Here is a 141,816-nt window from a genome sequence, read left to right on the forward strand (position 1 = left end):
TCCAGGGGCAGCTGCTCTGGGAATTCCACTCCAAGGAAGCCGTTCCCTGTGTCCTGTCACTCTGTCCCTTGTCCCCAGTCCCTCTGCAGCTCTCCTGGAGCCTCTTTAGGCCCTGGAAGATGCTCTGAGGTCTCTCTGGAGCCTTCTCTTCTCCAGGTTTTTAACATTCCCAGCTCTCCCAGCCCTTGGAGCATCTCTTGTGGTCCCTGCCTTATGTGTTTTCTTAGCTGAAATCAACACATTATTATTATTTTTATTATTATTGTTTTCTTCCATCCAACTGAGTTGCAGGCAGCACAGTGGAGAGCTGAGGAGCAGCTGAGGTGAAGCCCAGGGTTCCAGAGGGGTTTGATGTTTGCACAACATCCCAGTTCCCATCCCATCAGCACATCCTGACTCCCATGATCACATCCCAGGTTCTGAACCGCACATCCCAGACCCCCATGAGCTCATCCAAGGTGCCCATAAGCAAGTCCCAGTTCCCATGAGCAGGTCCCATCTCCCACCAGCCCATCTCCGGTCCCCACCAGCCCATCCCGGTCCCCTGAGCCCATTCCCCGGTCCCCACCAGCCCATCCCGTTCCCCACCAGTCCTTCTCTGTTCCCCATCAGACCATCCCTTTCCCCAGCAGCCCATGCCGGCTCCCACGATCCCATTCCGTTCCCCAGCAGCCCGCCCCGCTCTCTCCCGGTTCCCGCCGTTCCGTTCCGCGCCGTGCCGGAAGCGGCGGTGCCGGCCGGGGGAAGGGGCGGCGCTGCGGGCGGCGCTGCCCGGCCCGGCCCGCTCCGTGCCGGGTCTGTGTTCCCGGGGTCCCGGCCATGGCCGGCGCCCCTGCCCGGTACCTGGTGTTCTTTCAGTACTTTGGCACCAGGTACAGGTACGTGCCCCGCCCGGCGCCGGGGAGCCTTGGAGACAGCGGGGCTGGGGACAGAGACTGGGGACAGCTTGGGAGTAGAGCTTGGGGACAGAGTTTGGAGAGAGCGGGGTTTGGGAGAGCAGGGCTTGGGGACGGAGCTTGGGGAGAGAGTTTAGGGACAGAGTTTGGAGAGGGCAGAGTTTGGGCATAGAGCTTGGGGACAGAGTTTGGAGAGAGCGGGGTTTGGGGATAAAACTTGGGGATCGAGTTTGGGGATAGAGCTTGGAGAGGGCAGAGTTTGATGAGGATTGGATGAGAACAGTGTCCGGGTGAGAGATTAACCCCTTCCTGAGCAGGTGAGAGCTGGACCTTGCTGTGCACAGAAAAAGGGATGGTTCAGGCAGGAAATGCATCAAACCAGCAAGGCAAAAAGAGGAGAAGGGAAGTTTGTCTCAGGCTGGGGCAGGAGGATAGAGCAGGAAGTTCATCACAAACTGTCCTTGTGGCCCTTTAGTCAATTTATGACATTCACAAGTCCTGGCCTCCAACTGGCAACCAACTCCTGGCCCTAAAATAGTATAATCTCAAACTAACTTATCTGCCTTATTCTCCTGTTAGCCTCTGTCTCAAGGGCCAGTCCAGAGAGGAACATTTGAAGGATTATTTTATTTCCAACATCCCTTCTGGAAAATAACCACTTTTAATTTTAATAATTTAGATTTTAATAAGTTTAATAACCAATAAGGCACTTTCCCTGCCCATTCCTCAGTGTTTGGTCCCTGCAAGTTCTGTGGGAAGATCCAAGAAGTCCCCCAAGAAGACCTGAATTTTTTGGTGGGCTCTGTCAAGTCCCTAAATGTTGACATCAATAAATCATATTTGTTTTGCTCTGCAGTGGGGTTATGGAGACCAAGACTGATCAGGCCCTGGTTGGAGTCCAGAATTATTTGGAGGTAGGTCCTGTTGTCATAAAAATGAAGCTTTTAGGGTCACACAGGTGTAAATATCATTTTGAGATGGACACTCAATGAAACTGGCAGAGTGCTAAACACTCCAAAGTTCAAAACCAAATCCCTAAAATGATGTCATGATGCAGATTCTGACCTTAAAAAGATGTGAACCCTTCAAAGAGACTTAAAATTGAGCCCAGAACTGCTCAATTGAGAGCCTTATCAGGTGCTGGCCCACCTGAGCTTTGTTAGGACTTGTGGCTTGTCCTTAAAACTGCCTCAGTTGTGTTTCATGTCCAGTTCCTTCATGGATTTAGCAGCTGGATGCTGTCTCCTCCCAGGGGAGGATGTTCCTGACAGAGGTTTGTTAACAAAGCACAGCAGGATGTCCATTGTTCTGTGCTGCTTCCATTTTTTTTTTTTTTTTGGAGTTCTGTTATGCCAGGGAAAAAAAACCATGATCCTGTTATCCCTGCACTGCTCCCAGGGATTCCCTTGGATCTGGGAATGGTTTGAGGACCCCAGGTTGCTGTTTGGGTTGGCAGAGAGTGTGAACAGGAATGAAAAAAACACATTTTTATACCCAGGAGTAGAAAATGGGTCACCTGAGTGTGGTGGTGCAGTTGGGAATTTAAATTGTAAATTAATTACAAGCTGCTGTTGAACTGCTGAGTCAGGAATCAAAGGGAAGGTGAATTATTTCTCTTGTCTTGGAAGCATCATGGGGTTCAAAAGGAAAGTTGTACCAACTTGGAAGATAAGAGGTTGTTGATTCATGTTGATTCAGAGCACATTTTGTCACTCAGTTCCCATTTGTGGTCAGTCTGTCTGACCCAAATCCCAAATTGCAGCACTTTGGGATGCTCTGCTGGTGTGGAGGACAGAGCTGTCCAGGAGCAGCCTTGGTGACACCCCAAGGGACAAGGGCAGGACATCCCCATGCTCTGTGGGGCTCAGAATTCCTGCTGCTCTCACTGGGGTGCCTTGGGAAGGCTGGCCTGGAACAGGAACTAGAAAGAGTTACAGAATAAAGCAGGGATTTCAGAAAAGTTTCTCCTCAATGGATGCACCTTGGGCAGCACAAGAGCCCAGCCAGGGCTGCACCCGAGATGAACCAAAATGGTCCCAAAATGATCCCAAAATTAACCAAAATGGTCCCAAGATGAACCCAAGATGAACCAAAATGGTCCCAAAAAATGGATGATCAGTCACAAAATTATAAGTTCTGCTCCATTTGCATCTTGGAGTGAATTGTCCCATTCCAGCTTTAGCCCCTGCAGTCCCATCCTTGTTTTTCTCTCTCCAGCCCATGCTGTTTGTGCTCCTGGGCTGAGATTTGGATCATTTGTCCTTGGTGCCCAGCTGGAGCAGGAATTGTTTTGTCTCCCTGCTCTGTGCACAGAGCTCACCATCCCCTGATATAAAGCCCAGACCCACACACTAGAGCAGCACAGAATGTGAAAAACAGAAAATCCAAAACCTGAGGCATCAGCACAGAATCTGGAGAATAGAAAAGCCAAACCTGAGGCATCAACTCGAAAGGAAAGTGTGAGGAATTATGGCTGGAATCAGAGTTCTCAGGGTGCATTCATGTGGCTTCCTGCCCCGAGACTGTGGCAGAGAAAGTGGCTAAATTTTGTGCAGAGCCCAAAAAGGATTTTCTATCCCATTTATCTCATCCTCTGAGCCGTGCAGGGCCCCAGGCTCTGGGCGTGGGGTGAGCCCAGCAGTTGTTGTGCATTATCCCAGTGGTGTCTGAGCAGGCAGATGGGTAGGGAGGGTGATTAGGGGAGAAAAGAAGAGGAGAAAAAGACAAACATGAGCTTATTTGGTGTTGCCTTTTCCCCAGTATCAGCACTTTGCAGGCCAGCTCGGTGCTTTCATGTGGTGCTATTGATGCTGGGCACTGCTGTGTCTATTGGAACCACATGGGAAGCCTTAAAGCAGCTTTAATAGAAAACTTCTGGGGCCTGCAGGAATTTCTCTTCCTTCCTCCTTTTCTCTGCAGCCTTGAACTTCACTGCTTTCCCCAAAGCCAGGAAGGCAAGCGAAGAGAAGGGCAAAATTAAAGCTCTAATGAGATCGTTATTGTGTTCTGAGGATGTTCAGCCATTTGTTTGCGAGCAAATAACCTGGGAGGTGCAGACTTGGTGTTCCAGCAGCTGTTTTGTGGAAATTGGGATGGGTTAGTTGGTTTTGTGTCAGTTTGGGCTGAGGCTGAACAGACCTGTGTCATTGCAAAGCTTTTTTAGTTCTTGGTGCTGCTCTGTGACAGAGCCCTGCAACTGCCCAGAGATAATGGAGCCTTGGTTTAGTCCAGAGATACTTGTGGGAGCTTTTCATCTCTCTTTGAGGGTGTGAGCTTTGCTGACAACATTTTATTTTTTGGACACAACTCTTGGAGCACTTGGAACCCCAATTTGGACCCAAAACAAATTCCAGGCCTTGTTTTCCCTCAGGAGGAGGTTGGAACTCTCATTTGGCTCCCTCAAGTTATTCATGGAACTTTTCACATTCAAGACTTCATGCTCTGTCTCTTATAAGAGCTTTTCATCTCTTTTTGAGGGGTGTGAGCTTTGTTGACAACATTTTATTTTTTGGACACAACTCTTGAAGCACTAATTTGGACCCAAAGCAAATTCCAGGCCTCGTTTCCTCTGAGAGAGAGGTTGGAGCTCTGTGATTTGACTCCCTCCAGTAATTCACAGAAATTTTCACTTCCAGGACTTCATGCTCTGTCTCTTGTAGGAGCTTTTCATCTATCTTTGAGGGGGTGAGCTTTTCTGACAACATTTTATTTCTTGGAGACAAGTTTTGAAGCACCAGTTTAGACCCAAAGCAAATTTCAGGCCTCGTTTCCCCTCATGAGGAGCTTGGAGTTCTGTCATTTGGCTCCCTCCAGTAATTCACAGAAATTTTCACATCCAGGACTTCATGCTCTGCCTCTTGTAGGAGATTTTGATCCTTCTTTGAAGGGGTGAACTTTTATTTCTTAGAGACAAATGAACTTTTGTTTCTTGGAGCACTTGGAAGCCCAACTTGGGCTTGTTGGGCCCAATGCAAACTCCAGGTCTTGTTTCCCCTCTTGGGGAGGTTGGAGCTCTGTGACTTCGATCCCTCCAGTTCTTTGTGGGAACTTTTCACATCCAGGACTTCATCCTCTGTCTCTTGTAGGAGCTTTTCATCCTTTGAAGGGGATAAACTTTTATTTCTTGGAGACAAGTCTTGGAGCAGTCGGAAGCCCAACTTGGGCCCAAAGCAAATTCCAGGCATTGTTTTCCCTCATTGGAAGGTTGGAGCTCTGTGATTTGACTCCCTCCAGTTATTCACAGAAATTTCCACTTCCAGGACTTCATGCTCTGTCTCTTGTAGGAGCTTTTCATCTCTTTTTGAGGGGGATGAACTTTGCTGACAGCATTTTATTTCTTGGAGACAAGTCTTGAAAGCCCAACATGGGCCCAAAGCAAATTCCAGGCCTCGTTTCCTCTGATGTTGGAGCTCTGTGATTTGGCTCCCTCCAGTAATTCATGGAAATTTTCACATCCAGGACTTCAGGCTCTGTCTCAATTCTTAGAAATGTCTCTGCTGTAAAGGAAGATCTCACTTTTTGCTGTTGTTTGGGATCTGCAGAGTTCCCTTCCCTCTCAGACCTGCCTGAACCATCTCCCATTTCTCATTTTGTTGGGAATTTCTGCCCAAACTCATCCTCCCCCCCAAAAAGCCTGTTCTGGCCAGCAGCCTTGTGCTGAGGGCAGAAATTGTTCCCGTGAAAGGAAAAGGGAGGAGGAGAGAGAGAAAGGAGAAACACCAGCTCCTTACTATGCAAGGCAGCTCTGGTACAACCTCCTTCCCCACATCCTTTAAAAAAAGAGCAAGAATTTCAAGCAGACAAAGAGAACTGTCATCTTCAGCCTCTGTTTTGATAATGATCCCAGTGACGTGGCAGATTGCTTTGGAAACCTTCTCTTCTAACAAAATCCACATTCTCGGCGTGTCCTTCCTGGCATTCACTTCCATTTCATCCATCCAACTGCAAACGAGCTGGGTTTTTAATTAGTTTCAGCTGACATAGCACCCAGTGAGTCAGGGAGGCTGGCATGACTTACAATCAGCAGCTTGCATGTTATTAGTTATTAGAACACTGTAATTAATAAATTGTGCAGCTCCCTGGCAGGGCTCTGCAGCCTCTGTGTCCAGAGGATAAAACCATGACCCATCTAGGGGAAGAGAAATTTATTTTTCCAAAACATTCCCAATATTGGCCTGTAAAGGTCGATGGAAAATCTGGAGGATTTTTTTTTTTTTTTAAATTCAGATTTCAGGAAGGGAAGTGGATGAACTTTTGCTCCCCTGCCAAGGCTGATGTTCATCAGCATGAGAGGAAAAATGAGCTGGGAGCAATAAAAGCAAGCTGGAATGTGGATCCATATCATTCTGGCAGCCAGCAGTGGAAATTCCAGCGTAATTCCAACTGTGGAAGGCTCAGTGAATGAAGCAGGACACAGCAGCTAAATGCAATTAATGCTTCCCCTGCATCCCTGGCGTGTCTGAGGGATAAACTTCCACCCTGGCTGCTCCAGGAATGTGGCTGGGTGGAAAAATTCGGGATAAATTCAGAAGGGTGAGATGTGAGAGGCTTCCAGCAGGTGCCAAATACAAGATTTCAGTGTTTATAGCACCTGCTAAATAAAAGAAAATTTAAAAAAATTAAAAATATGGCTTAAAGGAGAGAGCAGAGAGCTGTGAACTGAGCACACACAGGACTCATTTATTCCTTTATCTTCTTAATTTTTCTTTTTACCTGGGTGAAATCTTAATTCCTGCTTCAGTCCCACCCTGGGAATGCACAGAGGATCCCAGACAGGACTGGGATCTGGATGAGCAGCACCCAAACCTCAGATGAAAGAGAGCAAGGGCAGGAAAAACTGGTCCCTATCCAGCAATTCCTGCATGTAAATAATGCACTTTTTTTTTGAAATTCAGGGTGGGACATAATAAGAGATTAAAAGAGGAGGAAACCTTTAGTGCTCCAAGGACTTTGGATATTCAGGCAGGAGATATTTGCAAAGGTGAAGGGGTCATTTTTCAGCTGCCTGCAAAGAGAAGTTGAGAAGTTCTCTCTTCCAGGAGATTCTATCTCATCCAAAAGAAATGAAATAATAAATACTAATATTAATGAATGAAGTATTAAATTAAATATTAAAATTGAAACTGGAGGCAATAGTTGGTAGGATATTATCGGTGTGTTTTGTTGTGCTGGAGGAAAAATCCACAAAGGTTTGAGCTTCACAGACTGGGATTTATTTGGTGGTGCTGATGGTAAAATTCCTCCTTGGGATGCTCAGGAAGGTGGGAAAAATCTGATGGCGAAGAAAAATCTCATTTGTGGAAGGAAAACTCCCAGTCTTGCACCTTTTTGGATTTGCTGGCTGAGCTGAGCAGGGGAAATAATCAGATTTACTTGAGACTTTGCTCCTCTTTTCCTCTCCAGTCTGGTTTTTAGTGGAGAAATTCAGAGTTATGCTGATCCAGATGGAGCTGGGAAGCACTGAGGGATCCTAAGCAGTGCTGCACCCAAAAAAAAAAAAGGATTTTTTCCATGTTCTCTCCTCTTGTCTCTCCCAGCTCTTGTTTCCACTGGCTGGTTTTTGTCTGCTGAGGAAGGAGGGGGAGAAAAGGGTGGAGAGAGGGACCTGGGAGGAGCCTGCAAAACCCAAACATCTCTGGAGAAACTTCGCTCTTAAAAATCAGCCCCTGCTCTCAGACAAATTGCTGAGGCACAGGCCAAGGTCTGCTGCAGGAAATTATTTCATTTCTGTCTGCTCCTCTCTGCTTGGGGGTGATAAATACAGATTTTTTTTTTTCATTCTTAATTGTAACCACACGTGAACTGCAAATGGAAGGGAAAAATCAGTTTGGTTTTTTTTCCCAGGCCTCCCCCTGCAGCTTGGTTATGGTTTTTTTTTCTGCCTCCCTGTGCATTTTCATGGAACATTTCTGAGAGCTCACAGCTCTGACTGCTCCTCCAGGAGTCTGGAAGGTATTTGTGAGTCAGCAATTCGAATTTTATTGACTCTTGTAGCAAATTAAAATCCAATAAAAACCGCTGGGTTCAGTGCTCAGGAGTGGGGAAGGGAAGGAGAAGGAAATTTTGAGTCATGCCTTTGGTTTCCTGCTTTCTTTTGTGGTTTTTCACTCTTTGAGATGTTTCACTTCTTCCCTGCAGTAATTTTCACTGGATTTTCTGTCTGGGGTTTGGGTTGAAATGAGCTGAAATGGGCGATCCTCTGTTTTTTCCCCCTCACCCAACAACACAAAGCAGATAAAGAAATGAATATTTGTCACTTTATTTTGTGCTCTTAAGGAAGCTCACATGACACAAAGCAGAGAATAGATAGTAGTTAAATTTTACTAGTTTATTTTGACTTTATTTTATCCCCCTAAGGAAGCTCTCATGGCATTTTGGATCCTCTGTGTGAGGTGATTTCAGGGCAGAAGCTGAGAAATCACTGATTTTAGGAGAAATTCCCCCAAACCCTCAATTCTTTGTAACCCACAGTAACTCCAAACTCCTCTGGAAGCAGCACAAGGTGTGGTTAGCCAGGAGTGATGCCTCAGGTTTTGGATTTTCTGTTTTTCACATTCTGTGCTGCTTTAGTGGGTGGGTCTGGGCTTTATATCAGGGGATGGTGAGCTCTGTGCACAGAGCAGGGAGACAAAACAATTCCTGCTCCAGCTGGGCACCAAGGACAAATGATCCAAATCTCAGCCCAGGAGCACAAACAGCGTGGGCTGGAGAGAGAAAAACAAGGGTGGGACTGCAGGGGCTAAAGCTGGAATGGGACAATTCACTCCAAGATGCAAACAGAGCAGAACTTATAATTTTGTGACTGATCATCCATTTTTTGGGACCATTTTGGTTCATCTTGGGTGCAGCCCTGGCTGGGCTCTTGTGCTGCCCAAGGTGGATGCATTGAGGAGATCTTTTTCCTAAATCCCTGCTTTACTCTTTAACTCTGTCCAGTCTCTGTCCTAGGTCAGCCTTCACAAGGCATCAGGAGGAGGACAATTTTGCTATATTATTGCTGAATTATTGGTGAATTTTTGCTAAATTATGGCTGAATTATGGCTGGATATTTGCTGAGTTATTGATTAATTTTTGCTGAATTTTTATCGAATTATTGCTGAATAATTGCTGGATCATGGCTGGATCATTGTTGCATCAATGAATTATGGCTGAATTTTTTGCTGAATGATTACTGAATTATGGCTGGATTTTTGCTGAATTATTGCCGAATTTTTTCTGAATTACTACAAAATTTTTTGCTGAATTATTGCTGAATTTTTGCCAATTTTTTTCTGAATTATTGCCAATTTTTTTCTGAATTTTTTCTAAACTATTGCTGAATACTTGCTGGATCATTGCTGAATGATTACTAAATTATGGCTGAATTATTGCTGAATTATTGCTAAATTATTGCTGAATTTTTGCTGAATTATTGTTGAATTTTTTCTGAATTATTGCTGAATTTTTTCTGATTTTTTTCTGGATTATTGCTGAATTTTTGCTAAATTATTGTTGAATTATGGCTGAATTATTACCAAATTATTGCTGAATTTTTTCTGACGTTTTGCTGAATTTTGTGCCGAATCATTACTGAATTTTTGTGAATTTTTGCCGAATTCTTGCTGCGTTTTTGCTGTTTGCTTGCAGAAGGCAGCAGAGCAGCTGAAGCCCAGCGCTCCCATCAAGTTCCACATCTCCAGCCGCACGGACAGCGGCGTCCACGCCCTGGCCAACGCCGCCCACCTGGACATCCAGAGGGCCCCGGGCAGGGCCCCCTTCACCGGCCCCCAGCTGCTGCAGGGCCTCAACCACCACCTCAGACCCGAGCCCATCCGGTGAGCCAGTCAAAACCCTTTCTTTTCCCTTATTTCACTGCAACAGTCTCGGGCTTCCTGCTGCTCACAGCGACCCCACGGTGTTAAAAGTCTCTTTTCCCTGCCCGGTGCTCAAAGAAGGAGTCAGAACTCTTCATTTCTCGCTCTCAAGGTTGTTTATTGTTTCTTATCTATAATATTTTTCTTATCTATAACATTTTTCCTTACCCATAAAATTTTTTTCTTATCTATAAAATTGTTTCTTATCTATAACGTTTTTTCTCCTGTCCAGCCGAGGTGCACTCAGCAGGACAGACAGAAGCACTCTGCCTGCCCCTGGGTGGTGTGTCACAGACAGGTTTTATGAAAAATCCTTTCCTTAGGACTTTTTCTCCTGAAACAAAATGTAAATAATAATTATCTGCTGCTGTGGAATGCAACAGGTGCATCTTGGATTGGTCTCGTGTGGTTGTTTTTAATTAATGGCCAATCACAATCCAGCTGTCTCGGACTCTGGTCAGTCACAAGATTTTATTCTCATTCCTTTCTATTCCTTGCAAGCCTTCTGATGAAATCCTTTCTTCTATTCTTTTAGTATAGTTTTAATATACTATATATCATAAAATAATAAATCAGCTTTCTGAAACATGGAGTCAGATCCTCCTCTCTTCCCTCATCCTGGGTCCCCTGCAAACACCACCACAATTGGTGACCCCAAGTGATGAAAAATTCACACACTGGTGTTATCTATTTATCCTAAAAACTACCTGTACAATATTTACAATTACTTCCCAATACCCATCACCCATGTTAGACATGAGCTCCTACTCTAAACCAATCCAGCAGTGCCACCATCACAGCAGAAGATGGAGGCCAAGAAGAAGAAGGAGAAAGGCTGGACACGCCCAGATCCCTCCATCTTGCCCCTTGAACCCCATTCTAAAAACCCCAACAATCAATTTTTCACCCTGTGATAAATTCACTATCATTCTACTTAAACTTTCTTGACCTGCAATTCTTCATACAAGGTTGGGAATTGTTTTTTCCAAGGGCTAAAGCAAAGGCACAGGGGTCTGGGGCTCTGTGCCAGGGTCTCTGAGACCCCTGGCCAGGGGCTCGAGTCCTCCAGGGCAGCCAGAGGAATTTCCTGGGTTCCAACAAGTGCAGAGCAAAAAATTCCTTTATTTTGGCTTGGTTTTACTGCAAGAACAGGAAAAACTGGTCCCTATTCAGCAATTCCTGCATGTAAATAATGCACTTTTTTTGAAGTTCAGGGTGGGGGATATGAAGAGATTAAAGGAGAGGAGAGAACCTTCAGTGCTCAAAGGACTTAGGATATTCAGATAAAATTTTAAATTTTTCTCTACTTACCGTAACCTGTCTCTGCTTTAAACTATAAATCCACATTTTCACTTCTAACACCTAAGTTTGGGAGCTTTTTCCAAGGTCTGAAATCAAATCCTGGGTTTAGTTCTGAGCTTTGGCTTCCAGGCCCAAAGTTCTGAGAGTTCTTTACATTTCAAATTCCAACACCATCCCCCAAAAATCAGAATATTTCAATCAGAGAATATATTCAGAATATTTGGAGCTGTTTTAGGAGGGTTCTGCTGCCCTCAGAGTGGGACTGGCAGTGTAGGAGTCTCACACCTCCTGTTCCTGGTTTTGTAACCACACAATAAAAATTCTCTGAGTGACAGGGCAGAGCTGGGATTCCTCCCACCTCCTGCAAATTGGCTTTGAGGTGGAGAGAACAGGAGGATTTTTTCTCTCATACATTTCCATTTCTAATTAAATGTCTTTGGGCTTTTTTTCCCTTTGATCTCAAAATTCAGGCCCTGTTGGAAATGCTAAAAAATGTAAAAAAGGTAAAAAAAAAAAGCCACAGTTCTTTATTTACCATCATTTTTAAAAATGGGATCTCAGCAAATGAGATTTAAAAATGGGATCTCTGAAATGCAGAGAAAGAAAATCTTTGGAATCTGAAATCTGAGAAAATCTTTGGAATCTGAAATCTGAAATGCAACTACTGGAGAAAATTCTGGACAAAACCATTCCTGGCTAAAAGGAACAATTGCAACAGGAAAAGCTGCTTGCACTGAGGAATTCTGTGAGCAGAAATAAACTCCTGTGAGAGAGAGAACCTCCCTAAAAGGATGGTTATTTAATCAGAAGCACACAAGTGCTAGCTCAAGGCAGGCTGGGTGCTTGTGGAGGCATGCAGACAGAGGGAAATAAATGTCATCATTTTATTCTGGTGTTTGGAGGAGGCTGGAGCTCCTCCTTCAAACCCTGGAGGATGGAATTTGCATTTCTCCTGATGGTTTATGGCACTGGAGCAATTCCTGGGATTGTTTGTGCAAATCTTTGTGGCAACATTTTATTTTTTGGAGACAAATCTTGTTTTTGCAAATCTTTGTGGCAGTGTTTTATTTTTTGGAGACAAATCTTGAAGCACTCAGAGCCCCAATTTGGGCCCAAAGCAAATTCCAGGAACTCTCATTTCTCCCTCTGTGCTCTGAGCCAGGGCAGGGAGGGCTGAGAGCCAGAGGCCAAAAATCCCCAGAGCACCAACTTTCCTTAAAGTAAATAAAGACATTTGTGGTCCCAAATCTATCCTGGTTTTTTGGCTGCCCTGGCTCCTTTCTCCTCACTAAATTCCAAAGGCAGAGAGGCAAAACAGCAGGAGAAAAATTCCCTTGTAAGGAGAGCTCTCCTCTCAAGCACCACCTGCAGGGGTGGTGGCTCTGAGTAGGGTTTTTCCTGCAGGATTTTGGATTGTGGATTTTGGATTGTGGATTTTGCTTTTTGGATTTTGGATTGTAGATTGTGGATTTTGCATTTTGGATTTTGCAGAGTCACATCCAGTCCAGAGAACACTTTTGGGAGAGCTGCAGGAGCTCGGGGAAGCTCCATTTCCTTGCCTGGCAGGGAGAATTTGCTCTCTGTGCCCTCCTCTCTGCCTCCCAGGCTCTGTGGGGTGGTGATTTTGGGTTTGGAGAAACAGGGAATTTTCTCCCTGCTGCCTCTAGAGGAAAACAGGGGAGCTCAGGTGCCTGGGAGCTCCTTTTTGGCTGTTTTGGGGTTGGTGGGAGATGGGTGGACACTCATGGGAATGGCTTTTGGGGCTGAGAGGGTTCTGCTGGGTTCACTCCCACGCCACCCCTCTGGTGCTGGGATTTTCCTGGATTTTCCTGGCTGCACAAAGTCCTGCAGGTCCTGAGGGAAGGGACCTCCTTGAAAGCATCTCCATCTGCTCTAGGAGCTGTTTGGGGGGAACAGAGGGGAGTTCTTTCCTCTCACTTGGGGATTTTGGTGTCCCTGTCCCCTGTGTCCCACAGCATCCTCAGTGCCCAGTGAGTGCCCTGCACTTCCAGGGGAAAGCTTTGGGATGTTGGTGTCCCTGTCAATGGAAAACCTTTGGAATTTGTGTCCCTGTGACCTGTCCCTTGTGTCCCACAGCATCCTCAGTGCCCAGCGGGTTTCCAGCACCTTCCATGCCCGTTTCTGTGCCCTCTCCAGGACCTACATCTACCGCCTGCTGCTGGGCTGTGCCCACCGCTCCCAAATCCCCGTCTTCGAGCAGGATCTGTGCTGGGCTCCCCCAGGAGGGTGAGTGCAGCTCCCTGGGGAGGCTCCTCTGCAAGGAAATTAGGGAATCAGGGCTGGGAGGGGAAAAAAAAATTGATTTTTTGGCTCCGAACAAGTCCCTGACAGGAGGGGACAGCCCCAGGTTGGGCTCTGGGACAGGAGGAGAGGGAATGGCCTCAGGCTGGGGTTTAAGTTGGACATCAGGAGGGTTTAAGGGTCCCAGGAGAGGAGGTTTAGGAGGAATTTCCCCTTTTAAAGAGTTGTTAAATGTGGGAATTGCTGCCCAGGGAGGTTTGGAGTGCCCATCCCAAGAAAAAAAAAAAAAAGTTGAAATAGAATTTGGGTTGCTCATTTTGCTCAGACTGGAAACCAGTCAGGGCCTGGAAGCCCAAACCCTTTTCTGGATGTTGGAGCAGTCACAGAGGACAGGGAGGTAGGTCAGAGCTCTGATTTCTTGCCTTAAAAGGAGTTTGGGGTTTAAACCTGGTGTAATTCCCTGGGGTTTGAGCCTGGCATAATTTATTAGGATTTGAGCCTGGCATAACTCTATGGGGTTTGAGCCTGGTGTAACTAATTTATTAGGGTTTGAGTCTGGTGTAATTCCTTGGTGTTTGAGCCTGGCGTAACTCTATGGGCTCTGAGCCTGCTGTAACTGCCTGGTGTTTGAGCCTGGCTCAATGCCCTGGCTCTGAGTTCTAAGCCTGGCTCAATCCCAGGGCTCTGAGCAGTCTCTGTGCATCGCAGCCCCCTGGACATCCCAGCCATGAGGGCAGCGGCCCAGCTCCTGCTGGGCACCCACGATTTCAGCACCTTCCGCTCCCCACACCCCGAGGCTGCGGCCCAGAGCCCCGTCAGGACCCTGCAGCTGCTGCAGCTCCAGCCTGGCCACGGCCTCCTGGGCCAGCACCACCTGCACAGGTGAGAGCCCCGACACTCAGGGCTGCAGGGAAATCCAGGTGGGACTGGGGGATTGGCAGGGAGCAGCTGAGGGAGGGGTTCTTGTGTCATTTACACTCATTTTGGTGTCATTTACACTCATTTTGGTGTTATTTACACTCATTTTAGTGTCATTTGCACTCATTTTGGTGTCATTTGCACTCATTTTTGTGTTATTTACACTCATTTTGGTGTTATTTACACTCATTCTGGTGTCATTTGCACTCATTCTGGTGTTATTTACACTCATTCTGGTGTTATTTACACTCATTTTGGTGTCATTTACACTCATTTTGGTGTTATTTACACTCATTTTGGTGTCATTTACACTCATTTTTGTGTTATTTACACTCATGGCTAAAATCCACCTCTGTCAAGGAGCTGGGTTTTATTTTCCTACCTGCACAGGTGAGAGCCCAGTGTTAAAAACCACCTGAAATTTGATTTAAGTGCTTTTTTTGGGTTTTTTTTTTTAGGGAACTGGAGTTCTGGGAGGTTAAAAAACACCTGAAATTTGATTTAAATGCTCTTTTTTTGGTTTTTTTTTAGGGGACTGGAGTTCTGGGAGGTGAAGGTGAAGAGCAAATCCTTCCTGTACCGACAGGTACTGCCTCCAGCTGCTGCCAACCCAAATTTAAATTTATTAATTAACTTAAAAATTAATTAATTCATCTAAAAATCGATTGTTTTAGCAATGTTCCAGCTGTGTGGCACTCACAAGGACTTGGGCTCTTTATTTGATCCCAAAATCTCCTAAATTTGTGCCCAAAACCTTCACAAAATCAGGTGGCAGGATGGAAAAAAAGTGTTTTTCACAATCTCTGCCCTTTTAAAAAATTCTTTTTAATTTTTTTACCATGCTCATTGGATTTGAGCCTAGGAAAAGCTGTCTGGAATTTCACTTCCTGGCTTTTTTTGGGAAAAAAAATTTAAAAACTTTTTTTTTGCTTTACAAACTGCAGAAATTCTCCCTCTGCCCTGAAACTCCCCTGGATTTTTTGGAAATAATTACAAAATAATAATAATTATTATTACATAATTATATATTATAATTATCCTAATTTTTTAATATTTTGTATGTTAATATTTTAACCATTTAGGAAGCTGAATGTGGATATTTTTATATGTGGAGGCACCAAACCTACAGATATGGGTGCCAATAATCTGATTTTTAACCTGATGGGTGCCAATAATTTGATTTTTAATCTGATGGGTGCCAATAATCTGATTTTTAATCTGATTTTTCCTGAATTGTGGAGGCAGCAAAGTCATGGCATGCAATGACCTCTAGCGAGGGAGGATGAAATAACAGAGGGGAGGATTTGAGCTGCTTGGAGAGAAATTCTGGGCACTCCAAGGTCCCAAAATTTCCCTCTGGATAAAACCACCTTGGCCTGTTGGATATTTTTGAAGTGCTGATCATGAGCAGGTTGCTCAGGGGGCTTTGGTTTATTTATTTTTTAATTAATGGGTCACAAACTCAGCCCAGGGATTTGTTCCAGCACTGCAGGCAGGGTTTGGGAGAGTTTGGAAAGGTCAAAAATGGAATTTTTGTTAAATCCAAATCAGGGACTGAGGTGGGGGTGGAAAACTGGGGAGGGGGAATTGGGGATGAAAAATTGGGGGTGGAGAATTTGGGGCAGAGAATTTGGGGTGAGGATTGGGGAGGGGGAATTGAAATGGAGAATTGGAGGTGAATAATTAGGGACAGAGAATTGGGGATGGGGAATTTAGAATGGGAAATTGGGGATGGAGAATTTGGGATGACAATTGGGGCTGGAGAACTGGGGGTGGATGAGATGCTGGGACTGGCACTAAGCCAGGCTGGTTCTTGTCAGGTTAAACCCAGAATTGTCCTCCCTGTGTGCCCCCAGGTGCGGAGGATGGTGGGGGCCCTGGTGGTCACCTGGAGATGCTCCTGCACGTGGCAGGTTGAGAATGTCACCAAGAGGGGAAAAGCAGCTTCTCTTGCAGACTTTGGGGTGGCTGTGGCTGCTGGGGTGGGACTAAGGGACAAAAATGCTCCCGGGATGAGCCCAGAGGCAGAGCAGGAGCAGCCAGGCCGGGTTGGTGACTCAGGGTGGGACTGGCACTAAGCCAGGCCTCGGTTGGTGACTCAGGGTGGGAGTGGCACCAGGCCAGGCCGGGTTGGTGACTCCAGGTGGGAGTGGCACTAAGCCAGGCCTCGGTTGGTGACTCAGGGTGGGAGTGGCACTAAGCCAGGCTGGGTTGGTGACTCAGGGTGGGACTGGCACTAAGCCAGGCTGCGTTGGTGACTCCAGGTGGGACTGGCACTAAGCCAGGCCTCGGTTGGTGACTCAGGGTGGGAGTGGCACTAAGCCAGGCTGGGTTGGTGACTCCAGGGTGGGAGTGGCACCAGGCCAGGCTGGGTTGGTGACTCCAGGTGGGAGTGGCACCAGGCCAGGCCGGGTTGGTGACTCAGGGTGGGAGTGGCACTAAGCCAGGCCTGGGTTGGTGACTCCAGGGTGGGAGTGGCACTAAGCCAGGCCTGGGTTGGTGACTCCAGGTGGGACTGGCACTAAGCCAGGCTGCGTTGGTGACTCCAGGTGGGACTGGCACTAAGCCAGGCTGGGTTGGTGACTCCAGGTGGGACTGGCACTAAGCCAGGCTGGGTTGGTGACTCAGGGTGGGACTGGCACTAAGCCAGGCTGGGTTGGTGACTCTGGGGTGGGAGTGGCACCAGGCCAGGCTGGGTTGGTGACTCCAGGTGGGAGTGGCACTAAGCCAGGCTGGGTTGGTGACTCAGGGTGGGACTGGCACTAAGCCAGGCTGGGTTGGTGACTCCAGGGTGGGAGTGGCACTAAGCCAGGCTGGGTTGGTGACTCCAGGTGGGAGTGGCACCAGGCCAGGCCTGGGTTGGTGACTCAGGGTGGGAGTGGCACCAGGCCAGGCCTGGGTTGGTGACTCAGGGTGGGAGTGGCACTAAGCCAGGCCTGGGTTGGTGACTCCAGGGTGGGAGTGGCACCAGGCCAGGCTGGGTTGGTGACTCCAGGTGGGACTGGCACTAAGCCAGGCTGGGTTGGTGACTCCAGGTGGGACTGGCACTAAGCCAGGCTGGGTTGGTGACTCAGGGTGGGAGTGGCACCAGGCCAGGCCTGGGTTGGTGACTCAGGGTGGGAGTGGCACCAGGCCAGGCTGGGTTGGTGACTCAGGGTGGGACTGGCACTAAGCCAGGCCTGGGTTGGTGACTCCAGGTGGGACTGGCACTAAGCCAGGCCGGGTTGGTGACTCAGGGTGGGACTGGCACTAAGCCAGGCTGGGTTGGTGACTCAGGGTGGGACTGGCACTAAGCCAGGCTGGGTTGGTGACTCAGGCTGGGTTGGCAGCACTGTCCCTCTCTGTGGCAGGTGCGGAGGATGGTGGGCGCCCTGGTGGCCGTGGGCCAGGGCAGGCTGGCCCCGGGGCAGCTGCAGGCGCTGCTGGAGCTCAGGGACCCCCGGGCGCTGCCCCCGCACGCCACGGCCCCGCCCCAGGGGCTCTTCCTGCACAGCGTGGAGTTCGGCCAAGCAGGTGGGCAGGCTGCAGGCAGCACCCACAGCTCATCAGGAACGGGCTCATGGTCTCGAAATATCGATAAATATCGATAAATAATGTACAGTGATTATGATAGAATAATCTTGTAATGTGTAATGCTATACCATATTATTATGTATAATTATATAATTATTTATAATAGTATAGAATTAATATGTATAATCAATATATTCTATATATTTATATTGTACAGATTAATACATATAGTTAATTATTTATAACAATAATATAAAATTAATGTATATTAATAAATATATAGTATTATATTTTATATCTTATAAATTAATGAATATATATAATTCTATAATTATAGTAATATGAAATTAATATATATTAATCAATATAGAATGTATTATATTTTATAACTTTACTATAGATTGATTGATATAATAATGATATAATTATTTATAATATAATATAGAATTAGTGTATCTTAATTAATATATAATAGTGTCCTGGTTTGAAAAACAAATAGATATTATAACTTATATAGTATAATATAGATTAATAATATACATTATTCTATAATTATTTATGATTATATATTATTATAATTATTGAATATACATGGGATGGTGGAAGGTGGCCCTGGCAGGGCTAGAATGGGATGAGTTTTTCTCTATCCAAACCTTCCCATGATGAACACTTTGAGCCAAAATGTAACAATTTAGCTTATACAGAAGTGGGATAGATTTGCAAATACCTGCTTTCAACCAGCCAAGATCCCGGTGCTTCTTTACCCCTAAATCAATATTTCCTTTTCCCCTAAATCAGTGTTTTCTTTTCCCCATAATCAATACTTTTCCCCTAAATCCATGTTTTTTTCTGCTCTCTCCTCTCAGATTTGGCCCCTCCAAGTGCCCCAGGAGAAGAGGAGCTCTGTGGGCTGAGCCGAAAGGAATTTATAACATAAATTATAAATTCAATTAAACAATTCTAAAAATTGTAACATCTGTATTGTCTCACCCTTCACATAAAAGTTTTTAAAACACCTCTCAGTTACCCCATTCCTAAATTATAAAAAAATCATATTCCAACACCTCTGCTTCCAGTGGGGAGGGGGGGGAATGAAACAGATCTCAGGTGCTTCCTGGAGGGTTTTTTTTTCTGATTATTTTTCGTTTTTTTGGTTTTTTTTTTTCTAATTTTTTTCTGATTTTTTTCTGCTTTTCTTCTGCTTTTTCTAATTTTTTTCCGATATTTTTCTGATTTCTTTCTGATTTTTTTTCTGTTTTTTTTTTTTTTTTCCTGAAATTCACCCGGGCATTTGTCCTTAATTGGCCACCTCATTAATTATTATTAAAAAGCCCAGGTTGGCTTCTGGCCTCTCCCTCTCTGTTTTGCTCAGATTTTTAAATCTTGGTGAGAAAATTCAGCTGCAACTTTTGTAAACTCTGGAAAATTCCAATTCCTGGCACTGTGGGAGCCTCAGCCCCTAAGAATCCTTTACCTTGAGCAGAAATTCTTTTTTTTTGTCCCATTTTTTCCTGTGGGAAATCCTCCCAGCACTGGAGGGGAACTCCTTTTTTCACCATTTTATTGAAAAATGTAAAAAAAATTGGATTGGAGGCTCCTTGCAGCTGGGCCTGAGGGAAGGATGAGGAATTAAAGATGTTTTGCTGCTTGGTTTTCAGCACATTTAGGGTTTTTTACTTTCTGTGATGCTTTTATACTTGGAATTTTAATTTTAAGCAGGGGATTTTCAGCTGTGGGAGGGGAGAACACTGAGTAACTTTTACTTTAATGTGTAAATTGCTCCTCAGGTCTATTTAAAAACAAATTCTTGACTTCCCTTTTTTTCCAAGGGGGAAAATCCCAGTGCTGGTGTCACTGCAGGAATTGGACAAACACTGAAACTCTTTTATTAAAATCAAGCAGAAAAAACCATTGAAAATGTAAACAAAATAAAATCTGGGCTCAGCTCTCAGGGGGTGCCCTGGGGCAGCCCCTTCTTCAGCAGGGATGTCAGGTAACTGCCCAGCTCCTCGTCCTGGAATGGAAAACACCACCAGCGTGAGGGCAAAATCCTCCTGGCACTGTCCCGCCGGGGCAGTCAGTTCAATTCTGGTGCCCAGGAATGGACTGAGAGAATTCCTGCACCTTGCAGGACCTAAGGTGAGCTGTGTTTAAAAAGTGAAATAATCCACAAATTCATTTCTGGCTGTTTTCACAAACTATTGCTGTGAAATTCCCATTTCTCCAAGGACCTGGGGGGTTTCCTTTGAGGAAAAGCCCCATTTTTGCTGGAAATCAAGGAATAAATTGCTTTATTGCTTTGCCTTCCAAGGGCATTTCCTGCTGTCAAGAAAGAGTTTAATAATCCAGAAAATTTAATAATCCAGAAAGTTCAATTTAATAATTTGATAATCCAGAACGTTTAATAATCCAGATTAATGTATATTAATAATCCAGAAAATCCAATATACCAGAAAATTCCATAATCCAGAAAATTCAATGATCCAGAAAGTTCAATTTAATAATTTGATAATCCAGAAAATTTAATAATCCAGCCACAGAAAGGGAAGATGATGGGATGACTCAAATAAAAGAATGTTTAGATCAGAAATAGTTCTCTTATTTGTTTGAAATTTTCTAAGTTAGAAATACAAAATGAAATACTTAATTCAGAACTGAATTAAGTGGAATTAAGTGGAATTGCCCCAGAAGTTCTCTGCTTTACAGAGCTGTAAAATCATTTCTGCTCAGAAAACACCAGGGACTGCCCCTCATCTTCCAAATTCCTTCAAAGCCAGAGGAGGCAGGGTTGGGAGGGAGGGATTTGGCTGAGAAATGAGGAATTCCCACCTGGTAGGTCCAGGAGACCAGCAGGACTTTGGTTCCCTGGTCCTCAGAGTGAGCCGTGGCCTGGATCAGGATGGACTCCACGGTGATGGAGCCATCAGGGAGGTGCTGCACTGAGTAATCCTTCAGAACCCTGCAGAGAAAGGAGACATTTGGGGTTTATTTGGGGAATAAATGCTGCGTTTTCATCCCAAATCCCAGTTCTGAGCCCAAGAAGGGAAAAGGAGCTGATCCACTGCTCATTTTGGTGATTTTTCTTTTTGTACTATTGCATTTGTATTTTTTTTAATTTCCCTAATAAAGAACTGTTATTCCTGCTCCCATATTTTTGCCTGAGAGCCCCTTAATTTCAAAATTATAACAATTCAAAGGGAGGGGGTTTACATTTTCCATTTCGGGGGAGGCTCCTGCCTTCCTTAAGCAGAACCTCTTTCCAAACCAAGACATTCTCGTGAGCAGTGGCTGGAGAGATCTTCCTACGAGTTTTGCTTTGGTTTCTTCTGCTTCCTTTAACTTTTCCAACCCCATGCTTGAAAACGTGGGCTTAAAAACCATGGGGATAAAAACCCATGGGATAAAAAAACGATGGGAATAAAAGAATCAATTGAATCCCTGAGAGCCAGAAATGCCCTGCCAGGGCTCAGGGCTCATTGCTGGCTGGGGCTGTGTACAAATCATGAAGGGGACAGGACTGCTGGGAATGTGCCTGGAGCTGTTTGATTTTCCAGCATCAGTCTCATTCCATGGTTATGACAATGGGAAGATCCCAGCAGCTCACAGCCCAGGCAGCAGACAAAGAACGTTGTAGTTGTAAAAAGTTTTGTGACCAATCCCACAAAGCAAAAGCACATTGACAGTAGTTCTGTCCAACCGCTATAAGCACAAATCCTGCTGGTTAAAACAATGCTTGCTTATTTTAAATACAATCCCTGCTTGTAAGCCTCAAAACACAATGCACAGAGCTCCATTATTAAGCTTAGAACTCCCTAACATCTCTCTAGATAGACTTTTCTGTAGCTTAGGAGTTACTCTAGAGAAGCATTAATATACAAACCATTGTTCTATTTGTCTTTACTTTTCTACTTCTTATATAATTTTTCTGCTGACCAATCTCATGGCTCCTGCTTAGCTCTAATCACAGTTCTGCTGTCCCTGAGGCCTTTTGCAGCTTTCCCACCCCCTCAGATGTTAAGGACTGGCCCAAGGGCTCACCCCTTGAGGTGGTTGTAGACCCTGAGCACGGTCTCGTGCTCCTTGCGCGGGTCCTGGATGTGCACGCGGCAGGTGAAGCGCAGCTGATGCTCAGCCAGCCCCAGCTCCTTCAGGGCCTGCTCAGGGGAAACCAGCCTGAAACTCTGGAGGAAAAAGAGATTAAAGGGAGAAAATTAATCCTCAGAGCTTGGGGGAGTTGTGCTGCTGCCAAGCAGGGAAGGGCGTTCCCTTTCTGGGCTGGGATATCGCGGAGTGTTTGTCGCTGCTGAGGGTGGGCAGCAAAGGGAGAGCTGGGACTGGGACAAAACATCCACCTCAATAATTATAAATAAATAAATAAATAAATATTTAACAGCATCAAGCTGGTCTCTGGTGAAATTAATCCGCAGAGCTTGGGGGAGTTGTGGTGGTGTCAAGCAGGGAAGGGCGTTCCCTTTCTGGGCTGGAATATCACAGAGTGTTTGTCACTGCTGAGGGTGGGAAGAACTGGGAGTGGGACAAAACATCCACCTCAATAATTGTAAATAAATATTTAACGCCATCAGGCTGGTCTCTGAAATTAATCCTCAGAGCTTGGGGGAGTTGTGCTGCTGCCAAGCAGGGAAGGGCGTTCCCTTTTTGGGCTGGGATATCGCGGAGTGTTTGTTGCTCAAAGGGAGAGCTGAGAGTGGGACAAAACATCCACCTCAATAATTATAAATAAATAAATATTGAACAGCATCAAGCTGGTCTCTGGAAGGTGGTTGAAGCTCTAGCAGGGGAGTGATGTTTGAAAAGAAAGATGAGGTTGCAGATGAACTTCCTTTGTTGGGAGGAAGTGAAAGCGCTGGCGGTAATTTGGGTTCTTTGTGTGTCTGAAACTGGACAGCACCTCCAGAGGGCACAGAAACACCTCAGAGGGCATAAAAAACACCCTGAGAAGGCACAAAACAGCCTCAGAGGGCAAAAAACAGTCTCAGAGGACATAAAAAACCCTCAGAGGACAGAAAACACAGAGGATATGAAAAACACCGTGAGAAGGCACAAAAACCACCTTGATAGGGGAAAAACACAGAGGACACAAAACACATCCTCAGAGGACATGAAAAACACCCTCAGAAGGCACCAAAAATCACCCTCAGAGAAGAGAAAAAACACCCTCAAGCACAAAAAACACCCTGAGAGGACACAAAAAAACACTCTCAGAGAACAGAAAAAACAGCCTCAGAAGACAAAAACCACAGAGAACATGAAAAAAGCCCTGGGAGGACACAAAAAACATCCTCAGAGGGCACAAACCACCCTGAGAGGACACAAAACAGAAAACAAGAAAAACACCCTGAGGGGGCACAAAAAAACATACTCAGAAGGCTTGACAAACACCTCAGAGGACACGAAAAACAGCCTGAGAGGACTCAAAAAGCACAGGACACAAGACCCACCCTGAGAGGACACAAAACACAGAGGACATGAAAAAAACACCCTCAGAGGGCACAAAAAGCACAGGACACAAAACCCACCCTGGGAGGGCTCTGTACTCACGTTGTCCTTCATGAGCAGCGTGCCGTGCATCAGCCTGGGCCTCTTGGCATCAGGGGCAGCACCTGAACAGGGCAATAGTGACACCTAAAATCAATATTTAGTGATACAGAGCAACTCCCTCTCTTCCCAGAGCACTTCCTGATGTAAAAATGAGATTATTTGTTTCTAAAATTCTGTTTTTAAATATATATTTATTTATATTATATATATAGGATATATAATTTTTATATTTATATAAATATAAATTTATTAATATATAAATAGTAATAATATAGTTATGCTATATATATTTATTAATAATATAAATATATTATCAATAATATAATAATATAATTATATTAATAATATAAATATAAAATATTTCTATATTTTATATAATATGTATTTATATATTATATATATTTTTATATATATACTAAATAAATAAATATATATTTATATATTCAGTTTATCTCCCAAATCAAGCACACACAGGCAGCAAACCAGGCAGGGTGTGCACATTGATTTAAAACACATAAATTATATTTTAAATATAAACCTACATCTAAATTTTAAATAAAATTTTACATCTAAATTCTATTTTAAATATAAATTTTCAGCTTTCTAAGCCAGCACAGGGAGGAATTGGGGGCGGGCAGCGTCACCTATGGCTGTTTCCCTCTTGAGCAGGCCCAGGGAGATGTCCACAGGGATGCAGGGGTTGGTCAGGATGGTGGTGGTCTCTCCATTGGCTGGCATGAAGCAGCTGACATCTGCAAAGGGAACAGCAACAAAAGAAACTTCAGCTCCAAGGGAGCCACTGCAATTAATTAATGCTAATTAAGGTGTAACAGGTGTCACTTCCTTGAGGGGAGGTGTAAATGCCACCCCAAGGGCCAAAATGGATCCAAAATGTGTAAAATTTTAATTCCATTCCTTCCTCTCCACTGGAAAACAATCCTAATTTATGTCCAAGAGTATCACTGTAATTAACTGGGCTTCATTAGTGTTAATTAAGGTGTTACAGGCATCACTTCCTTGAAGGGAGGTGTAAGTGTTACCCCACTTAACTGTACTGAGGGCCAAGATGGATCAAAAATGTGATTCAAAGTTTTAATGCCAGTCCTTCCTCTCACATGGAAAACAATCCTAATTCATATCCAAGGGGTCACTGCAATTAATTAATATTAATTAAGGTGTCAGAGCCCTCACTTTCTTGAGGGGAACTGTAAGTGCCACCCCATCTACCTGAGCTGAGGGATCCAAAATGTGTAAAGTTTTAATTCAATACCCTTTTCTAACATGGAAAACAATGCTAATTCATGTCCAAGGGGGTCACTGCAATTAACTTAATTAATGTTAATTAAGGTATTACAGGCATCATTTCCTTGAGGGGAGCTGTAAGTGCCACCCTCCATAACTTTGCTGAAGGATCCAAAATTGATCCAAAATGTGTAAAATTTTAATTCCATTCCCTCCTCTCACATGGAAAACAGTTCTAATTGATGTCCAAGGGGGTCATTGCAATTAACGGGGTTTAATTAATGTCAATTACGGTGTTAGAAGCATCAGTTCCTCGAGGGGAGGATAAATGGCACCTCCTCTAACTGTGCTGAGGCCCCAGATGTGATTGGCAGCCGTTCGGGGTTCCCTCCCCTGCCCAGGGATACCTACGGAACTCCTGCTCGATTTTCTGCTTCAGGAATTCCATTTTCTTGGCCTCCCCGTGCACCAGCAGCACGTTCCTGGGCTCAGCCTGCCGGATCAGCTGCATGATGCCCTTGGCATCTGCGTGGGCACTGAAGGACATGTACTCCACCTGCATCTTCACCTCCAGCTGGGGACAAGAGAAACTGAGAGCGCCCAGCTCTGGGAGCTGGGAATTCCTTGGGAACACAGCCAGGTCCCTCTGAATTTACTTCCAAGGAGGAAGGAGAAAACCTAAGTTTTTTTACAAAAAGCTGTTGTAATTTAAAAGCTCCAGCTGCCACATTTCAGGCACTACTTGTCACAAAAATTTGTCAAGAAACAAAAATCAAATATTGAAGGACATGTACTCCACCTGCAGCTTCACTTCCAGCAGAGCACAGCTCTGGGAGCTGGGAATTCCTCTGGGACACACCCAGGTCCCTCTGGATTTATTTAAAATTAAGAGGGAGAAAACCTAAATTGCCTTGACAAAAAGCTGTCATAATTTAAAGCTCCAGTTCTCTCATTTCAGACAATAATTGTCACAAAAATCAAATATTGAAGGACATGGGCTCCACCTGCAGCTTCACTTCCAGCTGGGAGGAGCAGAGCAGAGCTCTGGGAACTGGGAATTCCTGGGGACACACCCAGATCCCTGTGGATTTACTTAAAAGGAAAGAGGAGAAAACCTAAATTGCCTTAACACAAAGCTGCTGTAATTTAAAAGCTCAAATTGCCTCATTTCAGACAATATTTGTCACAAAAATCAAGTATTGCAGGTCAGCTGGTGTTTTATTATCCAAATGTGCTTTATATGGGTGAAAAGATAGCAACTGAAAAATGAAAAATGGAAAAATATATCTGTTGAAATGCAAATATATCAATTGAAAAATTGATAATATATCAATTGAAATGTGAAAATATATCAATTTCACTTATTTGCCTCGTTCTAAAAGGTATAAAATGCCCCTAAGTATTTAAAGAAATTTTAAGAATTTACTTAATTATTAATTTACTAAATAATTAAGAAGTAAAACTTTGTAAGTTTTAGTAAAACTTATTCACCCAAATTTTACAGCAGAATCAAAGGGCCCTTCAATGGTTTTTTTTTGGCAGGAATGAATGCAAAAGGGGGGAAAAATAAAACAAATCAAACTTTGCTTAAGCAAAAAAGGAAAAAAAAACCCAAATAAGTGCAACTCCAAAAGTAAAGATTATTTTGAGGTATTTTCAGTGCTGGAAATTGAAAATCCAACTCACAATTTGTCTTCCTTCCATCTCCAGCTTCCTCTGCCCACTGAGGATTTTGTGGCCCACAGTTCCCTGGACACAGTAGCCAGGCATGATCACCTGGAAAAAAAACCCCAAAAAATCAAAAATTCCATGGATTTACCTGGGAAATCCATTTAAAACATCAAAAACGTCACAAAATAGAGTTAGTTCAAAGAGGATTTTTGTCCTTTAATTCCAGCTCCTCAAGAAAAGCTTTGCCATAATCTCAGTAGTTGTGACTCACATTAATATGAGACATAAAAACCCAATAAAAACCCCACAAAAACCCAATAAAAACCCAATTTCTTACCATGTTCTTCTCATTCCCAGCCCATTTCCTGAAGATCTGCAGGGATTGTCCTGCATGGAGCATCCCAGGGGTTGCAAACACCACCTGCAAATCAAAGATGGGCCATAAATCACTACAAAAAACCCATTTTTTCCATGGTTTATAGAAATATCCTAAATCTGTGCAGAGCATCCAATAAAAGATTGTGTGGAAAAGAAAACCCTCGTTTGAATCAGGATGTGTAGATGAAATAAAGATGCAAAATTTTCATTTTTTCTGGGTGTTTCACTTTTAATGAAGTAAAAAATAAATTAAAGAAATTTAAATTTGGTATTTACAGATGTGACCTGGCCATGAGAGGTTTTGTGGTGGGATTGCTGGGGTGGAGGATGCTCAGGCTGATTTCCCCCCAGGATTTGGGATAAATCTGGAATAAAAAAGCTCCCAAGCCTCTCCTACCATGGGCCCAGGGTTGTCTGCAAAGGCTCTGTCGAAGGCTTTGATGTGCTTGAACTCGAACATGTTCCTCTGCACAAAGGTTTTCCTGATTTTCTGGTTGGTCCAGGTGATGAACAGTTTGTAATAATGGTTGGCCTTCTCTGTCAGGCCCGTGGAGAAATAAATTGGAGCTTTCAGGTTCATCCTTTCCCTGCAAGAGAAGAAAGAGGCAAATATATAATATATAACATAGAATATATAATATCATGTTATATATTATGAATTATATATTATCTATATAACATAACATATTTTACATATATAAAACATATTTTATAAATAATATGTTATCTATATTATATATATAACATATTTTATACGCATAATATGACATTATACATATATAACATGATATATATAACTATATATAATATATTGCATATATAAAATATAACTCTATATAAATTAATACACAAAAATATATTAAAAATATATACATATTATATGTATAAAGCATTATATATAAATATATATAACATATATAATATATCCTATCTGGCCATAAAGCTGGGGAGCCTCCCAAGGTTTTTTTTGGGGTGTATTTCCCTGTTTTCATGAGCTAGAAATCAGTATTTTATATTAAATATTTTCAATATTTAATAATTTTAACTTTAGCTCTCCCTGCACCCAGGGCAATTCCACTCCAGGAGGAATATGAAATAATACATATAATATATATATTAAATATATTTCTATGTTATTATATACATGATTTATTGATGGATTTATCTATTATTCTATATTGTCAGCGGCATTCAAGCCCAGGCAGGTTTCAGTGCCTGTCTCCCCACAGATCAACTTCTACATTTCCAGCACTCATCACGCACAAAGGATCCCAAAGGCAGGGGGCGCTCACCAGAAGGTTTCCAGTAAAATGCAAAGTTCCTGAGCACGGCCAAGGGCAAAAACTGGGATGAGAACCTGGAACACAGGGGGAGTTCAGGGTCTGACAGAGCCAAGCAGCATTCACTTACTAGGATTATAATTACATTAGTAGTAGTAGCAGTATATTTCTATTTTATTATATAATATAAATATATTATAATATATATTTATATATTAATATACTACTATATATTATATATTACCTATTATATTCTATATTGTATAATTATGTTTTATTATATTTAAGTATTTTATATACTATATACAATAGATATATAATAATATATAATAATATAAAATAGATTTAAAATATATATAATAATAATTTTCCATTATTACATTTTCAATCACCAACTGGTAAGTGATATCTCCAGTACTGATTGATATTTTTGAGGATTTGTTAATGTGTGGGAAAGACAATTAGATATTTATCATTATTTATTACTTAATATTAATTCTTACATTTTCATTATTTGATTCTATTTTTAATTTATTTTATTTATTTATATTTTATTATAATTATATTTATTTACAGTTTTATATTTATTTCTAATTTTTATTTTATAATTATTTATACTTTATTACATTTAGTTTATTTTTTATTTTTATTTCTCTTCATGCATTTATTAGGATTTGTTTTTCTTTATTATTTAATATTTTTACTCCTTTTCGTTCCTCTGTACCTTCCCTCCTCTCTCCACAGTCTCGTGCACCTTCTTGAGGAAATCCCTCTCGCGGCAGCGCTTGGAGTCGCGGATGGTGGTGGCGTAGGTGGACTCAGTGATCAGCAGGTCGGGGCGGCACTTGTCCAGCCAGGCTGCCCTGAAAACAGGAATTCCACCCAAATCACAGCAGCAAAGGGCTCTGCTGGGTTCCAGCTGAAAATCTCCACGGTGGGTTGGGGAATGGCACAGGAAATGGGAGCAAAGTGGGCTCTGGGGGCTCTATGGTAGCCTAATTGGAATTAATCCAGCTCAGTATTGAAGTTACAGAGCTCAAAAATTAAAATTTCAAAATTGAGATTGCTCAAAAAGCAGTATTTATCCAGTCTATTATTAGTATATTATTTATAATATTTATCCATTCTATTACCAGTTTTAAATGCATTCATTTAAATGCATGAAGATTCAAAAATCACAGCAGGAAATGGTTTCTGGTGTTTCTAATCTGAAAATCTCCAAGCTGTATTGGGGAATGTCACTGTGTCCACAGGAAATGGGAATAAAGTGGAAATGGGAATAAATACATAAAGGAAAATAAAAAATAAAGGAAATGGGAATAAATCCCATAATACCTTTGGAATTCTGTGGTAGCTTAATTTGAATTAATCCAGCTCAGAACTGAAATCACAGAGCTCCAAAAGCAGTATTTGTCCAGTTTATGACCAGTTCTAAATGCAATAATATTCAACCCAAAATCACAGCAGGAAATGGTGTTTGGTGGGTTAAATCTGAAAATCTCCAAGCTGGATTGAGGAGTGGCACAGGAGATGGGAGTAAAGGGTGCCTTTGGAGCTCTATGGTAGCTTTGTTTAAATTAATTCAGATAAAAATTGAAATTCAGCCTTTTACTCACCCCAAGTGTCTGTCTGGTGTCATGTTATAGTCACCCTGAGGGGAGAAGAGAAACCCAGAGAGATTTCTGAACCAATGGAGGCTCAAATATCTAATAGAATGTAATATAAATAATATAAATATATGCTAATATATAAATATAATAGATAGTATACACAAATAGCTGGTATGGAAATAATATAACTATGTAATAATATATAAATATAAAGACAATATGTATAATATAAACTATATTAATATCTTGTACATAAATAATATAAATATATAAACATAAAGATAATATATATGTGTATAATATATTGTATATAAATAATATAAATATATAATTTTATATATCATTATATATCGATATAAAATATAAAAATCTGGGAATATTTAGAGCTAAAAAAAAGGGGAATAATTCTAACTTTGGGCATACTCACAGTGTACACCACGGACTCACAGCCAACCTTGATTTGGAACATGGCAGCTCCCAGCACGTGGCCTGCATAGTAAGCCTTGATCTCCAGCTCCTCATCCACCTGCCAACAGCAAACCCTCAGCACTGCCAGCATCTCAACTTTATATAGATATAAAATATAAACAGCAAACCCTCAGCACTGCCAGCATTTCAACTTACAGATATAGATATATGTATATAAATTATAAACAGCAAACCCCTCAGCAATGCCAGCATTTCAACTTACAGATATAGATATATGTATATAAATTATAAACAGCAAACCCCTCAGCAATGCCAGCATTTCAACTTATAGATATAGATATATGTATATAAATTATAAACAGCAAACCCCTCAGCAATGCCAGTATTTCAACTTATAGATATAGATATATGTATATAAATTATAAACAGCAAACCCCTCAGCACTGCCAGCATTTGAACTTATAGATATAGATATATGTATATAAATTATAAACAGCAAACCCCTCAGCAATGCCAGTATTTCAACTTATAGATATAGATATATGTATATAAATTATAAACAGCAAACCCCTCAGCAATGCCAGTATTTCAACTTATAGATATAGATATATGTATATAAATTATAAACAGCAAACCCCTCAGCACTGCCAGCATTTCAACTTACAGATATAGATATATGTATATAAATTATAAACAGCAAACCCCTCAGCACTGCCAGCATTTCAACTTTATATAGATATATGTATATAAATTATAAACAGCAAACCCCTCAGCACTGCCAGCATTTCAACTCCAATTGGAAATATCTGGAAATCCAAATCCCTCTGGATTTACTCAAAAGGAGGAGGAGAATTTGCCTAATAGCTATATTCCTAATTTTAACCCCTTGATAAATTAGCTACATTTCCAACATAAGCCCTTGATTAATTAACTACATTCCCAACAACTCATTGATCAATTAGCTACGTTTCCAATGTAACCCCATGACTCATTAGCTACATTTCCAAAGAAATTTATTGATTAATTAGCTACATTTCCAATTTACCCCCTTGACTCCAAGCCCCCTGACCTGCACTGTCTGGTGGAGGTGCACGGCCACCACCTTCTTCATGCAGTCCTTGATCATCTGTGATGTGAAGAAGTTGGTTTCCCCTTTCTTGTCCACGGTGATCTTCCTGTAGTCCTCCAGCAGGATGGGGCAGATGGCCTTGGTGGGGTGGGTCATGTAGATGGGGCCATCATAGCCAACCATCTCACTGAAATAGGGCAGGGCCCCGCAGTGGTCCAGGTGGAAGTGGCTGCAAAAAAAAAAATAAAACGCAAAAAACCCCAAAATGGTTGCACAGAATTCAGTTTGCGTGGCTCCCAGATCTTCTCAGGAGGGAAAAAGCAGGTAAAATATGAGGTGGGCTTGGAACGGCACAAAAAGAGGTGGGAGAAGGAAGGAGCCTCACCTGATGATGACACAGTCCAGGAAATCAGTCAGCCTGCCATTCTGGGTGATGTAGGAGAAGTCAGGGAAGCGCCTCTGCAGCCGGGGGAAAACAGGAGATCCACCAGTGATCCAAAAAACCATGGAGGGAATGAGACACTGGGACATTGGGAATGTGCTGGGGCCTCTCCAACAACACCAGCACCACTGATCCAACAAAAAATGGGAGGAATGGGACTCGGGGAATGTCCTGATCCTTTTCCAATAACACCAGCACCAGTGATCCAACAAAAATGGAGGGAATGGGCTAATGGGACATTGGGAATGTGCTGATCCTTTTCCAAAAACACCAGCATCAGTGATCCAACAAAAATGGAGGGAATGGGATATTGGGAATGTGCTGAGCACACTTCAGGCAGCACCAGCACCACTAATAAAAAAAACGTGGATGGAAGGATCTGGGAATGTGCTCATCCTTCTCCAGGCAACAGCAGATCCAATAAAACCATGGAGGGAAGGGCCCGGAACTTTGGGAATGTGCTGATCCTTCTCCAGGCAACACCAGCATCACTGATCCAACAAATCCACGGAGCGAAGGACCTGGGAATGTGGTGACTCTTTTCCAGGCAGCACCAGCACCACTGATCCAACAAAAAATGGAGGGAATGGAACACTGGGAATGTGCTGAGCCCTCTCCAGGCAGTTTTTGTGTGCAGGGAGAGGCAGAAAAGAGGGCACAAACAGAAACTGACCCTTTCATAAATAAATCATTTTATCTCCCAAATAAAACAGGAGCTGATCACACCCTGGCTCTGAAGCACAAAGCCCCAAAAGGTTTCCTGTCCAGCACATTTACTGCTTGAACGAAATCCTACAGAATATCTGTGCCATTATTCCTTTCCTGCTGGGTCAGGGAAGCCAAAATCAGGAGTTTCCTTCTCTCCCCCTGGAGCAGCAGAAATGTGGTGAGGATCCCACCTGGAATGAGCTGCCCCAAAGCTTAGGACAGGATTCCTGCTCACAGGAAACCCAGAGAGTCCAACCCCAGCTGGAATGGAGCATTTGCAGCTGCATTAATAAACATTATTAATAAACATTTCCCCAAGTCCACGAGCCAGGGAAAGGAGGGCTGATATTTCATGGAGCACTTGAGGGGAAGGGAGATTTTGGAAGGGGAAAGAGCAGCTCTGCCCCAGCCCAGCCCCAGCAGGGGCTGATGGAGGAGCCCAGGGGTGCAGGAGGGACAAAAGGGACGACAGGAGCTGGCCCAGGGGACACTCACATCATCGTTGTAGCCCATGTGCATCCCACAGTCCAGCATCACATTCTTGCCAGCGATGGACACCAGGATGCAGCTCCTGCCCACATCCTGGCCAGCACCTGGACACCAGAAAAACATCAATAAACACCAGGAGAACATCACAAAATATCAGCAACATAGCAGTAAAACATCAGCAAAACACCACCAGCAAAATAACAGCAAACATCAGGAAAACATCAGCAAAACACCAGTGAAAAAGCAGTAAAACATCATCAAAACACCAATAAAACCCAATAAAACACCAGGAAAACATCACAAAATACCAGTGAAATACCACCAGCAAAATACCAGTAAAATATCAGCAAAACACCAGGAAAACACCAGGAAATCATCACAAAACACCAGTGAAACACCATCAGCAAAATACCAGCAAAACACCAGGAAAACACCATTAAAACATCAGCAAAACACCAATAAAACAGCACCAGGAAAATACCAATAATACCCCAACAAAACACCAGGAAAGCATCACAAAACACCAGCAAAATACCAGTAAAACATTGGAAGAACACCAATAAAGCATCACCAGCAAAATACCAATAAAACACCAGGAAAGCACCAGGAAAACAGCAGAAAAACACCACCAGCGAAATACCAGCAAAACATCAGCAAAATACCAGTAAAATATTGACAAAACACCAGCAAAACATCAATAAAACATCAGCAAAGTATCAGTAAAATACCAGTAAAACACCAATAAAACACCAGTAAGACACTGGTAAAACACCTCTGGGAAAAGCTGCAATTCCTTCAAAATAAAAGCAGGTGAAGGTCTGCACAGACTTCCTGCAATTGCAGTTTCAAGGAAGAGAAAAGAATCCTTCATCTGGCAAGGATCAGAACTCCTTCTCCAGCTGCTCTGCCCTCGTTAAGCCTAATTAAGTTAAACCCACACCAAGGCTGAAAACTACCCAGGAGGATAAAGCAGATCTGCTGCTCAGTACATCCTCTGCCCTCTCACTACAAAACACATTAAAAAAATATTAAACAGGGAAAAACGAGACATATTTTCTTCCTGTGGCTCTTTAGCACTGTAGTGAATTAATGCTCCACAACACCACAGTACCTTTACAAGAATAACTTAATTAATCCTGATTAATTAATCCAAACAGTTATAACGGTCACTGGAAAAACCAAGGGAGGGAAGAGAGGAATCACATCAGGGATTCCAAATATGAGCCTGAATTCCCCCCAGGGTTCAGTGTTTGCATTTCAAGGCGATTTTAGGCAGGACTTACCCAAGGGGGTGACTTTGATCTCGGGCATTTTTACCCCACTCCAGGTCCCAAACCCGCACAGAAAATTAGTCCAGGAGCAGATGCGAGGGGGGCACAACGAAAGAGGATTTCGTTGGTTTTACCGGCACCATTTCAATTTTTTCAGGATCCAGCCGAAGACTCGAGCAGAGCCCAAACTTCTTCCTGAGGCGAGACAGAAAACATGGGTGAGGTGATAAACAACAACTTGTGGGAAAGCGGTCCCGTTTGGCTGCGATACCCACCACAACTGCTGAGAGCCGGGAAAACACGTGTAGAAACACAGAAAAACGGGCAAAAAAGGCACAAAACCACAAAAAATAACACAAAAAAACCCGCACAAAACCCCGCAAATTCACCCAGGCCCGGCCGCAGCCCCGGCGCCTCCTCCGCGCCTGCGCCGCCCCGCGCGGATTGGCCGAGCCGCAATGACGCACGCGAAGCGGACTGGCCCGCGGGGAGCGGCGGGTGACGGACGCGGCGCTGATTGGCCGAGCGGGCGGTGCGGGATGCGGAAGGAGGAGGAGGAAGAGGAGGAAGGGGAAGGGGAGGCGGCGGCGGCGCCGCGGCGCGATGGCGGCGGCGGCCGCGGGCCCGTTCAGCCTCAGGGAGGTCCTGGACGCCTTCCGCAGGTGCGTGACGGAGCAGCGGGAGGTGCTGCTGGAGCCCTACCTGAGCGGCTGGCGGGGGCTCATCCGGTGAGTGCCCAGCAGCGAGTGGGGGGGCTGTGGGCAGAAGGATGCAGGGAGCGACGGCTTCACACTGAAGTGGATTTGGGTTTCTCTTTTCACCACTCAGATGCTTTTTGGCTTCTCTTTTCACCCTTCAGATGCTTTTTATCTTCTCTTTTCACTCCTCAAATACTTTCTGTCTTCTCTTTTCACCCCGATGGAGCTTTTGCTTTCTCTTTTCACCCTTCAGATGCTTTTTGCCATCTCTTTTCACCCCTCAGGCGATTCTTTGGGCTCTCTTTTTCCCCCCTCCGGTAATTTCTGGCTTCTCTTCCCACCTCTCTAATGCTTTTTATCTTCTCTTCCCCCCCCCCCCCCCCCCCGATGCTTATTGGCTTTGCTTTTCCCCCTTCAGATGCTTTTTGCCTTCTCTTTTCACCGCTGAGGTGTTTTGGGGTCGTCTTTTCACCCCTCAGGTGTTTTTTTTGGCGGGGGTTCGGCAGGGCTCTCTTTCTCCCCCCTCAGGCGATTCTTTGGGCTCTCTTTTCCCCCCTCAGGTACCTTTTACAATCTCCTTTCCCCCCTGAAGTGTTTTGGGGTTCTCTTTTCATCCTGGAGGTGGTTTTGGGGTTGTTTTTTTCACCCCTCTGGTATTTTTTCCGCTTCTCTCCCCACCCCGCGCCCACCTAACCCACCACTCCCCTCTCCCCCCCAGCTTCCTGCAGAGCCTGGGCGCCGTCTTCTCGTTCATCTCCAAGGACGCCGTGGCCAAGGTGGCTCTGCTGGAAGGTCACCAGCAGCAGCACGGCTTCGTGTCGCTGCAGTCGCTGGTGCAGCACGAGCTGGCGGCGGGGCCGGCGGCGCTGCGGGCCCGCTCCGATTCCGGCTGCCGCACGGTGCTGCGGCTGCACCGCGCCCTGCGCTGGCTGCAGCTGTTCCTGGAGGGGCTGCGCTCGGGGGAGCCGCGCACCTCCGTGCTCTGCACCGACGCCTACAACGCCTCGCTGGCCCAGCACCACCCCTGGGTTGTCCGCAAGGCGGCCACCGTGGCTTTCTGCGCGCTGCCCTCCCGGGATGCCTTCCTGGAGATCATGAACGTGGGCTCGCAAGAGGAGGCCGTGGCCATGCTGGGCGAGGCCATCCCCTACATCGGAGATGTCTACAGCATCACCCAGGAGCTCTTCACTCAGCACAAGCTGCTCGACCTGCCCTGATGGCTGAAAATGACATTTTTGCACAAGCAACACACTCTGTCCGTGGTTATTTCCACTTTTTCTTTCCAGCCCGGAGGTGGAAAGTTAGCCAAACTATCCCCCTTTATAAACGCGGACCATTAATTTTTTCACATTTCTCAGTTCTTACATCTCTAAAGTTAGAAAACAATTCCACATTAGGATGAGCTGCTAAGGGATTGATTTTTTTAATTCCCACCTTACAGCATCACCCAGGAGCTCTTCACTCAGCACAAGCTGCTCGACCTGCCCCGATGGCTGAAAATGACATTTTTGCATAAGCAACACACTCTGTCCGTGGTTATTTCCATTTTTTCATTCCAGCCTGGAGCTGAGGATTTGACAAAATTATTCCATATAAACATGGACCGGTTATTTTTTTACATCTCTCAGTTCTGTTCTTATATCTCTAAAGTTAGAAAACAATTCCACATTAGGTTGAGCTGCTAAGGGATTGATTTTTTTTATATTCCCACCTTACAGCATCACCCAGGAGCTATTTGTGTATCTGCCCTGACGGCGGTGCTGGGGTGAAAATGACATTTTTGCACAAGCAACACACTCTGTCCGTGGTTATTTCCACTTTTTCTTTCCAGCCTGGAGCTGAGGAGTTGGCAAAATGATTCTGTATTATAAACATGGACTGGTTATTTTTTTACATCTGTCAGTTCTATTCTTACATCTCTAAAGTTAGAAAACAATTCCACATTAGGTTGAGCTGCTAAGGGATTGATTTTTTTTTATATTCCCACCTTACAGCATCACCCAGGAGCTCTTTGCTCAGCACAAGCTGCTCGACCTGCCCCTGATGGCTGAAAATGACATTTTTGCACATTTATTGTTTGGTTATTTCCACTTTTTCTTTCCAGCCTGGAGCTGAGGAGTTGGCCAAGTTATTCCACTTTATAAACATGGAATAGGTTTTTTTTACACCTTTTTTTTACATCTCTACAATTAGAAAAAAAAAAATCCACATTAGGAGGAGCTGTGCAGAGTTAGAAAAATAATTCCACATTAGGATGAGCTGCTAAGGGATTGAAGGGATTGAAGTTTTTTATTCCTAGCAAAGCTGGAAACGGTTTTTCTTTTCAAGCCCAAGTGCAGCAGCTTGTGTGCATTTACAGCAATACTTGTGGCCTTGTGTGGCAGCACAAATTGGAGCTGTGGTGTCTGAGCTCATTCCCACACTCTGGTTTGCACAAAAATCCCACCTGGAGGATTTCATGCTGAGCAGTGCCCTGGGGAAATGCCCTTTCCCTGCCACGGTGGGAGCTCAAGGAAATGGGGGTGGAAGGGGGAGAAAATTGTTCCACCCAGCAGCACCTTCCCCTGTGCCCCTTCCCTGTTCAATCCATGATTTTTGCACTTGGGATGTGCAGCAAATTTTAATTTCTGCTGCACAATCCCCTCTGTCCAGCCCAGCCTGGAGCTGTTTGCTTCTGAGTTGTGTTCTTGTGTGTTTACTTTTAATTTGTATCAATGTGTTCAATGCCTACAAAAAGGATTTTTCTGCCTCTCTGGGGTGGGAAATCCACACTTGTACTGTAAATCACTGCTTTGGGAGCTTCTGCCAAACCCCTGGAGGAGGCAGAGGTGTCAGGTGGGATTTTCTGAGCTTTGGGAGCTGGAGAAATCCTGCAGGGTTATTGCAGGGATCAATCCTGCAGCTGATTGTCTCTTTCTGCCCTAATGTACCACTGAAAAATTCAGGAAATCACAATTACCTCATGGAGACTGCACTCACTGCACATTAAATGATGTGAATAATGTGATTTTTGAGGAGTGTCCTTTGTGGGATCACACTCTGGGGGTCCAACACCATTTACAGAAAACCTACTCAGATTTTATTTCCCTGGAAAAATCTGTTTCATTTCCCTGGAGATCAGGCCAGCTGATATTTCACCAGTGCAGTGAATTAAATACCTTCAACTAAATCAAATAATGTGTGTCAAGGGAAAAAAAATGGGTTTAAATCTCTAGAAATGATGGTATGACCACAAGAAAATTTTTTTTCCCTTGTCACACTAATTGTAATTATTCCTCTTAAGAGATAAATATTAATATTTATAATTACCATTGCTAATATTGAAGATGAACTTGCCCAAAATTCAGAATTGTGTTTAGAACTTATTTTTTAAAGTTTTATAGTTAAACTGACACTTAAATAGTCCAGGAAAGGGAAAGGATGCTTAAAAAATGTTAGTATGAACATACCTGGAAAACACAGCTGCAGCTGGTGCATTCTTGTATTTAGGTGTCTAAATCTGCTTTTCTTCCTGCAAGGAAAATATTCCAGCCTTGGAGCAGCACTGGCAGGAAAAGGAATTTTCTGATATAGAAAATGCAGGAAATTGAACTTTTCATTCAGAGCTGTCCTAAAATCCAACAATAAAATACAGTAATAAAACCTAAATTACCATGCTATCAACTCAGATTTAAGTTTTTAAACTGAAATTAATATTGTAGTTCAGTGTGAGGGAAAGAAAAATAGATCAGCCAGTAACAACTTCCTAAAAAAATATCAGGACAGCTGAGGGACAGCAAGGCTGTAACCCAGGAATGGCCTCTCCAGGTTATTGGTTATTTCCATGATGAGGTGTATTTAAAATTTAAATAATTAAAATATAATTTAAATTTTAAAAATGGAATGTAATAAATAAATAAATAAATAAAAATTACGGCTGTGTAAATCATTTACCAGATTCAGAGCGGGGCACCTGAGTTCTGTCACGTCTGCCAGAGGAACCCAAATTCCCACAGCTGTGCCAATGAATTTGTAAATAAAATAAAATACAGAGTGATTTGTAAATCACTCTGAGTAAAAGCTACTCAGTAAAGGAAATCAGCACGAGGGCAGTGGTTTTTACTTAGAGACTATTTGATTATTAGCCACTAAAGTGAATTCATTGCATTTTGCCAAACAAATTCCTCCCCATCACTTCAACCCCTCTGAGCTCGATTTAAAGAGACGTCCCAGGAGCATCTGAGCCTGGATTTCCCAGATGTCCCTGAAAATGCAGCTGGGGCTGGGGCTGGGGCTGGGGCTGTGCCTGGGCTGTGCCCGGGCTGCCCCTCTGAGCCCCTGGTGTCTCTCAGCCCAGCTCAGCAGGCCTGGAGATTTCGTCCTGGGGGGTTTGTTCCCCTTTGGGAAGGACACCCTGAACCTGGCCGCTCGCTCTGAGCCCACCCCGCTGCTCTGTGACAGGTGAGGGCTGGGGCTGGGGGAAAAGGGAAAACATGCCACGGGATAGAGGAGAGCTGGAGCACTGGGACATCACCAGGTCCCAGAATGGAAACGGGTTTGTGGTTTTTTGGTGCTGACAAGCTTTGGTCTCACCTTGATAAAAGGTTTTAGTGGCACTGGCTTCCTAGGGGTTTGAAGCAAACACTTAAGTTGTAAAAAAATCAGTTAAACTGAATAAAACAGTTACATTGTAAATGAATCCGTTAAATTGAATCAAACACATTGTAAATAAATCAGTTAAATTGAATCAAACACATTGTAAATGAATCAGTTAAATTGAATCACACAGTTAAATTGTAAAATAATCAAACACCTAAATATATAAATAAATGTAGAAATATAGGTATAAAAATAAGTTATGTTAATAAAAGAAGTATAGAAAAATATAAACATGAAAAATGGATAAAAATAAGTTATTCTAATAAAATAATTCTATAAAAATATATAAAATCTGTTATGCTAATAATATAATTCTATAAAAATATCTATAAAAATCAGTTATGCTAATAAAATATCTAATAAAAAATTAGCTTTTCCTGCATGAAGAAGCTCAGTCCCAGGTGCAGCACAGGTCCTGTCCCTGCTGTCCCCAGGTTATTCACGGATGGGCTGATCTGGGCTCTGGCCATGAGGTTTGCCATCGAGCAGATCAACAACAGCAGCTGGCTGCTGCCAGGGCTCACCCTGGGCTATGACCTGCGTGACACCTGCTTTGAGCCCCTGGTGGCCCTTCAGCCCAGCCTCCTCTTCCTCACCCGCAATGGCACCAGGGCCATCGGGGTCCTGTGTGACTACAGCGAGTACCAGCCCCGCGTCACCGCCGTCATCGGGCCCCACAAATCCGACCTGTGCCTGCTCACGGCCAAGCTCTTCAGCTCCTTCCTCATCCCACAGGTAAAAAACCTCTCTGCAGGAGCAGGATTCTCCCTTGTAGGTAATGAAACAAACTCCAGAACTGATGGTTTGTGTGAATGCCTAACCCTCTAAACACTACTCATAATTTCCTTTTCTTATCAAATTTCTTCTAGTAATTTAATAAGTTTTAATATAAATTTCTTGTAGTAATTTCTTAAGTTTTAATATAATTTTTATAGTAATTTCTTAACTATTAATATAAACTTCTTATATGAATTTAAGTAAATTTCTTAGTGAACAGCTCCAGCTCCTCTCTGGAGAAGCACGATTCTCCCCTTTAGGTAATGAAACAAACTCCAGAATTGATGTTTTATATGACTGTCTAACCCTCTAAACACTCCTTGTAGTTTCCTTTTCTTATAAAATTTCTTACAGTAATTTCTCAAGTATTAGTATAAATTTCTTATAGGAATTTCTGAAGTTTTAATATAAATTTCTTATAGTAATTTCTTAAGTATTAATATACATTTCCTATAGAAATTTCTTAAGTATTAATATAAATTTCTTACAGAAATTTATTAAATATTAATACAAATTTCTTATAGGAGTTTCTCAAGTTTTAATAGAAATTTCTTATAGAAATTTATGTTTTAATATTAATTTCTCAAGTATTAATATAAATTTCTTATGGAAATTTCTTAAATAATAATGTAAATTTCTTACAGAAATTTCTCAAGTAAATTTCTTACTCAACAGCTCCGAGATGCATCCAAGAATCCTTTCCCAAGCTTTTTAAGAATTTTTCCATTCAATGTTGTATTTTTGATAAGGTGTTAATAAACTTTTGGAATTCTTTGTGAGATCTTTCCCCTCCAGGTGAGCTACGGTGCCAGCAGCGAGGCCCTGAGCAACACGGAGCTCTACCCGTCCTTCTACCGCACGGTGCCCAGCGACAAGAACCTGGTGGAGGCCGTGGTGCTGCTCCTCAACCACTTTGGCTGGAACTGGGTGGCCACGGTGGCCAGCGATGATGAGTACGGCCGGGGAGCCCAGGCGCTCTTCCTCAGCATGGCTGGCACCAACAGCATCTGCATCGCCTTCGAGGGGCTCATCCCCACTGAGCTGGCCGAGCCTGACGCCACCAAGCAGCTGGAGAACACAATTAAATTAATTAACAGCACCAAAGTCAACGTGATCGTGCTGTTTGCACACAGCGTGCCAGCCCAGGCCCTGCTGCAGCACAGCCTGGCCATGGGGCTGGGCAAGAAGGTCTGGCTGGGCAGCGAGGCCTGGCTGCTGTCGGACATCGCCACCTCTGTCCCCAACATCCAGAGCGTGGGGACAGTGCTGGGCTTTGTCATGAGGACAGGGACAGTGCCAGGCTTCCAGGAGTTCGTGGCTGAGCTGTTCAGCTCTGTGGCTCAGGAGGAGTTCTGCCGGCGCTCCCGGGAGCTCAGCGGGCTGGAGGACACCGAGGTGTTGGACACGCACTGTGGGCAGTGTGGCAATGTCACCCTCGGGGACATCTGGCCCATGCTGGGGGTGACACCGGTGCAGCCCGTGCACGTGGCCGTGTACAGCGTGGCCCATGCCCTGCACAGGGCTCTGGGCTGCACCTCCAGAGGGTGTCCCAAAACACCTGTCAGGTCCTGGCAGGTGAGTGGCACCATTGAGGCAGAAATGGCACAAATTCACTCCAAGGCTGGTTTGCAGGATAGTCCCTTTCAAGTTTAATATGAAAATCCTCTCTTTCATAGACAGATTTGACACATTCTACTTGACTGGATAATTAACAAGAACATCTTTCTCACAAACAGTCCTTGAGAAGAACAAACAGAGTAGGAAAACAGCACCTGCAGGTTGTTTATATAACAAGTTATCATTGTTTTTCTACAGCTCCCTAAAAAGTCTCCCAAATCCACTGTGAGAAAACAAAGTTTTCTCGCTTTCTGACCAGGCTGTTGCCCTACAGGTGAGGGCAGATCTGAGGGACAAACAGCCAATTTTTGTCACCTCACAGCCAGGTTGGCACAATCTTAGCCCACCTAAGGCACAGCTGATGTCAGCTGGAAGAACTGTCACCTCCAAACAAGAACTGGACCAAAATCCATTTTGATTTCATTTCCTCCCCAGCTGCTGCACTTCATGAACACCCTCCCCTTTGAGGTGAACGGGCAGAGCTTCAGGTTTGATCAATCCCACGGCACAAACACGGGCTACAAACTGATCCTCTGGGACTGGAGGGATGGCACTGTCACCTACCTGCCCGTGGGGGACTACGACCAGTCCCTGTACGTCCGGACGTCCGAGATCCAGTTCCACACCCCAGACAAGAAGGTAAAAATGGCACATTCCTTACTTCTGATCAGTTCCTTCCATCATTTCCTTCTGATCAGTTCCTTCCGATCAGTTCCTTCTGATTTCTTGGAGATTTATTCATCCTGGCTGATGTTCACTCCTGCCCTTTGCCAGGAGCCCACATCCGAGTGCTTCAGGCGCTGCCAACCAGGGCAATTCAGAAGAATAAAAGGATTCAACCTCTGCTGCTATGACTGCACAGACTGCTCAGAAAACACCTTCTGGAGCAGCACAGGTGAGCTCTGGGCAATTGAAAGGCTTTAAGTGGATTATTCTGTCTCCAGGCTGAGGTGATGAGCTGGAAGCTCTCCTCCCTGTCTTGCTCCTCACTGGGACCTGCCCCTGTTGGGCCCAGAGGGAAGGAAAATGAGGACAACGTTTATGTTTTATCTGCAGAGCTTGGAGAGAGGGCTAGGATGGAATTCTGAGGGCATGGGTAGAAGAGAGGCAGAGGATAAAATCCTGGGATTGCTGGGGGAAGGAAATAGAGGCAAGAAACACAAGGATCCTTCAGGGATGAGGGTGGAAAAGCAGAGGCTGAACTACCACAAACTCTGGACATCCAACACACCTTGGAGGGAGGGGAAACACCACCCAAACCACCACCAGATCCCTGTGTGATCCTCCCCCAGGGGTGGCAGGTCCCTATTGGAATATTTACCAATATATCTGGATGGGACTTGCCTGAGCTTGTCTGGCCCTTGGTGCTGAACCAAACAGGAGCAACTGTGGTGTTTCACCCCAGGCACTTTTAGCTGGCTGGGTGTGTGGTGTTTCACCCCAGAGACACTTTTGGCCAGCTGGGTGTGTGATGTTTCACCCCAAAAACACTTTTGGCCAGTTGGATCACCCCAGAGACACTTTTGGTCAGCTGGATGTGTGGTGTGTCATCCCAGAGACACTTTTGGCTAACTGGAGATACTTTTCACCCCAAAACCACTTTTGGATGGCTGAATGTGTGGTGTTTCACTGGGTGTGTGGTGTTTCACCCCAGAGACACTTATGGCTGGCTGGAGACACTTTTTTTTCACCCCAAACGCCACGTCTGTGGTGATACCCATCAGGGCATCTTCAGGGGAGGGGCCTGAGTTCTGGGGGGGTTGAAATCCCACCTCAACAGGTCTCCAGTGCTGATCAGTCTCTCTTTGCAGACAGCACCAGCTGCTCCCCGTGCCCACAGCACCAGTGGGCTCCCACCCGCAGCACGCGCTGCCACGACCGCACCGAGCGGTTCCTGTCCTGGGATGAACCCCTGGCCGTGGCCCTGCTGACCCTGGTGGCCCTCACTGCAGCCCTGAGCTGCGGGGCAGCCCTGCTGTTCCTGCAGCACCTGCAGAGCCCCCTGGTGCAGCTGGCAGGAGGTGCCAGGAGCCTCCTGGCCCTGCTCTGGCTGCTGCTGCAGAGCCTCAGCTGCTGCCTGCACGTGGTCAGGCCCAGTGCGGCGCTGTGCCCGCTGCAGCAGCTCTGCTATGCCCTGTGCCTCAATGGCTGCCTCTCCTCCCTGCTACCCAAGGCCCTGGAGATCACCCTGGTGACAGAATTCCCCCGCTGTGCCCCCAGGCTGCTGCGCTGGGTGACCCACGGCAGGGCCTGGCTGGTGGTGGCCGTGTCCATCCTCACCCAGGTGTTGCTCTGCTGGTGCCACCTCCACCTGGGCCCTGATTACCTGGTGGCTGACTATGAATCCCTGCCCAGGGAGGTGCTGCTGGTGTGTGGCACCCAGTCCTGGGCTGCTTTTGCCCTCCTGCATGGCTACAACAGCTGCCTGGCCTTCGTCTGCTTCCTGTGCACCTTCATGGTGCAGACCCCAGGCAAGAGGTACAACGTGGCCAGGGGCATCACCTTTGCCACCTTCATCTATTTCATCATCTGGATTTTCTTCCTGGTGATTTTTGCCACGCTCAGGACAGTGCTCAGGGCTGTCACCCAGATCTGTACCATCCTGGCCACCACCCTGGGCATTTTGGGCAGTTACTTTGTGCCCAAGTGCTACATCTTGGTGTTCAGGCCTGATCTGAACACGAGGGATTATTGCCAGAACCTTTCTGATGAGCAGCCAGAGGAGGACAGACAATAAACCACAGCCTGTGGCACCTGCTCCTCACAGAATTTGGATTTTAAGGAGAAAATCCTGTTTATGAGCACTTTTATTACTGCCAGAACCTCTCTGAGGAGCAGCAAGAGGAGGACAGACAATAAACCACTCCTTGTGGCACCCGCTCCTCACAGAAGTTGGATTTTAAGGAGAAAATCCTGTTGATTTTAAAGAGAAAATGAGCACTTTTATTGTCTGCACCAGCAGACAATAAACCACTCCTTGTGGCACCCGCTCCTCACAGAAATAGCATTTTAAGGAGAAAATCCTGTTTATGAGCACTTTGTGGCCCCAGGAACAATCACATCTGAATTAGAGTTGTGAAAGCACAGGGCTCACAAGTCCATCCTCTCCCTCCTCTCTGCAAACACATTTCAGCCCCAAAAAGGAGCAAAATTAGGTTCAGTTAATGGAAGAACCTCCAGAAATGATATTTTACACCAATCTCTCAAGTCTGGCAGTGTGAGTCACCAACAGCACTTCCCTCTAAACACTTCCAGTAATTTCCCTTTCTTATTAATTAACAGCTCCTGAGATGGATCCAGGAATCCTTCCACAAGCCTTGTCAGAATAATACAATAATTCTAATATATCAAATACACCCAATAAAAGAGGAGTAAAAAGAACATTCTGGCAGGTACCAGCCTTTCCCAAACCTTGTAAGATTTATACAATAATTCTGATATATCAAATATATCCAATAAAACAGAAGTAAAAAGAACATTCTGGCAGGTATCAGCCTTTCCCAAGCCTTGTCAGAATTGTCAAATAAACCCAATAAAAGAGGAGTAAAAAGAACATTCTGGCAGGTGCCAGCAGTGCTGTGTGGGACACAGAGGAGGCATTTCCCATTCAAATCCCAGCTCAGTCCATTTGTGTTCCATGAAAATCAGGGACAGGCTCATGGAAATGAGCTCTGTGCAAATCTCACCCTCCAAAGGCACAGCAGAAACTTCCTCCCTCCCCAAAATCAGGCAAAATTCACCCAAAACTTCACATTTTTGCCAGGCAGTATCCAGTCAGTACCCAGTCACATCACCAAGGTTTTTCTTTTCCCCACTCATGTTGACAAGGAATTATTCTGCTCTTTTATTCCTTAAAAGTTTTTCCATTTCTGCTCTTTTTTTCCCTAAAAGTTTTTTTAAAGAATTTGTAAATTAATCTAAACCACTGAACATTTTCATTAAAAAAAAAAAAAAAAAGAACTTTTTGGTGCACGGCAAAGTTATTTGTCCCCAATTTTTGTGATCACCTCCATCTAAAATTATTCCTCAGTGTGATTTAAAAAACAAAAACTCTGACCTGGAGCCTGGAGTTCTTGTTCCTGGAGCCTGCAGGAATTCTTCACAACCACCTGAAGTTCTCAGTATTCCTCCTCCAGGGCTGTGGCTCCATAGCAGAGAAACATTAAATAACTTTTGATCATCATTCCAGAAATAGGGAAAGGAAAAAAATCTGATTTAACTCCACCAGGCCCTGCAGGAAAAGGCTGTCCAAAATTCTGACCATTTAATATTCACTTAAATTCTGACCATTTAATATTCACCTAAATTCTGACCATTTGATATTCACCTAAACTCTGATCATTGGATATTCACTTAAATTCTGACCCATTCAATATTCACTTAAATTCCGATCATTTAATATTCACCTAAATTCTGACCATTTAATATTCATCTAAACTCTGATCATTTGATATTTACTTAAATTCTGACCATTCAATATACACTTAAATTCTAATCATTTAATATTCACCTAAATTCTGACCATTTAATTTTCATTTAAATTCTGATTATTTCATATCCTCCTCACTGGAAAATGCTGGGATTTATGGTATTTAAATGCTGTTTCACTCTCCCCTTGCTGTGTGATCTGTACCAGCTGGGAAGAAGGAATCTGCCTCACCAAGCTGTGCTTGTTCTTTTTATTTAAGCTGGAAAATCAGAATAATTTGAGGCTGGAAAAACCTTCAAATCTCAAGTCCAGCTGAGCCTCCAGGGTGTCCTGACAAACCCAAGGCTCAGCAGAATTTACAAAGGGTGTCCCAGTGATTCTTGATTCTGCTGGAGAGTCCAAAAATTGGCAAGGTTTAGGAAATAAATCACAATGAAATACTGCAAAGAACTGAACACATACACTGTGGTTATCACATAAAATTAAAAGCTTTTTAGTGTTTAAAATAGCATTTACACATAAGCAGCTATATATTAACTATACAGACACTTGGGTTTTAATACAATATCTACAAAAAAGAATTCAATTATGCAATAGACATTTAACAGGAACAGTGCAGTCCATGCTAATAAGAGGTCACTCTTGGAGTAGAACCAGTTCTAGAATAGGTGATAGTTCTGGGTTTTCATTATTTAAAATCATGAAACTTTGTTCCTCTACTGTACATAAAATTCTTTACATGTATTTCTAATCACTGATTAGAATTAATAATTTTAAGTCAATCTTATTACAATCCAGTTAAATGCAAAACAAAAACAAAAAATTAAAATAAAAAAAAAACCAAAACCAAAACAATTACATCAACCCATGAGCTGTCAAGTCTCGGGAGGGGAGAGAACAAAAATCAGAGAGAAAATAAAAATCGTAGCAAAATTCAACATCTGTGCATCATTGCTTGCCATCCAATAAAACCTTTGGATAAAGTGTCCAGGGTACTGATTCCTTAGAAAAGCAGATTCATTAACAGGAGGCAAAAGACACCAGCATGCTTTTAAGACTATTTGCCAAAAAAATTTACTCTTCAGGGCTTAAATACTGGGTGGGGACACCTCCTGTGCAGATGCTGCCTCTTGGGGTGAGAGAAATCACCCCAAGTTTTTTCTGCCCCTTTTCCAGAAGCCCCCAAACATCCCTGCTGCAGGAAGGGGGGAGCTCAGCTGCAGAATAAAAATAACATTATTTGAAAAAATAATCGAAGAATTGCTTTAACCCAATTCCTTCAGGCTCCTGCTCTGAGGGTGCTCCCATGCCCTGCACAGCAAAGCTCTCCCTGGAGCCAAAATCCGCCAAAATCCATCAAAATTCAGCAAAATTCACCTGCAGGCCCTGGTGGGTAAGAAATGCTGGAGCCAAAATCCACCAAAATTCATCAAAATTCACCTTCAGGCCCTGGTGGGTAAGAAATGCTGGAGCCCAAATTCATCAAAATTCATCAAAATTCATCAAAATTCACTTGCAGGCCCTGGTGGGTAAGAAATTTTGGCTCTGCAGCACTCCAGCCTCCAAATTTTCTTTTCCCCGGCACAATTCCCCTGCACTGTGGGCAGCTCCCTTGGCATGGCTGGCACAGGATCCTGCAGGGAATGCAGCAGGACAGGAAAGACACAAAGGATGGGATTTAGGAAATCTCATTTTTGTTCCCTTGAGGAAACAGATCTGGCAAAGATTCAGACCCGACTTTCAGCCCAGGATGGGGAGGGAAAAAAATGCAGATTTTTGTGTCACTGTTCAATATTGCACTGTTCAAGAGGATCCACCTCCTCCAGCCTGAATTTCCTCAGCAAAAAAAAAAATTCCCACATCTGCTGGGGACTCCCAGCCTCGTCCCAGGGTGACCCACAAGCACACACATTTTAAAAAAAAGTCATTTTTTCAACATAGCAGCAAAGACCAGCAAGACACAGAACAGTTTCTGCCAACAGCAAAACCACGAGACAAAAGCCAACCCCCAGCAGGTGTGGAAATTAAATATGGAAATTAAATATGGGTGAAAAGCTCAGCCCCCAGCTTTAATCTCTTTTTTTGAAAATATTAAAAGGAGATTTTTTTTTTCCTCCAGCCCTTTGAGTTTTGCCTTAAAACAAACAGGGCCAGAGAAATAATAATACATAAAATGCCAGAAAAAAAATCACAATTAATTTAAAAGTAGAACCACTAGTGATTGTCAGTAACGTCACAGCCTGCTCAGCAGTGTCTTCTGGAGACAGAGCAGAATCCCACCACTCCTTCACCCTGACTTAAGTGCCAATCTTTCAGAATAATTGACCAAGTCAGCTTCGCATGTGGGAGGAGGAGGGAAGGACAGAAAAGTCCCTTCCTGACTGTCGTACAGTCAAGCTTTAGGCAGGGCCTCTTTTGGAGGAGCCACCCATGGGTGGTGATGAAAGCTCTGCTTTCAGAAGCCTTGGGCAGCCTTTTTTGGGGGGGGGTTTTGCAAAGGAAATTAATTTAGAAGCCCAGAAATGGGCTGAGTGAGAGTTTCCCGAATTCCTGGCTCCTGTGGAAAGGAAAGGGAAATTGAGTCTCCCATTCCCACAAACATCTGGAGTCTCTGACAAAGGGAGGTGGGAAAAGGAAAGAAGTGAAAAATCAGAATTAAAATGACATTTTGAAGGGTGACTTTTCAGAATTAAAAGGACATTTTGCAAAGGAAAGAAGGAAAAATCAGAATTAAAAGGACATTTTGAAGAGTCAGTTTTCAGGGTGAAAATTTTGAACATTTTGAAGGGTCAGGTTTTCATTTTCACAAATGAACTGTGTGTACACAGAGACAAAGATTGTTCTAAGATGTTCTCTCCTCACATCCACCTTGGATATTTACCCAAAAAAGCACAGAACAGGCCAAAAAGCAGCTTCTTACCAGTGGAGAAGATGCTTATTTACAGTAAAAACTGATTTTAAAGCACCTGCCCTAAATCCTGCCAGCATCAGGGATCTCACAAAAGAGAATTTAACTGAGGAATGGCCCCATGGTCAAATGCCAGAGTGGCGTCATTAAATGAGCCACATGAGAGCATGGCTGTGCTCACCATGCCTCAAAAAAGCTTCTTAAACATCCCTGAAGCTGCCTGAATTTAATTTCTAGAGCCTCAGAACAGAAATAGCCAAAAATTAAATATTGGGGATATTCAACAGCAGAGCTCCTCAGCAGGAGGAGGAGTCAGGGGGTTCTTCTTGAGAATTTGAAAAGGATTTCTTTGTGGGGAGCTGCAGAGTCAGTTTAACTCAGGGTCAGGGGTAAAGATTTATTTTTGAGGAGCTCCAGGGTTGGTCTAACTTGCTGTCAGGGGTAAGGATTTATTTTTGGGGAGCTCCAAGGTGGGTCGGCCTTGGTGTCCGGGTAAGGATTTCCCTGTGAGGAGCTCCAGAGTGAGTCTCACTCAGTGTCAGGGTAAGAATTTAATTTTGGGGAGCTCCAGGGTGGGTCCAACTCAGGGTCAAATGTAAGGATTTAATTTTCAGGAGCTCCAGGGTGGGTCTAACTTGCTGTCAAGGGTGAAGGATTTATTTTTGGGGAGCCCCAGGGTGGGTCTCACTCAGTTTCAGGGTAAGGATTTCTTTTTGTTCCATTTCTGATCTGTTCTCAGATACCCTCACACTTCTCTGCCCACTGTGCTTAGAAATGTTGCCAGGGGGATCGGGCATCTCCAGGTCTCTGTTTTAACAAAAAAGAGAAAGATTGAGGTGAGAAAGGAAGGAGGGATCACAAAGAAGATGTCCCATGTCCCAGTGGGAGCCAGGATTTCCCTGCTGGAATGGGATAAACAGCCCCTTCAAGAGGGCAAAGCTGACAGAACTGCAGCAATTTTCCTATTTCTGTGGGAATAACTCTTCCAATCTGCAAGCAAGTGCACATCCAGAGGGAACAGCCACACCTGGCAGCAGGGATGTGACTGAAATGCCCAGGAACCCAGTGCAGCTGGAAAATTCCTCTTGGGAAATAAGGAAATAACTGAAGGAAATAGCTTTACAAGTTCTGCACAATGAACACAAACAGTAGCAAGACTCCAGCACTCCCTTGATAGAATATCTTTTAAAAAAAACCCTCAACCCAAGAAAGATTGATTTATACTGCCTAGTCAGCAGAAAGTAGCCACAAGTTAGTTTTCCTCTAGGAATTGGTTGGATCCTGCTCCTTTCCAAGCACTTGTGGGTGCCATGTCTGCTTAGAGCTATGGATGTATCCAAGAACCAGCATTCCAAGGCAGTATCCCCGATACCAGCCAGCAGTCCATTTTTGTTTTGTCCTTGCAAGAGAAAAAGCGGGGGAAAAAAAATAAAAATCAAAGTGCTCCTATGCATTGTCAGGAATTCAGAAGTCATGTGAAATAGCAGTCCTCCAATCAGCCCGGAAAGAGACACTAATTCCACTGAAGTAGGTGCCACAATGACCAAAGCTCATTAAGATGTGAACATACACCAGCCATTCACAATCCAAAACGAGATGGGCAGGGGAGAAAAAACAAACAGAACAAAAAGATGCCGTCGATTTAACAATCCCAGGAGATTTTGTTCTTCATTTTTGTAGCTTGAGGAGTGGGGTGTTTGTAATTTATTTTTCTTTTTTTTTTTTTTTTTTTTTTGTTTGTTCAGTTTTGTTGATTTTTTTTCTCTTTTCTGCGACACACTCGCGAACAGGAAGGTGTGACATGCAAGACAGCCAAGCCTCTTCCAACCGAGCATCCCACAACCCACCCCCCCCCCCCCCAAAAAAAAAAAACAAAAAACCAAACCAAAAAGCAGAGTCTTTTGAAGGCACTTCCTCTCACATGATGTCCACGAAGAACTCGCAAGGGTTGCCCATGGCCTTCTGGAAGGACTGGCGGCTGGCGGTGAGCTCGGGCGGCACAGCGCTCAGCTCGCGCACCGGGGGTGCTCCGGGGGGCCCGCTGCTGCCCAGCCCCTTGGAGCCCAGCTTGGGCAGGCTGTACAAGGGGGGCAGCCCTGGGGGACCATAAGAGTGGTGGCTCTGGTGGCTCCTGTCGCTGGCAGAGCGCTGGCTGAGCTGGCTGAGCGGGCGCTCGCGGCGCGCGCCCGGCTCCGACTCGCTGCCGCTGCCCCCAGACTTGCTGCGCTCCTTCTCCCTGCCCGCTGCTCTCCTGCTGGTCTCGCTGGTGCTCCGGTTGGAGCCGCTGCTTTTGCTCCCTAACAGCCCAAAAACAGGAGAGAAAAAGAGCCAGGATGAGCTGGGCTCTGCTGTGAGGCCCACGTGCTGGTGGTGGCTCAGCGATGGGGTCGTGCCATGCATGGGGACACACGGACACAGCTCCGGGCTTGCACAGGGAAAGCAGCAGCTGAATTCCAGCTCAAATCCAGTCCAGGAGAGGGAGGCAGCAGAAAAAAGCAGGAATTTGGGGTTTGACTCAAGCAAATGAGGTTTAATTCTAATTGTCTCTGCTTTATTTTGTACCTTTTCCAAAAGAAACCCCTCTGCCTACTCTGTCATCCTTCAATCACTCAGGTTTTAAATCACTCAGTCCTTTTAAAATTCTTTTTAAAATTACCTTTTCTGAAAGAAATCCCTTTGCCTACTCTGTCGCCCTTCAATCCTTGAGGTTTTGTTGGCTTCAGTGGGGAAGTCCTTTTAAAATTACCTTTTCCAAAAGAAACCCTTTTGCCCTCTCAGTCACCCTTCAATCCCCAAGGTTTTTGACTTCAGTGGGGAGGTCCTTTTAAAATTACTTTTAAAATTACCTTTTCTGAAAGAAACCTCTTTGCCTTCTCTGTCACCCATAAATCCCTGAGGTTTTGTTGGCCTCAGTGTGGAGGTTCTTCTAAAATTACCTCTTCCAAAAGGAACCCTTTCGCCTTCTCAGTCCCCTTTAAATCACTCAGGTTTTGTTGGTTTCACTGGGGAGGTCCTTTTAAAATTACCTTTTCCAAAAGGAACCCCTTTGCCTTCTCTGTCACCCTCAAATCACTCAGGTTTTGTTTGCTTCAGTGGGGAGGTCCTTTTAAAATTCCTTTTAAAATCGCCTTTTCTGAAAGAAACCCCTTTGCCTTCTCTGTCACCCTTAAATCTGTGAAGTTTTGTTGGCTTCAGTGGGGAGGTCCTTTTAAAATTCCTCACTAAAGCCTTGTGCTGGAGAATTGGAGAATCTCCTGCTTGGAGAATTCCCTAGGAAACAGTTCCTGAGCTGCTCTACCCCAAATCAGTAACACCAGGATATTGTTCCCAAGAGAGGCCACTAAATCACCTTGGAAAACCAAAGGATTGCCACTGAGTATCAGCTGAGTTGTTACTAAAAACAAGCTTTACTAAACTTCCAAAACTGTTTTTTTATGGAAGCTGAAGGTCTTGCTCTGTTCTCATGACAGACGGATTAGGAGACAGTTCCAAACTAATTATTTTTTTAAAAATCCAACTAATCAATCTAAGGAATATCCCATTAAATTCCTGCACCTTAGTGCAAAATGGACTTCCCAAAAAGATCCCCAGTCAGCAGAACAGGGGACCAGCTTTTGAGTTTAAATAAATCACAGAAATGGGAAAAAGAGAATTATTTTGGGCTGCTCCTTCTTGAATTACAGACCACTTTCTGCCCATCACTTTCTGCTGCTCCACCTGATTGGAGAAATGGGAAACCACACTGGATTTTGGGGGGAAAGGTTGCATTTTCTGCAGAGTGCCAGAGAGATGGAAAACAGACCACAAAACCACTGGATTTTAAGTGAATATTCCAAGCCTGGGTCTCTGCAGTGGTATTTGCTGATTGTTATGATTTAATAGTGCAGAAAAATGAGAGACGACACAAACCCCCAAATTTAACACTGTTTTAAGAGTGAGCAGAGCAACCTTGTGCTCCAGCACTCCCAACCCCTGCCTGAACCACCTGGCCACCAGGATTTTTATTTAAAGATTAAAGGCCACCAATTAATGGGCAGTGCAAGGGCACTGGCAGAGAAATCCATCCAGAGGGGTGACACCATAATAAATTTGGATTATTTATTTTCTGGAGAGCCTGGGGATGGGATTTTCCCAGCTGATTCTCTCCCCTCTGAGCTGCTGCAGCACAGTCCCACAGGTTGATATGCCAATGCCACACCACTCCGCACTGAGACAGATCGAGCGTCCAAGACAATTCAAAATAAAAATAAAATTTCAAATTAAGAAAAAAAGCGAAACCAAAATACAGCTAAACATTTGGGGTCACGAGAATCTAAAAATGATCATGCTGTGAATTCATCATGGAGGGATTTGAGGCTTACCAATCCCCTAGAGTCAGCCATTCCTCTAGGAATCCTTCAGTCTAATGCTTGCTCAGGACAAAACAAGGGAATAACAGTTACAAGGCAAGAAAACAGCACAGAAATTGGTTTCCACCAGGAAAAGTGTGGAAAACTTTCAGAGCTGAACACCCTGGCACTTTTTAGGAGTGCCACCTTTCCTTTCCTATTCCAGCAGCAGGGAGAGAATTCCTACAGCTCACAGAAGCAGCTGCCAAAAAACCACCCCCGCTTTCTGTCCAGGGCAGTTTCCAATTCTAAAGCCTCTGGGAGATTCCTCATGGATATTTCTTATTTTGGGATAAGGTGACATGCAGCTGGTCTAAAATCCCCTGTTGTGAAACCCTTTTGTGCCATTTTGTAAAATCTGACTGGCTGTGGTGAATAGGGATAAGTGACATCCAATTTATTGGATGTTCACTGAAAAAACACAAGAAATCCTCACCCCTTCTTTACTGGCAGCATTCCCAAAAGCAAAACTCACTCTGGGAGTGGTCTAAAATAAAATAAAAAATTTAAAATAGCATCTCTACAGCAAAAAAAGGACATGATTTAATTTACTAAGGTTAAAATGAATTTAGGGCAGAAAAGGAGGAGGGCAGGTCTTTAATCCATGCAGAATTCTCTTCCTGTCCCTGTCACACTTGCCAGCAGAGACTCTCCTCCCTGGGAGCAGTGTTTCAGCCCTGGAAAGCCCTGGCTGGCCACCTCCCACTTACAAAAACTGTGATTTTCCTTTTGTGCTGAGCACTGACCTGCAAGCCAAGAGCACCTTGGTTCTAACCCAGCAGCACAGAAATCACCTCAATTCCAGCAACACCAACCCCACTGCTGGCAATCCCTGCCTGGGTTAAACCTGGCACTTCCCACAGAGAGCTGAAAGCCAAACCCCCTCCTCCAGAGCCACAAACACCTTTAATTCATTGCACAAAATCCATGCAGGGAGCAAAAAAACCACAAGACAAGCACGGAGAGCACCGAGGACCTCAAGCAGATGATGGGGGACAATGAGAGCTGTGGGATAAAACGCTTTTGTCCCAGCTTACCTTCACTTTGCTGGCTGCCTGCACTGCCACTGCCATAGCTGAAACCAGGATCTTGGTAGGCTGGGGGGAAACAAGGAGGGGGCAGAGAGTACTGGTAGGGATATCCTTGGCCCAAGGGCCAGGGAGCAGCAGGGTGTGGGAGAGGAGCCAGGGTGTCCTGGTCAGAGGCGCCGCTGGAACCGTTGTTGAGGTTCAGTGCAGCCAGATCTGGGAAAGAAAAAAGGGGAAAAATTCTTACTCAGCAGGTAAAATGATCACTGTGAATTTATTTATGGAGGTTTTTGAAGTTTAGCAATGCCTTGGAATCAGCCTTCTCACACAGCAGGGAGAGGGGAGGGAAGGGTTGAGGACAGGGTGGGGACATCCCCTTGTTCCACTGGGACTGACAGCAGGGAATGTGAAAGCTGCCCTAGAACAGGGACTAGACAGAGCTAAAGAATAAAGCAGGAATTTATTAAAAGTTTCTCATCAATGGATCCACCTTGGGCAGCACAAGAGCCCAGCCAGGGCTACACCCAAGATGAACCAAACGGTCCCAAAATGAACCCAAGATGAACCAAAATGGTCCCAAAACGCATGACCGGGCACAGGGTCTGTCACTTTTACAAGTTCTGCTCCATTTGCATATTGCAGTTCATTGTCCAATTATTCACAATTCATTCATAATTCATAATTAATTAATAAGCTTTCACTTATGAAGTCTCATCCTGCTTGTTTTTCTCTCTCCAGCCCACGCTGTTTGTGCTCCTGGGCTGAGATTTGGATCATTTGTCCTTGGTGCCCAGCTGGAGCAGGAATTGTTTTGTCTCCCTGCTCTGCGCACAGAGCTCACCATCCCATAATATGAAGCCCAGACCCACACACTAAAGCAGCACAGAATGTGAAAAAGAGAAAAACTAAAACCTGAGGCATCAGTACAGAATCTGGAAAATAAAAAAGCTAAAACCTATGACATCAGTGTGGCACCACCAGAAATAAATCCTGCTGTCCTCAGTGCTTTGCTTGATGAGTTCATCCTCCTCCAGGAGCTCTCCTTGCTACCAGGGAGCACCAGCCACTTGTCACACAATTTCAGGGTGATGTCCCCTGTTCTGGGCCACCCCAGGAGAGGCAGGGATGGAAGGGACCTCTGGAGATCCCCCTGTCCAATTCTGGAGCAGGTGACACAGGGATGTCCTGCAGGTGACACAGGAATGTGTCCTGCTGGGTTTGGAATATCTCCAGAGAGACTCCACCTCCTCTGGGCTGTGGAAGTTTTCAGGCAGCCCTGACATGGGAAGAGATGAGAATCTTGACTCCAGGTTTCAGAAGGCTGATTTACTATTTTATTATATATATTTATGATATATATTATATTTATGATATATATTATATTAAAACAAAATTATATATTAAAACTATACTAAAAGAATAGAAGAAAGGATTTCATCAGAAGGCTTGCAAGGAATAGAAAGGAATGATAATAAAATCTTGTGACTGACCAAACAGTCCAAGACAGCTGGATTGTGATTGGCCATTCATTAAAAACAACCACATGAGACCAATCAAGATGCACCTGTTGCATTCCACAGCAGCAGATAACCATTGGTTACATTTTGTTCCTGAGGCCTCTCAGCTTCTCAGGAGAAAAAATCCTAACAAAAGAATTTTTCAGAAAATATCATGGCTACACTGGGCAGCTCCAAAGCTCTGCCACCCTCATGCAAATCCCTCTTTGTGAGGACACACAAGGGGACAATGGACACCCTCAAGGCACAGAAATGACACAGGGCCAGCTCTGTCCTTCCCGGCTGGGGACTTACTGCCACAGAGGTCTCCGAAGACGTAGTAGCACTGCTCTGAGAAGGTGATTTTGTTCACAGTGTGCCTGAGGTAGCCGTGTTTCAGCATGGAGCTGGCGTATTTCCGCGCCTCCCGGCGGTCCTTGAAGCCTTCCACGTGTGTGTAAAGCCAGTCCACCACGTCTGCTCCTGAAATGGGCACAGCAAGGGGAGACACGGGCTCATCTCAGCTACATTGTGCCAAATGAACATCTAAAATGGGACTGTCTGAGCCAAGCTTATTTCCTGGCCATAAATGGAATAGAAGAGGTCACAGACATAAAAAAAAAGCTCATTAAAAGGTAGGTTTTTTTATCCTGTTTTCATTAAATCACTGGGTTTTTTCCCTCTTCAGGATTTCTGGGGTCTGCTTACCTATCACTGCATTGGAGATGGTGATTTTTAACCACATCCTGTCCCGAATTTCAAGGCCTGAGTCTGGCAGCTGCATGACCTTGACAATAGTAGCCATGTCACTCTTCACAGTTAAGGGAGATTCTTCTAATTCTGAAAGGAAGAGAGGCCACTGGCTGCTGTGAAATGAACTCAGCCTGAAGGAACTTCTCAGCTCCCAGTTTGGATGAAATAAAAATACAGTTTTACCAACAGATGCAAAAAAAAAAAAAAAAAAAAAAAAAAAAGGAAAAATAAAATTAAATAAAATAAATACAATACAATAAAATAGAAAATTAATAAAAGAATAAAATAAAAATTAAAATAAAATTGTAAAAATAAAATGAAATAAAATAAATACAATAAAATACAGTACAATAAAATAAATAAAAATAATAAAAAATAAAATAAAAATTAAAATAAAAGGAAATAAAAGGAAATAAAGACTCAAAGATTCCCAAATGCACCCTCATCCACAGAGTGAATTACAGCATTTGCAGCAATTTTTCATATTTTGGGCTCAAGGCCACCAGTTTAGTGACAGAAATTCTGCGTCCCCACATCCTGACTTCTCAAAGCAGCTGCAGGATCCTCTCTGCATCCAGACTGGCAGGAAAGGAAACCCAAGGGTTTTTGTGATCCATCATTTTCCATTTCAATTTCCCAGGAACTCTGGGGGAGAAGTTTTTGGGGTTTGCTCTTTTGGGGTTCCCTGTCAGGAGCACCTCCCATCTCCATGTAGAAAGGGTGACCATGATCAATCCATGTCCAGTTTTTTATTTAAAGAGCTGGACGTTCATGAGGAAAATTAAATTATAGAAGAAATCTTCCCTCCTCAGAAGAAATTAGGGATTTTCTTACAAAAACCCTTCCCAGGGTCCCCTCACAATCCACTCCTCCCAGGATTGCTTCGCCCTCAATTTTTTTTTGTGGAACACTTTAAAAAAAACTCCCAAATGCCTCCCCAGCCATTCCCAGTTCACACCATTACAGGCAGAACTGGATCCCCAGAGATTTCACACTTTCCTCATCATTTTTTACAATAAAATAAGAACAAGGTTGAATTTGTCAAATCCTCCATCCTGTCCCATCTTCCAGTCCTAGAAAATTCATTTTTATCTCTGTCTGTAGCCCAGACCCTTCTCCAGCAGGAATTCCAGAACCCTCCTCCCCTCCCAGTTCCCTACATCACCCACCTTTCAAAAGCACTTTTGCTTTTGTCCTTTTCCAGCCACCCAAAATTTTGGATAAAAAAAGGTACAGCAAATGTGAAACAATGAAAACTGAAAATGTTTCTTTCCATACATGCACTGCCAATATGCATGAAAACATCCCAGACCAGCTCTGCATGCAGCTTTAATACTTACAAACCTCAAATAAACACTAAAACTTTGCTTCTGCTTTAAGTTAGTTTGGTTAGTGGCAAAAAGCAACATGTCTTGGGAAAAAAAAAAATACACCAACAAACTAATATTGGGGAGCAATAAATTGTATTTTCTTGGAGACCTGAGATCTGCATATGAACAGAAAATTGGTATTTTTAAAGTTCTGGCTTCTGTACAAATATGGCAAATTCTGAGATGCATCTGAAATGCTCCCATTTTGGGCATAAAAGAAGGCCATATGAATATCAGGGAAGGATTTCTCATAAGAAAGGACTTGTTTCAACAAACAATTATTGTTGAAATTTGTTAAAAACCAACTAAATGCAAAAAGACAGCTCTCCCATCCACCTGAGTGGATAAACCTGAACCTGTCTTTAAAATCCAACCTCTTGGTTTCATGGATATGGCTCTTTCAGACTGCCAAACCAGGAAACAGGTTGTAATCCAATCATAATTTCACGTAGGATGTTAAATTTAGTTTTAGCTTGCTCAATAAATTCTAGGAATATAAAGAAGAACAAAAAAATGATTAAAAAATATAAAAGAAGGCCATGTGAATATCAGGGAAGGACTTCCCAAGGGAAACATTGACATTATTGTTGAAATGTATTAAAAACCAACTAAATGCAAGAAGGGAGTCTCCCATCTACATTAGTAGAAAAACCTGAACTTACCAAAAGTATAAAAGAAGGCCATGTGAATATCAGGGAAGGATTTCCCAAGTGAAACCTGAACGTTATCGTTGAAATTTATTAAAAACCAACCAAATGTGCACCTGAGTGGAAAAACCTGAACCTACCACTAAAATCCACCAGCAACCACTTCTCCTTGAGACAAAACCCTGACCAAACACCTGCACATCAACCTCCAACCTTCACCAAAAGTTCTCCTGCTTTCCCCAAGCGTGAGAAACCACTCAAGGCCTGGCTGGCGCCGCCGCTGTCACCGTGCCCGTGGCCGGGCCCTGGTGGCCCCGAGCAGCCCCCTGCCCTGGGCTGGCCAGGGGGTGACTTACTTTCCGACTCGGGAATTGAGCTTGTTAGTGAGGAGCTGGTAGATGTGGTGATGCTCATGGAGGGGCTCATACCGTAACGGGGGTACGCTCCCGTCATGGCTGTGGTATGAGAGATCCACGCCGCGGGGTCGATTGGCCGCACCGGCTCAGCTGCGAGCAAAAGGGACAGGAAACAGGGTCAAGATTTGCGGGAAACACCAAGATTTTGAGAGATCTGAGGGGTTTTACTGTGTTTTGTTGTTTCTCTGGTTTTCTGAGGGTTCCACAAGATGGTACCACCACAAAGGGACAGCAAACAGGGTCAGAAATGCAGCAAACATCAAGATTTTGAAAGATCTGAGGGGTTTTATTATGTTTTCTTGTTGTTTCTTTGTCTTTCTGAGGGGTTCGCATGAGTGAGGTGCCATAGTCGGCACCACCACAAAGGGACAGAAAATGGGGTCCAGATTTGTAGGAAACGCCGAGGTTTTGAGAGATATGAGGGGTTTTATCGTGTTTTCTGGTTGTTTCTTTGGTTTTCTGATGGGTTCGTGTGAGGGAGGTGCGATAGTCGGCACCACCACGAAGGGATAGAAAACAGGCTCAAGATTTTCAGGAAACACCAAGATTTTGAAAGATCTGAGGGGTTTTATCGTTTTTTTTTCTTGTTGTTTCTCTGGTTTTCTGAGGGGTTCACATGAGTGAGATCCCATAGATTGTACCACCACAAAGGGACAGAAAATGGGGTCAAAACTTGCAGCAAACACCAAGATTTTGAGAGATCTGAGAGGTTTTCTCTTGTTGTCTTGTTGTTTCTCTGGTTTTCCTAAGGGTTTCAAGAGGACTCCCACCGTCTGCACTGGTTTGTTGCATTTATTCCACCCCATCTTCACTGCCACTGTCATCTTCTGTGGACAGCACCACCAGCACAGCCCTCACCAGCAGGAGGCAGCTGTGTTTGTCACATGAGCACAGATCTTTTACTGCTAATGAAAATAAGATAATTTTCGGGTTTTTTTATGTCTATTACTGCTGCTTCCCTCCCATCTTCAAAATACTCAGTTCTCTCTAAAGATTCACTGTGAGAAAATGAGGATTTTTAACACTTGGCATAATTATTTCCAAACCTTTTATGAATTGTTAGGTTAAGATCACTTCCCAAAAGTTTAGGAGATGGATCCGAAGATGTGAACCAAGAGAAAAACTCCCAGAAACTCAATGGGCAGTGGAACCCCAGGCTCCCAATACAAAAGTAAACAATTAAAGGACTGAATGGGTAGAATCTGTTAGGTGCCAAAATAGGTGAAAATATTCCAGGTCTTGGGAGCTTCCCAGGAACCCAGCAAAGAGTTTAAATGTGTACTCACCCCTGGGGATGGTGAAATAACTCCTGGGAGTAGGGTCCCAGCATTTGGCTACTGTTAGGCTGATAGGTCTAGGAAGAAAGAAAACAGGTTAAGGATGATTCTTAAATTTCCTACAGAGCTGGAAATGCTAAAAGAACTATTTGAAACAAATTTATTTTTATCCAGCAGTTGTCAAGTACATTCTGAGAATGGTTTTGAGAAGATTTATAATACTTTAAGTATGAGTGGGTTTGAGAAGCTTTATAATATTTTAAGTATGAATAGTTTTGAGAAACTTTCTAATATTTTCAGTATGAAGCACATCAGGAGGTTCCTGGTTTTGCACAGATGATGAGCACTGGTGGTGAAATCTGTTGGATGATCAGCTCCTGGGATATTAAAATTCTCATCACATAAACAAACAGCTCTGCTGAAAGCAGGCAACTCCTCAATTCATGTTGGTTTTGGCCAGAACCAACCTCACTTATTCATCATTTACACTGAGAAGTTCACAGCTGAGATCAGTCATGCTGATGGATATCAGAATGTTGATTTCTCTGAGGTTTCCCAGCTCCAACAACTGCACAAGGAGGATAAACAGGAAGGGTTTTTGTGATGTGCTCACCCTGGTTTGGAGACAATTTCCCGCAGAACCCGAACAGCATCGTCATTGCTCATGTTCTCAAAATTGACATCATTCACCTGAAACAGAGAGCAGAGGTCAGCCTTGCAGCAGGAAAGTTAAAGTTGTTTTAACTACTTCATTAATCCCCCAAATTATCTGCCTGGTCACCACTTCCATCCCACCATTTAATGGTCACCACTTCCATTCCTCTGAGATGTCGTTTCTCAGAGTGTCTCACAAAGAATCACCAATTTCAGTCATCTTTGGGCCACATTTCTCTGAGGATGAATAAATTCTGTTCCCTGCTGACTACAGCTCGTGGGGCTGGTGGGATGGCAGGGCAGAGCAGCAGGATTTGGGGACAGGGACCCACCTGCAGCAGCATGTCCCCTGGCTCGATGCGCCCGTCCGCTGCCACTGCCCCTCCCTTCATGATGGAGCCGATGTAGATGCCACCATCACCCCGGTCATTGCTCTGCCCTACAATGCTGATCCCCAGGAAGTTGTACTTTTCTAGATGGACACAAAGTAAAGGGTGGGGAAAGGGGAAAAAAAAAGCAGATAAAGTGATTGGAATGATAGCAAAGAGCGAGGCTGTTTCAGCTTTGAAACATCTCAGCACATCAGCGGGGCAAAGTTTGACTTGCAATGATCTCAGGCTGCTCTAATGATGAATATTTGCCTGGCACCTTCAGGGAAAGGCTGCTAAAGACAGGATTTTTTCATCCAAGACAGTGTTACTTTAAAAAAAAAAAAAAACAGCAAGGGGAAGAGCACTGAAAAGACTTGTCCACACCTGGAAATTAGCACTGAACACATTAGGCACTGTTTGTTCCACATGTCAGAGAGGCAGGAAGGGTTTGGTGCTGCTGGAAGGTGCTGAAGTTGCTGGCAGCCCTGCACATTTCTGCCTGGCTGACAAATGAAACACAGGAGCAGCATAAATGCAAATCCCCAGTGCCTTTCTACCCCAATCCCTCACCATTAACCCCACGCCCTGCAGTTCCAGCTCCTTCCCTGGAAGGAACACTCATCTGCTGGTGAAAATGGCCCAGTTCTGGATTAGGAATCCAGAGAAATACCAAATACATCTCTACCACTCAAAATTCATCATAAAAAATGTGGCTTGTCCTCTTACCCATGTTGAGTGTGACAGTGATGATGTTTAGGGACATGGTGGAGTCAGTGATGCTGCTGAACGAGGACGACTGCAAAACACAACAGAAAAAGTCTCAAGGTTTTAAATGGCTCAGAGTAAGAACTGCTGAGGACCAACTCATCAGGAATTAAGAGGTTTCCAACTGAAAGGCAGACAGAAATTATTGAGGTTTCCTCAAAATTATGCTTCATTTAGAGACTTTAAGGAAAGAAATCTGAGCAGAGTCTGCACTTTCTCCAAAGGTCTGATCACAAAACACACAGAGCACTTTCCTATACTGAGGTTTCTCATCTGAACTTCCCCTGGAATTATTTCTGCTTCCTGGCTGTGACTGTCAGGCAAACATTTGGATCCTAAAGTGCCCAGTGGAGTGTGAATTATTGCACCCACAGCTCCTCCCTAAAGGGAGGAGGGAACAGCACATGATCCAGAAGGAGGGGAGAGGAGAGACACTGCCCTGCGTCCAAAATGAAATACAAAGGTGCTTAGCAAAGACCTTCTGAAACACTATCCTGTGATAAAATGTGTGTGAGGTCATTCTTTCACATGTGGAGACTGAGATTTATGGGAGAATAAACCAGATATTTCAGGGTCTGTCTGTGGGGTCACCCCCATCCTGCTGCCCAGGACTGGCACAGGGAAGGGCAGAGAAAGATTTGGGATCTCCTGTGAACTTGGATTTCTCCTCCCAGCAGGTCTCAGGGGATCTCACATCCCTTCCCACACCTTCTCCTGCAGACATTTATCTTGGAAAAGACAAGAAATGGGATCACTGCACAGTGAAAGGAGAAAGGGAGAGGTGAAAGCTTCACTCTGGAGCCGCAGAACATCAAATGCAGAGATTAAGCCCAGCCTGGAGCCACAGGGAACCTTCCCAGTGAATTCAACAGGCACAGACCTGTCCTGGATCCCTTCCGGAGCCAAGAGCTCCACTCAGAACTCCCAGTTCAGCTCCCTGGGTGCTGCTGGTGCCAGCCTTACCCTGTCAATCTGCCTCATCCTCTGTTTCCTCCTCCGGCGCTTGTGCTTGCGGATGAGGCGGGACGAGGTGCTCTGCTCCGTGGAGCTGCTCAGCCTGAGGGCAAGGACAACAAATGTCACCCCTGAGAGGCTCTGCCACCCACAGGAGCTGATTCCTGCAGCAGCAGGACAGGGGAAATCACACACACAGCTCAGCTCAAGGACAGCAGGGATCAGATGAATAATTTAATTATTGTTTAATTTAGCGCTTGTTTTCTCCTGGGAGCAGGACTGAGTGCAACCCATAGTGCTCATTTTTGTGAGTCCTGGCATGGTGCTGAATTTTCTTCCACTGTTACCAGGAATTCAAGGCTTGAATTTAAAGAAATCAAATAGAAATTGGTAACAGGGGGACAGTGAGTATGATTTACCTTCACATATTCTGTTAAGTTTTATTTTGCTGCTTTTTTCCAGGCTCTCCAAACTTGCAGAACCTAAATGTGCCACATTTTACATATAAATCTTTAAGGTCTTTAATAAGAGTTTGGAGCATTAACCATCCTCACTTTACAGAGAACAGAATGAGACAGAAATGGATTTGCCCAAATTAATTTCAGGAGCCTGGAACAAAGCCCAGACTATTAAAATATCACAATAACACCAGAGAGACATCTCTCCTCTATTTAATATGTAAGAATGGTAATGCTCCATCATTAACCAAGATTAAAAATTCCAACATTATACACAAAACAAACATTGCCAGGCTTTTCCCCCCAATTTCCACATCCCTGAATTCCATGTTCCAGCCACATGCAGGAATGTGACAATACCTCAAAAACTTGGTGCCAGCAATTCCAAAAAGGAATTGCCCACAGGAAACCCCTCTGGCCTGAAATATTTTATCAAGTATCAGCCCTGGAGCTGCTCAGAGGGTGTGAATCTCCTGACATTCCCTTGAGCTCACACAAATATTTCAGGCATGTTAACCTCACACACTCCTCCTTCCCCTCCCAGCAAGGGGAATGGAAGAGCCAAGAGGTGGGATTTTATTAAAAAAATAGCCAAAATGTGATGATTTCTGGTTGGTAAAACAGCTCACACAGCATCTGGGGTTGGGAGGTTTTGCCTTCCAACAGGAAAAATAAGGAGGTGTCAAACCCAGTGTTCCCAAAACTGGGCTTGTTCAATATTCATCAAAGACTGACACAAAGATCTCCTCTTTTATTTTGCTGCCAATATTCTCCCCCTTCCTGCTTCCTCTCCCATTTCCTTCTCCCCCTCTTCCCTCAGCTACAATTTCCCACTTTAGGAGAATCTGAGGAAATCCAAGGCACTCACTCCACAGTGAAGCTGCCTGCTCCCTAAAAATTAAACCAGCAAAACCAGACTTTCTTGGCAAATCCCTGAGCTCCTGTTAGCAGGTCATAACATCTGAGACGTGAAGTTTTACTTGTATTTTTGCCATTCTGCTCAGTATTAGGATGGAAGGATGAGAATCAGCCCCTGAGAAAAGCTCAGGTTTAGTTCAAGGGGGACACAAAACATTTCAGGGAAAAACTAAAAGTAAATTTTTAAAAATTTATTACCAGCTGCACAAAACTGCTGATCAGAAGGCTCTGCAGGAAGCCTATTTTACACCTATTTTCATCATCTCTCCTTGTGATTTCTGCTCAATCCACCGCCTTAATGCATCCTTGTCGAATCCTTAATATTCTGGGAGCATCTGGATGCTAAAAAGCAGCTCAAACCTCCTCTAATGAGGAATATTTTGCTCTCTGAAGCATCTCCAGAAATACTGGGTAAAAGTTGTTATTATTACAATCTGATGAGCAAGACAAGATGGTAAATTTGAGCTTTTGAGACAAATAAAGTGCAAAGATGAGAAATAAATCTGGAATTATCACTGCCAATTAATTTCCTGCACCAGCTACTGCTCAAAAACCATGACTGCACTTGTAGTACAAATGTCAATAAATACCACAGAAGAGATTTTTAAAAATACTGTAATAATAATAATAATAGCAATACTTTTTTCTCCATTCTACAATTTTCAAAGGACAGGGAAAAAAAGGCAACATTTGTTAAAGAAAGCTTATCCACATGGCTTAAAAAGAAATTATGGTAATTTCTTAAATGAAAAATAAACAGATTTTTTGCAGTGAATTCCTTTAGCTACATTGAACTGAGAGCAGCAATTGCTGACAATAATCCCACAGCTACAGATGTTAGATTTGTTAAATCTTTACTTTAGAGAAGACAGAAAAAACCTTTTACTGTTAAGTTCCCTACATCAACCTGTGCTCAAAATCCTACCTGCTAACAACAGAAACGTTTAATTTGTAAAAAAAAAGTTGTTAAAAAATTGTCAAACACTTGGAAAAAAAAAGGAAATAAATGATTGTGCTTCCACTGTCACTCTGCACTGTCCTGGAATGTTTGTGAACAGGTTAATTCACCAAAACATGACTTTATTCTTTAACTGAATGCAACAGAGCTTTCTTGGGCTGGGAATTACCCAGCTCTGTTCCACTGCTCTGAGTTCAAATAAAACCAAACAGACGCAGAAAAGCATCCTCAGCTCACAAACTCTTCCCTTCCAGGACAGCAACATCCCTTCCCTCTCATTTCCTGCCTCAGAGCCTCCTCCCTGACAGCCTCCCCACAAAGCACCAGAACCCACCAGAGTCCAGGAGCCAACCCCTCATACCCCAGGGGATGTGTCCACCAGGGACCAAACTGACCCCTCTGTGTCCACCAGGGACCAAACTGACCCCTCTGCGTCCACCAGGGACCAACCTCACCCTTCTGTGTCCACCAGGGACCAAACTGACCCCTCTGTGTCCACCAGGGACCAAACTGACCCTTCTGTGTCCACCAGGGACCAACCCCACCCTTCTGTGTCCACCAGGGACCAAACTGACCCCTCTGTGTCCACCAGGGACCAAACTGACCCCTCTGTGTCCACCAGGGACCAACCTCACCCTTCTGTGTCCACCAGGGACCAAACTGACCCCTCTGTGTCCACCAGGGACCAAACTGACCCCTCTGTGTCCACCAGGGACCAAACTGACCCCTCTGTGTCCACCAGGGACCAAACTGACCCCTCTGTGTCCACCAGGGACCAACCTCACCCTTCTGTGTCCACCAGGGACCAAACTGACCCCTCTGTGTCCACCAGGGACCAAACTGACCCCTCTGTGTCCACCAGGGACCAAACTGACCCCTCTGTGTCCACCAGGGACCAACCTCACCCTTCTGTGTCCACCAGGGACCAAACTGACCTCTCTGTCCCCACACTGGTGCGTCCCTCAGGGACCAAACTGACCCCTCAGACCCCAGAGGATGTGTCCATCAGCTGTCACAAACCAAATGTCCCCTCAGACCCCTCTGTCCCCAGGGGATGTGTCCATCAGGAACCAAACTCCAAACTGTCCTCTCAGACCCTCTGTCTCCGCACTGGTGTGTCCATCAGGGACAAAACTCACCCTTCAGACCCGAGAGGATGTGTCCATCAGCTGTTACAAACCAAACTGACCCTTCAGACTCCTCTGTCCCCCGGGGATGTGTCCCTCAGGAGCCAAACTCACCCCTCAGATCCCTCCTCTGTCCTCAGGCTGGTGCCTCCAGCAGCTCTGGAACCTTCTCCATTTGCTCTTTGCCTGATTTGCCTCTACAGAAAACTTCTCCCTGCCAGCACCAAGTCTCCTGTGCCTGAGTACATCATCACCACCCCTGGAACACAGCAGCATACCTTGGAGCATTCCTGCAGTGGTTCTTCCTGACTAGCTGGCCTGGCAGCTCCTCCTGTGCCAAAAACTCCTGCCCAGCCTCCAGACGGAAAGGCAGGAGCGGCAGCTTCCAAGAATCTCTTTCTTCTCAGGTCAGACTCAGGAAGTTTTATTATTATTATTATTTTATTCATACAGTGAGATTTCGCTGAGTCTGTTCTAATGTGGCCACCCTGAGCTAATCCTGCCCCGCTGCATTGCTGGCTGCCATGGAAATTATTCATTTATTTACAAGAAACACAAATCACCTGCAGGGTTTTGTTGTTGTTATTGTGGGCTCCAGGTTTTGGGGGAGGGCTCAAAGCCCTGAAAGCTTTGGGTGCATTCAGGGTTAAGAACCATCCCTCCATGCGGGGAAATATCCAGAAAAGTGATTTTTTATATCTCATCATGGAATGGTTTTGGTTGGAAGGGGCCTTAAACTCATCTTATTCCAACACCTGCCATGTGCAGGGACACCCTGCACTTCACTGGGAGTACAAAATAAATTCTTGAAACTAATTCAAGACTAAATCTGTAATGTGGATTTTAGTTACCCTTTCAGCCCTTTGGGAACTCTCAGCCTTTAATTAGAATTGTGAGGTCTTTAAACCCTGACCAGCTGCAAGACCCAACAGATCCACCAAGACCCGAAAGCTGATCATGTTTGTAAGCACAGCAAGGGGTTCAGGATCTCCAGGAGTAGTTGCTTTTTGCCGTTTTTATTAAAAAATCTCATGGTTTCATTAAAATTACCGCGTTCTGCCTTATTTGTGTTAGCTGCAGATCACTGTGACCCACCAGAGATCTGTCACTCTGTTGTCCTCTGACAAATCCTCTGGATTTTCAGAGTCCACTGGGATGAACAACAGCTCTAGAGCCAGTGGCCAGGAAAATGAAGAATATTCCAGAGAATGTGGTCAGGAAAAGTAAGGAAAATACTTTAGATTGGTTTTACATCCATGAAAATAAATATTTTAAACCCATGAAATGTATTGGCTTAAAGACTTCTTAAACAAAAACATCTTTGGATATAACAAAGATGTCTTGAATGAGAGGTATTTTTCAAGTAGGGAATAATTCACACACTCTGCGTACACAAAAAGAAAGAAATAATGAAGAAGCCACAAATCCATGGCAGCCTTTGCAGCAGCATTAACTTTGATGAATTCCTGAACTGCTCATAGGTCTCAGACTATGCAATTACCCAGGAATTCCTCTGTAATTGAGCTCCAGTGAAGTGCACACTTATTAGGAACCTCTGCTGACAGTATTTTGTTTTCATATTCACACCACTGCTTTATAAATAGGTAGGCAGAGTGCTTTGATCTGGAAATGTGGCCATTGTTGCTATGAAAAGGAGAGGAGCAGAGCTTTTCTTTCAACTGGAGCAGTGGTTTGGACCCAATAACAGAGGTAAAGACTTCTTAAAGAAAAACAAAAATATCTTTAGATATAACTTATAGGTATAATTCATAGAATTATATATTTGGCCCAGATCCTGGACCCAAAAACTGAGCAGTGATTCCACACAGCGATGGCACTGATGAACAACCTGTGCTCAAAGTGATGCCTCAGGTTTTGGCATTTCTGTTTTTCAGATTCTGTACTGATGCCCCAGGTTTTGGCTTTTCTATTTTTCACATGCTTTAGTGCTGCTTTAGTGTGTAGTTCTGAGCTTCGTATTATGGGATGGTGAGCTCTGTGCACAGAGCAGGGAGATAAAACAATTCCTGCTCCAGCTGGGCACCAAGGACAAATGATCCAAATCTCAGCCCAGGAGCACAAACAGCGTGGGCTGGAGAGAGAAAAACAAGGATGGGACTGCAGGGGCTAAAGCTGGAATTGGACAATTAATTGCAATATGCAAATGGAGCAGAACTGATCAAAGTGACAGACCCTGTGCCCGGCTGTGCATTTTGGGACCATTTTGGGTTCAACTTGGGTACAGCCCTGGCTGAGCTCTTGTGCTGCCCAAGGTGGATCCATTGAGGAGAAACTTTTCATAAATCCCTGCTTTATTCTTTGTCTGATCTCTGTTCTAGGACAGCTTTCTCAAGGCATCAAAATCACAAAAGAAATGAAAGGAAAATTTAAAAAACAACAACAACAAAAAACCCAAAAAACCCTCAAAAAACCAAACAACCCCCCCCCCAAAAAACCAAACCAACAAACAAAAAACCCCCACCAAAACAAATCCTCCCCCCCCAAAAAAAAAAAAAAAAAAAGAGAAGAGGAGCCCAAGAAGGTGCCCAGAGCTGTGTCCCTGGCAGGGCTGTACCTGCTGGTGTTGTCATCATCCTCAGAGTCGATGAAGCTGCTGGACTCCAGCTCGCTGCTCAGCATGGTGGAGGAGCTGTCGTAGCCAGGGGGGTGCTCCCGGTGCCTGTCCAGCTTGGGGTGCCCGTTGATCCTGGGGGCTGCGGGGCACAGGAAAGGAGTGTTACAGACCAGGGGAGTATTGCAGATATATTTTTGCCCCTGATGAAGTAGAGGAAATGATGAGGAGGATTCCACTGATATCAGAAGGTTAATTAATATAATTTATTATACTATATTATTCCATATTATATTATTATAGTACATTTTATATATATATACATACTATAATATACTATTTATATATATGTATATACAAATAGTATATTATTATATACTATATTATTCTATATGATATTATACTATATTCCATTACATCTAAACTGAATTTGCCAAGCATTCAAGCATTCAACTGCACTCATCTGGTGACTATCACCCAACGGTCCTCACACACACAACTGGCCCTGACAGGCCAAGGAAACAAAACTCCATCAGCCTGGGTAAACAATCTCCATCTTGCATTCTACTTTTGCACAAACACAGGCACAGCAAATGAGATAAGAACTGTTTTTCCTTTCTCTGAGGTTCAGAGAATGTGAATCCCAGAAATATTCTTGGGAAGTTGTGCCTTGCTTTTCTCTGTGAAGAGAAATGTGGCTGCAGGGGGGTTGTGGCACCACAGCAGGAGATGTAGGAGAGGTTTTACAGTCAATTCTGTGAGCCAGAGAGAAGTTTGAGAAGAGGATCCATGTTTATCCCCTGAAAGAATTTCCTACCAAGGCTGACATAGAAACCAAGAAAGAAAAAGGATAAATAATTGACACGAAGGGGTATATATTGACATGAAGGGGACAGACAAAGGTGATATCAGAAGGTCTGAAAAGCATTTTATTATTAGAAATCCTGCCTTATGGGCACATCCCTGTGCCCTGACTTGCCTTGGGACTGAAGTTCCTTTGGATCCTCACACAGCCCCAGTCCCTCCACCCCAGTCAGGCCCAACATTCCCACCCCAGCTGTTTTGCAGTCCCAGCCCTCCCTCAGTCACAAATCACAGTTAAAACTCCACATATTGCAGCAGCCAGGGGAAATCTGCAGCAGCTCCTCTTCCCAAACATTGGCGATCTGTGAGCCTGCCCACATGAAGGGTTCTCCAGCATTTCTCAGTGGCTGCTCAAGAGTTAAATTCACCCCACAGCAAAGTGGGTGTTGAAACCTCAGCACTGACATTGACATCTGCAGACTTGTCAGGAGCCCAGCAGCAGCTACAAAACATTCCTCAACATCCAAAAAAAACCCACTTGTCCCTTAATTACCTCCCTAATTAGAGCTCCCACAGTCCCCTTTCCCGCTCCTGCTCAGCAAACTGACATGGCAGCTTTGTTCATCCCAGCCAGGGGTCCCCAGCACATGTGCCAGGCAGACCTCCCACCACCCTAATTAAGATCCTCACTCTACTTTCACTTAATAAGAACTTTGTCAACCTCCCAAAGCAATGAGGACTTTTGTTGGGAGCTCTGACATCTTGATGTTTTTTTTCCAGATCGGTTTTCCTCGAGGTTTTCTTGATGTTTGTATCTGCAGTGTCACACAGCTCCAAAAAAGGAGTTTTATTCCATTCCTCAAGGCACCATCTTTGTGGGGATTATTTTAAAATCAGAGAATATACAAGCACAGATGGAGATTGTCTGTGCAGTTAAAACAGGAATGCAATTTAAGGGAGAGGGGTGGAAGAACTTAGGGATACCCCAAATCCTTCTGGATTTTCAATGGGAAGAGGTGTGAAAACACTGTCAGATCACCCAGGTGTGTCCCACACCCTCCAGCTGCAATCAATATTTATCACTGTGTGTGTGGAATTCAGCAAAATCAGCTTTTTTGGGGTGAGTAACCCTGCACAAATGAAGGGAAACATCCAGGCAGCCGTGCTGAACAACCCACCCATGGTACCACACTGCTCATTATCCCTGGAGAATCTGGGGAATTCTCATCACCCCAAATCCAAACCAAACCTCTGCAAGGATCTTGCTGCACTTCAAAGCTGGCAAAGTTTTCCAGTAAAGTTAGGAAGCAACTTTTGTAAATTAAAATGGAGAGAAGCACAAAAAATCTTTGTTTAGTGTTGGAGTTTTCCCAACCTTCATTCTGTGGAACCTCTCAATTCCAGTGCTCTGGGCTCAGCCTGTTTGACCTGTTCAGGTTGCAGCTCAGTGTTTCTGTTCCCAAATGGCTCCTTCACACCTTTTCTCACTTCACCTGTTTGAAATGAAGGCTGAAACACCCTGCTCCTGCTTTCTTGTGGAACAAGAACTCCCTTCCCTTGAGGGAACCCAGGGAAATCCTCTTTGCCAGGGTGGGTGATTCTTTGTAACACCAAACACTTCCAAAATTGTCCAGCTGGGGTGAGCTGTTCCTGTGCCTCTGGAATAAATCCTCTGGCACAAAGCTGTGAGTAACAGAGAGCTGCAGGAGATCCCTCTGCCAAGCAGCAGGGCTGTCATTTGGGCATTTCAAACGAGCCCCTGCAGGACTACATCAAACACTCTCACTGCATTTCAGGGAGGATTTTCCCAGCACACAGCAGCTGGATCCAGGTGTCACAGCCCCTTCCCCATCCTTGTCCCCCTTCTCCTAAGGCCGTTCCCCCACTTTCCATCCACACAAGACTTTCTTGCAGGTGCAAGAAAAGAGTGACCGTGATCATTGTTATGAAAAGGGCTTAAAATCCTTCCCAGGTTTTGGGTATTTCACTTCTTTCAGTGTTGTCAAGTGGCAATTCAGGACACAGAGCTGAACTGTGCCTTTTACATTTACTTTCCACTGAAAACAACACACTCCTGGTGTTGTTATTGTACTGCATGTTGTTGTTGCTAAATGAAATATTGTTATGACCACAGAAACACCATGGACATTGAATAATGTCTTTTAAAGCAGCTCTCCTTGCTCTATGCACACTAACAGAACTCACCTGCTGCAGGCAGAAGGCCTAAATTCAGAGAAAAGTAATGTTTGTGACTGTAGTAAGGTTCTTGCCTGGGCTTTGGTAAAAGGAGGAAATTTAATCCCATTTCCTTCTCAAGGGAAATGCATGAATTGGTTTCAGACCACTCCAATGCTCACACAATTCCATCCACCAACACCAGCTCTTATGCCAAAAATATCCAGAGCAAAACATGCCCCGGCACTGATTTCATGCTTAAAACAACTCCCCTTTTCACATTCTTCCTGCAACAAGTTTTTAATCAACACTGTGAGAGGATTCTGCCTATTTCTGTCAGTTCCCAAAGCAATCTGCAGTCAGGATCATGCACAGACAGCTCTGCTCCTCCCACTGAGGGATTTCCATTCACTCCTCATCAGTGACCCTCTGGAAAGGTGAAATGAACACAATCCCTCAGTATAAATCTGATTTCTGGGGTTCTAACTGGATTCAAAGGAATCTGCAGTCAGGATCATGCACAGACAGCTCCGTGCTCCTCCCACTGAGGGATTTCCATTCACTCCTCATCAGTGACCCTCTGGAAAGGTGAAATGAACACAATCCCTCAGTATAAATCTGATTTCTAACTGGAGGCAAATGCTTTGGTGGGAGGAGCTGTGAATAAAGGCTGTGATGGCATTTCTTGGGCCCAAGTATTCCAAATTCTGCACCATTTTAAACCCAATGGGTGGCACCTATTAATTCTTAATTAAGCCTGGAAATTCTTGTCTGGCAACGAATGAAAAACCCAAGCTTCCTTTGATGTACAGACCAGAGGCAAGAGATGGAGTTCTGCATTTTATAAGTGCACTTTGGGCGCATTTAGGATAAAAAAAAGATCTTCAGAGCCTATGTTACACCAGCAGAAAACACCACAGCTGATCCAAACCTTGAGAAATCAACAGCCAAGCCATTCATCTTCTCATGCTACACAAAGTTTTGCACATTGTCAGAAACAATCTCTCTGCCACTTCACTGTGGAGTGTTTCTGGCAAAAACGCTGAGCTTCAAAGAGTTTCAGAGCAATTATCAAATTATTGCATTAAAATAATAATGAAGAGTCCCTGAAAGCTGGCAGGAATGCAGCCAGGAGTCTCTTGGGGAGGAGGAGGAGCAGGAGTGTCACCGTGATATTTTCTGAAAAATCCCTTCAACAGAATTTCTTCTCCTGGGAAGCTGAGAGGCCTCAGAGAAAAATGTAAATAATAATTATCTGATTGCTTCTCCTGTGTTTGCTGCTTTGGGATGTGGCTGGAGATCCTTTACCAACAGGTGCATGTTTGATTGGCTTCATTGAATTGTTTTTAATTAATGACCAATCACCATCACCTGTGTCAGACTTTGAGGAGTCAGCCATGAGTCTTTATCATTCAATCTTGTTAAACCTTCTGTCTGTATCCTTTTCGTATTCTTTAGTACAGTTTTAGTATCGTATAACATCATGCAACATAACATCATTAATATAAGAGAATAGAATATATAATATAAAATAAAATATAATATATAATGAAATAAAATATAATATAAAATGAAATAATATATAATATAAAATAAAAATATATAAGAGAATATAATAGAGAATAGAATATAGAACAGAGAATAAAATATATTGTATCATGTTATATAACATCATCTCATATCATAATAAATCAGCCTTCTGAGAATACAGAGTCAGATTCTCCTCTCTCACCTCATCCTGGGGACCCTCACAAACCCCACAGAGGAGCTGCTGCTCTGGGAGCCGTGAGGAAGATGAGGGAGAGGAGGACGAGGAGGCACTCACCGTCCTCGTGGCCCTCGCGGTTCCTGCGCCGGTGCCGCTCGCGCCGGTGGCTGAGCACGGACTCGGTTCCGGTCTCGTTGTCCAGGCCATCCCTGCTGCTGGCAGCGTTGGGGCTGGCACAGAGCACAGGGGACAATCACTGCGTTATTCTGCCGGTCCCCTTCCCACCCAGGCAGCTCCAGCCGGGAGCAGCCTGGGGCAGAGGGTACAGAACTGCTGAGGGTGAGCGCTGCACGCTGGCCCAGGCTGATGGGAAACCCCAAGAACAGCTCAGGGGGCAAAGAGAGCCCAAAAACCACCTCCAGGGGGAAAAGAGAACCCAAAAAACACCTGAGGGTGAAAAGACAACCCAAAACCACCTGAGAGGTGAAAAGATAATAAAAAACCACCTGAGGGGTGAAAAGAGAACCCCAAAGCACCTGAGGGTGAAGCTATTTCCCCATTTCAGAACTCCTGCCCACCCCACTCCCTGAGCACAGATGCGACGGGTGACGTGCCCACCACAGCCATGAGGATATCAAGGTTGTCCTTCAGGAAAACATCTCGGGGGACATTTTAATCCCTACCAAGGGGACACATTTTATTCCCTACCAAAATGCCAGGGGGATTTCAGTGCTGCCACACGGATTTTTTAACATTTCTTGTTGAGTGCAGCACAGCTGGCAAAGGGAAGAGGTGACACACAGGTGGCTCAGGTCACTCTTGGCCATCCCAGCAGCTCCATCTGCTGACCCCTGCTCAGGATCTTCACTCAAACCAGCCTCCAAAATGGGATTTACACCATTGAAAAGGGTGCAAAACAAAACAAAAAAAAAAACCCAGCTGCCTTTTCCCCCAGTGCTGAGCCCATTAATTTAGCAATTAAATTAATGATTAAATTATTTAATAATTATTAAATTATACTATATAAACCATATAATATATTACATATATTATATATTACATTATATATAATATAATACATAACATATAATATATATTTTATAATATATAAATGTTATATCTAATTAATTATAATATTAAATATATATATTGGTTTCATCAATGGGAAAGCAAAAAATAAAGGGGGAAACAAAAGAAGTTTTATTTGGATTTCATCAGTGGTAAAGCAAAAAATGAAGGGAAAAAAACAAAGCAGGAGGACCAGCAGGGCATTGGACCCACAAACCTCGGGCCTAATTATCAGCTAATTCTCTTTTTAAACAAAGCTGGAGCTTGCAGCTGTGCCAGGCAGGTTTAGGCCAGGAAAGACAAAAGCCTGGTTTTATTTTCTGGCCAGATCAGAACACAGGAGGGCAGCACAGCCTTAGCAAGGCACTGCCAGGATTTCCCAGCATTTCTTGTCCTCTAAAAGGTTTATTTTAAAAAGACTCATAACACTGAGAGCTCTCCAAGGCAACTTCCATCCCAAAAACAAAATGGAAAAAAAGGCAAATCCAGGCCATATTTCCTTCTCCAAACACAGCCTAAGAGCACAAGGCCCTGCTTTAAATCCCCCTGGTGGAAGGAGGAATTTTTTTCTGGTGGAAATTCCCTGGAAAATGAAGATATCTAAGGATCAGGAAGAGGAAATAAGAATATCAAAGCAGATATTCCCAGCCACAGCTGGCGCTGGCAGCCTCTGGATGGCCATGGAATTGGAATTATTATGGAATCGGAATTATTATTCCTGGTGGAAATTCTCCCTGCTGCCAGCAGCCTTCATCTGGCTCTGCAGCCTCCCTAATTACACAGAACACACTAATCACTGCAAAAAGCATTTTGGGCTCCCTCCCTACTTAACTCATCCACAGCAGGCTGCAAAATGAGATATTTTGGATAAATATTTCACTCTTAACAATGACAGGGGGTTTTCAGTCACATCTCCCTTTTAACTCCTCAATATTTGATTTTTATGCTCACAACAACAAACAGCTGGCTTGGAGCAGGAAGGAAAATGAGGGTGAGAAATAGATGGGAAGAAATCAATAATAAATCAATGGGAATTTGGGCTTACTGGAATGATGGGGGCCAGGAAAATAAGATATTTTGGATAAATATTGTATATTGGATAAATATTTTTGATAAATATTTCACTATACCAATGAAAGGGGTTTTTAAGTCCCATCCCCCTTTTAATTCCTTGATATTTGATTTTTATAACCACAACAACAAACAGCTGGCTTGCAGCAGGAAGGGAAATGAAGGTGAGAAATAGATGGGAATGAGAATTTGATAAATCAATGGGAATTACTGGAATGATGGGGGCTGAGAAAATGAGATATTTTGGATAAATATTTCATATGAAATAAATATTCACTGTAACAATGACAGGGGGCTTTCAGTCCCATCCCCCTTTTAATTCCTCAAGATTTGATTTTTATTACCACAACAACAAACTGCTTGGAGCAGGAAGGGAAATGAGGGTGAGAAATAGATGGGAACGAGAATTTGATAAATCAATTTGCTAAATGAGAATCTGATGAGTAAATTGGGGCTTACTGGAAGGAGGGGGGCCGGGAGTCTCCGATGCCTCCTGTCCTCTCCAGGGCTGGGGGCAGCTCCACGTGGCTCTCGGTGCATTGGGAGCCTGTGTCAGAGTGGGAGCTCTCAGCCAGGACCAGCTGCCAACAGAAAAAAAACACAGAATTACACAAAATTACATCCTCAAAATCCCACCAGCTTCTCCAAGTGTACAGCCAAACTTCCAGGATCTGAAGGGAAGTGCAGGGATTCCTGCCAAACCGGCAGAAAATCAGGTTAAATTCGGGTTAAATTCAGGTTCCACGTGAAAACATCAGCCTGGATGGGCACAGAATTCCTGCAAGCACCAGGAATTCTTCTGCAGAGTACTTGGGAATTATCCTAAATCCCATATCTCAAATCTCATTTGGCTAAAATTGATTAATTTATCAGCAGCAAAAGTACAATATTGAAACTCCCACTGAGGAACAGCAGCAGCTCTTGGTGTTTCTCTGAGCTCAGGGAGAGCCTTGTGAGGGATTGATCCCAAGTGATGCCTCAGGTTTTAGTTTTTTATTTTTCACATTCTGTGCTGCTTTAGTGGGTGGGTCTGGGCTTCATATTATGGGATGGTGAGCTCTGTGCACAGAGCAGGGAGACAAAACAATTCCTGCTCCAGCTGGGCACCAAGGACAAATGATCCAAATCTCAGCCCAGGAGCACAAACAGCGTGGGCTGGAGAGAGAAAAACAAGGATGGGACTGCAGGGGCTAAAGCTGGAATGGGACAATTCACTCCAAGATGCCAATGGACTAAAACTTATTATTTTGTGACCCATCATCCATTTTTTGGGTTCATTTTGGGACCATTTTGGGTTCAACTCAGGTGCAGCCCTGGCTGGGCTCTTGTGCTGCCCAAGGTGGATCCATTGAGGAGAAACTTCATAAATCCCTGCTTTATTCTTTAACTCTGCTCTAGCTCAGCCTTCCCAAGGCATCCCAGTGACTAAAGAAATACCCAAAAGAGCCGTTTATATTTTTGACAGCAACTTCCCAACAGCCACATTCATCTTTGAGCTGGAAATAATTATTTCCCATCAAGTCAGAGGCAGCTCAAATCCCAAGTCAAAGCTTCAGAGCTGTGCCCCATTATCCACACAAGGCTGTTCCCAAAGGAGCAATTGCAGAAAAGGAATTGCAAAAAAATTCCTGTGCTCCACCAGGAATTCCATCAAAGGCACCAGGACTCCCCAGCTCTGCTAAAACCTCATCAGCAAAAGGATTTTTATTTGAGCAAGGAAAAATTGTCTGTGCTGAGATGAGGCTTGGGATGAGTGAGGGTTTATATAAAGTGTGAAGAGACTGGCCCTGAAATCAGCTCATTTCATCCAAGATTCTGCTCCTGGGGATTTTTATTCCCTGCTTCAGCTCTGAGCATTTTTATTTTTTCATTTCCCAGCCCTGAAGCTCCTGCGCTGCCCTTGTCAAATGGTTCTGCCCCACCACGGAGTTCATTATAATTGCAAATAGAGGCTGGAAAAAGCTGATGTACAAACAGGACAAGAATTATCTGCTGGTACCCAGATAACGGGGAGGAAAAAGCAGGGAAAACCTCCCAGAAAGCAGTGACATCACTGCCAGCCAATGGGGAACTGCACATTCCCAGCAGCCAGGCAAGGAATTGTTCCCAGATGTTTGAAATCCTTCCTAAAAAACAGCGATAACAGAGCTGGCAGCAGCCACAAACCAATTCCTGCCACACTCCCAGCTTCCACCATTCCACTTTTCCCCAAAAGAACAGAAAAACATTTATTGTAAAAAAAATATTTTCTTCCACTTTTTTTTTTTTTTTTCAAATTGCCCAGTTAAGGCCCAAATATAAAAAGGCAAAAAGCAAAACTGCATTAAGAATTTCATTCAGGTAAGCAGTCCCAGAAAACTCCAAACAAATGATTCTCAGAGAAAAATTATATTTTGTGTTGTATGTTACAAAACCAGGACAAATATCAGCTATTTCTGGCAGAAGATGTGTTTGTGTAAATGCATTTACTGTAGTTAATTAAGAATTCTGACACACAATTAATGATAGCCTCTGTATTGTCAAAAAAACTAAAGATCAACCAGTTTAAAAGAAAAAAAAAGGATTTTTAAAGGAATTAAAAGAATTCCTTGCAAATGAACCTAGGAAAAAGCAGCTCTGTCCCAAATTATTTCATGCTTAAAAAACACCACCACAACAACAACAACAACACCAGCAAAAAAAAACAAAACAAAACAAAAAAAAAAAAAACAAAAAAAAACCCCAAAACCAAAAACACACAAGAAAAAACAAAAATGGAAAAAACAAACCCAGGCTGAAATCAAAGGAAGGAGATCTGAGCTGTGGAGGAGGAAAACAAGCAGGACACAGGAGGGCTGGGGAGGAAGTTGAAATAGCTAATTAGCAGCAGGGATTTTAATTCACCACTAATCCAGACCTGCAGATCCTCCCTGGAAGATTTTCCCCTATGGAAATCAGTCCTGCAGATGACACCCAGATCAAAGTTCCCACCTCTGACAAATAGAAGGATTCAAATGGCATTAAAAAAGATGAAAATCTCACATTTCCCCACGTCAGCCCTGGTGGAAACTTCAAAGTAGCCACAGGCTCAGTCAGGAGGGAGAGGTGGGGGGAAGAGGAGGCTCAGCTGTGCTGGGTACACTGAATTTTCCCATTTTTACATTTAGTGCTGAGGCTGTGAAACTCACTGCAGTCACTTCCAGGAGCACAGCAATCTCAATTTTCCCATTTTTACACATGCGCTGGGGCTGTGTACATTGAATTTTTTCCCATTTTTACACGTGTGCTGGGGCTGTGAAACATGCTGCAGTGATTTCCAGGAGCACAAAATCCTCACAGATGGGTTTGTGCAAGAATCCCAACTGTCTCCCAGCAGCTGACACACATTTAATAGCACTGGGGACAAAAAAAGCTCGGGCCCATTAAAAAAAAAACCAAAAATAAACAACAGATAAGTAAATAACCCTGGCTGAAACACCAAAAAAAAGAGTGTGTGTACATATATAATTACATATTTATATATAATATTTAAAATTATATATATTGATATACATATATATATTTGATATATATACATATAATATATATAAAAATTACATATATATATATATAAAAATATGTTTCTAAAAGGTAAAGACCCAAGTTCGCCATCCCTGGAAGATTTGTGTGCAATTATCTGTTAAGTCCCAGTGAATGGGATACTAAAGAATTCGAAAGGGAACAATTAACTTCCAGTGAGATTTACATAAAACTCCTGCAGTAATTAGCAGCCAATAGAGGCAGATAAGTCCTGCAATTTTATGGGTGTTAGTGTGGAAAAAGCAATTTGCAATTCATCAGGCAGGTCAGACCCAGATGTTTCGGCTGATTGCTGAACAGAAACCCTTGTCAACATCATCTGCAAAAGGAGCTCACAAAATGCACTAAACCAGGAGAAATTTGGGAGCAGCTGATGGGTGAGAAGGCAGGAAAAAAACAAGTTCTGAAGGAATAAATCCAACCCAACTTCCTCCAATCTTTGCTGCCTCTGCAGGACTGGGGAGGTTTATAACTCATCCTGAAATATGGGTGGGTTTATAACTCATCCTGAGCAGCATGAAAAAATTCAGTCTAGCACACAAAAAATGCCCCATTAAGGAAAATAATAGTATTACATATATATATGTATATATTTATATATATTTTTATAAATATATCTACTATATAAATATAATAGATCTAATACATTTATATAATATATATTTATATAAAAATATATATTTTATATGGTCTTAATAATAATAATAATAATAATAATAATAATAATAATAATAATAATAATAATAATAATAATAATAATAATAAACAACCCCAAAATAATAAATCCCTATTTTATTTGTTCTAGGGCAGCTTTCACAAGGGATACTGGTGACCAGCAAAGGACACAAGGCACCAGTGCTGCTCCCAGGCCATGGCAGCACAAATCCCAGCTCCATTTCCTACTCTGCTTCATCTGCAGCTTTTGGGACTCTCTTTTCTGCTCGTTAATCACACATGAAATCCCTTTTTGTCCCATCCCTTGCCACCCTGGCAGAGCCCCACGCTCTGTGATCCTTGCACTGGAGACAAAAGCAGCAGCAGCAGAGCTCAGGGGCATCCTAGAGCACTGATCCCCATCCCAAATCCAGTTCCCAGGGCACAGTCTCATTAAGAAAGGAAGAAATTGGTGAAATTAATAAATTGGTGCTGCCCGCAGCCTGATCATCAACTCTCAAACATTTTGTGTTTAAACATCAGTTTGATTCTCTAATTCCAATGGTTTTATTCCTTTGACAATCAATTTGCTCATCGAGGGAATCTTCTCTTCTTCTTGGTGACAACTGGTGCAATCTAAAGCACTGCTCAGCTTTAGACTGGAATTGGACCAGAAATGCAGCTTTAAATCAAAATAACTGCTTCAAAACACTCCTCCATGCCCAAAACAAGGCCTTGGACTGGAGACAAAAGCAGCAGCAGCAGCAGCAGAGCTCAGAGGCATCCTGAGAGCAGCAAACTCAGCAGTTCTGAGCCCTGCAGCCAAACCCAACCCCTGAGAGCAGCCAGGGAACACCAGGATGTCCCTCCTGCGGCAGGGATCCCCATCCCAAATCCCATTCCCACCTAAGAACGGGCACAACCTCATAAAGAAAGGAAGAAATTGGGGAAATTAATAAATTGGTGCTGCCTGCAGATGGATCCTCAGCTCTCATTCTCTGTTTCAACATGAGTTTGATTCTCACATGTCAATGGTTTTATTCCTTGGAATGAAATTATTCCAATTTGCTCACCCAGGGAACCTTCCCTTTTTCCTGGAGACAAGTGGTGCTTGTTCCTTTTTCTGAGACTGTCCAGCTTTAGATTGGAATTGGATCAGAAATGCAGCTTTAAATCAAAATAAAGCTTTCAAGCACCCCTCCATGCCCCAGCCAAGGCATTCTGATGCTGCTGGGAGGAAATGCATGGCTGAGCTCTTGGAAAAGTCCCCTTGGTTATCAGTCACCTACTGCTGCGTGGGCTAAAGGTTGGAGCAAAAAGGTAAAAAAACAGGTAGGGAGGTCCTAAAAAAAAGGGCGAAAAGTAACTTTTCCTTCTGAACACAATTCCCAGCTACTTTTGGACAGCACAGACTGAAAATCCCAATTTTTAAGACCTCAATTAATACAAAATCTACTGAGTGCTTAACACACATTTGGGTGTGTGTGGGAGGACTGATTTTAAACTCAGCTTTACAAAGCCATGTGTTTTGCTTGCCTAACACTAAAAACCTGTTGGGACTACCCAGCTGCCAGAATCTGAGTGCCCTAAAATAAACATCAATCAATAGAGCAGGAAGAAGTGGCTGGAGCTGTGTGATCCAGCATTTCCCAGCAGGGCTGATCCACAAGGAATCTTTGCTCAAGAAGCATCTCCCAGTCAAAGCCAGTCTGAAAAACACACTGCACTTCTGCTTGCATGCAGGAAACAGCAGGCAATCAATTCTGCACTTGATTTTTTGTGTTATTTCCATGTAATCCTGCCTGCAAGAAGCCAGGCTGGGAAAGGTCAAGCTGCTCAGCAGGCAGCAAATGTCCTTATTCTGTATAACTTCAATGTCTGGGCTGTTAAAATATTTTAAGGGATGAAATAGTTAAAATATTCAAATAAATAGTTAAAATACAAAAATAAATGGTTAAAATATTAAAAAATAGTTAAAATATAAAAAATAGTCAATTTTTAAAAAATAGTTAAAATATTAAAAAAATAGTTTAAATATTTTAAAAATAGTTAAAACATTAAAATAGTTAAAATATAAAAATAATAGTTAAACCATAAAAATAATAGTTAAAATGTTAAAATAATAGTTTAGTTACAATATAAAAATAATAGTTAAAATATTAAAATAATAGTTTACTTAAAATATAAAAATAATAAATAAATATAAAAATAACAGTTAAAATATAAAAATGGTTAAAATATAAAAAATTTGTAAGAAGTGTAAGTTGCAAGATCTTCAACTCCTAAAATCAGCACAGGAATGAAAGAGCTGCTCATTCCATCTGATAATTCCACTTTTGTTCCAACTGTTCAGTTGGAAAAAACTCCTATAAACCTACTTTACTATTATTTCCTTGTGTTCCTTCATCCCAGCAAAAACAGTAAATCAGCTTCCAGTATCGAACACACATTTCCACAGACAAAATCCAACATACCCAGGACACCACTCTTCCATTGAAGCAGGGCAGCTTTGCATTGTCATCTGAGATCTCTTCCTTCACCACCCTGGAAAACAAAATAAAACAACAAAAGGAAGAAAATCAGGAATTTGAAATCACATCAGATCAGAACGGACAATGGTTTTCTCCAATTGTTCAGGAAAAATGCAATTTATTCATTAAAATGTTGGTGCCAGCAGGTGCTCTGCGTTTAAAGAATGAGAGACTCTGAGAATAGAGGAAATAAATCCAAATAAAGGGTAGAACAACAACTTTCCAGACAACCACCCCAAACTGGGAGGCACTAAAATAATTTCAAGAATTTCCCATTTTGGAGTCTCCCCAGAGCCTTGAAATGTCTGATGGGGACTAAAATCCCCCTGTGCTGTGTCAGAGATCACACATTTGTAGCAAAAACAGATTTTTGGCCTCAAATTCACTGCAGAACAGGGCCAGATTTGCTTTCGACAATCTGAAGCCTGAAGTCTCATCAAAATCTGTGGATCCACAAGCACATTTTCCTTTATTTATGTTTTTGTCTTGTTGCTGGGTGAAGAAAAACCACAATAACCACAAAGCAACTCACTGGGATAAAACAGTGGCGTGTTCAGGGGGGTGGTTAGAAGGGAGAAAAGAGCAAATTGATTTTTTTTTTAAATAAAAATAAATAACTCCACCACTAATCCACTAATGCCTGTATTCCCACACATTTTAAGGAATAAACTTTTTTTTTTTCCTCCACATTTATTTGCATTGTTAATGGCTGGCAGGGCAATATTAGGCAATTTCACCCCCCCTTTTTTTTTTTCTATTATTGGAAAGAAAAACATTGTAAAATATTCACTTAATTCCTAAACCATCTGTCCTCCCTTCATCTTTTGGCAGCAGGAATCAGATCATATGATCCCATTCTTGCTTTTAGTCATTTATCCTCAGACTCCAAGGAGCAAACTCCACTAAAAGCAGAAATTCAGGGCTTTAAAAACCCCTAAGAATGCAGAGAAGCTCTCAGACCTGTAATTCTGGAGCTGCAAACCCAGGATTTCAACACCTGGATCTCCATGGACAGACTGGAATTTTGTGTGTTCCCACAGGGAACACTCACTCAGCACAGCTCCAGTGCTGGATCAGCAGAGAAAGGTGCTGCAAGAATTTTATCTGCATGTCTGAAAGGGCAGGATCTGCAGGAAATGACACTCAGGGCATCCCAGGAATCCCAGGTGAGAATTTCTGCACCCAGGAAAAGTCATACACAGAATTTCTGTTCCCAGCAAAAAATATAAACAGAATTTCTGCACCCAACAAAAATCACACCCAGGATATCTACACCCAGCAAAAATCACACACAGAATTTCTGCACCCATAAAAACCATATACAAAATTTCTCCCATATACATATATAATTTCTTTTAATATAATATATATCATAAATATAGATCATAAAATAATAAATCTGCCTTCTTAAACATGGAGTCAAGATTCTCATCTCTTCCCAAAACAGCATGACAAGGAAAAAAGGTGATTTCTCCCAAAAACTTCCTGAGGTGAAGAATATTTTAGTCCAAAACAGCGTGGAGGGGAAAAAAAGTGATTTCTCCCAGAAACCTCATCCTGAGGTGAAAAATATTCCAACCCAAACCAGTATAAGAAGAAAAAAAAGGTGACTTCTCCCAGAAAGCTCTTCCTGAGGTGAAGAATATTCCAGCCCAAAACAGCATGGCAAGGAAAAAAAAGTGATTTTTCACAGAGACTTCATCCTGAGGTGAAGAATATTGGCACTGGATGTGGTCCACCCTGGAGATAAATCCCCAGAGCTCTCAACCTGATTGTTAATGGACACCGTGTTTGAAAATAAGACCAAAGAGCATCTGATAGCAAGGCCCAGAGAGGGAGATGTTTATCCCCTGTCAGAAAAAGGGGTTTTTATTTCCCAGGTCACGTCCTGCCTGTTGGCAGCCCTGCTCCAGCACACACAACCTCCCGTTTAACTGGGGCTGGGCACAGCAAACAAACACCTGGCCACAAAGTTGGAGCAAAAATGACATTTCCAGGTCACAGCAGCTCTGCCTGCCCTGCTCCCGCATCCAGGTTTGCCCCATGGAAAAGGAGTGCACAGCACACCAAAAATTCAGAGATTTTTCTCCAATATTCACAGGCAATAGTCAATATTCTTCATAGACTTGTAATGTCTCCCTCTTTACCACAGAAACATCTCCATGCACAAAACATCTTTTAATTCATCTCTCAAATGCATCTACCAGGTGGAAGGAAGGTAAAAGAACAGAGGGAGAAGAAAATAAAACACCTGGCCACAAAGTCTGAACAAAACTCTGCCTGCCCTGCTCCCACCTCCAGGTTTGCCCCTTGGAAAAAGAGAGCACAGCAAACCAAAAATTTAGAGATTTTTCTTCAATATTCACATAAAATATTCAATATTCTTTACAGACTTGCGGCATCTCCCTCTTTGCTGCAATCCTGAAAAATCTCCTTGCATAAAAAGCTTTTAATTCATCCCTCAAATACATCTACCAGGTGGAAAGAAGGTAAAAGAACAGCGGGAGAAGTAAATAAAACACCTGGCCACAAAATTTAAACAAAGCTCTGCCTGACCAGCTCCCACCTCCACAGGTTTGCCCCTTGGAAAAGGCACACCAATAATTCAGACATTTTTCTCCAATATTCACATATAATATTCAATATTCTTCACAGACTTCTGGCATCTCCCTCTTTGCTGCACTCCATGCACAAAATATCCTTTAATTCATCCATCAAATGCATCTATCAGGTGTAATGAAGGTAAAATAACATAGCCAAGGTCACATCAGAGACAAATCATGAAAAATACCCCACTCTTCACCCAAACACCAGCAAAGCCCCCACATCCATGAATATCTGCACAAAAAACCAAACAAACAAACAAACAAAAAATACCAAAAAACCCAAACAAAAAACCCCCCAAAAAACGAAAAAAAAAAACAACCACCAAAAAAAACAACCAACCAACCAACCAACCAACACCAAAACCAAACCCACAACAAAAACAAACAAAAAACTACAAACCAAAAAGGGGGTGCGGAAATGTGGGGCAGGGGAGGAGGGAGCAGCTCCAGCAGCTCACATCCTCTGCTTTATTTGACTTTGAGGAGATTTCAGCACTAATTAGCAAATTAAACAATCACTGCTGGGAGCAGCCCCTCCTTGCTGTGGCTTCCTGGAATTGTGTGGATGCTCTGGCTCTCCCTGCACAATTTGGGATTTGTGCCTTTCCCAAACCTCTCACCTCACCTCAGCATCCTGAATTTTTCTTTTTTTCCAGACAGGATTTCAGCCTGAAAATCAAGGATTGTTGAGGCTCAGCCTCCCCCTCATATATAATTTTCTTTTTCTCATATACAATTTTCTTTTTCTTATATATATAATTTCTTTTTTCTCATGCATCATTTTCTTTCTGCCAAGAATTCCTGATTCCACACAAACTGGGATGCACCTGATGGCACCTGAACCCGACAAACCTATAATGGCTCTGATTCATCAGCACTGAGTTAATTGGTAATTAAACAATGAGTTTGATAATGCTGCACTCTCATCGTGCATGCCTGGCACAGACTGCATTCTCCACAATTAGCTTGCTGATTTTTCATTGCACTTGGAAAAAGAAATATTTTATTTTAATAATAAAATTCTCCTTTCCTCCAGCACCACAAAGATAGGAAATGCAGGGTTGATTTTTCATTCCACTTGGAAAAATGAGGTTCTGCCTGCAATTATCAGTATTTATATTCATGTATTTATGTAGTTAATTCATGGATTTATAGCCCAGTTATCCTCTGCCACATCTGATCTCCAGCACCACACTCATTGCCCACAGGATTGACTCTTCCCTGGTTTTTCCACCCCACCTTTATTCCTGCAGGGATATTTGGCATGCCAGGGATAATTCCAAATATTTTTGGCATGTCAGGGATAATTAATCCATCACCTTCCAGGGATGCTGTAGAGGTTTTGGCACCTTGGTCCTGCACCAAAGCTCAAATTAAGCTAAGTTTAAGCATATGAATGATACAAGAATGATTGTGTTCTTTAAGCAGAGGATCAGCCCAAATCTGCACTGATTTTAAACATAAAACTTCACTTTTTATGGTTATTCAAGGATAATTCAATTTATTGAGGCTCTGCCCTGTAGCACAGTGCTGCGTCACCTCGAGCTGGGACATTGCACTGCTGGAAAAGTGCAGAACAGCCCTGCTGAAAAGTTCCTTGGAATTCTTTGAAGTTTAAAGACAGAATTTGGAGCAGCAGAAAACCTCCTTACTTGGTGAAGGAAGCCAGGAATTCTGCTCAGGAACACAAATCCAAAAAGAATCCCAAAAAGAGGGAGGGAAGCACAGAGAAACTTTAGCCACCCTCCCAATGCAGGAGGAAATTCTCCTTTCCTCTGAAAATAAAGTCATGTGCTGAATTTACAGGGATAAACACTGGAATAAAATGGGATTTTCAGCAGAAAACCTCCTTGCTTGGTGAGGGGTTTAGGAACACAAATCCAAAAAGAAAGTTGGGAGGGAGGGAAGCACAGAGAGCCTTCAGCCACCTTCCCAATGCAGAAAAAGGAATGAAAATAAAGTAATGTGCTGAATTTACAGGGATAAACAGAGGAATAAAATGGGTTTTTCTTCCTTGTGTGACTCTGCAAAGGGAATTTCCATGTGCAGCAATCCCATTTTGCCTTCTGCATCACACTGCAAGGTCCTGGCAGCCCTCAGCACTGCCACAGGGACTCCTTCCAAAGAATCCCATGTGTTTCGAACCAACTGCTGCTTGGGCTGCCCGCCCAGCCCTGCCTCATCCTCCCCTTTCAGCCCCAAGCCAGAAATCCTGCCCCATTCCCTCCAAATGAAGTATAACGGCTTTTTATAAAATATTTAAAATTAAATATTTTATAAAAATATTTTCTATTTTATATGTAATATATTAAAATATTTTATATTTCATACTTAATTTACTTACTTAAATTTACTTAATAAATATTAAGATATTTTTATAAAATGTTAAAATATTAATGATTGGCTGTCCAAGAGCAGTGGCATGCAGGGAATATAATTTGCTTTTCTGCTCCTTAGGAACAATATTTCAATAGCTGTGCAGTGCTCAGAGTGTGAAAATCCCACTAAAATACAGACTTTCGTGGCATTTAAATTGAGATCTGTAGAGTCTGGTTTGATTGTAGCACCGCTAGACACAACTGTGCATGGTGTTATATCTCACTCCATGCCCAGCTAAACTAGAAAAAACATTATTTTTGCAGAGAAGCCAAGGAAACGGGTGATTTTTAGAATCCTAAAACCTTAACATTTCTTTTCTTCAATTTCTTTTCCTCAATTTCCTCAGAAAGGGTTTGGAATAAAACAAGCAAAGCATTTTAGCCCCACTGAAAATCTCCAGGCTTTTCTCTTAGTTCCCTTTTTCCTCCCTGTATTATTTAGTAAATTATTTATGTGCCTGGATTTCAATCTCCCAGGTGTTAATGAATTTATTCCCAAGGGACACACACATCTCTGCCAGAAAAACAAGAAAAATCTCAGTACAAAGGGACAGGTCACAAAAATCCTGACCTGAACCCACATTCCCAATAAACAATAAATATTAACAAACCCCCATAAAATTAAGCAGTTCTTGAGAACAGCTTAGGGGGAAAAAAAACCAAACCTGTAAAAGCTTTAATGTTTAATGCCCATTTCCAACAGCTGCCTGGGGTTTGGCTTTCCCTAGGGTGCAATTTATGCTCCAAACTCAGGGCAGGACACTGAAAATAAAATAAAAAAGCTCTCAGGGATGAGCAGGGTGGGAATCCAAAGCTCTGCAGGTCCTGAGAGCTCCAAAAAACCGTCCCAGGGCACTTCACTCCTCACACCATGAAAAACTGGGTCCAAAAATAAAAATAAAAAATCAAAAAACCAAAAAAGAAAAACCTCTTGTCTTCATACCAGGTAATAAATTCCACCCACACTGCAAATTCAAAGTATAACTGGACCTACAGGTTGGTTTGGGTATTAAAAGAGAGATTCCCAGCTTGTCATAAAGTCCCATAAATTAAATCCCATAAATGAAGGAACAGGCACTTTTGGGATGGGACTGTGGTGTCTCTTTAAAGATTTGCACCACACTGAGTGAAAAATCTGTGTTTTCACCGCGGGAAAGGTTTTCCAGAAGAGAAATTAAACAAGATTTTGGTAATAAATGCAATTCCCCAGCCCCACCTTCACGTTCAGGCATGGATTTGCTATTCCAAGCTGAACTACAACACATTTTTTCTACTATTTCACTTAGAAAAATTGCATTTCTAGCACAGATTGCAGGATTTTGGTGTCCACAGAACCATGGCCAGCCAACCTCCCTCATTTCAGGAGTGGCAAGGGAAAGGCAGAGATTATTTCATTTATTATTGGGCTCCTGAAGAACTGAGAACACAAAGCTCAGGGACTCACAGGGTACCTGACACAGATTTTTGAGTTCTTTATCATTTGTCCAATTTAGAGGATCCAGAAGGACACAAAAATTCTGTATTTCAGGTGGATCAGAAGCTTTTCCCACCAACTCTTTGTCCCTCATCCAAAAAAAACCACATTTGCCAACAGCTCTTTGAGTCATTTAAGGGAAATAAAAATTACAGAGCTCTAAAACCACAAATCACTCAGCTAAAACTTTTTAAAACTGCCAAGAATGCAGCAAGAAATGGTGCTCCTCCAAAAATTCCTCATGGAAACATCATCCAGGAGCTGGAAAAATCCCCAGGGAGCTTTTTCTGGGAGGGGCCCCATGGAATTCTTCACCTGCCCAGCTCTGCCTGCTTGTTTTCCCACCTCCCACTCCTGAAAAATCATCTCAGCAACCTGAGAGAAACAGCTCAGATAAAAGGGGCTGGGATTTTGTGCATCACAGGGAGAGAAATGAACCTTTTTCCATATGCAAAGGGAGAGCAAAATGCAAAATTGCATTCCAAAGCTGCACCAGCCCAACTGCATTTGACTTCTAAATGAGAATTTGATGGAATTCCAGAATTTGATGGTTTGGGTTGGGAGGGATTTGAAAATTCAACCCAGGGTGTTCCAACCTGGCCTTGGACATTTCCAGGGACGGGGCAGCCACGGATTCTCTGGGAAATCCATCTCAGGGAAAAAATCCCATCCCAAAAATCCCCTCTAAAACTGCCCTCTGTCCCTCCAGAGCTCTATCACCTCACATTCTCAGAAATGTTTATAAACCTGTTATTTGTAGCTTTAAATCCACAATCCAACAGAACTTTGGCCTTAAATTTTCCAGGAATTAATCTGAAAGAAAGTGGGGAAAAAATCAGAAAATCCTCTCAGGAGTTAGAAACCAACTCCTAACTCACCCTTAGGGCAAGGGTGAAAACAGAAAAAAGGCAAAAAATGCTTCTCATGTCCCTCTCCTATTCAAAATTACCCCATTCAGCTCCCAATCCCAATCCCAAACTGGATTCCTACTGCTTAAAATCCCATTTTCTCACTGGTTTTCATCCAAAAAACCAATTTTTAGCTGCAGCTCCAAGTGCAGATTGAAGGGGAGCTCTTGGGCTGATACCAAAGGAATGCTGAAAAAGCCACTCCTTGGACCTAATGATGAAGTTACAGCACAGCAAGAGATCTGGCAGTCAGGATTCCTGGTTTTAACTCCTCTCAGGGGTTGGAAAAAATCAGAAAATCCTCTTAGGAGTTAGAAACCAACTCCTGACTCACCTCAGGGCAAGGGTGAGAACAGGGGTGCTGCACTGAAAAAAAGGGAAAAAATACTTCCCCTGTTTCTTTCCTATTAAAATTTACCCCATCAGCTCCCAAACTGGATTCCTACTGCTTTAAATCTCATGTTCTCTCCGGTTTTCATCCAAAAAACCAATTTTTAGCTGCAGCTCCAAGTGCAGATTGAAAGGGAGCTCTTGGGCTGATACCAAAGGAATGCTGAAAAAGCCACTCCTTGGAGGAGTCCCTGCAGAAGAATAATCAGAGGAGCATTAGTGCACACAATGGAAAGAATGAGGATTTGAACCTCACCCAAAGGGTGCCAGAACAGACACAACTCTGCTCTTCCTCCTGCCCCACTCACAGGAACCACAACAAACAGGAATTTTTATCCAGTTCTGGACAGAAAATGTCTTTAGGATGGTTGTTCTTCACTGAAACTCTGCTGTCCACACTGGAACAGCAAAACCTCAAACCAGAAAATTAAATAAATACATTTACAGAAAATTAAATATGTTTAATTAAATAAACTTACAGAAAATTAAATATGTTTAATTAAATAAATAAATTTACAGAAAATTAAATATGTTTAATTAAATAAATAAATTTACAGAAAATTTAACATCTTTAATTGCCTGGATCCTCCACATTGATCCTTCTGTGCTCCTGCAAGTTACTGATTGTGTTTTATGAGCAAAGCTCTGGAAATATCAAATATTTCAAAGCAGAAAGGGATTCCTGTTGCAGGATCTGTCAGAGATTCCTGATGAACCATTTGGATCCCACACAGCTGTCACTGTTCCACCACCAGAACCCAGGCATCACAAACTGCAGCTTTATTTTTAGATGTGTTCATTAGCTGTCATTTTTTTAATCATCAAAGAATTAACAGAATTCTGTGGGGCAGTAACCTGAGAATCAGCAGTGCCACTGATGGGAAATGGCCTCTGAGCTTTGCCCTCAGGAAAGAATCAGTGGCTGGAATTAATTAAATCAGCTGATGACACAGCCCCTAGTCTAGAAAAACATTCCTCAAATATCACCTCTCCTAAATTTCACTGCTGGTGAATGCTGTCACAGCAGTGAGGCTGTTACAGAACATCCCCGCTTGGTTTTCCAGCAACCAGAATAAAAACAGAAGCTACAAAAGCACTTCCATTTGGACATCTTGCACCTTAAAATCAGCATTATGGTACAGATGGAGGAAGGAGGAAAGCAGAGAAAAGGCAGGGCCATCCCTGTGTGGGTCAGAACTGGCACAGGGGAAGTGGCAGGGCAATACGTTTTAAAAATTATATTAAATTTGAAATTTAATAATTAAAATATTTAATTTATAATGTATAATATAAACTTATAAATATATAATATATATAATATATAATAGATAAAATATATATAATAGATAAAATATATATTATAATTTAATTTAATTATTTAAATTAAATTAATTTAAAATTAAATTAATTTATAATGTAATTTATAATATAATAATTTTATATATCTTTATAGATATAAATTTATTTATTTATAATGTAAATTTATAATTTAATTTATAAATTAAACTGTAAGCAAAGCTCAGATGGGAATGTCACCCTCCCACACCTCCTCCTGCACCTTCCAAGGAGCAAAGAACCCAGGGCTTGAATTCCATTGAATTCCATGCCCCATGCAGGACCCAGCTCCATCCCATCCCATCCCAGCTGGAAAGCATTCAGCACGTGCAGGGTTTGTGAGCACAGGATTTATTCCATTATTTCAGCATCCAGGAAAGGCTGGGCCTTAATTACAACAGCGTGTGCAGAATTGCAAGGAGTCAGCTCCTTCCAATCCTGCAGGAAAACATTTGTTTTCCTAACACAACCACTGCTTTTCACATTGCACAGTGAAAAAAAAATCAGGGATTTCGGGACCAAACCAAATCCCAGCTCGACACCATTGGGGAGGACACCACAGGGACACCCAAAATGTCCCTGAAGCTCCACTTCCAGGCAAGAGCTGCTCTGGAGGAGATTTTCAGGCACAGAAAGGAGAAATTCGAGAGCCACAGCTCTGTTATGGTCTGTGGCAACAGCAGCTGGAATTGCCTGTTTGCAACAATTAAAAGGATGGAGCTATGCCAAAGGAGTTGGGAGGGATTTTGGGATTTTGGTTCTTCCCCCAGAGGGCTCTGGACACTGCCCAGGAGCTCCCAGGGATGGGATTTTGGGATCTCTGGGCTGGATAATCCCTCCTAGTTTAGGATATTCCATGTTTCCACAAAAAGTCTGTTTCCAATCCTGCAGGAAAACATTTCTTTTCCTAACACAACCACTGCTTTTCACATTTCAGTGAAAAAATTCAGGATTTTAGGGACTGCCCTAAATGGACCAAGCCAAATCCCAGCTTGGCACCATTGGGGAGGACACCCAAAATGTCCCTGCAGCTCCACTTCCAGGCAAGAGATTTTCAGGCACAGAAGGGAGAAATTCGAGAGCCACAGCTCTGTTATGGTTTGCGGAAACAGCAGCTGGAATTGCCTGCGTGCAACAATTAAAAGGATGGAGCTGGGCCAAGGGAGTTGGGAGGGATTTGGGGATTTTGGTTTTCCCCCAGAGGGTTCTGGGCACAGCCCCAGGGGATGGTCCCAGCCCCAGGAGCTCCCAGGGTGGGATTTTGGGGTGTCTGGGCTGGATAATCCCTCCCAGCTCAGGATATTCCATGATTCAACAAAAAGTCAGTTTGCAGATAAGATGATGAAAACAAAGCCCATTTTTACTACTAACACTCACTAAGACAGCCAAAATTCAGCTGAATTTTCTTCTGATTTTCCCAAATATTTTGGGTTCAGAGAGGCACAAACACAAAAGGAACAAGACATAGAAAATAAATGCAAACAAAGCTCAGGAGTCCCACATCAGAGTCACTCTGAGCTGTCTCGAGGCCATGGATTGTCACCAAATGCTGTTGATTAAATAATAGAGACTGAATTTCCAGGTCTTGATCCTTGCAGCCCTTCATCTTCCATCAAGTCCATTTCTAAGAATAACAGACAAGTTTCACCTTAATTTTCATACTAATAAGAAAATCCACTCTAGGGTTTGTTACAAACTTTGTTTCCTGGTCAAAGACCATTTCCAAGAAGAACAGACAAATTTCATCCCAATTTTCAGACTAATAACAAAATCCACTCTAGGGTTTGTTACAAACTCTGTTTCCTGGTTAAAAACCAAAACATCCCCGTGTGTTCAAGATGCCTCAGCATAGTTTATATTTCCTACTTGTAAATTTCTGTGGCACTGGGAACCATGCAGCTGCTGCCTGAACAATCCCAACCTCCTTTAGTGAAATCAAACCACAAACATTGAATTTCTACGACAACAACGTGTCCCTGTCACTCGGGGAGGTGAAGGAGGGATATTTACCAATAATCACATTTATTTTGAAAACAAACATTTTGTAGGGTTGCTTCCCCCCTCAAAAAAAAAAAAAGTTTGCACAAGTGAGAAAAACAAGAAGTCAATCCACGAACACTCCTGTGGTTACAAGCCAACACTAACAACTCACCACATCAGAAATCCGTGTCAACAAACAATATCCACATTCCACCAGGGAGAAAAACACAATCAGCATGAAAGGTTCAGGTCTCAGGGATAAAAAAGAGGCTGCACAACACATCCAAGGATGCTTGGGGTGATCTATCTCACCAAACACCAACCCTGCACCTCAACCACGGCGTTGTTTTGGAGTCAGGTCCGCACGAGTTTCCCACAAACCTGCTCCATATTTTTTTTTTTTTTAATTCCTGGCAAGGTATTTAACTGCGCAAAATTGCCTTGCCAGCGACAGATGCGAGTACAAAGAGAAGTGATCTGCTGAATACATTTTGAAAGTTACAGTCTGGCAAACTGTCAAAGGGACTTGCATTGTTTTATTTTTTTCTGGCTGTCGCCAAGCCTGGTGACATAGGACGATGTCAAACCCCTGGCTCAGGCATTCAGCTGCCTCTGGCCACCACAGAGGTCATCTCAAAGTCCAGCCCTGCTTTCGTCCAGCTCAGCTTGTGCCCTTGGAAGAGGGCATTGACCGTCTGTCACCTGTTTGGCCACTGACCATCTTCAGCCGAGGGTTTCACAGCTGCTGGCCCAGCACAGCTCCTGGAGCTGTCTGACCACCAGGTGATTGTCACCTGTTCAAACAGGGACTGTGTGACACCTGTGACACCTCAGGTGGCCACTGACCACCTGACACCTGTGTGGCCAGGGACCATCCAACATCTGTTTGGCCCCAGTGGATTTGACAGTCACGGTCTGAGCACAGCCCCTGAACCTGTCTGACCACTGACCAGTTTGTACCCATTTGACCACTGAGCATTTCATACCCATTTGACCACTGACCACTTCACTCCCGTTTGACCAGGGACCGTCTGACACCTGTCTGACCTCGAGGATTGGACAGCTGTGGTCTGAGCACAGCCCCTGGCACCGTTTGACCCCTGACCACTTGTCAGCCATTAGGACACTGACCATTCCATTTGACCACTGACCATTCCACACCCGTTTGAGCACTGACCCCTTGTCCCCCATTTTTTTGACCACTGACCATTTCACACCCATTTGACCACCAACCAGTCATCACCCATCTGACCACTGACCATTTCACACAAGCTTGGCCACTGACCATTCCACGCCCCTTTGACCACTGACCCCTTCTCCCCCATTTGACATTCATTTGACCACCAATCCTTTGACATTCATTTGACCACTGACCATTTCACACCCGTTTAACCACCGACTCCTTGTCCCCTATTTGACATTCATTTGACCACCGACCTGTTTGACCACCAACCCTTTGACATTCATTTGACCACCAACCACCTATCACCCGTCTGACCACCGACCATTCCACACCCGTTTAACCAATGACCCCTTCTCCCCTATTTGACATTCATTTGACCACTGACTATTTCACCCCCGTTTGACCACTGACCACTCGTCCCCCATTTACCCACCGACCACTTCACACCCGTTCAACCGGGGCCGCCTGTCACCCGTCCGACCCCGAGAATGTGACACCCGTCAGATCTGTGACAGCGGCGGTGGCAGCGCTGCCCGCGGTTCCCCTGCTCTTCCCCGGGACCCCTCGGCGCTCACCCTGGGCCCGCCCGCCCTGCCCGGGCGCTGCGCGGCCTCCCCGGGCGCGGTGACAGCTGCGGCAGCCCGTCCCCGCCGCCCCGGCCCTGGCCCGGCGGCACCGCGGCGGCTCCTGGCGGGCCCGTGGCGCTCCTGAGGGGGCACGGGGGGGTCCCGGGGCACGGCGGGGCGCGATCGCGGTAGCCCCGAGCCCGCGGCCCGGCGCGCCCGCCATGTTCGCGGCGCCGGCGGTGCCGAGCGGGGCCGGGCCGGACCGAGCCCGGCAGGTGCCCCGGGGATGCTGCGAGCCCTGCCCGGCCCGCGGCCCGCAGAACGCAGCGAGGGCCGGGGTCGCGCCCGCAGCGCGGCCGCTCACCCGAAATCCTGGTCCATGGACTTGAAGAAGAACTTGTAGCTGTGCACGGGCCGGTTGCTGAGGACATTTTTGAAATCGGCCAGCGTGACTTTCTCCGGCGGCACGGGCAGCTTCACCAGGTACGGCGTTTCCTCCTCGTCGATGTGGTAAATGATCTTGGTCTCCGCCATGGGCGAGCGCAGCGGGGGCGGCCGGGCCGGGCCTCGGCCGGCGCTCGGCTGCGCTGTCGGCCTTGCCCACAGGAAGGGAGCGCCGGGCTCAGGCTCGGGCTCCCTGCACTGCTCTCTAGCTGCCCGACCCGGGAACGGCAGCGCGCCCGCCCCGCCCGCATCCTCCGGCCGCCCCGCCGGCCTCGCTGCGCCGCCGCCGCCGCGGCGCTGCCCGGGCCGGGGGCGGCGGGCCCGGCCTGAGGGGGAGCGGGGCGGCCCCGGGCAGCGCCCTCCGCCCGCTCCGCGGCCCCCGCTCCGCGCCCGCGGCGCCCGCACACCGCCCCTGCCGGCCCGGCGGCAGCACGGCCCGGGCCACCGGGAGGGTGGGGATGGGATGGAGGGGTGGGGAGGGAAGGGGAAGGGGATGGGGATAGGGTGGGGGTGGGATGGGTATGGGGAGAGGGGAGAGGAAAGGGGAAAGAATGGGATGAGAATAAGAACAGGGATGAGGAGAGGAGAGAGGATGGGATGGGGAAAGGGGATTGGAATGGGGAAAGGGGATGGGAATGGGGATGGGGAGAGGATGGAATGGGAAAGGAAAGGGGATGGGGATAGGAAAAAGGATGGGATGGGGAAGGGGATGGGATGGGATGGGATGGGAAAGGGGTTGGGGATAGGGAAAATGACAGGATGGGAAAGGAAAGGGGATGAGGATAGGGAAAAGGATGGGATGGGGAAACAGGATGGGAATGGGGAAAGGGGAGAGGATGGGATGGGGATGAGGAGAGGGGAAAGGATGGAATGGGAAAAGGGATGGGAATGAGAATTGGGATCAGAAAAGGAAAGAGGATAGAATGGGAAAGGGGATGAGGATGAGAAAAGGGGAGAGGATGGGAGGGGATGGGATGGGAATGAGAAGAGGGAAAAGGATGGGATAGGAAGGGAAGGGAAAGGGGATGGGAATGAGAAAGGGGATGGGGATAAGAATGAGGATGAGAAAATGGGAGACGATGGGAATGGGGATGGGGATAGGGAAGGAAAGTGGATGAGATAAGAGAAAGGGATGAGGATAAGAATGGGGATGGGGATGAGGAAAGGCAAGAAGATGAGAATAAGAATAGGGATGAGGAAAAGGAAGAGGATGGGATGAGGAAAGGAAAATCAGAAAAAAAATCTTTAGTGCCACACAGGTGATATATTTGGAAAGAATTCATCCTTATTTTTATAAAGTCCCCAAAAACAAGAAAATGAAGATTTCAGAGCAGTGTTCTTAGGTCTCAAGGAATCTCCTGCTTATTAAAAAACCCTTTTTCAGTTAAACTCCAAAAATGTGAATTCACTTTTCTGTCCTAGCAGTCTCTGCAAGCACCCCAGTGCTCCTGCATGGGTAGTGCACCAGAATCCATCAGAACCACTGTGCAGGAATGGGAAAGTTCCCTTTGGTGGGATCATAACTCTGGCATGAGCAATATTTTCTGAGTTCTTGCAGCATGAAACTCAGGCAAAACATTAACATTTGCTCCCCTCGGTTGGTATTTAACGACCTCCTGTGTTCCCTAGGTGTCCACCCAGAGCCTGAACCTGCTGAGAGCGCTGTTCTTGCTCCCTGAGCTTTGCTTTCACTGCTGACAGCTGGAAATAATCATTGTCAGATGATTACCCCGGAGCAGACGTGATCAGGCTGGCTCTGTGAGTCACAGAAAGCTCCCCAGAAAGCACAGGAGAGAGGAGAGCACTTTCATGCTGCAGTCAAAGCAGCATCTAATCCAATTAAAGAGAGGACACAGGAGTACAGGATGCAGCCCTGGCCCATCAGGGCTGACACCTCGTGTCTTACAGAGCTCAGGACTTAACACTTCAGCAAAAAAGAAACAAAAGCTCTTGCTAATAGTGCTGTGCTCTCTGTGATAGAGGGAAAAGTCTTGCAGGGCCCTGCAGGGAGCAGAGAGTGTCCTGAGGGATAAAAGCTGCTCACCCTTTTCTTCATTTTCACACACAGGGAATAAGCAAACCCTTTAAAAAAGCCATTTTAAAAAACTCTTTTAGAATTACAGCAATGCTTCTTGCTTGTCTTGGGGAGTTCTCAGAGCGCTTCACACTCTGGGTGCTCAGCAGAGCTTCTGACCTAAACCACTGCCCCAAGATGTTTTTGGTTTAGGGATTCTAAATTTTTACTGGAGAATCTCTAAAACAATTCTTGAACCTCAGGTAGAACACATGACCTTAATGGGAAAAGAACTGAACCCTCCATTCTTGGGCAAACATTTTGCCGATATTTCAAAAATAAATGTGTAGAAAAGATGGGACAAAAGGGAAACCAAAGATCTGGGCACCCACCCAGAGGTGTCCTGGGTGGTTTTCATATCAAAAATTTATCTGTAAAAGAGCAAAATTTCACTTTGAGGAATGTTGGCAAGATTGGCATTGACACAGAAGATGAACTTAAGATGGAAATGATCCCAAAGCAGAGAGAGTTTCAACTTCTCCTGGATCTGGTCTGGAAAATCTGCAAGTATTTTTTTTTTCCCATTTATTCTCCCTCTGTGTGCAGTGTACTTTGGGCAGTCACTGACAATGAAATGGAGACATTAAACACTAGAGGGAAGCAAAAGACTTTGCAGTAACCTCTGCAAAGCTCCCTGGGGCTTAAATGTAATCAACATTTATTTGTGGTTTAGGTCCTCAGAACGTTTTATATCTAAACCTTTTAAAAGATTTAAGTTGAAATATAGAAAAAGTTTAGGATATAAAAATAGTTTAAGATATAAAAATAGTTTAAGATATAAAAAGTAGTTATAAAGCTAACAAGGAGTTTAGAATGCAGAACTGTAGGTTTGTGTGTCATAACATGATTAACTAAGAAATCTTACTCTGTAACATGGGTCTATAAGATGAAATATTTAAGGATTGGATCAAAACCATAAATATCCTTGTTGGCAGTGTTTTATTGGTTAATAAATCTTTATAAGGTCTTGTAACTAAGGGTCTTGAGACCTTCTGAACCATGCTGTGAAGATGTGAGCTGAACTCACCCTTCCTATGTAAAAGATAAGAAAAATAAACTCATCATCAAAAACAACTCCTGCCAAGATCACACACTTTTTTTTTTCCCTCCCGTCTGGGTTTTTTCCCTCGGTCCTGGTCAGTCTGCGAGGCGACGTTCATCGCCAAAGTTTGGGTGCGGACCGTCCAGGGACCGGGGTTTTCGTCAGGCAGGAGGATTTTTTGGAGGCTCCAGGGAACCACGTTCCTGAGGACCAATGATTGCTGGGGTGTAATTTAGCAGTTGTGATCAGAGGGATGGTGAGTTTGTGTGTCATTTGAAGGGGGTGTTAATGGTAGATGAGTGCTGTTTTTTGTGTGCTTTTGTTGGTTTGGGTTTCCTGTAACAATAAATCAACATGTAATGAAAATAGAAAAAGGTTATCATCTTGTGTTAATGTGTGTGTTGTGTTGTATTGCTCTGTATTGCAGGGTGAGCACAGGGTGAACTCTCTCCTCCTTGCTGTGAGACCTGGGCTGGCAGGGATGACACAGTGACCTCTGCCAGCCCATGCTGCCTGTGCCATCACCTGGCACTGATGTGTTTGATGAAAATCCTTTCGCTGGGATTTTTCTCCTGAGAAGCCTCAGAACAGAAATGGAACCAATAACGATCTGCTGGCTGTGGAGTGTGGGCTGGAGATGGTTTAGCAACAGGGGCATCTTGGATTGGTCTCCTGTGCATTGTTTCTACTTGATGACCAATCATGGTCCAGCTGTGTCGGGGCTGTGAGCAGTCCCAGGTTTTTATTATTCATTCCTTTCCAGCTTTCTGATGTCTCCTTGCTCTTTTAGTGTAGTTCTAATATCTCATCTTCTTTTAATATAATAGAGATGATAAAATAATATTTCAGCCTTCTGAAAGGGGGAGTCAAGATTCTCATCTCCTCCCTTGTCCTGGAGGACCCTCAAACACCACCACAATCAGCAGCCGAGCGGGTTTGTGCGAGCCTCTCAGGAACCCTCGGCCGGTCCCGAGTTGGCAGACACCGGGGGGGGGCAGCCCCGACACGGCCAAGAGCGGGGAGACACTCTCTGTGCCCCGAGGGTACTGAGGGCACCTGGGCTGGGGGCAGACACTCTCTGTGTGTGCCCCGAGGGTGCTGAGGGCACCTGGGCTGGGGGGAGACACTCTCTGTGCCCTGAGGGTACTGAGGGCACCTGGGCTGGGGGCAGACACTCTCTGTGCCCCGAGGGTACTGAGGGCACCTGGCCTGGTCGCCTTTGCAGCACAAGAGACACCAGAGACAGCGGTAGAAGATAAAGGGCCGACTCTTAGCAGGGGTTAATCCAAGGTTTTATTAGGACCCCCAAAGGAGGTCCTGCACCTCAGGGGGCTCCTGCCCAGAGCCCCGGGAGATGTGCCAAGGTTACATTTAAAGGGAGATGGAAACCCAAAGTAGATAACACCCTACCAACCATTAAGTGACCCTAAGGGATGGATGCTGGGGGATAGACATATAGGACAGCGTATGGGGCAAGGCTTGGGGGGCTGACTCCCAGCCTCTGGCTGATCACTCGACAACTTGGACTGAAACTTCTGGATGGAGGGGATGGGAGGCTGAGTGAGTGACAGAGAGCCAGGGTGGGGGTTTGGGGATGATCTCATCCCGGGAGAGGGATAACACAGGTAAAGGGAGGGGGGTACAGTTTGGGATAAACCATTTGGGAAAAATTACTTCAAAGTATTACAAAGTATAAAAATGCACTACAGCAGGTTTGGGCAGCACCAAATAAAATGTAATAAAATTCTTTAAAAATAAAAAAAAATTAAAAAAATTAAATAAAATTAAAATAACAAAATTAATTTAAAACAAATGAAGAACAAAATAAAAACTGTAAAGTGCTGTAAAGTGCTGTAAAAGTTCCATAAAAGGTAGTGCCGTAAAGCAAGACCCTCAAACACCACCACAATCACCAGCTTGAGTTGGTCTGGGCAGCACCAAATAAAAAAAAATAAAAAGCTTTAAAAATAGAAAAATTAAAAATAAAAAATAAAATTGAAAAAATTTAAAAAAAGCTTTAAAAAAAGAAAAATTAAAAATAAAAATTAAATAAAAAATAAAATCAGAAAAATAAAATAAACGCTTTAAAAATAGAAAAACTAAAAATAAAAATGAAATAAAAAATAAAATAAATAAAATAAATGCTTTAAAAATAGAAAAATTAAAAATAAAAATTAAATAATAAAAAAATTGGAAAAATAAAAAAACTTTAAAAATAGAAAAATTAAATATAAAAATTAAATAAAAAATAAAATCAGAAAAATAAAATAAATGCTTTAAAAATAGAAAAACTAAAAATAAAAATGAAATAAAAAATAAAATAAATAAAATAAATGCTTTAAAAATAGAAAAATTAAAAATAAAAATTAAATAATAATAAAATTAGAAAAATAAAAAAACCTTTAAAAATAGAAAAATTAAAAAAAAAATTGAATAAAAAATAAAATTAGAAAAAAAAGCTTTAAAAATAGCAAAAATTAAAATAAAAAATAAAAAATAAAATAAAAAAAATAAAAAGCTTTAAAAATAGAAAAATTAAAAATAAAAAAGAAATAAAAAAAATTTTAAAAATGCTTTTAAAAATAGAAAAACTAAAAACAAAAATGAAATAAAAAATAAAAAAAGAAAAAAATGCTTTAAAAATAGAAAAACTAAAAATAAAAATTAAATAAAAAATAAAATAAAATAAATAAAATGAATGCTTTAAAAATAGAAAAATTAAAAATAAAATTTTAATAAAAATAAAATTAGAAGAATAAAATAAAAAGTTTAAAAATACAAAAAATTAAAAAATAAAATTAAAAAGAAATAAAAAACAAAATTAAAAAAATAAAAAGCTTTAAAAATAGAAAAATTAAAAAGAAAAAAGAATTAAAAAATAAAATTAAAAAATAAAATAAATGCTTTAAAAATAGAAAAATAAAAAAAATTAAATAAAAAATAAAATTAGAAAAATAAAAAGCTTTAAAAATAGAAAAAATAAAAATAAAAATTGAATAAAAAATAAAATTAAAAAAATATAAATGCTTTAAAAAAAAGAAAAATTAAAAACAAAAATTAAATAAAAAATAATAGTAAAAAATGCTTTAAAAATAGAAAAATTTTTAAAAATGAAATAGAAACTAAAATTAGAAAAATAAAAAAAGCTTTAAAAATAGAAAAATTAAATATAAAAATAAAATAAAAAAAATTTAAAATTAACATAAAAATATTTAAAAATAAAAAAATTTTAAAAAAATTAAATAAAAAATAAAAATAGAAATATAAAATAAAAAGCTTTAAAAATAGAAAAAATAAAAATTAAATAAAAAAATTAAAAAATATGACAAAAAGCTTTAAAAATAGAAAAATTAAAAATAAAAATTAAATAAAAAATAAAATAAATAAATAAAATAAATGCTTTAAAAAGACAAAAATTAAAAATAAAAATTAAATAATAATAAAATTAGAAAAATAAAATAAAAAGTTAAAAATAGAAAAATTTAAAAATAAAATAAAAAAGAAATAAAAAACAAAATTAAAAAATGAAAAGCTTTAAAAATAGAAAAATGAAAAATAAAAATTAAATAAAAAATAAAATTAAAAAATTAAAATAAATAGCTTTAAAAAAAAGAAAAATTAAAAATAAAAATTAAATAAAAATTAAAATTAGAAAAATAAAATACAATGCTATAAAAATAGAAAAATTAAAAATGAAGTTTAAATAAAAAAATAAAATTAAAAATTAAATAAATAGCTTTAAAAAAATAGAAAAATTAAAAAGAAAAAATTAAATTAAAAATGAAATTAAATAAATAAAATTAATTAAAAAAAAAAGAAAAACAAAATAAAAACCATAAAGTGCTGTAAAGTACCACAAAATTTCCATAAAAGGTAGTACTGTAAAGCGCGACTGTCGCAAAAGGCGCCGTAAAGCGCGACTGTCGTAAAACTGCCGTAAAGCGCGACTATCGTGAAACTGTCGTAAAAGGTGCCGTAAAGCGTGACTGTCGTAAAAGGTGCCGTAAAGCGCGACTGTCGTAAAAGGTGCCGTAAAGCGCGACCGTCGCAAAAGGTGTCGTAAAGCGCGACCGTCGTAAAAGGTGCCGTAAAGCGCGACTGTCGTAAAAGGTGCCGTAAAGCGCGACTGTCGTAAAAGGTGCCGTAAAGCGCGACTGTCGCAAAACTGCCGTAAATCGCCACTGTCGTAAAAGGTGCCGTAAAGCGCGACTGTCGTAAAACTGTCGTAAAAGGTGCCGTAAAGCGCGACTGTCGTAAAAGGTGCCGTAAAGCGCGACTGTCGTAAAAGGTGCCGTAAAGCGCGACTGTCGCAAAAGGTGCCGTAAAGCGCGACTGTCGCAAAAGGTGCCGTAAAGCGCGACTGTCGTAAAAGGTGCCGTAAAGCGCGACTGTCGTAAAACTGTCGTAAAAGGTGCCGTAAAGCGCGACTGTCGTAAAAGGTGCCGTAAAGCGCGACTGTCGTAAAAGGTGCCGTAAAGCGCGACCGTCGCAAAACTGTCGTAAAAGGTGCCGTAAAGCGCGACTGTCGTAAAACTGTCGTAAAAGGTGCCGTACAGCGCGACTGTCGCAAAACTGCCGTAAAGCGCGACTGTCGCAAAAGGTGCCGTAAAGAGTGACTGTCGTAAAACTGTCGTAAAAGGTGCCGTAAAGCGCGACTGTCGCAAAACTGCCGTAAATCGCCACTGTCGTAAAAGGTGCCGTAAAGCGCGACTGTCGCAAAAGGTGCCGTAAAGCGCGATTGTCGTAAAAGGGGCCGTAAAGCGCGACTGTCGTAAAAGGGGCTGTAAAGCTGTTGACGCGCTTTACGGCCCCTTTTACGACAGTCGCCCTCTACAGCTCTAACTTTTATGGAACTTTAATGGTACTTTACAGCACTTTACGGATTTTATTTTTCATTATTTTTAATTAATTCTATTTTTTAATTTTATTTTTATTTAATTTTTATTTTTAATTTTTATATTTTTACAGCTTTTTTTTCTTGTTTTAATTTTATTTTTTATTTAATTTTTAGTTTTAATTTTTCTCTTTTTAAAGCATTTATTTTATTTTTTTAAATTTAATTTATATTTTTAATTTTTCTATTTTTAAAGCTTTTTATTTTTTTAATTTTATTTTTATATTTAATTTTTGGTTTTTATTTTTCTATTTATTTTATTTTATTAATTTTATTTTTGATTTAATTTTTAGTTTTAATTTTTCTATTTTTAAAGCATTTATTTCATTTTTAATTTTTTATTTAATTTTTATTTTTGATTTCTCTATTTTTAAAGCTTTATATTTTATTGATTTAATTTTATTCTTTATTTAATTTTTAGTTTTAATTTTTCTCTTTTTAAGCATTTAGTTTATTTTTTAAATTTTATTTTTATTTAATTTTTATTTTTAATTTTATTTTTCAAGATTTTTTTGCTAATTTTATTTTTAATTTTTAGTTTTAATTTTTCTATTTCTTTTATTTTTAATTTTATTTTTTATTTAATTTCTAGTTTTGATTTTTTTTATTTTTAAAGCATTTATTTTTTTTAATTTAATTTTTCTTTTTGATTTTTTTATTTTTAAAGCTTTTTATTTTATTGTTTTAATTTTATTTTTTATTTAATTTTTAGTTTTAATTTTTCTCTTTTTAAAGCATTTATTTTATTTTTTTATTTTTATTTAATTTATATTTTTAATTTTTCTATTTTTAAAGCTTTTTATTTTTTTAATTTTATTTTTATCTTTAATTTTTAGTTTTAATTTTTCTTTTTCTTTTATTTTTTAATTTTATTTTTAATTTAATTTTTAGTTTTAATTTTTCTATTTTTAAAGCATTTATTTTATTTTTAATTTTTTATTTAATTTTTATTTTTGATTTCTCTATTTTGAAAGCTTTTTATTTTATTGTTTTAATTTTATTTTTATATAATTTTTAGTTTTAATTTTTCTATTTTTAAAGCATTTATTTTATTTTTTATTTTTATTTAATTTTTTCTTTTGATTTTTCTCTTTTTAAAGCATTTATTTTTTAAATTACATTTTTATCTTTAATTTTTAGTTTTAATTTTTCTATTTTTAAAGCATTTATTTTATTTATTTAATTTTATTTTTTATTTTAGTTTTGATCTTTTTATTTTTAAAGCATTTATTTTTTTTAATTTTTATTTTTGATTTTTCTATTTTTAAAGCTTTTTATTTTTTTAATTTTATTTTTTATTTAATTTTTTGTTTTAATTTATTTCTAAAGCATTTATTTTATTTTTTTAATTCAATTTTTTATTTAATAAATTCTTTTTCTCTGAAAGATCCAGGTGTCCTGTGGCTGCTATCTCGCTGCAAGTCCTTTCTTTAAAAAAAGTATCTTACATAGCATCGTTTCTATTTTAACAGTTTTTATAACCTAAAACTATATTTAACACACTACTTAAGAGAATTAATACAGCATTACTTTCTAACACAACACATATAATATTCATTTTAATATTTCCAAAAGGCCAATCATAAAATACCGGCACTTTTCACAATCCCCACTCTTATTCTTTGTAAATCCTTTGGCTTGAGCAATATTTCTTATCTACTTGCATCTTCTGGACTATGCGGGCAAAATAAAACAGGGGATTACACAAGGAAGAAATATAAAAATAGTTGCAACACATAAAATGAAAGACCTTAATTTCTTCTAATACATTACCCTACCAGCTAGGTTTTAACATTGTTTTCTAATTTTTGGACCGGTACCTGGGTTATTATATGCATATATATTTTTTTCTTCTTTGATTTCTTTTGCTTTTTCTAGAATGACTTTTCTGTGGTCATCAATTTTCAACAATTTGATCTATTAAACTTTCTACAAACACCCCCTTCTTTGGCCAATAAATAGTGTAAAGCCAACCTATTCTGATACCCTACAGTTTTTGTTTGGCTTAGCTGACTTTATATTAACTCCAATGCCTGGGCAGCTCCATTTGCTATCATTTCTATAACTGCTTGGAGTCTTGTAATACGACTCAATAGATTATTTGGGGTCAATACAGAGTTAAGTTGCTGTGCTGGTTTTACCTTTTCGTTTATTATTTGTTTTTTTACCAAATCTCGAACCGTCAAGATTAAATGTAAAACAAATCCCTCTCTCTCCTTTTGGACATTCAATTCCAAATCTATTACCACTTTTTCCTAAGTTTCTTGTAATCCAATAATTTACTCCATTTTGCCTACAGGTTCTTAATTTGGATGGGTTATAACAGTGGCTGTTGACGTAGGTGTGTGTAATTAAAGAGGAACTTTGGTTTCTTTCCACGTGATGCTTTCTGCAGCATTTGTGACACAATCTTGCTGGTATCCCGAAAGGGAAAAGAGAACAAATGAGTGCCAGAAACAGGAATAACAGAGGTCCAGTATGCCTTATACTCCCACCTCCCAGGCCTGTGAGGTTGCAACCCACAGCAGGTGTATTTGATCTTCTCGGTGGCAAAAAACAGAGGCCAATCTGGTCTTGCCCTCTATTTCCTTGTCACTTTCTCTTAACTAATTTCCAGGCAAATTGGTTTGGACACCCTTTAACTGTGGTCTCTTACCGTTCTTCAGGTATCTCTCATTCACCAGGCACTAGTAATTCCCATCCACAAAACTAAGTTATTACTTTAACACTTTTTGCAATAAGAGCATAAATGTTGTGCACTTCAATACTAATTATTCTCACAATTCAAGCATTTACTTATAACCCAGCTAGCATGTCCAGTATTGGAATGAATCAAATAAAGTTTACTGGTGGAAATGGTAATTCCCCTTCTCCCCTGTACAATTCTCAGGCTAAGGTCAGAACACAAAAACAGGCTTGATCCTTCTATCTGGAGTATTCCTCCCCGAAGGAGATGTTTTATTCAGGCAGTGCTTGAAACCAGTGGTATGAGCATTGTCTTACTTCTGAATTCAGTGTTATTCTTTGTACATTTCTTGGATCATTTGGCTTTTCCCAAACTATTACCACTCAGTCCCCATTGGAAAGTCAGTTTGGTATCACCCGGTTTAAATGTGATAGTCCTTTGATTCTGCTGGCATGAATTCACCCTCTTTCCGTGATTCTGATTGTTGCTTCGGTAGTAACTGGAAAGGACTTCTTAATAGCATAGTAATAAAAGAAAGACAATACTGCATTAACTTTTACCATTCACTTTTCTTCTAAACTTTCTGGGTTTAGCTAAAAGCTTTTTCCACAGCAGCCTCTTCTTCTTCTATCCAGCTGTGTTTATAGCTGCAGAGGCAAATTCTTCTTTTTGTGAGTTACAGTTAGTTAAATAAGAAAAGTTAGACCAATTTTAACACGAGATGTATCACATCTATTGCTTTTTACTTTTTGGGCAGCATTTAATTGTTTTAGCCTTACAAACCCATTCTTCAGGAAAAAAAACAAGAAACCAAAAAACTTCTTTTTAACAGCAAAAAAAAAACACACAAAAGAAAAGACCAAAAACCTTCTTACTTAAGAAAAACAACCCACTTTGTGAGGTTTGGAGAGTCAGCAATCTCTGCTTTGATTTTATCTTTTAGTGCTAGCCCCCCTCCTGCTCTTTTCACGGCCTTGCTGTCGATGCCGTGCTGCCACTTCGCTGCAGGGCCGGAGCAGGGGAGAGCAGCCAGGGGCATGGGGACCCTGGGGGCAGCCTTGGGTCCCTTTTGCCCTCTCTCTGTCTTCTTCTCTCTCTTTCTCTTTCCTTCTCTCTCTCGGCCCACTTACCAGGGCCAACGCTGCCATCCTCGACTCGGGACCCTGGCAGTCTGGGAGCCCCCGGCAGTTCCGCCACGGAGCCAGCCCGCTCCTGCCCGGCAAACCCGTGTGTCCCCTGCTGCCAGCACCGCCACCGGGTCACCTCCATGGATCGGTGCCTGCCGCAGCCTCCGAGACCCCGCCGCTCGTAGGGAGCGGTCAGACACCTCCCAGCCTTGACAACCCCAAACCTGGCGTCCCCAGGTGCTCCTGACATTCTTTTCCTTTCTCTAGTCAACTTCTCCTCTTTTCCCTTCAAGGAGGGCCCGTTCTGCTAAACCCTTTCTGGACCTCAGTTCAGCATTGAATAACCTCCTAACAACCGTGTGTTAAGACACTTCCCTGCCTTTCATGCAAAAACCCTGCATTCACACTTCTGCTCTCTTCTAGCACCAAGATGTCATCACTTCACATTCTAACATCTCAGAGTTTGCTAACCACCTCCCTACTTCAACTTCTCTCTTTCTTCTCTTCTTACCTGTTTTTTTGTGTTTTTTTTTTTTTTTTAATTCAACAGACCTCAGATAGTATGAGGTGAACCTAACTAAATTACTTCCAAAAGTAGGCTTACAACTTTCTTTTGCTAGGATTGCAGTAGCTGTTAAATACCTACTGGCTAGCTGTGGCTTACTGAGTCTAACATCTTTGATATATAAGCTACTAGATATTTTTTTACTCTTCCTTACTCTTGAATTAAAATTTTATGAGCTACTCCATTTTCTGTATTTATGTATAAATGATAAAGGATTTTGCTAACAAAGGTAAGCTTAAAGCTGGTACTTAGGCTAGTTTTAACTTAACTCTTTTAATTTAACAATATCTTCTTTGGTCTGTTTTATATCATCTCCTTCTGTCAATTTTTTTCATACACAAATTTTGCTACTTGTGCGTACCCCTCAATCTATAATCTATAATATTTCAATAATCTAGGTAATTTTCTGATCTCTCTCTTTGAAGAGGGAGGGAGAATGAATAAAATTCTTGCAAATTTTCTCATGGTTGGTTTTCTAGCTACTTTTATTTATTAAGTGTCTAAGATATTTTACCACTGGGTAGTGAGTCTGAGTTCTTTTATTAACCTCCCTTAAATCCTGTACTAGTCTATAACTCCCATCAGACTTTACTGGGGGCATAGGGATATTATGAGGAGACATACAAGGTTCTAATGCCCCATTCTTTATTAGTCCTTCTATTACCGGCTTCAAACCTTCCCGTCCTTCTAAAGATACAGGATACTGACGTACACGTACGGGACAATCTTCTCTCTCAATTGTAACCCTTATGGGGTCGATATTTAATCCTCCCCTATTTCCTTCTCCAGCCCAAACTTCTTTGGTGATTTTTTTTTTCTTCATCCTCTCTTAAATAATTTTAAAACTCTAGCTGTCCTTTTCCCATTTTCTGATATAACTCTTATTCGTAATTGCACTTGTAAGACGCTTCCCAATAAATTGCTACCTGCCCCTGGGACCAATAAGACATCTCCCATCCAAACTTTAGTTTCTTCCCTCAATTACTACATCTTTAATGACCAGAAATGTAAAACTTTCCCTCTTTGCCCCTGTTACTTTCACTGTATGTTTGCTCACACTATAACTTTTTGGAATATTTAACAGGCAGGTTCTCTCTGCCCCTGTGTCTATTACAAATTCCAATTCTTCTTCTTGGGGATCCACTTTTAAAGTTATCACAGGCTCCAGATGGTATTTGTTCCCCCCAGAAAATTAGAGCTTATGACCTCCCTATTCCTCCTCTGTGCCCATCTCTTTAAAGATTTTCAGATCTTCTGCTTACTTAGGACCATTTTCCTATTTCTCTTAAGTTTGTTTATCTATTTAGCTGAAGTTTGTTCTTTCCCCTCTAAAAGCTGTCCCTTAAAAACTTCTTTTTTTCCTGCATTTCGCCTTTGATATGCTGTCTCATTTATTCCTTTGATTATGTAATTACGATAATTATTCACGTGTTTACTCCCCTCCTCATTATTTTTACCCCACTCAGGAGGTACAGTTGGCATTTTGTCTTCTCTGGGGGTCCCCGTAGATTATCTTTTTTCCTAAGCTTTTATTTCAGCTGCTCTGATTAATTGCCTTTCTTCCTGAGAAAAATATTATTTTCATTACAGACCACATCTCTTCTCAAATATAAATGTTTGGACCTAAAAATTGGTCTAATTGTTCAGCTATGCCTATGGGATCCTCCAAATATCCCTTTAATTTATTTCTTAAAATTTCAGACCTCAGACGAAGTCAAAGGAGCATTTACAAATCTTGGTCCGCCCCCTCCTATGGGAGCCTCTTTTAATGGAAATAGACCAATCCCTTTATCCCATTCTTTTTGGATTTTTATCTTCTATAGCTTTTCTCCCGTATTTTTAGGAAGAATCAGGAGAGGGCTTTCTTTTACCTGAACTTTTAGTGTTTTGATAAGGTGATTCCTTTAGAGAGTTCCGCTGAGCAGCCGGAGCTGTGGTTACCAAGGGAACGGAGCTCAGGGCGGGACGGGGGAACTCGGCACAACTCAGGGTCTGGATCCTCCAAAGGCGGGGTCTGCAGGGGGAATCACCCGTGGGGATCGGCACAGCTCAGGGTCTGGGTCCTCCAAAGGCGGGGTCTGCAGCCGGGATCGCCCCAGGGGATCGGCACAGCTCAGGGTCTCGGTCCTCCAAAGGCGGGGTCTGCAGCCGGGATCGCCCGAGGGGATCGGCACAGCTCAGGGTCTGGGGGCTCCAAAGGCGGGGTCTGCAGCCGGGATCGTCCCAGGGGCTTTTCCGGTGCAGACCGAGCTGCAGCGTGGATCGGCCCCACGTGGCTCACGGCGGCTGATCCGGCAGAGACAAAGCCGGGACTGACCCCGGCTGCAGCGGCGGGAGCCGAGCAGAGTCAGGGCAGGCGGGGATGGGACAGACGGGACCCCCCCTCGGTGCGGTCAGCGCGGTACCCACGGTGCACACGGCAGGACGGACCCCCCGCCCCTTCCGCCGGCACGGCCAGCGGAGCGGCCGCGGGCCAGGCGGCCGGGACCGGGACAGACGGACCGGGACAGACGGACCGGGACAGACGGACTGTGCCGGAGCCGGCACAGGGGCTGGGGCAGCCGCGAACGAGTGGGGGAACAAACAGGAATGGATGAGGTAATATTTCTATCAGCAAAATTGAAATGAAAGCGAGCTTTGAGCTCCCTCAGTTACTGAACAACAGGAAAACAATGGTGTGGCCAGCTGAAGGTAATCCCCTTTGATGAAACAACACCCTCTGCCTGCAGACAGCTCCAAGGGGCCGAGCAGACCCTACCAGCTTGGCAGAAGGGGTCCAAAGAGGAGCTTTTAGGGTTTAAAATGGAACACATTATGGTAATGTAGTGATTCTTATAGGCCGTATGGAAATGCTGTAGGATTTGTGTATTGTACTAGATTGGTTAGTGAGAAGTAGACTATTCAACACAGAAGATGATTTTTTGTATTGTAATGGGAACTTCACTCTCTTGACCTTTTACTCGCTTACCCCTTTTTACTCTCTTATGCTTTTGCTCTCTTACCTTTTTATGCTCTTACCCTCTCATCCTGTCAACCCCTCTCTTCTCTCAGGCCTGCTCTGAGCTGTGGCTGGCAGCTCCCAGCAGGCCCCTGCCCCCGGGCCCTTTGCAATAAACCCCAAGTTCCACAAGGCCCCTGCCCCCGGGCCCTTTGCAATAAACCCCAAGTTCCACAAGGCCCCTGCCCCCGGGCCCTTTGCAATGAACCCCAAGTTCCACAAGGCCCCTGCCCCCGGGCCCTTTGCAATAAACCCCAAGTTCCACGACCCGGCTTCAGAGATCTCTCGTCTCCGTCCGTCCCGACTGTGCTACCCCCCGATGCTCCTACAGCTAGAAACTCACTCACTAGCACGGAAAAATCCTTCCAAAGCATTTTTTTTTTATTTTTATCCTCCGAGTGTCCAACTTCTTTTGCTAAATTTCTACAGATTGGAGTTCAAATTACCATTTCTGACCAGTGCAGAGACAAATGATGAAACATTCCTGAGTTATTCTTACTCTTCATCTTATGGAAGTAGCCAGCACTAAATTTGCATGATCTAACCAAAGTAGACATTTCACAGAAAAGCACTTTCTATAGGCATATTGAGAAACTATAGATTGAGGTAAAACCATCAAGTTTCTGCCCTCAGTGGTGCAAAGTCACATGTTGTTTGAAGAGCATCCCACTGAATTTTCTAAAGATGTGTGAATGTGTCATCTGGACCACAGGAGATCAAGCAGGGTTAAAACACTGAGCAAAACTGAAGTTAACAAACACAAGGTTCATCAACCTTGCAATAGAAGCTTGCAGAAACCTTTCAAGGCTCATCCAATAAAGCCCCGTGGCACTTTGTTCTTCCCCCTCCTCCCAAATCTCCATCTGTCTGAGCCAGCATCAGCAGGAAATTTTGCACAGAAGCTTACCAGATAAAATAGCTATATCATCTGCCATTAGTTTTAGAGAGTTCTTCAAAAATAGATTAAAAATTATATATTATTTTTTAGCTGTGTCCTAAGTTAGGGATGGGCCAAGTCTTGTGTCTTTTTCTCACAGAAAGGTGGTTCACGTGTCCTTTAATATCATATGTGCAAATATTTCCAATCTGCATTCTGCCTTATCAGAAGGCTAATTAATTGCTTTATCATACTATATTACATTACATCTAAACCGAATCTGCCAAGTACTCAACCCCACACACACCGCACACAACTCATGACTGTCACCCAACAGTCCCGACACACACACACACACACTTGGCCCTGACAGGCCAAGGAAACAAAACACCATCACTTTGGGTGAACAATCTCCACGCTGCATTCTACTTCGGCACAAACACAGGCACAGCAAATGAGATAAGAATTGTTTTCCTTCCTCTGAGGTTCAGAGAATGTGAATCCCAGAAATATTCTTGGGGAGAATTGCGCCTTGCTTTTCTCTGTGAAGAGAAATGCGGTGACAGGTGCACCCTTGCCTCCAGGGCAAAGAATCACGGAATGGCTTGGGTGGGAAGGGACCTTGAGGTTTATCTTTGATTTATGCAACACTTCAACAGGCAAGAGGGGGCTCATCCGCTTCAGAGCTGCTTGCTTTTCTCACACCTTTCACAAGCAAAGCCTGAAGCAAACCCTCCCGAGTTGCCCTATCGACCAGGGGACCCCTCAGCACTCGGCGATGCTGCCGGCAAAACCTCAAACTTTTACTCACACAGGGACAAGGCTGCGCACTCGGTCGTAACCCAGATTCTCTTTTTCCAGCAGTAGCCTCGAACTTCCTTTGTTCTCTCTGCAGGCCTTTTTGCAAGCACACCAATTAACAGACTACAGAAGTTTCACCAGCAGACTTCAGCTAAATCCAAAATTGTTTTCTACCCCAAGTAACATTTCCAACCCCCTGTCTCACCTGGGATGTTTGGAATTTTAGGAGGCGGCAGCCCACTGGAGATCAAAGGTCCTGGGCAGGGTGCAGACCCACGGACACAAATGCCATCCCTTTTCCAAGGGAAACAAAACTCATCACCCCAGTTTCCTTACATCAGTTTGCCGAAGACGTTCGGCACTCCCAGGTCACTCAGAGTTCTCGTTGCTGCAGACTCGGTCTTGGAGTTACGGAGTTACGCTTCCTCCTAACACTCACCTCCCCACCTCAGCCCCCTGCTGCTGCGTCCCCTTCTCCGCTCCTAACCCTACTCTATTTTCCAGCCCGCCCTTGCTCCATCCCTCACTCCACCCTTAACCCGTCCCACCACACTTCCCGCTCCATCCGTTACTTCACCCACTGCCCACCCGTGAGTCCCCTCCAGCAGCACGCAGGAGCCCGAACCCTCGGAGGACGGCGCAGCTCTCGCAGCAGGACAACACCCAAGCGAGACAGGCAGGGACAACGTCTGTGGGCTGCAGGGTGTCACAAGGGGCTGCGGGCTGAGGGGAGGGGGCTGGAGGGTGACACAGAGGATGGGGGGAGCTGAGAGGCAGAAGGGGGCGTTAGGAGCAACTGGGGGGCTCCAGGGTGGCACAGAGATGCTGGGAGTGGGGAACTTGAGGGTGACAAGAAAAGGGTGAGGGGGAGCAGATGCCTTGAGGGGCAAAGTGGGGGCTGCTTGAGGGTGACAGGTGAACCAGCCCTCACACCACCCCTAACCAGGTGGAGAGTGCACGGTGGAGGCCAGGGGGCCAAGGAACAATGTCAGAGGTCTCGGGGTGGCACACAGACATTGCGGGCTGAGGGGCAAGGAGGGGGAGGCTTGACAGATGGAGAGCTCACACCGAGGGTTAGGGGTACAAAGGACACAGGGTACCAGGTAGGGTTAGGGTACAGGTGCAGCAGCCCTCAACCCAACCCCAAGGTAACCCTACAGAGCACCCCTAGGACCCCAGTTTTCCCCAACAGCAGCACAAGGCAATAACCCCAATGCTGGGACAGCCCCAGAAGTCTCCCAGCAGCTGCAGGCAGCAACCCTAATAAAAAGGTAGCAATGATGTTTGTGGTCTAGAGAGTGACAGGTAGGAGTTGGGGGCTGAGCAGTTTTTTAGGGTTTTTTTTTAGGGTTTTTCTCATGGCTTTAAAAGGATATTTTAGGGCTTTTTTGGAGGAGTTTTCCAGGAAATTTCTGGGAACATTTAGGATGCTTTTTCTGGGCTTTTAAAAGATTTTGTTAGGGTATTTTAAGGGCTTTCTTAGTACTTTTAAGAATTGTTTGGGAGGGGATTTGGGTGTTCTTGGGGTTTTTTTAGGACTATTGAGGGTATGTGGAGGACTTTTTAGGGCTAGGGTATTTTTAGGGTTTTTGAGGGAATTTTTAGGCTTTTTTAGGGTCTTATCAGGGCATTTTAAGGATTTTTGGGGTATTTTTTTGAGCTCTTTTTGGACTATTAGGGGTATATTTAGGAATTTCTAAAAGTTCTTTGGGGATTTTTTAGGGGTTTTTTAAAAGTATTGTATTTCCAGTGTATTCTAACAGCATTCTGAGGCTATTTTTAGGTTTTCATGGGGTTTATAGGACATTTTGAAGATTAGGGGGTTTTCAGGGAATTTTTAGGTTTTTTTAGGGTCTTTTCATGGCACAACACATGGAGGATGAGGGGCAGCTTGAGGGGCACTGTGGGGGCTTGAGGGTGACAGAGGCTGGGAGCTGAGAGAGGAAGAGGGAGAGGGGACAGTGGGTGACACACAGAGATGCTGAGGGTGGCAGGGGCAGCTGTAGGGTGACACAGAGAAGCTGGGGGCTGAGGAGCAAAGGAGAGGGGTCAAGGGTGACGCACAGGAGCTGAGGGCTGGGGGGAGAGGGACCGGTTGAGGGGTAAAGGGAGAGGGCTTGAGGGCTGGACAGTCCAGTGGAGATCAGGGGTACAGGGTACAGCCGTACCACCCCTCACCCCAGCCCTAACCTCAGCCTAAGCAGCCCCCCTAAAAACAGCCTTTTCCCCCAACAGCAGCACAACGCAGCCACCCTCACAGTGAGACCAGACAGCAACCCTCACACAGCAGCACAATGACAGAACCCTCAGAGGACAACGGACCCACTGCAAAAAGGTAGGGACGACATCTGTGGGCTAGACAGCGAGAGGTAGAGTTCGGAGACTGAGCATGTCTTTGTGAGGCTTTTTTTCCAGGACTTCTAAAGGTATTTAGGGGATTTTGGAAGGGTCTTTTCTGGGACTACTTAGGGTATTGTTGGGGATTTTTCAAAGCCATTTTATGAGTCTTTAGCATATTTGGAAGATTACGGTCAGGGTCAGAGGAAACACCCTCTGAAAAGGCAGAGTTTTAGGACTGCAGTGGAATGCTTGAGCAAGGGGCCAGCGGTGGCACAGCGAGTCGGGTCCCACGCTGCCAGTCCGAAGGTTGTAAGTTTTAGACCCAGCTAAGTTGTTGTGGTTAGGGTTAGACGCTCTCAGCTATGGTCTGGGAGATCTTCAGCACAGAAAAACTCACCCCCCGCGTCTCCCGACGCCAGTTCGCAGGAGGTGCTCGGCACTGCCAGGGCAGCCTGAGCTCTCGGCGGGGGCAGCTTTGCTCCCGGAGAAATCCTGCGCCGGCCCTCTTCCCCATAAAGCCAAACTCACCCCCGCTGCGCGTCGACGTCCGTTCGCAGGAGGCACGCGGCACTCCAAGGGCGGCAAGAGTTCTCGGCGTCGGCAGCCGCGGTCCGTGAGAAATCGTTCTCTGCGGTTTTGGAGGCTGAATCGCAGTTTCGGCCACGGGCACACAGAGAGGAAAGACCGTTAATTTCCTTAGAAAGGAAAGTCTGGCAGCCCATGGTTTAAGGGGCAGACGAAGGGCTGTGCAGGGGAAGGAACTCCTCACAGGACCTTTCTTCACCTCAAGCCCACTCCAAGGTCTAGCAGCCCCCCGTGTGCCCAGCTGCTTTCAGAGGGTTACCCAGGCACACCCGCACAGGGAGCCGCTAGTCCAGAGGGGCTAACAGGGGCATCCCAAGGGTCCCTCCAGGAACTACGGTCGGAGCATCCAGCACAGACTAGGGAGCAGCCGGACCCACCCGGGCACGGAGCAACACTTTGAGAAAATGCCAAGGGAAGAGCCCTTTTGCCCAGGGGCAGCATCTGAGCAGGCCAGGCAGCATGTGGGGTTCCAGGAGAGGGCTTTCAACTTTCCCCTTTTACTGTGCCAGTCCCTCCCCAGAGCCCCCAGACCCTCCACAGCACTCCCAGAAAGGAGAGGGGTTATTAGGAGAAAAAGGCTTTAGAAAAAAGGGAAAAAGCTTCCTTTTCCTTTATTTTTTGTGTTCAAACTGGGAGGGACTCTGCTTCCCCTGCAATTTTAGTGGTCTCAGTTGAAAGAATCCCTGCCTTTTCTATGCTGTTCGGGGTGTTAATTGACAGGGAGTCCTCATTTTTGATTATTTTCCAGTTTAAGTAGAAGGGGAAAACCTTGACAATGTTTCTTATGGGTTTGAATTAAGGGTAGCCAGCCCCTTTTTGTTGTCCTGAGGCCTAAATTGAGGGAGAAGCCCAGCTATACCCTCCATCTTAAGAGTTTGAACTGAGGGAAAAATCCCTCTTTTTTCATCACTGGAGAGATTTAAAGAGAGAGGAAAACCTCTGGATTCCACTGGAGAGGAAAACCCCTCTTTTCCCAGTACTTAAGGAGAATAAATTAAAGGGCAGAAGCAATTTATTTGCCATTGTATTAGTTTCAGTAGAGGTAGCTGCCCCATTTCCTCTGTTTAAGGGGTTCACTGGAAGGAAGCTCTGCTTTTTTCAGCATTTTAAGGGTTTAAAACTACATTTCAGGGCTCTTCTTTCTGTGCCATAGGACCAAGTATCTCAGAGCAGGGTAAGCCGGGCACGCACTTAACCCTTACACTGCCTGGGAAGCTTTTATTTATCTTATTTTTACTTATAAAGTAGTTAGGCCTAATTAGAGGTCCCAAGGAGACTTAGACAATTTTCTCCACCCAGCTTAGTCACACGTGAAATACTACTTAGTAGCCACTAAGGAATGATTAGGAAAGTTAACAGCAAATTACCCAATTTATCTAGTTATGCTGTCTAAACAGAAACTTTTATTTCTTACCAGTTTTGTACCCTTTTGCTCCAAATAGATGTTGCAAAAAAAAAAAATCACTGATATTTATCTGGAGAGTTTTCTTCTATAACAAGCCCTCTACTCCCCTTGAAATCAAATTAGAAACGCCAAGCACCTGCAGCCGTTCTGAGGGCTTTTATACCCGGTGGGATTCGCCCCCTCCCTTTTCCTGGGTGCCATGGGAACGAGAGGCGGGCACCATCAGGGGTATATTAACCCCAGCTTTTGCCCAGGGCCTTCATTCCCCCTCTGGGAGGTGCTGGGATAAGAGCTCTCCTCTCATTTCAGGTAAGAGGCTCTTTCAGTTTACCTCAGCTTGTTTTCAGCAGGTGTTTCTGGGCATCTAAAGCAACAGAGGCTTTGAAGATACTGTGAAGAAAACAGCCTGGAATACAGGGAGTATTTAAGTTCACAATTTTGGGTTTTGTGTTTAGGGGTGGTAAAATGCATTTGTAATTTCTGATTTTGTTCTGTTTTTTTTTTTTTTTTTTTTTTTTTTTTAGGAGGAGTGCAGCTTCCAGAGAGTCCAGGTTGTGTCAGCTACGACACTTTATTCCGCAGATTCATCGTGTCACAAGAGGCATCTGCCCAGTGTCCCAGATGATGTTTGAGACTGAGGCTTCAGGTGAGTTGAGGATTGTGACTAGGAGAGGGAGGGTGAGCAGGTATCCGGTTAGGAGTTATTGTTGGGGGGGGTGGTTTTGAAGGCAGCAGGGTGAGAAAGGGTGTTTATTTGAGCCCCCACCCCAAGGCTTTTCAGAAGCCGAGCAGAGGCATTCACACATCTTACAGCACACAAGGTCACCCACTGCACTCACAGGAATGCCATTTAACTTTGCCTTTCTCTAACCCAGGTGCCACTCATTATAACGGCCACAGCCTTGGAATCAGGATGAAGCTGGAGCCTGAAGGAGCCGGGCACACTCAGGAGAGGGCAAGTAGCTGACTCGCTGGGATTTGGCCCAATCGGTTTTGTTTTTCTTTATTGTAGCTGACCGAGAGGCTAACAGGCGATCACGGGGCCCTCCGAGGCAGACTCATTTCAGGCGCAACGTGGATCCTCATCACCGATCATCCAAAAGATAAGTCAGGGCCACGGCCTGGAGATGGGACAATGGGAGAGCAGCGGGTTGGGAGTTCCTGGGACAGATTTAAAAATTAGCAGAGGGAAAAGCAATCTCCTCCAAGGGGCCTCTTAGGACAGCTGAAGGGAGAGGCTCTGATTTGTATGGCAGCGCAGAACAGTTCCGGTCCCCGTCGTGTTGTCCGGCGTACTGTGTTACCTAGTGTGTCTTTGGGGTCCCTTTTGCCTTTTCCCCTCAAGACCCTCACCACAAGCATGCTGTGTTGTGTTTGTTGTCCCCCTGTTTGTCACGTTCTGTGTCACGGGTGTCCGCACATATTTGTGCCGGAGCCGCTCTGCCCTGCCCTGCCGCATAGCCTGCTGCAACAGGACAAGTCCCAGGGACTTGCAGTTTGTGGGGTGTTGCCAGACTCTAGATGATATTTCTAGAAAGACACAAGATGTTTGGAGCTGTGAAGTTATCCTGCAGGCCTTTGACTTTTGTCCTCGCTTTCTTTCAGATGCAGAAGGATAAAATCCAGGGCAAAATCCATCCACCCATCCCGAGTGAGGAGGTTCCCCCGAGCAGGTCAGTCACCGTTTGTCTCTGCAGGGAGAGTGTAAAGTGTGACTTTGTTACAGCTCTGTTCTTTTTCTTTTTAGGAGGTAAAGCTGGACATCAGCAGTCAAGGTGAGGTGGGCAAGGTGAGCATTGAGTAGCGTCCAGAAGCAGTTGTTATTGCTCCAGTCTCACTTTCCGGTGCAACTCTAAGCATCCGTTCCTGTGTTTTCATCAGCCTCGGAGCACGACCGAAGGGTGCGGCCCCAGGAGCCGGGCATTCTTAGGAGAACGGTGAGTCACAGAATTGTTGGGTTTTGGCCAGGGTGCTGCAGAGATCATGCATTGATATTTGGATTTCTTTCATGTAGCTGACTAAGAAACAACAGGAAGTTGTTGAACAACAGTGCCAGCAGGAACTTCCCAGATGTTGAGGCTGCCTTCTTTTGCACCTGACACGGACCTGCATCCCCAGATGTCCGAGAGATAAGTAGAGGGCTACAACCCACAGAGGGGATGAATGCGGGGCGCAGGGTAGGGGCCCACTGGGAGGGATTTTTGAGTCTCCTTTGGAGATGGGGGCGTCCATGAAGCGGCCCCTTAGGCCCCATAAAAGCAAAGCCTGACTTTGGATCACAGTGCTGAGGTGCGCAGGGCAGAGCAGTCCCGGTGTGTATCGTGTCACTTGTCTTTTGTGTATTATGTGTTGTTTGGATATGTCATGTCCTTTACCTTAGGCCTTGGAGGGGCCTGTCAGAAACCCTGGCATCATTGTTAGCATCTGCGATCTCTGCATTCCTAGAGAATGGCACCAATGCCATAGAACTTTGGACTCAGGAGCTCAGACAGGCATCAGACTCTCTTGTCTCTTTAGAAGCATCCAGTCAGATGTCTTTTCAGGTCTTGTTCTGAGCTGTATGGACAGCTCTGCCCTGCCAGGATCCATTATGGCGGACTAGGACTTGAAAGAACGTGCGGGCAAGGACTTGAAAGAACGTGCGGGCAGGCAGAGGCTTCTGGCGGTAGGATTCTCGGGCATCCATCTTTGCAGTTCTTGGAATAAATCATTCGGTCAGCATCTTCTTCCTCCAGGTTTCTCTGAGCCTCATCAGCTCACCATCGGTCTCCCCTCGGTCATCTCCTTTTGCATTCTCTCAGTCCTCGCAGGCATTTTCCTTGCCAGGAGATTTCTGTCCGTGTTGTGTGCCTGTTGTCTGTCACGTCCTGTCTGTCCTGTGTCACGGGTGTGTGCACACATTTGTGCCGGAGCTGCTCTGCCCTGCTGCATAGCCTGGTGTAATAGGACAAGCCCTGGGGGGTTGAAATTTGTAATATGGGCTGTACTTGGACTCCAGATGCTATTCCTATATTGACCTGAGGCGTTTGCAGCTTTTGAGATTTTCTGCAGGTGTTTGACTTATGTTCTAACTCTCTTTCAGGTGCAGATGCATTGCACCCATGGCAGAGCCCCCCATCCTGGGTGAGGGGGTTCCTACAAGCAGGTCAGTCACCATTGGTCTCTGCAGGGGGAGTGTCAAGGGTGACCCTGTTACAGCTCTGTTCTTTGTCTTTCTTTTTAGGAAGTAAATCTGGATCCTAGCAGTCAAGTTCAGGAGAGCAAGGTGATCAGTAGCCTTTCTTGTTGCTAAGGTCTCAATTGCTGGGCCACGTCTAAGTCTCCATTCTCGTTTTTGTGCCTTAGGCCATCCACTCGGAGCACGCCAGGCTCCCATCCCCAGCGGCCAATGGACCGGGTTTGCTGCTCTCACAAGCCCTGAGTTCCGGGTCAGGAACCGCCGAGGAGCTGCGGTGAGTCGGGGAAGTAGGGAGGAGGAGTGAGGGTCCCCTCAGGTTTCAGCCATGTCAAATCACCTCATCTCCTCTTACCCCAGGCACCCCCTGTGACGACGGCCTCGGTCTCCGAGCGTGCCCGAAGCGTGCGGCCAGAGGAGCTGAGCGTTCTTAGGAGCACGGTGAGTAGCAGACTTGGGGGTTTTGGCCGAGGGGCTGCCAAGATCGGGCACTGATGTTTGGTTTTCTTTAATACAGCTGTCTAAGAGACACCAGCCCGGTGCCAGCAGGACCTTCCCGGCTGACGAGGCGGCCTTTCTTCGCACCCGAGACCGGCATCCCCAGCTGTGCGAGAGATAAGTAGAGGGCCACGACCCACAGAGGGGATGAAAGCAGGGGGCTGGTTTGGGAATTACTGGGAGGGGTTTTTTAGTCTGCTTTGGAGGTGGGGGGATGTCCCTGAAGCGGCCCCTTAGGCCCCATAAAAGCAAAGCCTGACTTTGGATCACAGTGCTGAGGTGCGCAGGGCAGAGCAGTCCCGGTGTGTATCGTGTCACTTGTCTTTTGTGTATTATGTGTTGTTTGGATATGTCATGTCCTTTACCTTAGGCCTTGGAGGGGCCTGTCAGAAACCCTGGCATCATTGCTAGCATCTGCCATCTCTGCATTCCTAGAGAATGGCACCAATGCCATAGAACTTTGGACTCAGGAGCTCAGACAGGCATCAGACTCTCTTGTCTCTTTAGAAGCATCCGGTCAGATGTCTTTTCAAGTCTTGTTCTGAGCTGTATGGACAGCTCTGCCCTGCCAGGATCCATTATGGCAGACTAGGACTTGAAGGAACATGAGGGCAGGTAGAGGCTTCTGGCCGTAGGATTCTCGGGCATCCATCTTTGCAGTTCTTGGAATAAATCATTCGGTTAGCATCTTCTTCCTTCAGTGTTTTCTGAGCCTCATCAGCTCACCATCGGTCTCCCCTCGGTCATCTCCTTTTGCATTCTCTCAGTCCTCGCAGCCATTTTCCTTGCCAGGAGATTTCTGTCCGTGTTGTGTCCCCGTTGTCTGTCACGTCCTGTCCTGTGTCACGGGTGTGTGCACACATTTGTGCCGGAGCTGCTCTGCCCTGCCGCATAGCCTGGTGCAATAGGAGAAGTCCTGGGGACTTGGAGTTTGTAATGTGGGGTGTAGTTGGACTCTAGGTGGGATTTGTAGATGGACACAGGATATCTGGAGCTCTTAAGTTATCCTGCAACAGTTTGACTCTTGTCCTGACTTTTTTTTTCAGATTCAGATGGATTAAATGTGTGCCAGAGGGCCCCATCCCGGGTGAGTGGTTTCCCCTGAGCAGGTGAGGCACCATTTGTCTCTGCAGCAGAAGTGTATGTGGTGACTCTGTTACAGCTCTGTTCTTTGTCTTTCTTTTTAGGAAGTAAATCTGGATACCAGCAGTCAAGGTGAGCAGTGGAGAGAAGTAGTTGTTATTGCTCAGGTCTCAGTTTCTGGTGCTGCTCTAAGTTTCCATTCTCTTTTTTGTGCCTTAGGCAATCCACTCGGAGCCTGCCAAGCCCCCGTCACCAGCAGGCCGATGCACTGGGTTCCCTGCACGTGTGAGCCCTGTGGATGCGTTACAGGACCTGGTGATGAAGCCCTGAACTCTTCTATTTGAAGGTGTCATCCAGGTGGCCTTGGGCAGCTGCCAAGGAGTTGCGGTGAGTTGGGGAAGCAGGAAGGAGGAGCGAGGGTCCCCTCAGGTTTCAGCCATGCCACATGACCTCGTCTCCTCTTACCCCAGGCTTAACCCGTGACAACGGCATCAGCCTCGGAGCGCGGCCGAAGGGTGCGGCCCCAGGAGCCGGGCATTCTTAGGAGAACGGTGAGTCGCAGAATTGTTGGGTTTTGGCCAGTGTGCTGCATTGATCATGCATTAATATTTGCATTTCTTTCATGTAGCTGACTAAGAAACAACAGGGAGTTGTTGAACAACAGTGCCAGCAGGAACTTCCCAGATGTTGCGGCTGCCTCTTTTGCACCTGACACGGACCTGCATCCCCAGATGTCTGAGAGATAAGTAGAGGGGTACAACCCACAGAGAGGACGAAAGCGGGGTGCAGGGCAGGGACCCACTGGGAGGGATTTTTGAGTCTCCTTTGGAGATGGGGTTGTCCATGAAGCGGCCCCTTAGGCCCCATAAAAGCAAAGCCTGACTTTGGATCACGGTGCTGAGGTGCGCAGGGCAGAGCAGTCCCGGTGTGTATCGTGTCACTTGTCTTTTGTGTATTATGTGTTGTTTGGATATGTCATGTCCTTTACCTTAGGCCTTGGAGGGGCCTGTCAGAAACCCTGGCATCATTGTTAGCATCTGCCATCTCTGCATTCCTAGAGAATGGCACCAATGCCATAGAACTTTGGACTCAGGAGCTCAGACAGGCATCAGACTCTCTTGTCTCTTTAGAAGCATCCGGTCAGATGTCTTTTCAGGTCTTGTTCTGAATTGTATGGACAGCTCTGCCCTGCCAGGATCCATTATGGCGGACTAGGACTTGAAAGAACGTGCGGGCAGGCAGAGGCTTCTGGCCGTAGGATTCTCGGGCATCCATCTTTGCAGTTCTTGGAATAAATCATTCGGTCAGCATCTTCTTCCTCCAGGTTTCTCTGAGCCTCATCAGCTCACCATCGGTCTCCCCTCGGTCATCTCCTGTTGCATTCTCTCAGTCCTCGCAGGCATTTTCCTTGCCAGGAGATTTCTGTCCGTGTTGTGTCCCCGTTGTCTGTCACGTCCTGTCTGTCCTGTGTCACGGGTGTGTGCACACATTTGTGCCGGAGCTGCTCTGCCCTGCCGCATAGCCCGGTGCAATAGGACAAGCCCTGGGGGGTTGAAATTTGTAATATGGGCTGTACTTGGACTCCAGATGCTATTCCTATATTGACCTGAGGCGTTTGCAGCTTTTGAGATTTTCTGCAGGTGTTTGACTTATGTTCTAACTCTCTTTCAGTTGCAGATGCATTGCACCCATGGCAGAGCCCCCCATCCTGGGTGAGGGGGTTCCCACAAGCAGGTCAGTCACCATTGGTCTCTGCAGGGGGAGTGTCAAGGGTGACCCTGTTACAGCTCTGTTCTTTGTCTTTCTTTTTAGGAAGTAAATCTGGATCCTAGCAGTCAAGTTCAGGAGAGCAAGGTGATCAGTAGCCTTTCTTGTTGCTAAGGTCTCAATTGCTGGGCCATGTCTAAGTCTCCATTCTCGTTTTTGTGCCTTAGGCCATCCACTCGGAGCACGCCAGGCTCCCATCCCCAGCGGCCGATGGACCGGGTTTGCTGCTCTCACGAGCCCTGAGTTCCGGGTCAGGAACCGCCGAGGAGCTGCGGTGAGTCGGGGAAGTAGGGAGGAGGAGCGAGGGTCCCCTCAGGTTTCAGCCATGTCAAATCACCTCATCTACTCTTACCCCAGGCACCCCCTGTGACGACGGCCTCGGTCTCCGAGCGTGCCCGAAGCGTGCGGCCTGAGGAGCTGAGCGTTCTTAGGAGCACGGTGAGTAGCAGACTTGTGGGGTTTTGGCCGAGGGGCTGCCAAGATCGGGCACTGATGTTTGGTTTTCTTTAATACAGCTGTCTAAGAGACACCAGTCCGGTGCCAGCAGGACCTTCCCGGCTGACGAGGCGGCCTTTCTTCGCACCCGAGACCGGCATCCCCAGCTGTGCGAGAGATAAGTAGAGGGCCACGACCCACAGAGGGGATGAAAGCAGGGGGCTGGTTTGGGAATTACTGGGAGGGGTTTTTTAGTCTGCTTTGGAGGTGGGGGGATGTCCCTGAAGCGGCCCCTTAGGCCCCATAAAAGCAAAGCCTGGCTTTGGATCACAGTGCTGAGGTGCGCAGGGCAGAGCAGTCCCGGTGTGTATCGTGTCACTTGTCTTTTGTGTGTTATGTGTTGTTTGGATATGTCATGTCCTTTACCTTAGGCCTTGGAGGGGCCTGTCAGAAACCCTGGCATCATTGCTAGCATCTGCCATCTCTGCATTCCTAGAGAATGGCACCAATGCCATAGAACTTTGGACTCAGGAGCTCAGACAGGCATCAGACTCTCTTGTCTCTTTAGAAGCATCCGGTCAGATGTCTTTTCAAGTCTTGTTCTGAGCTGTATGGACAGCTCTGCCCCGCCAGGATCCATTATGGCGGACTAGGACTTGAAGGAACATGAGGGCAGGCAGAGGCTTCTGGCCATAGGATTCTCGGGCATCCATCTTTGCAGTTCTTGGAATAAATCATTCGGTTAGCATCTTCTTCCTTCAGTGTTTTCTGAGCCTCATCAGCTCACCATCGGTCTCCCCTCGGTCATCTCCTTTTGCATTCTCTCAGTCCTCGCAGGCATTTTCCTTGCCAGGAGCTTTCTGTCCGTGTTGTGTCCCCGTTGTCTGTCACGTCCTGTCACGGGTGTGTGCACACATTTGTGCCGGAGCTGCTCTGCCCTGCCGCATAGCCTGGTGCAATAGGAGAAGTCCTGGGGACTTGGAGTTTGTAATGTGGGGTGTAGTTGGACTCTAGGTGGGATTTGTAGATGGACACAGGATGTCTGGAGCTCTTAAGTTATCCTGCAACAGTTTGACTCTTGTCCTGACATTTTTTTCAGATTCAGATGGATTAAATGTGTGCCAGAGGGCCCCATCCCGGGTGAGTGGTTTCCCCTGAGCAGGTGAGGCACCATTTGTCTCTCCAGCAGAAGTGTATGTGGTGACTCTGTTACAGCTCTGTTCTTTGTCTTTCTTTTTAGGAAGTAAATCTGGATACCAGCAGTCAAGGTGAGCAGTGGAGAGAAGTAGTTGTTATTGCTCCGGGCTCAGTTTCTGGTGCTGCTCTAAGTTTCCATTCTCTTTTTTGTGCCTTAGGCAATCCACTCGGAGCCTGCCAAGCCCCCGTCACCAGCAGGCCGATGCACTGGGTTCCCTGCACGTGTGAGCCCTGTGGATGCGTTACAGGATCTGGTGAGGAAGCCCTGAACTCTTCTATTTGAAGGTGCCATCCAGGTGGTCTTGGGCAGCTGCCAAGGAGTTGCGGTGAGTAGGGGAAGCAGGAAGGAGGAGCGAGGGTCCCCTCAGGTTTCAGCCATGCCACATGACCTCGTCTCCTCTTACCCCAGGCTTAACCCGTGACAACGGCATTAGCCTCGGAGCACGGCCGAAGGGTGCGGCCCCAGGAGCCGGGCATTCTTAGGAGAACGGTGAGTCGCAGAATTGTTGGGTTTTGGCCAGTGTGCTGCATTGATCATGCATTAATATTTGCATTTCTTTCATGTAGCTGACTAAGAAACAACAGGGAGTTGTTGAACAACAGTGCCAGCAGGAACTTCCCAGATGTTGCGGCTGCCTTCTTTTGCACCTGACACGGACCTGCATCCCCAGATGTCTGAGAGATAAGTAGAGGGGTACAACCCACAGAGGGGATGAAAGCGGGGTGCAGGGTAGGGACCCACCGGGAGGGGTTTTTGAGTCTCCTTTGGACATGGGGGCGTCCATGAAGCGGCCCCTTAGGCCCCATAAAAGCAAAGCCTGACTTTTGATCACAGTGCTGAGGTGCGCAGGGCAGAGCAGTCCCGGTGTGTATCGTGTCACTTGTCTTTTGTGTATTATGTGTTGTTTGGATATGTCATGTCCTTTACCTTAGGCCTTGGAGGAGCCTGTCAGAAACCCTGGCATCATTGTTAGCATCTGCCATCTCTGCATTCCTCGGCCTGGCACCCAGGCCATAGAACTTTGGACTCAGGAGCTCAGACAGGCATCAGACTCTCTTGTCTCTTTAGAAGCATCCGGTCAGCTGTCTTTTCAGGTCTTGTTCTGGGCTGTATGGACAGCTCTGCCCCGCCAGGATCCATTATGGCGGACTAGGACTTGAAAGAACGTGAGGGCAGGCAGAGGCTTCTGGCCATAGGATTCTCGGGCATCCATCTTTGCAGTTCTTGGAATAAATCATTCGGTTAGCATCTCCTTCCTCCAGGTTTCTCTGAGCCTCATCAGCTCACCCTCGGTCTCTCCTCAGTCATCTCATTTGGCATCTTCTCAGTCCTTGCAGTCATCCTTCTTGCCCAGAGATTTCTGTCCGTGTTGTGTCCTCGTTGTCTGTCACGTCCTGTCCTGTGTCACGGGTGTCTGCACACATTTGTGCCGGAGCTGCTCTGCCCTGCCGCATAGCCCGGTGCAATAGGAGAAGTCCCGGGGACTTGAAGTTTGTAATGTGGGGTGTACTTGGAATCTAGATGCCATTCCTAGATTGACCTAAGGTGTTTGCAGCTTTTGAGTTATCCTGCAGGTGTTTGACATATGTTCTGACTTTCTTTCAGGTGCAGATGCATTGCACCCATGGCAGAGCCCCCCATCCTGGGTGAGTGGGTTCCCACAAGCAGGTCAGTCACCATTTGTCTCTGCAGGGGAAGTGTCGAGGGTGACCCTGTTACAGCTCTGTTCTTTATTTTTAGGAAGTAAAGCTGGATCTCAGCAGTCAAGTTCAGGAGAGCAAGGTGATCAGGAGCATTTCTTGTTGCTGAGGTCTCAATTCCTGGGCCAAGTCTAAGTCTCCATTCTCTTTTTTGTGCTTTAGGCAATCCACTCGGAGCCTGACAAGCCCCCGTCACCAGCCGGCCGACGCACCGGGTTCCCTGCACGTGTGAGCCCTGTGGATGCGTTACAGGACCTGGTGATGAAACCCTGAACTCTTCCATTTAAAGGTGCCATCCAGGTGACCTTGGGCACCTGCCAAGGAGTTGTGGTGAGTCAGGGAAGTAGGGAGGAGGAGCGAGGGTCCCCTCAGGTTTCAGCCATGCCAAATCACCTCATCTCCTCTTAGCCCAGGCACCCCCCGGGACGACGGCCTCGGTCTCCAAGCGTGCCCGAAGCGTGCGGCCCGAGCAGCTGAGCGTTCTTAGGAGCACAGTGAGTAGCAGACTTGTGGGGTTTTGGCCGAGGGGCTGCCAAGATCGGGCACTGATGTTTGGTTTTCTTTAATACAGCTGTCTGAGAGACATCAGCCCGGTGCCAGCAGGACCTTCCCGGCTGACGAGGCGGCCTTTCTTCGCACCCAAGACCGGCATCCCCAGCTGTGCGAGAGATAAGTAGAGGGCCATGACCCACAGAGGGGATGAAAGCAGGGGGCTGGTTTGGGAATTACTGGGAGGGGTTTTTGAGTCCACTTAGGAGGTGGGGGGATGTCCCTGAAGCGGCCCCTTAGGCCCCATAAAAGCAAAGCCTGGCTTTGGATCACAGTGCTGAGGTGCGCAGGGCAGAGCAGTCCCGGTGTGTATCGTGTCACTTGTCTTTTGTGTGTTATGTGTTGTTTGGATATGTCATGTCCTTTACCTTAGGCCTTGGAGGGGCCTGTCAGAAACCCTGGCATCATTGTTAGCATCTGCGATCTCTGCATTCCTAGAGAATGGCACCAATGCCATAGAACTTTTGGCTCGGGAGCTCAGACAGGCATCAGACTCTCTTGTCTCTTTAGAAGCATCCGGTCAGATGTCTTTTCAGGTCTTGTTCTGAGCTGTATGGACAGCTCTGCCCCGCCAGGATCCATTATGGCGGACTAGGACTTGAAAGATCGTGAGGGCAGGTAGAGGCTTCTGGCCATAGGATTCTCAGGCATCCATCTTTGCAGTTTTTGGAATAAATCATTCGGTTAGCATCTTCTTCCTCCAGGTTTCTCTGAGCCTCATCAGCTCACCATCGGTCTCCCCTCGGTCATCTCCTTTTGCATTCTCTCAGTCCTCGCAGCCATTTTCCTTGCCAAGAGATTTCTGTCTGTGTTGTGTCCTTGTTGTCTGTCACGTCCTGTCCTGTGTCACGGGTGTGTGCACACACATTTGTGCCGGAGCTGCTCTGCCCTGCCGCATAGCCTGGTGCAATAGGAGAAGTCCCGGGGACTTGAAGTTTGTAATGTGGGGTGTAGTTGGACACAAGATATCTGGAGCTATTAAGTTACCCTGCAACAGTTTGACTTTTGTCCTGACTTTCTTTCAGGTGCAGAAGGATAAAATCCAGGGCAGAGCCCCCCATCCCGGGTGTGGGGATTGCCCCGAGCATGTGAGTCCATGTTTGTTTCTGCAGAGGAAGCATAAATGGTTGCCGTTACAGCATTGTTCGTTGTCTCTCTTTTTAGGAGGTCAAGGCCGAGAGCAGCAGTCAAGGCCGAGTGGGTGAGGTGAGCATTGAATAGCATACAGAAGCAGTTGTTATTGCTGAGGTCTTAGTTTTGGTGCAGCTCTAAGCATCTCCTCTTGTTTTTTTATTTTAGGTGGTCCACTTGCCATCTCTCCTGGCCGAGCATGCCTATGCCAGGTGGGTGAGAGCTTAAGGTATCGGTGTGGCATCCTTGTCAGATTAGGGAGGTTGTGTTTTCACAGTATCTCAGCATGCTTTTCTGCTTTGTTTCTTTGCAGGTGCTGTCGCTGCCCTAGGCACGCCAAGGAACAGAGGAGGGCAGGTGAGTCGGCGTTTAGGCAGGCTGACCCATAGGTGAGCGTTACACAGCAGCATGCTAAGCGTGTCCCTTTTCTCTTTGCAGGTATCTTCCGGGCACCCTTCGGAGTCAAATCAAGATTTGAGGTGAGCCGGGGCAGTGGTGCGGAGGAGTCCCAGGGATTACTGTTTTTGAGGGCAATAGTCAGGTTTTCTGTTTTGTCTTAGGTACCCTGAGGAGGCTCGTAGCCCAAGCTTGGAAACGGCAGCACCGAAGCACACACGGAGAGCATCTCAACGTCCACGTCTGACCGAGGATGGATTTTGTCCTCTCATCTTCCAAAAGCTAAGTGTCGGGGCCAGTGGTTGGGAGAAGGGGAATAGCCTTTACTCTACTCTCAGAGGAGGCAATTTGATGTCAGCTTAGGGGACAGGTCTGTAGCGGGGTGGGCTCTCTGGCAGTAAAGGGAGAGGGTTTCCCCTCAGCCTCGCCAGAGCCTTTTCCGGGCAGGGCAGTTCCGACCCATCTCCTCATTCTCGGGAACTTTGTGTCGTCCGCCTCCCTCGACTCGACGTCGTTGGGATCTTTCCCCCGAGGAGCTCGCCTTCACGTCCAGAGCTACGGCCACGGTCACCCGGCAGTCAGCTTCCTTCTCTAGGCTCGCCGAGCCTCTCGAGCATCCTCTTAACTGCTTTGGCACTAACTTCTTTTAACGAGTTACATTTCATCATCACGTGCCATCGTCATAGGGCTTCCTTTCCTTTGGCATCATCAGCCTCTGGCTCATCTTGCGTTAGGAATCTCGGGTCCCTACGGGGACAGTGCCAGGCAGTTGCCACTTGTCTCTGTGTTATGTCATCTATGTCTGTGTTATGTAGTCCGTGTCCATCGTCCTACGTGTCACAGGCCCTTGTTACGTCTCGATGCTTTATCGGCACTATTCCGTGCCACGTAGGCCTTATTCTACTCACGTTCCTTTCCGGATATCCCTTATTCCGGCATCTTTACATCTTTACTCTTTGAGACAGGAATGTCTCAAAGGGACAAGATGTTCTCATCCATCTTCCTTTTCACTACCAGCTTTGGTAGTGCCTTTTTTTCCACGCCATTCTCTTGGACTTCCTGAGGGAGCGTCTTACACCCTCCTCACGTGACTGCAGTAGTTCTGTAGGTTCCATCTTCTCAAAGGGTACAGGGCTCAAGAATTAATCTTCCAGAGAGCTATCTCAAGTCCTGGCTTATACTGTATGTACTTACATTGTTTGTACCTATGCTGGTTTATACTGTATGTACTTATACTGTATGTACTTACATTGTGTGTACCTGTGTTGGCTTACACTGTATGTACTTACATTGTGTGTACCTATGCTGGCTTATATTGTATGGACTTACACTCCATGCACACTTGCACTGTATGCGTCTGCTTTTATTGTGTGTACTCATGTTTTACCACTTATGGTCGGAGCTGCCCTGCCCTGGCACGTAGTCACAGTTAGGTAGCAGAGTTATAAAAACTTTACTGTTCATCTGTCTTTAGTGGGGTTTAGGGTAGAAAATTTATCGGTCAGAGCGGGGACAAGTCCTAGCTGTCAGCCACTCGTTGACCGCTTCCTGTCGTCTCACAGGTCCCCGAGGCTGCCGATTTCCCCAGAATCTACCATTTGACGTCGAGGAGCGGCAGCCAGAAGAAGCGTGGACGCGCGTTCTTCAGCGTCTCGAGTAAGAGCCGCAGGGAACGTTTAAATGGGAGGAGTGCGTGAGCGTGTGTGAGAGCACGTGTCTGTCTGTCGGCGTCTGCTCGTCTCTGAGTGTGTGAGCGCATGCTGTGACTGGATTTAACCTTGTGTGTGTGACTTTTGCTTTTCAGGTTTTTCAACTCATTTGTAAATTTAGAGTAAAAAATCCCCAGCCGGGTTTACCCCCCCCACCCCCCCCGGCTGTTTTTTTTTTCTTTTTTTTTTCCCCCCGGCTGGGTTTTTTTCCCCGGTCCCGGTCGGTCAGCGAGGCGACGTTCATCGCCAAAGTTTGGGCACAGACCCTTCAGGGACCGGGTATTTCTTCAGGCAGGAGGAATTTTTGGAGGCTCCCGGGAACCACGTTCCCAAGGAGCAATGATTGCTGGGGTGTAATTTAGCAGTTGTGGTGAGAGGGATGGTGAGTTTGTGTGTCATTTGAAGGGGGTGTTAATGGTAGATGAGTGCTGTTTTTTGTGTGCTTTTGTTGTTTTGGGTGTCCTGTAACAATAAATCCACAAGTAATGAAAATAGAAAAAGGTTATCATCTTGTGTTAATGTGTGTGTTGTGTTGTATTGCTCTGTATTGCAGGGTGAGCACAGGGTGAACTCTCTCCTCCTTGCTGTGACACCTGGGCTGGCAGGGATGACACAGTGACCTCTGCCAGCCCATGCTGCCTGTGCCATCACCTGGCACTGAGGTGTTTGATGAAAATCCTTTCGCTGGGATTTTTCTCCTGAGAAGCCTCAGAACAGAAATGGAACCAATAACAATCTGCTGGCTGTGGAGTGTGGGCTGGAGATGGTTTAGCAACAGGGGCATCTTGGGTTGGTCTCCTGTGCATTGTTTCTACTTGATGACCAATCATGGTCCAGCGGTGTCGGGGCTGTGAGCAGTCCCAGGTATTTATTATTCATTCCTTTCCAGCTTTCTGATGTCTCCTTGCTCTTTTAGTGTAGTTCTAATATCTCATCTTCTTTTAATATAATAGAGATCATAAAATAATATTTCAGCCCTCTGAAAGGGGGAGTCAAGATTTTCGTCTCCTCCCTTGTCCTGGAGGACCCTCAAACACCACCACAATCAGCGGCCGAGCGGGTTTGTGCGAGCCTCTCAGGAACCCTCGGCCGGTCCCGAGTTGGCAGACACCGGGGGGGGGCAGCCCCGACACGGCCGAGAGCGGGGAGACACTCTCTGTGCCCTGAGAGTACTGAGGGCACCTGGGCTGGGGGGAGACACTCTCTGTGCCCCGAGGGTACTGAGGGCACCTGGGCTGGTTGCCTTTGCAGCACAAGAGACACCAGAGACAGCGGTAGAAGATAAAGGGCCGACTCTTAGCAGGGGTTAATGCAAGGTTTTATTAGGATCCCAAAGGAGCTCCTGCCCAGAGCCCCGAGAGATGTGCCAAGGTTACATTTTAAGGGAGGTGGAAACCGAAAGTAGATAACATCCTACCAACCATTAAGTGACCCTAAGGGATGGATGCTGGGGGATAGACATATAGGACAGCGTATGGGGCAAGGCTTGGGGGGCTGACTCCCAGCCTCTGGCTGATCACTCGAGGACTTGGACTGAAACTTCTGCATGGGGGGGATGGGAGGCTGAGTGATTGACAGAGAGCCAGGGTGGGGGTTTGGGGATGATCTCATCGCAGGAGAGGGATAACACAGGTAAAGGGAGGGGGGTACAGTTTGGGATAAACCATTTGGGAAAAATTACTTCAAAGTATTACAAAGTATAAAAATGCACTACAGCAGGTTTGGGCAGCACCAAATAAAATGTAATAAAATGCTTTAAAAATAGAAAAATTAAAAATAAAAATAAATAAAATAACAAAAGTAATTAAAAATAAATAATAAAAAACCCCAAACTGTAAAGTGCTGTAAAGTGCTGTACAAGTTCCATAAAATGTAGTGCCGTAATGCAAGACCCTCAAACACCAGCACAATCACCAGCTGAAATTGGTCTGGGCGGCACCAAATAACATAAAATAAAAAGCTTTAAAAATAGAAAAATTAAATATAAAATTAAATAAAAAACAAAATTAAAAAAATAAATGCTTTAAAAATAGAAAAATTAGAACTAAGAAATAAAAAGAAAATTAAAAAAATAAAATGCTTTAAAAAGAGAAAAATTAAAAATAAAAATTAAATAAAAAATAAAATTTAAAAAATGCTTTAAAAATAGAAAAATTAAAAATAACAAATAAAAAATAAAATAAAATAAATAAAATAAATGCTTTAAAAATAGAAAAATTAAAAATAAAAATTTAATACAAACAAAATTTAAAAAATATAATAAATGCTTTAAAAATTGAAAAATTAAATATAGAAATTAAATTAAAAATTAATAAAATTAAAAGGTTTAAAAATAGAAAAATTAAAAATAAAAATAAAAAATAAAATTAAAAAATAAAAAAAAGGTTTCAAAATATAAAATTAAAAATAAAAATTATATTAAAAATAAAATTAAACAATAAAAAAGCTTTGAAAATAGAAAAATTAAAAATAAAAATTAAATAAAAAATAAAATTAAAAAAACAAATGCTTTAAAAATAAAAAAATTAAGAATAAAAATAAATAAAAAATAAAATTTAAAAATTCAAAAACTTTGAAAATAAAAAATTTAAAAAATAAAAATTAAATAAAAAACAAAATTAAAAAATAAATGCTTTAAAAATAGAAAAAATAAATAAAAAAATTAGAAAAAAACAAAATTAAAAAATAAATGCTTTAATAATACAAAAATTAAAAATAGAAAAATAAATAAAAAACAAATTTAAAAAAATAAATGCTTTAAAAATAGAAAACTGAAAAATAAAAAAATTAAAAATAAAAATAAAAAAATTAAAAGCTTTAAAAATAGAAAAATTAAAAATAAAAACATATAAAAAAATTTTAAAAAGGTTAAAAAATAGAAAAATTAAAAATTAAATAAAAAAAATTTAAAAATCAAATAAATGCTTTTAAAATAGAAAAATTAAAAATAAACATTCAATAAAAAACAAAATTAAAAAATATAATAAATGCTTTAAAAATAAAAAAATTAAATATAAAAATTAAATTAAAAATTAATAAAATAAAAAGCTTTTAAAATAGAAAAATTAAAAATAAACATTCAATAAAAAACAAAATTAAAAAATATAATAAATGCTTTAAAAATAAAAAAATTAAATAAAAAAAATTTAAAAAATAAAAAAGTTTAAAAATAAAAATAAATAAAAATAAAATTTAAAAAATACCAAGCCTTAAAAATAGAAAAATAAAAATTAAATAAAAAACAAAATTAAAAAATAAATGCAGTAAAAAAAGAAAAAATAAATTTAAAAATTAAATTTAAAAAAAATTTAAAAATACAATAAAAAGCTTTAAAAATAGAAAAAGTTAAAAAAACCCCAAAATTAATAAAATAAAATTAATTAAAAATACATGAAAAACAAAATAAAAACTCTAAAGTGCTGTAAAGTGCCGTAAAATTTCCATAAAACGACGTAAAACTGCCGTAAAGCGCGACTGTCGTAAAAGGTGCCGTAAGGCGCCATTGTCGTAAAAGGTGCCGTAAAGCGCGACTGTCGTAAAAGGTGCCGTAAAGCGCGACTGTCGTAAAAGGTGCCGTAAAGCGCGACTGTCGCAAAAGGTGCCGTAAAGCGCGACTGTCGTAAAACTGTCGTAAAAGGTGCCGTAAAGCGCGACTGTCGTAAAAGGTGCCGTAAAGCGCGACCGTCGTAAAAGGTGCCGTAAATCGCGACTGTCGTAAAAGGTGCCGTAAATCGCGACTGTCGTAAAAGGTGTCGTAAAGCGCGACTGTCGTAAAACGTGTCGTAAAGCGCGACTGTCGTAAAAGGTGCGTTTTTTCGACAGTCGCGCTTTACGACACTACCTTTTATGGAATTTTTACAGTACTTCACAGCACTTTACGGATTTCATTTTGTTTTTTAATTATTTTTAATTAATTCTATTTTTTAAATTTAATTTTTATTTAATATTTTTTTAATTTTCCGATTTTTAAAGCTTTTTAAAATCTTTTTTTTAGTTTTAATTTTTCTATTTTAAAGCATTTTTTTATTTTTAAATTTTCCTTTTTATTTAATTTTTAGTTTTAATTTTTATATTTCTAAAGCATATTTTAAATTTTTATATTTTTATTTTTTTCTTAATTTTTACTTTTGAGATTTTGATTTTTAAAGCTTTTTTTTATTATTGTTTATTTAATTTTATTTTTGATTTATCTATTTTTAAAGCTTTTTATTTTATTTTAAATTTTTTTTTAATTTAATTTTTTTGTTTTATTTTTTTAAAGCATTTATTTTTTTAAATTTATTTTTTATTTTTTAGTTTTCATTTTTTATTTATAAACTATTTATTTTATATTTTAAATTTTATTTTTTATTTCATATTTATTTTTGCTTTATCTATTTTTAAAGCATTTATTTTATTTTTTTAGTTTTTATTTAATATTTAGTTTTGATTTTTTAATTTTTAAAGCATTTATTTTATTTTTTACTTTTTATTTAATTTTTATTTTTGATTTTTCTATTTTTAAAGCTTTTTATTTTATTTTTTAATTTTATTTTTTATTTAATTTTTTGTTTTAATTTTTTTATTTTTAAAGCATTTATTTTATTTTTTTAATTTTATTTAATTTTTATTTTTTGCTTTTTCTATTTTTAAAGCTTTTTTATTTTTTAATTTTATTTTTATTTAATTTTTTGTTTTAATTTTTTTATTTTTAAATCATTTATTATATTTTTTTAATTTTATTTTTAATTTCATTTTTATTTTTTGCTTTTTCTATTTTTAATGCTTTTTAAAAAGAATTTATTATTTATTTAATTTTTATTTTTTTTTATTTTTAAAGCTTTTTTAAATTTTATGTAATTTTTATTTTTGATCTTTCTATTTTTAAAGCTTTTTAAATTTTTTTTATTTAATTTTTTATTTCATTTTTAGTTTTAATTTTTTATTTTTGAACTATTTATTTTATTTTTTAAATATTATATTTTATTTCATTTTTATTTTTTGCTTTTTCTATTTTTAAAGCAATTCTTTTATTTTTTTACTTTTATTTTTTATTTAATTTTTAGTTTTGATTTTTTTATTTTTAAAGCATTTTTTAATGTTTTTTTAATTTAATTTTTATTTTTGATCTTTCTATTTTTAAAGCTTTTTTAATTTTTTTTAATTTTCCGTTTTAATTTTTTTTATTTTTAAACATTTATTTTATTTTTTAATTTTATTTTTTATTTCATTTTTAGTTTTAATTTTTTATTTTTGAACTATTTATTTTTTTATTTAATTTTTTAAATTTTTCTATTTTTAAAGCTTTTTTTTATTTTTTAATTTTATTTTTTATTTCATTTTTATTTTTTGCTTTTTCTATTTTTAAAGCATTTATTTTATTTTTTTAATTTTCCTTTTTATTTAATTTTTAGTTTTGATTTTTTTATTTTTAAAACATTTTTTATTTTTTATTTAATTTTTATTTTTGATCTTTCTATTTTTAAACCTTTTTTTATTTTTTAATTAATTTTTAGTTTTAATTTTTTTATTTTTAAACATTTATTTTATATAATTTTATTTTTTAATTTTATTTTTTATTTTTAGTTTTGATTTATTTTTAAAGCTTTTCTTTTATTTTTTTAATTTTATTTTTTATTTAATTTTTTAGTTTTGATTTTTTTATTTTTAAAGCATTTCTTTCATTTTTTAATTTCATTTTTTTTCATTTTTAGTTTTTTCTTTTTCTAAGCATTTCTTTTATTTTTTAAAATTTTTTTTAATTTTTAGTTTTAATTTTTCTGTTTTTAAAGCTTTTTATTTTTTTAATTTTCTTTTTTTTTTATTTTCCCATTTTTAAAGCATTTATTTTATTTTTTTATTTTTTTTATTTAATTTTTTTTTAATTTTTCTATTTTTAAAGCTTTTTTTTTTATTTTATTTGGTGCTGCCCAGACCAACTCAAGCTGGTGATTGTGGTGGTGTTTGAGGGTTTTGCAGTTACCCCGATTAATAGGTAGAGATGATGTTTGGAGGCCACAGTGTTACAGGTAGGGGTTAAACAGTTTTTTAGGGTCTTTCAGGTGATTTTTCAGGGATTTTTAGGGATATTTTAGGGTTTTTTTTACAGGAGTTTTTTAGGAATTCTCTGGAAATGTTTAGGATACCTTTAGGGCTTTTTCAGGGCTTTAAAAATAATTTTTAGGGTGTTGTAATGACTGTCTTACCGGGGCGCCCCAGCCACCCAAGGCACCCCATGCCAGTGCCGCGGCGCTCCAGCCCAGCCTCCCGTCAGTGCCGCCCGTGGCCGCTTCCCCTCCCCTGCCGCCGCCGCTGCATGGCGGGCCGAGCCGCGCCTTCCCCACCGCACCCTCCCGCTTCAGAGCTGCTGGATGGCGTGGCTCCGCCGCCTCCTGCAACCACAGGCGTCTCGGCATTCCCTTCCACGGCCGCAGCCGCAGCCCCGTTCCCGTTCCCGCAGCTCCGCCGCCTCCCGCACGCCCTGTCCTGCCCGCCGCCATGATGACTGCCCGCACTGCGGTAGTGACAGAACCCACGCATGCGCAGGTGCTACAACCCCAGCACCAGCGATATCACTCCGCGCAGACTCATGGAACCACAGCGCTGCTTCCGGGACCAGCCGCACGCATGCGCAGTTCTATCTCCACAGCCCCGCCGCCACCCCCCACTGCGTTTGCCGCAGCTTTGGTACAGCCCGGTCCCGGTTCTGAGTCGCTGCGTGCCGCTGTGCGGCCACAGCCGGCATCCATGTGCCCTGTCACGTCACTTCTGCCGCCACTGCGTCTATACACAACACCACAGCAGGGGAAAACTGCAGCGCCTTGCACGTATCCTTCCGCGTCTCTCCTTCTGCCCGGCACCGAGAGATCCCTCAGCAGCGCGTAACCCTGAGCAACCGATACCTGGTGTGCCTCCGCGTTTTCGCCTTCCACACTCCTAGCACCCAGTGGGACTACTTTGTGTCACGATTCGTCTGCACAGCCACATCCATGCACACAAACCGTGCGACGAGGAGGAGGAGGAGGAGGTTGGAATATGACAGCTGCTTTAATAAATACAGGCCAGAGAGAGAATTATTTTGCCCCTGCAAATGCCAGCTCTTTGATCCCAACACAAAAGAATTTTGAAAAAGAACTGTTCCCAAATAGCTCCAGAGTCCCCTCAGTGTTTGGGACAGATTTCTCGACCCACAAATAGACAGTAAACCCTGAAAATTTGCCAGCATTAATGCCAAAATTAGAAAACTCACAAAAATCTTTTGATAATTTTCACCTAACAGACTGGTGTGAAAAACGCCAATCACTTGCTTTTAAAATTTTTGAAAGTTTAATAGTAATAAAATGGTTATAAAAATAGTAATACAATTAGAGTAATAATAATTTGGACAATTTGAATTAGGACAATATGAGACAACAAAAACAAAGAGTTACGGACGTCCGGGTACCTTTTTCTGGGCAGCACGAGCCCGAAAAAGGACCCCCGTTAACAAAGGATTAACCCTTAAAAGCAATAGCCTGTTGCATAGTCATACACTTCGTACATGGTGCATAAATTCCATTCAAACACAGGATTCTGTCTGCTCATCATCCCCTTCTTCCTTCTAATCCTAACAGCGCCTTGGAGGCAGGAAGAAGTTCGTTTCTTCTGATAAGAGGGCAATAAATTCTTTTTCTCTGAAAGATCCAGGTGCCCTGTGGCCACTATCTCACTGCAAGTCCTTTCTTTAAAAAAAGTATCTTACATAGCATCGTTTCTATTTTAACAGTTTTTGTAACCTATAACTATATTTAACACACTACTTAAGAGAATTAATACAGCATTACTTTCTAACACAACACATATAATATTCAATTTATTATTTCCAAAAAGCCAATCATAAAATACCTGCATTTTTCACAATCCCCACTCTTATTCTTTGTAAATCATTTGGCTTGAGCAATATTTCTTATCTACTTGCATCTTCTGGACTATGCAGGCAAAATAAAACAGGGGATTACACAAGGAAGAAATATAAAAATAGTTGCAACACATAAAATGAAAGATCTTCATTTCTTCTAATACATTACCCTACCAGCTAGGTTTTAACATTGTTTTCTAATTTTTGGACCGGTACCTGGGTTATTATATGCATATATATTTTTTTCTTCTTTGATTTCTTTTGCTTTTTCTAGAATGACTTTTCTGTGGTCATCAATTTTCAACAATTTGATATATTAAACTTTCCACAAACACCCCCTTCTTTGGCCAATAAATAGTGTAAAGCCAACCTATTCTGATACACTACAGTTTTTGTTTGGCTTAGCTGACTTTATATTAACTCCAATGCCTGGGCAGCTCCATTTGCTATCATTTCTATAACTGCTTGGAGTCTTGTAATACGACTCAATAGATTATTTGGGGTCAATACAGATTCAATTGCTGTGCTGGTTTTACCTTTTCGTTTATTATTTTTTTTTTTTACCAAATCTTCTTGAACCATATCTTCAAGATTAAATTTAAAACAAATCCATCTCTCTCCTTTTAAACATTCAATTCCAAATCTATTACCACATTTTCCTAAGTTTCTTGTAATCCAATAATTTATTCCGTTTTGCCTACAGGTTCTTAATTTGGATGGGTTATAACAGTGGCTGTTGACATAGGTGTGTGTAATAAAAGAGGAACTTTGGTTTCTATCCACGTGATGCCTTCTGCAGCATTTGTGACACAATCTTGCTGGTATCCCGAAAGGGAAAAGAGAACAAATGAGTGCCAGAAACAGGAATAACAGAGGTCCAGTATGCCTTATACTCCCACCTCCCAGGCCTGTGAGGTTGCAACCCACAGCAGGTGTATTTGATCTTCTCGGTGGCAAAATACAGAGGCCAATCTGCACTTGCCCTCTATTTCCTTGTCACTTTCTCTTAACTAATTTCCAGGCAAATTGGTTTGAACACCCTTTAACTGTGGTCTCTTACCGTTCTTCAGGTATCTCTCATTCACCAGGCACTAATAATTCCCATCCACAAAGCTAAGTTATTACTTTAACACTTTTTGCAATAAGAGCATAAATGTTGTGAACTTCAATACTAATTATTCTCACAATTCAAGCATTTACTTATAACCCAGCTAGCATGTCCAGTATTGGAATGAATCAAATAAAGTTTACTGGTGGAAATGGTAATTCCCCTTCTCCCCTGTACAATTCTCAGGCTAAGGTCAGAACACAAAAACAGGCTTGATCCTTCTATCTGGAGTATTCCTCCCCGAAGGAGATGTTTTATTCAGGCAGTGCTTGAAACCAGTGGTATAAGCATTGTCTTACTTCTGAATTCAGTGTTATTCTTTGTATATTTCTTGGATCATTTGGCTTTTTCCAAACTATTACCATTCAGTCCTCATTGGAAAGTCAGTTTGGTATCACCCGGTTTAAATGTGATAGTCCATTCCTCAGGTTTCTTCACAAGTCCTTTGATTCTGCTGGCATGAATTCACCCTCTTTCCGTGATTCTGATTGTTGCTTCGGTAGTACCTGGAAAGGACTTCTTAACAGCATAGTAATAAAAGTAAGATAATACTGCATTAACTTTTACCATTCACTTTTCTTCCAAACTTTCTGGGTTTAGCTAAAAGCTTTTTCCACAGCAGCCTCTTCTTCTTCTATCCAGCTGTGCTAATAGCTGCAGAGGCAAATTCTTCTTTTTGTGAGTTACAGTTAGTTAAATAAGAAAAGCTAGACCAATTTTAACACGAGATGTATCACATCTATTGCTTTTTACTTTTTGGGCAGCATTTAATTGTTTTAGCCTTACAAACCCATTCTTCAGGAAAAAAAAACAAAAACCAAAAAACTTCTTTTAAACAGCAAACAAAACACACAAAAGAAAAGACCAAAAACCTTCTTACTTAAGAAAAACAACCCACTTTGTGAGGTTTGGAGAGTCAGCAATCTCTGCTTTGATTTTATCTTTTAGTGCTAGCCCCCTCCATCTCTTTTCACGGCTTTGCTGTCGATGCCGTGCTGCCACTTGGCTGCAGGGCCGGAGCAGGGGAGAGCAGCCAGGGGCATGGGGACCCTGGGGGCAGCCTTGGGTCCCTTTTGCCCTCTCTTTCTCTCTCCTTCTCTGTCTCAGCCCACTTACCAGGGCCGACGCTGCCATCCTCGACTCGGGACCCCGGCAGCCTGGGAGCCCCCCGGCAGTTCCGCCATGGAGCCAGCCCTCTCCTGCCCGGCAAACCCGTGTCCTCTGCTGCCAGCACCGCCACCGGGTCACCTCCATGGATCGGTCCCTGCTGCAGCCTGCGAGACCCCGCCGCTCCTAGGGAGCGGTCAGACACCTCCCAGCCTTGACAACCCCAAACCTGGCATCCCCAGGTGCTCCTGACATTCTTTTCCTTTCTCTAGTCAACTTCTCCTCTTTTCCCTTCAAGGAGGGCCCGTTCTGCTAAACCCTTTCTGGAGCTCAGTTCGGCATTGAATAACCTCCTAACAACCGTGTGTTAAGACACTTCCCTGCCTTTCATGCAAAAACCCCGCATTCACACTTCTGCTCTCTTCTAGCACCAAGATGTCATCACTTCACATTCTAACATCTCAGAGTTTGCTAACCACCTCCCTACTTCAACTTCTCTCTTTCTTCTCTTCTTACCTGTTTTTTTTGATTCAACACACCTCAGACGGTATGAACTGAACCTAACTAAATTACTTCCAAAAGTAGGCTTACAACTTTCTTTTACTAGGATTGCAGTAGCTGTTAAATACCTACTGGCTAGCTGTGGCCTACTGAGTCTAACATCTTTGATATATAAGCTACTAGATATTTTTTTACTCTTCCTTACTCTTGAATTAAAATTTTATGAGCTACTCCATTTTCTGTATT

General features: G+C 43.3%; 5 protein-coding genes across 14 annotated transcripts; 3 read left to right on the forward strand and 2 right to left on the reverse strand.

The window, feature by feature from the left end:
• The first annotated feature begins 746 nt into the window (after positions 1 to 746).
• PUSL1 (pseudouridine synthase like 1) lies at positions 747 to 18,756 on the forward strand. 4 transcript variants are annotated; one of them, XM_066563815.1, is made up of 9 exons: positions 747 to 878; positions 1,753 to 1,810; positions 9,522 to 9,709; positions 13,148 to 13,297; positions 14,021 to 14,194; positions 14,762 to 14,816; positions 16,087 to 16,143; positions 17,581 to 17,743; positions 18,610 to 18,756. In XM_066563815.1, exons 1-9 carry the CDS (start codon positions 820 to 822, stop codon positions 18,678 to 18,680), a joined length of 975 nt encoding a protein of 324 aa, XP_066419912.1. In that variant the 5' UTR covers positions 747 to 819; the 3' UTR covers positions 18,681 to 18,756. The 4 variants fall into 4 exon arrangements, with proteins under 4 accessions (XP_066419912.1, XP_066419915.1, XP_066419913.1 ...); XM_066563818.1 differs by having other exon boundaries at positions 13,208 to 13,297; XM_066563816.1 differs by having other exon boundaries at positions 9,525 to 9,709.
• An 850-nt stretch (positions 18,757 to 19,606) lies between these two features.
• Positions 19,607 to 34,309, reverse strand: INTS11 (integrator complex subunit 11). Of its 5 annotated transcripts, XM_066563813.1 has the most exons (18): positions 34,167 to 34,309; positions 33,904 to 34,086; positions 32,627 to 32,724; positions 31,367 to 31,440; positions 30,982 to 31,210; positions 29,911 to 30,009; positions 29,490 to 29,524; positions 28,598 to 28,736; positions 27,886 to 27,950; positions 26,991 to 27,180; positions 26,553 to 26,636; positions 26,231 to 26,320; positions 24,956 to 25,118; positions 23,947 to 24,054; positions 23,303 to 23,364; positions 21,782 to 21,924; positions 20,573 to 20,702; positions 19,607 to 19,757 (listed from the first exon to the last, which is right to left on the reverse strand). In XM_066563813.1, the coding sequence occupies exons 2-18, from the start codon at positions 33,929 to 33,931 to the stop codon at positions 19,692 to 19,694; spliced, it is 1,803 nt and encodes a 600-aa protein (XP_066419910.1). In that variant the 5' UTR covers positions 33,932 to 34,086; positions 34,167 to 34,309; the 3' UTR covers positions 19,607 to 19,691. The 5 variants fall into 5 exon arrangements, with proteins under 5 accessions (XP_066419910.1, XP_066419909.1, XP_066419908.1 ...); XM_066563812.1 differs by having other exon boundaries at positions 32,627 to 34,086; XM_066563811.1 differs by lacking the exon at positions 19,607 to 19,757 and having other exon boundaries at positions 20,097 to 20,702.
• Positions 34,310 to 34,494: 185 nt separating this feature from the next.
• On the forward strand, positions 34,495 to 36,209 carry CPTP (ceramide-1-phosphate transfer protein). Its single transcript, XM_066563825.1, has 2 exons — positions 34,495 to 34,619; positions 35,308 to 36,209. Exons 1-2 carry the CDS (start codon positions 34,495 to 34,497, stop codon positions 35,804 to 35,806), a joined length of 624 nt encoding a protein of 207 aa, XP_066419922.1. The 3' UTR covers positions 35,807 to 36,209.
• Positions 36,210 to 39,263: 3,054 nt separating this feature from the next.
• TAS1R3 (taste 1 receptor member 3) lies at positions 39,264 to 46,988 on the forward strand. The gene is made up of 5 exons (XM_066563821.1): positions 39,264 to 39,962; positions 40,785 to 41,579; positions 42,057 to 42,260; positions 42,396 to 42,516; positions 43,433 to 46,988. The coding sequence occupies exons 1-5, from the start codon at positions 39,609 to 39,611 to the stop codon at positions 44,356 to 44,358; spliced, it is 2,400 nt and encodes a 799-aa protein (XP_066419918.1). The 5' UTR covers positions 39,264 to 39,608; the 3' UTR covers positions 44,359 to 46,988.
• Positions 46,989 to 50,810: 3,822 nt separating this feature from the next.
• Positions 50,811 to 96,176, reverse strand: DVL1 (dishevelled segment polarity protein 1). Of its 3 annotated transcripts, XM_066563824.1 has the most exons (16): positions 95,864 to 96,176; positions 82,623 to 82,692; positions 76,396 to 76,517; positions 73,915 to 74,027; positions 69,114 to 69,252; positions 63,087 to 63,180; positions 62,085 to 62,154; positions 61,320 to 61,459; positions 60,947 to 61,023; positions 60,343 to 60,410; positions 58,997 to 59,146; positions 56,579 to 56,710; positions 56,186 to 56,353; positions 54,384 to 54,590; positions 53,320 to 53,366; positions 51,148 to 51,255 (listed from the first exon to the last, which is right to left on the reverse strand). In XM_066563824.1, exons 1-15 carry the CDS (start codon positions 96,031 to 96,033, stop codon positions 53,356 to 53,358), a joined length of 1,731 nt encoding a protein of 576 aa, XP_066419921.1. In that variant the 5' UTR covers positions 96,034 to 96,176; the 3' UTR covers positions 51,148 to 51,255; positions 53,320 to 53,355. The 3 variants fall into 3 exon arrangements, with proteins under 3 accessions (XP_066419920.1, XP_066419919.1, XP_066419921.1); XM_066563823.1 differs by lacking the exon at positions 53,320 to 53,366 and having other exon boundaries at positions 50,811 to 51,255; positions 59,069 to 59,146; XM_066563822.1 differs by lacking the exon at positions 53,320 to 53,366 and having other exon boundaries at positions 50,811 to 51,255.
• Positions 96,177 to 141,816: the final 45,640 nt, after the last annotated feature.

Source organism: Molothrus aeneus, chromosome 21 (genome assembly GCF_037042795.1).
Source record: "Molothrus aeneus isolate 106 chromosome 21, BPBGC_Maene_1.0, whole genome shotgun sequence".
Lineage (NCBI taxonomy): Eukaryota > Metazoa > Chordata > Aves > Passeriformes > Icteridae > Molothrus > Molothrus aeneus.

Bases quoted from the DNA above. Each gene is read 5' to 3' on its own strand.
- PUSL1 (XM_066563815.1), top strand. From the start codon at position 820: ATGGCCGGCGCCCCTGCCCGGTACCTGGTGTTCTTTCAGTACTTTGGC. The intron at 1,811-9,521 runs GTAGGTCCTGTT...GTTTGCTTGCAG, and splicing joins GAGTCCAGAATTATTTGGAG to AAGGCAGCAGAGCAGCTGAA. The intron at 14,817-16,086 runs GTACTGCCTCCA...GTGTGCCCCCAG, and splicing joins AATCCTTCCTGTACCGACAG to GTGCGGAGGATGGTGGGGGC.
- INTS11 (XM_066563810.1), bottom strand. From the start codon at position 32,764: ATGTTCTCCTGGTGTTTATTGATGTTTTTCTGGTGTCCAGGTGCTGGC. The intron at 31,441-32,626 runs GTGAGTGTCCCC...CCCCGGCTGCAG, and splicing joins ACATGGGCTACAACGATGAT to AGGCGCTTCCCTGACTTCTC. The intron at 27,181-27,885 runs GTGAGCGCCCCC...CTTCTCTTGCAG, and splicing joins ATTTTACTGGAAACCTTCTG to GGAAAGGATGAACCTGAAAG.
- CPTP (XM_066563825.1), top strand. From the start codon at position 34,495: ATGGCGGCGGCGGCCGCGGGCCCGTTCAGCCTCAGGGAGGTCCTGGAC. The intron at 34,620-35,307 runs GTGAGTGCCCAG...TCTCCCCCCCAG, and splicing joins GGCTGGCGGGGGCTCATCCG to CTTCCTGCAGAGCCTGGGCG.
- TAS1R3 (XM_066563821.1), top strand. From the start codon at position 39,609: ATGAAGAAGCTCAGTCCCAGGTGCAGCACAGGTCCTGTCCCTGCTGTC. The intron at 39,963-40,784 runs GTAAAAAACCTC...ATTCTTTGTGAG, and splicing joins GCTCCTTCCTCATCCCACAG to ATCTTTCCCCTCCAGGTGAG. The intron at 42,517-43,432 runs GTGAGCTCTGGG...CTCTCTTTGCAG, and splicing joins CACCTTCTGGAGCAGCACAG to ACAGCACCAGCTGCTCCCCG.
- DVL1 (XM_066563822.1), bottom strand. From the start codon at position 96,033: ATGGCGGAGACCAAGATCATTTACCACATCGACGAGGAGGAAACGCCG. The intron at 82,693-95,863 runs GTGAGCGGCCGC...TTTGTTTTCCAG, and splicing joins TCCATGGACCAGGATTTCGG to GGTGGTGAAGGAAGAGATCT. The intron at 63,181-69,113 runs GTACAGCCCTGC...CCTTGCCCTCAG, and splicing joins GATGATGACAACACCAGCAG to GCTGAGCAGCTCCACGGAGC.